Here is a 102,554-nt window from a genome sequence, read left to right on the forward strand (position 1 = left end):
GAGCATGAGCGGGGGAGGGGCAGAGAGAGAGGGAGACACAGAATCCGAAGCAGGCTCCAGGCTCCGAGCCCTCAGTACAGAGCCTGACGTGGGGCTTGAACTCACGGACTGTGAGATCATGACCTGAGCTGAAGTCGAATGCTCAACCGACTGAGCCCAGGTGCCCTGAGAATGAGAATCTCAGGCTCCATGCTCAGCAGGAAGTCCAACACTAGACTCTGTCTCACGGCCGTGAGATCATGACCTGAGCCAAAATCAAGAGTTGGACACTTAGCTGACTGAGCCACCCAGGTGCCCCCAAGGGGCAGCTTTTAACTCAACATGATTTTTTTTTTAAGTTTATTTATTTATTTTGAGAGAGAGCGAGCGAGCAAGCACAAGTGGGAGAGGAACAGAGAGCATGGGAGGGAGAGAGAGGGAGAGAATCCCAAGCAGGCACTGTCGGTGCAGAGCCCGACATGGGGCTCGAACCCAGGAACTGTGAGATCATGACGTGAGCCAAAATCGAGTTAGACACATAACCAACTGAGCCACCCAGACACCCCTCAGCGTTTTTTTTTTTTTTAAGTTTATTTATTTTGAGAGAGCTCTCACAAGCTGAGTAGGGGTGGGGCAGAGAGAGAATCCCAAGCAGGCTAAGCTGTCAACGATGAGCCCTACACGCAGAGCCCCACTGGGGGCTCTAACGTACCAACTGAAAGATTGTGACCTGAGCCGAAATCAGAGTTGGTCACCTAACCGACTGAGTCACCCAAGAACCCCAACTCAACCTGATTTTGAAAGCTATCGTGTATCTTTTTATACATACCCCACAAAAAAATTTTGTATCAGTTGTCTATAGATTTACCAGAATGGATCTGGCTGCTGCTTTTGGCGTGTGTGTGCAAGTGGTGTGTGTGTTTATAAATCTGGCCACCATGCCAGAAATAAAATAAATTGTAGGTAAAGGAGATAATGCTCATCGTGAAAATAAACTATTCTATTCTTACTTTCACTTATTCCTTCAACGCCTATTGAAGGAAGAGACCCACATGAAGAATAATCTGTGTCCTGTGTGTTTTGTTTTTAACAGAGGCTAGCATTACTAGCTTGAAGCAAGCTGCTCTGGTCAAAGCTCCTCTCATCCCGACTTTGAACACAATTGTGCAGTATCTAGACCTTACACCCAATCAGGAATACTTGTTCGAAAGGATTAAAGGTAACTAGTAATTTGAGGAGGAAAAAAATTTCACTACTTTGAGATTTTATAAATAAAAGTAACAAGGGGAAAAAAATTTTTAAGTATCACTTTTTTTTGTTTTATGAACATATATTAGGGCTTAGTTAAGGCTTATACTTGAATAACGTTTGGGTTTTATATTTCATATTGCCTAAGACTTGTCAAAATGATGTAGTTAGCCTTAAATGTGCTCATTAATTGCATTCTGTAGAGGGAAACTTAAATGTGAGCTCCATGAGCTGCAGTAAATATTTCACCTATTTTCTACCCTTAAACCACTAAGAACGGGCGCCACTGTGACATTCCTTATCATTTTAGCATGTTGGTCCTTCTTTCTTTCAATTCTTGTAATGTATATTTAATGTGTTGCTACTTTGAATTTCTGTTATATTCGGATTATTTGGAGGGAAATGTGATCTTCTGAGGAGACGGACGTGAGAATCAGGAAAGTTAGCCTCCCTGATACTCCCAAACTCTCTTTATGCTTCCCTGCTTTTATTTGGATAAACTGTAAAATGTTCTCATCAGTAAAAAAAGCTTTAGAAATAGTATTTCACTCTTCACATTTATCATAAATCTTAACTTGAAAACATTATGGTACCCTCTCTCCCCCAGGTTTGGACTGGGGTTCAGAAATGCGCATTTTTCATGACTTAAAAAAACTTTTTATTATCAGGAGAATTCAGATATTCCTAATACTAAACACAACAGTGTGCTCAAGCCTCCTGTACACAGCCCCTGGGCCTGGCAGCCTTTAGCCTCTCGGCACCCCTGGCCCTATCTATATCCCCATCTACCTGCTCCCCTCCTGTGTTATATATGGTTCTATGTGCTGTTGTCACTTCATCTGTAAACAGCTCTCTATGTGTCTCAAAGATAAGGCCTTTTAAAAACATAACCTCAGTACAATTATCACACCTATTATTTAAAAAAAAATTTTTTTTTTAACGTTTATTTATTTTTGAGACAGAGAGAGACACAGCATGAATGGGGGAGGGGCAGAGAGAGAGGGAGACACAGAATCAGAAGCAGGCTCCAGGCTCTGAGCCATCAGCCCAGAGCCTGACGCAGGGCACGAACCCACGGACCGCGAGATCGTGACCTGAGTTGAAGTCAGACGCTTAACCGACTGAGCCACCCAGGCGCCCCCACACCTATTATTTTTAAAACAATTTCTTTATATCATGAAATATATAGCCTATGTATGTACGGATGTCCATCCATCCATCTATCTCATAAAATGTGTAATTACTTTGTTTGGTATTGCTTGAATTGGGATTCAGATATTATCATATATTGTGACTAGTTGATACAGCATTTTAGTTCCTTTAGGTTTCCTGTCCATCCTTTTTTTCATTTGCAACTTATTTGTTGAAAAAACTGGATTGTTTGTCCTGTAGAGTTGTCCACGTTGTGGATTTTACTGAATGCATGCCCACGGGTATGGTTTTACATGATCCTCTGTCCTCTGTATTTCATGTAAATTCAGGTTGCAATATTTTGGCAAGATTGCCTGATAGATAGCAAGGTGTTTGTATATCCAGAAAGAAATGTGTGTGCACACATATATACAAAGTACATATAAAGTATTGTTATATTCTAGATAAAATATACAAAAAAGCTTAAAAAAATTGTACTTAAAAAAGTACAATGAACAGATAGAGGCCTTCTAGATTGAACAGTTAGCAACATTTTGCTACAGTTGATTCTCTTTGTCTACATATATACACACACACTTTTTTTTTACTCTACCATTTGAAATTCATTACAGACACCATTACTTGTTAGTATGATAATTCCTAAACATGAGAACATTCTCCTACATAAACCCAGTACATTTAACAGACCTTTAAAATTAGCAATATTTCTAAAATCATCTAATATATAATTCATATTCAAGTTTCCCAATTGTCCAAAGAATGTTACTCTTTTTTTTTCCTGACCAGAATAGAGTCTAGTTTCACACATTACCTTACGGTGTTTTATCTTTCTTTGGTCTCTTTCTCTAGAACAGTTCTGTCCCCCTTTTCTCCCCACATGACATGGACTTTTTTAAGAACCCCGAATGGTAGTTTTATTCTGTGTTTTGGAATTGTCTGGTTTTTTTTTTTTTCATGGTGATGTGTGAGTTACTATTTTATATCTTGTGTTTATGTTAGGGTGTTTTCATCAGGTTTTGAAGGTGTTATGCTTCCCCTATTGTAACCCCTTAGCCTTTTCTTGTTCTTCTTTTTTTTTTTTTTTCTTCATTTTTGGCTTCTTAAATTTCATCTTTGTTGCTTCAGAACTTTCTCAGGGAGGCTGTATGAGTTCATTTAGATGGAATAGAGGTGGAGACTTCAAAGGACGGAAGTGGGATACAGACCTGCCCACTGACTCAGCTGTAAGTCACTACTTCTGTTTTCTCAGTTTAACATTTTCCCATGTTAATTGGATTTATGTGCTTTTATTTTTCCATTATAAAAATAAATATTAAAAAGAACTTAGAAACTAAGAAGTAAAAGTTTAAAATTGTACCAGCATCTATCTTAACCACTGCTAATAGTTTGGTGGGGTTTTTTGGTTGTTGTTGTTGTTGTTTTAATTTTTTTTAACGTTTATTTGTGAGAGAAAGAGACACAGAGTGTAAGTGGGGGCGGGACAGAAAGAGGGAGACACAGAATCTGAAACAGGCTCCAGGCTGTGAGCTGTCAGCACAGAGCCCGACGCAGGGTTCAAACCCACAAGCAGTGAGATCGTGACCTGAGCCAAAGTTGGAGGCTTAACCGATGAGCCACCCAGGCACCCCCTGGAGAGAGAAAATCTTTTAAGCAGGCTCCACACTCAGTACGGAGCCTAACGCAGGGCTTGATCTCACAACCCTAAGATCATGATCTGAGCCAAAATCAAGAGTCATATGCTTAACTGACTGAGTCACCCAGGTGCCCCAAGATTGTGCTATTTTTTGTTTTTATCATAGTTGTTACTATCCCATACATAAAATTTTGTATCCTTTTTTTTTTTTTCCACTTTTGTTGTGTAAGTATTTTTTCATTATTACCCAGTGTCCATTAACTTTTCCTATGTTGGACCTAAAAGTTTGAGAAATGTGGTAGGGGAGGAACCTTTGTTTTTCTGTTTTAAATTTTTTTTTTTTTTCAACGTTTATTTATTTTTGGGACAGGGAGAGACAGAACATGAACGGGGGAGGGTCAGAGAGAGAGGGAGACAGAGAATCGGAAACAGGCTCCAGGCTCTGAGCCATCAGCCCAGAGCCTGACGCGGGGCTCGAACTCACGGACCGCGAGATCGTGACCTGGCTGAAGTCGGACGCTTAACCGACTGCGCCACCCAGGCGCCCCTGTTTTTCTGTTTTAAATAATATTGTAACTGGGGCATCATGGTGGCTCAGTCGGTTAAGCATCCGTCTTCAGTTCAGGTCATGATTTCGTGGTTTGTGAGTTCGAGCCTCACATCGGGCTCTGTGCTGACAGCTCAGAGGCTGGAGCCTGCTTCGAATTCTGTGTCTCCCTCTCTCGCTGACCCTCCCTCATTCACGCTCTGTCTCTCTCTCTCTTTCTCAAAAATAAGTAAACATTAAAAAAAAATTTAAATAATATTGTAAGGAATATCATGGTGCATGTTTATTCTTGGGGATTGTGGCTTTAAGAAAGATTCCTGGAATTAAGATTTATGAGGTCAAAGAGTGTAAAGTTTTTGAACATTTAAGAGTTTCAAGATCATGTTTTTTATTTTTTAGTAGTGACCGTCAGTGTGGAAAACATAAAGCTTCAAATGATGATATTCAAATTGAGAATGTATGTCTGTTTTTATCTTGTTTTTTTGTTATTAACTATATGAGTATGAATGATCCACTTAACAGAAGACTTGGAATGTCTTGCTTTGTCTTTTCATTTTATAGATTTCATCTTATAAATATAACTACTTGAAAGCATTTTGCTAGTTCTCTCTTTAGGGAAACATTTAAAGATTGGAGTCATCATAAACAGCACTGTTTTTAAAGGGCTTATATCTATGATAGATTTTCATGCTGATTTAAAAAAATTGTTTCCTCATCTTCAGATCATCATGCATGTATTTTGCACCTACCTTGATTCCAGATTACCTCCACATCCTAAGTACCCTGACGGGAAGACATTTACTTCTCAGCACTTTGTTCAGACCCCAAATAAACCAGGTATAAACCTCCTAACAGAATGAGTTGAGATTTTCACATGAGATATATCTAGAGGTTTAGCTTGTTTTTTAATGTAGCGTATTTCCTTTACAGATGTGACAAATGAGAATGTTTTTTGCATCTATCAGAGTGCTATCAACCCTCCTCATTATGAGCTAATCTACCAGCGTCATGTGTACAATCTTCCAAAGGTACTTCTTTTTAAAAAAAATTTTAGTGTTTATTTATTTTTGAGAAAGAGAGACAGAGTACGAGCTGGAGGGGGCAGAGAGAGAGGGAGACACAGAATCTGAAGCAGGCTCCAGGCTCTGACCTGTCAGGACAGAGCCGGACGCAGGGCTTGAACTCATGAACCGTGAGATCATGGCAGAGCCAAGGTCGGACACTTAACCGACGGAGCCCCCCAGGCGCCCCCAAAGTTACTTCTAAATGTAGAAATGGCTATTGAGGAAGGTCATGGTGACTTGCTTTGATAATATTTTTTAAATTAAAGTCTCTTGTCTAAGGAACAGGTAAACTGTTTAAATTAGGGAAAATGAGTTTCTTAAATGTCCCTTTTTTAAACTATAAAAGTAATATATGCTTAATTTGGGAAAGTATAAAGAAGAAAGAGCAGGGGCACCTGGGTGCCTCAGTCGGTTAAGGATGCGACTTCGGCTCAGTTCATGATCTCATAGCTCACGGGTTTGAGCCCCACATCGGGCTCGGCATTGGCAGTGCGGAGCCTGCTTGGGATCTGTGCTCTCTCCTCACTCTCTGTCCCTCCCCCACTCACACTTTGTCTCATGATAAATAAATTCTGAAAAGAAAGATCACTCATTCCATTACTTAAAGGCAGCTATTGTTAACATTTTTGTTGTATTGCCTTTGGTAAATTTCATTTTGGCCTTTTCTCTGTGCTATTTTATGGGTTGAAATCGTATTATTTATGTAGTTTTATTTCCTTTTAAAAATTAACTTCCTTGGGGCGCCTGGGTGGCGCAGTCGGTTAAGCGTCCGACTTCAGCCAGGTCACGATCTCGCGGTCCGTGAGTTCGAGCCCCGCGTCGGGCTCTGGGCTGATGGCTCAGAGCCTGGAGCCTGTTTCAGATTCTGTGTCTCCCTCTCACTCTGCCCCTCCCCCGTTCATGCTCTGTCTCTCTCTGTCCCAAAAATAAATAAACGTTGAAAAAAAAAAAAAATTAACTTCCTTAAAGAACTCTTTTGCACTGCTGGTGGGAATGCAAACTGGTGCAGCCACTCTGGAAGACAGTATGGAGGTTCCTCAAAAAATCAAAAATAGAACTATCCTGTGACCCAGTAATTGCACTACTAGGTATTTATCCAGAGGATACAGAAATGCTGTTTTGGCGGGGCACATGCACCCCAATATTTATAGTAGGGCAATCAACAATAGCCAAAGTATGGAAAGAGCCCAAATGTCCATCGACAGATGAACGTATAAAGAAGATGTGGTATATGAATACAATGGAATATTACCTAGCAATCAAAAAGAGTGAAATCTTGCCATTTGCAACAACATGGATGGAACTAGAGTGTATTATGCTAAGCGAAATAAGTCAGAGAAAGACAGATATCACATGATTTCACTCATATGTGGAATTTAAGAAACACAACAGATGAACATAGGGGAAGGGAAACAAAAATAAGATAAAAACAGAGAGGGAGACACATCGTAAGAGACTCTTACAGAGAACAAACTGAGGGTTGCTGGCTGGGCGTTGGGTAGGGGGATGGGCTAAATGGGCGATGGGCCCTAAGGAGGACACTGGTTGGGATGAACACTGGGTGTTATATGTAAGTGATGAATCACTAAATTCTATTCCTGAAATCATTATTACACTCTATGTAACTAACTTGGATTTAAATTTTTTTTTTAAAGTGAATGGTAGAAAAAAAAATCTTTCTTAATTTAATTAACTTAAATATAATTTTCCATCCTATAAAAATATTTCATAGAAATACTTTTTAATGGCTATAAAAAAGTTATCATTATATGGGGTGCCTGGGTTGCTCAGTCGGTTAAGCATCCGACTCCGGCTCAGGTCATGATCTTGCAGTTTGTGAGTTCAAGCCCTGCATCAGGCTCTGTGCACACAGCTTGGAGCCTGGAGCCTGCTTCAGAATCTGTGTCTCCCTCTCTCTCTGCCCCTCCCCTGCTCACACTCTGTCTCTCAAAAAATAAGTGTTAAAAAAATTTGGGGGGGGGGAGGGCGGCACCTGGGTGGCTCAGTCCGTTGAACGTTCAACTTTGGCTCAGGTCACGATCTCATAGTCTGTGAGTTTAAGCCCCGCATCAGGCTTAATATTCCAGCTTTATAAGTGTTAATATTTTGGGCCATTGAAGTTTCTGTACAAATCCATGCAAATGAAAGTCTGAATTACACGGAATTCTGAGTTAGTAGAATGTGAATTGATAGGATCTGCATTTATCTTTTTGTTTGGTTTGTATAATCTTTGGCTTGGCTTGGTTTAAATCTTGCTGTCTTTTTTTGTCTTTGTTCCAGGGCCGAAATAATATGTTTCATACATTGTTAATGTTTCTCTACATCATAAAAACCAAAGAGTCAGGAATGCTTGGGTAGGTATTGATGCTTTAAAAATGCAAGTACTTAACTTATTTACTGTTTTTCTTCCCATGTTAAGATTCTGCAGAAGCAGCATCATATATTGAAAAGATTGTGGACCGAACAAGAGATATGGCTTTTGGCACTAGCTCAGCCCTGTCACTAACCAGTTCTATTCTCTTGGGCAAATCCATTGATTCCTCACCAACCTCCATTTCCCTACTGGTTTCCCTCATTGGCTTTACGGTTGTGTCCCTCAAGAAGCAACTCTGAGGATGTATATCAAGCTCTTGCCAATTTAAAATTTATCAACAGAACAAAACAAAAGCCATCCCATTTCAGACACAGCCTTCTGCAAAATGTTTATACTTCTAGAGACTGAGTCAGCACCCATTCCATAATATTATTAACTGGGACGGAAAAATGGTCAGTTGAAATTGTTTACTTTGTTCTAAATATTTAGAATGAAGCTCACGTCCTGTTTAAATAAATTCAGAATTGTCATATGGTCATTTTGGTGATCCAAAATATTAGCATATCAAATAATATTTTGAAGCAGGAGGACTGGTTAAGGCTGGAGAAATCTCGTAATGCAAGGTCTAGAACTCTCAAAACCTGAGGTTAAGAAAATGTGAAGGGAAAGGCTTGGAGTGGAGAATGTCTGGGGTCCATTCCAGTTCCAATATGCATGCCTCTTTTCAGTTTAGCTTAGGCGTCCTGTTTTATATGTGTTTTAGAACTACATTGTCTGATAGAGCAGCCATCTATCACATGTGACAATGAGCATTTGAAACAGGACTAATCTGAATTGAGATATTCTGTAAGTGTAATGTTATATAGACCAGAATTTGAAGACCCAAGAAAAAGGGGGGTACAAAAGATCTCATTAATACTCTTGTGCATTGATTACCTGTTGAATTAATACATTGGATATATTGGATTAAATGAAATATATTACTGAAATTCATTAAACCTGTTTCTTTTTACTTTTTATAAAAATTTTAAGATGTCTATTAGAAAATTTAAAATTATGGGGGCATCTGGCTAGCTCAGTCAGTAGAGCTCACGACTCAATCTCTCAGGGTCGTGAGTTCAAGTCCCAGGTTGGGCATAGAACCCACTTAAAATAAAAAATTTTTTAATATAAATAAGATTAAATGTAAACAAATAAATTTAATAAATTAAATATAAATAAAATTAAATATAAATAAAATTTAATAAGTAACAAAAATAAATTAAAAATGTAATTAGAAAAAAATTTTAAATGATGTATGTGGTTTGCATTTCACTGACATCACATTATATTTCTACTGGACAATACTGCTCTAGAGAAAGCCAAGTTCCTGTCCTTAAACATATTAGATTCAAAGATTTTTAAAAGACATAAACAGTCCAAAAAAATTTTTTTTTCACCAAATCAGTCTATGGTTTTAATGTGATTCCTATCAAAATCCTAGCAAGTTTTTTTTAGTTCTCTTCTTAATTTTATTTTTTTTAATTTACATCCAAATTAGTTAGCATATGTAAAAAATTTTTTTTAATATTTATTTATTTTGGGGGTGGTGGGCAGAGAGAGAAGGAGACACAGAATCTGAAGCAGGCTCCAGCCTCTGAGCTGTCAGCACAGAGCCCATTGCAGGGCTCGAACTCCTGAGCCATGAGATCATGACCTGAGCTGAAGTCAGACGCTTAACCGACCCAGCTACGCAGGATCCCCTTTTATCATATATATATATATATATATATATATATATATATATACACACACACACACACATATATATGTATGTATATACATACATATATATATGTATGTGTATGTATATTTTTTTTTCTTTAATGTTTATTTTTGAGAGAGAGAGAGAAAGAGAGAGAACGAGCAGGGGAGGGGCAGAGAGAGGAAGACAATCTGAAACAGGGTCCAGGCTCCAAGCTGTTACAACAGCACAAAGCCCGACAGCGGGGCTCGAACCCACGGACTGTGAGATCATGACCCAAGCCGAAGTCTGACGCTTAACTGACTGAGCCATCCATGTGTCCCATTGTCATATATGTTTTAACGTAAGAAAGATTAAATAGGAAACTCACTTTTGTGAAGCATCTAAACTAAATATTTTTTTTCCTTATTTTTTAATTACAAAAGTAATACATGCCCAATATGCAAATACTTAAATGCTACAGCAGTGTATAGACTAGAAATTGAAAATTCCCGTCTGGTCAGCCTCTCAATCCCACTGCCTCTGAGTACCCAATGTTAGCAGTTAAAAGTGTATGTTTATAGACTACTTTCTGGGAATGAGTTGATCTGGGTTTTAGTTTTCATTTTGTTTAAACATGTATTGTGCCTAAACATATTATCCTATGCTTTTTTTTAATCTTTTTTTTTTTTGACATTTATTCATTTTTGAGAGACAGAGCATGAGCAGGGGAGGGGCAGAGAGAGAGAGGGAGACACAGAATCTAAAGCAGGCTCCAGGCTCTGAGCTGTCAGCACAGAGCCCGATGTGGGACTCAAACCCAGGAACCGTGATAGATCATGACCTGAGCCGAAGTCAGACGCTTAACCGACTAAGCCACCCAGGCGCCCCTGTGCTCTGCTTTTTAATCTCACAGTTTGTCTTAGACATTCTTCCATGTCAGTAAATACAGACCTTTTTCCTAAAATTTCTAGCAGTATTTAATTATAAATATGTGCATGCATATGTATTAGAAATATGGAATATGTTATAAATATAATGTTTTATAATTATTCCTCACTTAATGCTTTAGAAGGGCTATTTTGAAGCCAAGAATTAATTGAAAAATACTTTAGGGGTGCCCGGATGGCTCAGTCAATTAAGCATCTGACTTCGGCCCAGGTCATGATCTCAAAGCTTGAGGGTTCGAGCCCCAGGGCTGACAGCTCGGAGCCTGGAGCCTGCTTTGGATTCTGTGTCTCCCTCTCTCTCTCTGCCCCTCCCCTGCTCATGCTCTGTCTCTGTCTCTCAAAAATGAATAAATGTTAAAAAAAATTTTTTTTTTATAAAAAGATATTTTAAATCAACAGCGAGTATTTGTTTAATGTTTATTTATTTTTGAGAGAGAGAGAGAGAGTGTGAGCTGGGGAGGAACAGAGAGAGAGGGAGACACAGAATCCAAAGCAGGCTCCAGGCTCTGAACTGTCAGCATAGAGCCGGACACAGGGCTAGAACCCATGAACTGCAAGACCATGAGCCCAAGTCAGACGCTTAACTGACTGAGCCACCCAGGCATCCCTCGAATGTTTGGTTTTAATTGAAAGTTTATCTTTTCCTCTCTAGATCCAAATTGACATTTTGATGCATTAATGATTTGTCATGATAGCTTGAAGTTTGTGTTGAGTGCTAGGTACGCTTTGTCCACATAAAAATGGAAAATTTTCAGAAGTATTTAGGAGGCTGGCTCAATCTGTAGAGCATGCAACTCTTGATCTGGGGGTTATTAGTTCAAGCCACGTGTTAGGTATAGAGCTTACTTAAAAAATAAATAAAGTAAAATAAGATAGAAATATTTAGTGGGGTAATGACTTACTTAGAGGCCAGGAAGAATTCATACAATTTTTAAAGTGCGTATCTTATTGAGCAACTTAAATGTGGAAAAGAAACATTTCAAACTAAAACTAATACATCTTTTATTTATTTGAGATTTTTTTTCCTTAACCAAGGGAAAAACTTTGAAATTATTAACTTTTTAAATGATTGATTAATCTACTTGATACATTCTAAAACAATCAAATGCTTAAAAACTATCCTATAACTTAAAGGAAATAAGCAAGTGGCTCAAATAGAGTCCATTTGGAATCATTCCCATAAAGCAGCAGCAGATTGATCCAAATACATTATCCAGTCAATGCCAGATATTTGTGCAGTTACTGGAATGAGATGACTGGTTTACTTACAAAAGGGGGAAAAAATCTAGACAGAATTAACTGCACAACAATTTAAGTGTTCTGTTCAGCAAATAAACTGTAAATAAAGTTTAAAGCTAAAACTAAATGACAAACTGAGACAAAATTTTATAGTTGCAACAGATATAGCAAGTCCAAGCTAATATCCATCATATGTAAAGAGCATATATAAATTCATTGGAAAGAAAATATATAGAAAATGGTCATAGACATGAAAAACCTGCACAAAAAAAGCTTTGTGCATATGGCTAATAATCACAAAAAGATGCTGGTTAGCCTCATATAAAACAAGCCAAAATTAAAACTTTTTTTCTATCAGATTGAGATTTAGCATTTGCAGGGTTTTTTTGTGTTTTTTTTTTTTTAAGATTCTTTTTTTTTTTTAAATATACCCAACATGGGACTCTACACCCAACATCACAACCCTGATACCAAGATTTGCATGCACTACTGATTGAGCCAGCCAGGTGCCCCTCTCATTGGCAGTTTTGGTGAAGAGTTCCTTGAAGAAATGGGAAAAGCCAATTAATATATAAATGACCTTTTTTGAAGGGCATTTTTGTAATACGTGTATATATATTTTAAAATTTTTGTCGAAAGCAATAACTATTCATAATTTTACAAGTCCTGTGGTGCTATAAGTTCATGACAGAAATAACCAGTTCCCTGTTCCCCAAGCCCACTAAAGACAGCCACCTGAAACTCTCTTAGCCTTTTTCTTCTGATATTATTATAGTTCCAAATAATAGAGGCATGCGGCTGTCTCTTGATTCTTCAGTTTGGGACATCGGAGGTTGATTTCTTACTTTGTCAGATGAGTAATCTCTTTCTCTTATAGCCCTCTCCTTTGTACTTTGAATACTGTATAGTACTCTCTAGAGTAGAAGTAGGTTTTTCTTTTTGTTTATATATAAGTAGGGTTTAGTTTAAGCTATATTAAGAATTCCCATGTACAAATTCACTAAAGCATCCATAATAATTAGTAAATTCTTAATTCGGATTTAATAGGTAAAATTCTCTAAGAAACCTAGCAGCTCTATATCATATCCTCCATGTAAACATTTTAATTGCTACCTCTGCTTTAATCTTGCTAAAATTATTCTGTAATATTCCTTGAATTTTCCACACCCTGTAAACGCATTTGTCCTAAATTGGGGTTTTAAGCCCAGTGAAGAAAGCAATTACTATTACTAGGGTCCACCTGATAAGCCATATGTAACATAACTCATTACAGAATGGCATTAAATGTTATCAGTTAAATATGTATTCCTTGTAAAGACTAGTTTTTGTTATTTGAAGAGACCTTAAATGTTTGGAAATCGATTCAACTAAAAAGGTTTGTTTTTTTTTTTTTCTTTTTATAGGAGAGTTAATCTTGGTCTATCCGGTGTGAATATTTTGTGGATTTTTGGCGAGTAATGTGTGTCGTTTAATTCCAAACATTAGGACTTTTATTTGATTGAACCAGGAGTTGAATCTAAGCATCTCTGAGTCACTGTGTCTTTTGAAGTAAGATACATGTATGTGTTAACAGACTCTTTTAGATTTAACGAAAAATTAGCTATTATGAAACTTCTTGTTAAAGTATTTCCTGTGTTCTCTACACTGAGAGACATTACCTTCACTTTTTTTATTACCTTTCAGATTTTTCAGTTGTCTGTGAAACTGCAAACCTTCAGATATTTGTTGACCCAAAACAGTGCAGTTTCCCCTTAATTAAGAAATTTGAGTCCTTTTTCATGGTAACCTACAAATGAGAATCATCCACCTGATTTTTCCCCACAAAAAATTTATTTTTTCAATTGCATTATTTGGTGTAAATACTTAAAAAGAAACAAGGAAATTGCTAATTCACCTTTTTTATCTCTTTACTTCCCTGTTGTTCTATAGATCAGCCCAAGGCCCACATGTAAAGAGATGAGATCAACTTGTAGGCAATGTATTATTAGTCCATGTGCATTTTTAAATAATATTGAAAGAGGTTTGACAGTGTTGGCATGTTTAGAAGTCAGCTCTCAGATTAACTCACAGAGTTAAACTATCTGGGTCTTAGGTTAAAAGGATGAAGACATTAAGAAACTCTTGCTTTCTTTTTAATAATTCAATCTGACTGTGTTATTTTAAGAGTTCTCTTTTAAGATCATACAATATCTGTTTAAATTTTTTTAGATATGTTCAGAATATCTGCAGAGTAAGAAGTGACTGAGTTTTGCTTGACTCTATTTTCTTACGTATCTATGAATAGGACCTTGAAGGCTAGCTAGCAAGTGTGTTTGTTTTCCAGATTGACGTCCTATTAGAGACCACTTCTGTCACCTTACGTAAACCTGGAAACAAAACTAGAATCTTCTGAGTAACTGCATTTTGGTCCTGTATGTGCATCCCATTTTTAATAATTTGTAAATTCTGTTTTTCAACAAGTCATTCCTGTGTTTTGAAAGTCCTGTGTCCAGAGGAAAGGAGGTTTCTTTTCACTGCTTTTGATGTATGTTGAACATGTTTGCTGTGGTATTTTAGAAGAAAATGTCAATTAAACATGTTAAATACGAGAACATGTGAAAATCTAAGTACTGTTTCAAAACTTATTGAAGGTGTCACAGAATAACAATTGTTACATGGTTAACATTCTTTATTAAAGGGAATAAGGGAAAAATTTTAACACATTAAGACAAAGGTTTTTTTTCTTTATAGGACTTATGGCAGCTTTTAGTCCAAAAATTCAAAGCTATAATATTTTTATTTTGTGACTATCAAGAAAATATAATATGTGGGAAATATACATGTAAAAAGACTAGAGATACATGCTAAAAAAGAAAAGCTCTTTTGATTGCATACTGTGAGTCTAGCGTGGGTTACTATATTCTAGGTAGTTTTCCTATACTGACTAGTCTCCACAAGTGTTTGAGCCAACTTATACTTTAATGTAGCCTTTATTAAAAATACTTTGATAAATTAGTTGGCATTCACACGTCAGGAAGACAGTGCACTGCAAATACGGTAAAATTTTTTGGGTCTTTGTGTTAAAATGAGTACCTACTTTAATTAAATGTTATTTATAGGGTATTTTTCACGAGTTTTTCTTTTCATTGCTTGACTCATCCTTGTGGGATCAGATCCACCAATTATGTTGATTTTAGATTATGTTCTCTGTATCATTTATTCTCCCCCCCCCCCCCCCCGCTATGAATATCAGCCTTTACTTCAGCCAAATTTGTTTTAGGAGTGTATCTAGGTGTTCATAATTTAGTTCCCACGAAGACATAAAAATGCTGTGTTGCTTGGCTTTCTCAAACTGATATATGGTACACTTTAAACGGATATTTCCGTGGTGAAGACATGTAGCATACGGCTGGCACTTCTAAACCCGGCTTTGGAACAGAAGTCCTTTATTTTTTTTAGAATATCAATCTTTTAAATGTGGACTTTTCCTCAAAGGTCAGTCTTGGTCCTGTGTTTCCCTGTCTCTGCTTTTCCTTAGAGATCTCATTCACTCCACAACTTCGTTTATCACCTCTCTGCATCTGATTCCCAAATTTACCACCAACCATAACGTCTCTCCCGCCTGAGCTCTGGCGTCCGACATTTCCATTCGCGTGTCCTGTGGACTGTGCGACCGGAACTGAATTCACATCTGCCAAAACCCGCTCGCTCTTCTAACCTCCCTTTTTCTGTTCATTGTACTACCAGTTGCCCACGCTCAAAACTCCGGTGTCATCTTTGATTCCTTCGCTCCCTGGGTCCCCAATCCAATTAGGCAGCAAACCTCATCCATTCTTTCTTAACAGTGTCTCTTGCAGCTGTCCCTTTCCGTTTCTGCTGCCCCTGTGCTCATTTGCACCCTTATCAATTCACATAGGACCACTACGACAGCCTAATTCATCTCGCAGCTTACTAATTTTTGCCGAGCTTCCAGACTTTCCAATTCATCCCACACATTCTCTTCAAATTCATCTTCCTGAAACACCTGTTTGATCATTTCATTCCCCTGATCAGTTCCTTAGCCTGACATTTAAAGCCCTCCACAATCTGGCCCCAAGCTAGCCTTCTCCTCCCAGATCCTCGGCCCCAGCCAGGGCGGGCTGCCGCTCGCTGGGCTCTCTGTGTGCTTCCTCCCGCTTGTCCCCCTCACTCTCTGGGGAACCCCCAGAGCAGCCTGCCCCTGCCTTGAGACTTCACTCTGATTAAACCTGCTATTTTTTGGAGCTAGTCCTGACCACTCCAGCTGGCAGTCATTTCTCCCCCAGGGTGATTGGATCCGTGCCCCTTTTCTGGCACTCAGCAGCCATATGAATAGATTCAGAAGTGACTTTTGGTCTAACGGTGCGTCCTCGTATCTTTTCTCATCTGCCGAAAAGAACGGAGTTTTTTACTAGTCTGAGCTGTCCTGCTGTTCGGGACGACTTGACAATGGCTAAAGCCACCTTCTGGGAAAGGCTTGCATTCTCCTCTTTGAAGGATGCCTTTCGAGCAGCCAGGCTCCCTGGCTTTCCTTCTGTGTTAGGCCTGAGGAGAAGGAAGCAGCCCCGGGACCGGACAGCAACAGGGGGCTGCCCGAGTGAGGTGTGAGGAAAATGCCACAACCGGGTCCCTGCACCCCAAAGGTCTTCCTCAGTGAGCTGGGTGAGGCCCTGCGCCTTAGCGTGCTGTTCCAAATGCCACAGCGTCCACGGGAAGGGGCGCGGGGTGCACCCATCCCTCGGTGACTCCGGTCCCGGCCGCCTCCAGACCGTGGGTAGTGGCCGAAGGCAAAAACGCGTGACTATGAGCAACAGGGGGCTGGGCTCTCTGGCGGGAAAGCTTCTGAGAAGGATCTGGGGGGGCCTTGTCTGCACACTTAAAATGAGAGGGGTTTGCACAACGAGCACCTGTGCTTCCTGGTCCCTGGTGACCAGGTTGCCACATCTCGCTGGGTGTGCCAGTGGCTTTCTCCTGAGTCTAGAGGTTGTTAGGTGTTGCTTCTGAGCCACATCTTTAATTCGAGCCCTGGAAGGTCATCCAGGATTCCATTTCCACACTGACTGAGCTGTACTCACCTCGGGGACAGGTCGTGGGTTCCACAGTCAGGGTTAGGAAGAGGAGTCCGGTACAGCAGAATGGGGCTGCAGAGCAAGCAGGACCCCGTCCACCCAGGGATATTTCACCACAGTGTCCCCTGCAGGCAGTCCCCAGCTGTGGCCGTGGGTGCCGTAATGACAGTTCAGAGCCTGGAGCCTGCTTTGGATTCTGTGTCTCCCTCTCTGCCCCTCTCCCGCTCGCTCTCTCTTTCAAAGATAAATAATAAACATTAAAAAAATTTTTTTTAATAAAATAAAGCTATAGTTACATCCTTTCATGTCCCCAAAGCAAAATGAATACTCCAAAACCAGTCTGGCTAGCAGAGCCACTGGCCTGAATGGGCTGAGGCTTGGGAGGGCTGAGCTCTTTTCCCTGACTGGGGCAGGGTAATTACCTTTTACGCTGATTCTGATTCAGAGATCACTGAGAAGCTACAAGCTAAAATAACGGATGACAGTGCTTTTAGGTAGGGAAAAAACTGGCTTTGCAAAGTCCCCAAACAGCCTATTAGCATAAACGTAAGAAATGGCCCCTTTGGCATTGTGAAGCCACTATCTTGTTCACGGGCTAGGAGACCTTCGTGGCCTTGACACGCCCTTGCCCCACCCCAACTGCTCTCGCCCAGCTGGATCTGCCCCCTGCTCCCTCCTTCCTCCCCCCACCCCAGATCTGGCCCTCCCCCAGCATAGACAGTGCTACCTTTGTACCTTGAAGGCTGGGCTTTCTGGTCTACCAAGAAAACCCCGTCTCCTTCCTTTCCCATTTCTAAACTAGAAGGAAAAAATAACAACCCTGAATCAGACTCTGCTTTCATGAACTGCATCCCATAGGGGGAAAGTCAGAAGGTGGGGATCTGCTCCGCTGGGGGCAAGACTTGTTTTCTCAGGCAGCGGCCAGGCACGATTCTTCCTCAGACACATGGTGTGCAGACTGGAACCGGGCAGCTCTGTGATAGTTTTGGCCCAGGCTACAGGCATCAGCGTCCTGAGCTCCAGCTCCACAGAAAGGCCCCTTGTGCTCCTAATGGGGAGGGGCATCACCCACTGGACAGCCTGCGGGGCAGAGCAGTCCGGCTAACTCGTGAAAGTAAGACTTGGCAGAAGAAAGATCTAAAGCCATCAGCCCCCAAACCTGGTAGTTTGAAAAGGTGTTAACGTGGCATCCGTCTCAAGTTAGTTAACCACTCTTAAAAGTAAATTCAGTAAGGGGCGCCTGGGTGGCTCAGTCGGTTGAGCGTTCGGCTCAGGTCATGATGTCGCGGTTTGTGGGTTCGAGCCCCACGTCGGGCTCTGTGCTGACAGTTCAGAGCCTGGAGCCTGCTTCGGATTCTGTGTCTCCTTCTCTCTCTGCCCCTCCCCCACTTGTGCTCTGTCTCTCTCTGTCTCTCAAAAATAAATGTAAAAAAATTTTTTTTTGAAAAAAAAAAAAAAGTAAATTCGGTACGATGTTCTGCTTCCAGTTCAAAGTTCTGCATGAGTTCTTTAAGGTCTTTTTTAAGCCATCTTGAAAATTCCTGGAGCTAACTACCTTAAAGTTGTGGTTAGACTGTACTTAGAACTCGGAGCTAACGTCCACATCCCAGAATTATGGATTCTCTTAAATGAGACACAACGTATTTTCTATGCAGCCAGAGAAATGATCTTTCATTGAAACTGCTCTATCTCTGAGTCAGTTGCTACTTTTTCCCACCTCAAGACTCTGTTTCCCCACACATACGCCCTCCCCTCTCACCTACCCGCAGTAGTTTTCTGCTGGTGGCGGATCTGCAGCTCTCACTGGCTTGCCCTTCTGACCCTGTCCCGGCAGGTGCAACAATGGGGCAGTGCTAGAACAAATACCAAGGAAAACCAGAGGCCCTGCAGACAGTGGAACTCCTGTAAATGTTGGAGCTTCCGTTAGACTCTGGCTTCCTTCAGGTCCTTGAGGGCAGGTGCATGTGAGATACTCAGGAACTATTTGTTGGATTAACAAGCGGATTGAGTAGAAATTCACTTGAAAAGCAATCCTTTTCTTGTTCTGGACTGGAATTTTCAATGTGCTTTCCATGCTGAAGACTGGTAGAGAGCTCTCTGGCTGGTGAGTAGAAGGGCGGCAGAGAGGAAAAAAAGCTAGGGATTGGCAGTTGGCTCTAAACTTGTAGAGAAGAAGGTCAGAGGACCCACTCTACATTTCCATGCATCCTTCTTCATTGGGCTCTATGGAAATTAATTCAATAGTAAGGAGTACGTATACGCCTGGGAGTGGGTGGAGCCATCTAGATGCACATCTGCCAGCAGTTTCTCAGTTGGGTGCAAAATTGGCGGCATCCTGCAAGCTGACACAGCCGGAGCTGTGTTAGGATAGATGCGAGGTGTGAGAGCTGGGAACCCCGTGATCCGGTCCCGGGATACCATCATCCTGTTCCCTGGCACACTGCAGAGTTTTCTCCAAGTATGTGTCTCATTGGACCAGAAGATGTATTTCCTGAGCTGCTTCTCTGGAACATGCTTTCTCTGAGGATAGCCTCCGTCTGTTCCACAGTTAGAGTCTGTGCCCCCCCCCCGCCACACCAGGATCGGCCACACTCCTCCACTGCTGGTGGCCCTGGAAATTAGTACAGCCTTTTCGGAACATAACACGGGGCTACACGTATATCTCCGTCACTCCTGCTGCATAACAAACTATTCCCCCAAAGCATCATTCGGTATCGGGGAGCTGGAAGACTGAATCATCTTTAAGGCTCGTTCGTTCACATGGCTCGTGGTCAACACTGGCTATTGGCCGGGGGCCTAACTGGGAATGCCCACACAGGGCTCCCACATGTGGCCTGAGCCACCTCTTAATTCCAAGAGCAAGTATCTTGAGAAAGGAGGGGGGAGATGGGGACAGAAGCATATTACTTTTTATAACCTAGACTCGAAAGTTGCACGTTTCTTCCACTGCATCCTGTTGATCGAGGCGGCTACAAAGAACGGACCATTTTCAAAGGGAGGGAGCCTAGACCCCACCTCTCCGTGGAGAGAGTATGTGGGATGGGTCATATGTTGATGTGGCCGTTTTTGAAAAATACGATCTACCACAAAGTGCAGTGCCCACCTCCTGCGATATTAATACTCTTTGGCTCATCGATCCCAGGACAATGTATCCTAGGAAAATATTCAACAGGAAAAAAATAAGTTATGCCTAAAGATATTCATTGTGAGCACTTGCTCATTGATTTATCCATCCCCCCAGTAAATATTGTTTAAATTCTTTTGCTAGGTGCTAGGAATACAGAGGAGACTTAATATACCCGTTTTCCCCTCACATGGTTTCCAGTCTATAATAGCTAAAAACAAAATCCATCCAAATGTCTAGTGCTAGAACGGTTTAATCAATTATTGTACCTCAATTCTGTGAGATCTATCCTTGAATGAGATACTTACAGACTTAGTTTGACCTCTTTCTAAAATTCCTACAACTCTAACAAGACTATGTAAAAAGATGGGGGAAATGTCGGGTAGAAATGAAAGCAAATCAAAGCTGTACATCTACTGTGGTTACGATTATGTAAAAATATGCATGTGGATCGCCAACTACAACAGAATATCCAAATGTGAACTCACTTGTTGAAACGGGAACGTGGATGATTGTTTTTCCATTTTCAATTCCCTCTCAATGGTACGTCGCTTTTACAATAAAAAAAAAAAAAAAAAAAAGTCCAGAAAGGGGGGTGGGGCGGGGGAAAGTGGTGCAAAACAGAATTTTACAGGTCAAAGGAAGAGAAGGCTCTGCTGAGTGAGAAGGTGAGGTGGGACAGGTGGCAAATGAGCTTCAGCAGGAGGAGAAAGCAGCGGGATCCAGCCATGAAGACAGGAGCGGGGGAGCTGACTTTGGAGAACTGCAAAGCATCCCACCCGAGCCGCGTTTACCGGAGCCTGGGAAGTTGGGGCTTGAAGGAAAGGTTCACCTAAGGCTGCAGAGTTGACCGTAGAGACTCCGCCACTTTTTGAGCAGAGATTGAAGTCAAAGGTGTGCCCAAGGAGGATGCCCCTGCCCGCTGTCCCGAGGATGACAGAAGCAGGCAGGGCGGCCTGGGAGGAGGCTGCTGCCGAAGGCCAGGTGGGGCAGGAAAGCTTGGAGAGCGTTTGTGAAAGCAGAAACGGTCACAACGTGGTACCTTGGTAGACACAGCCCCCCGAGACTTCGGCCTGCGCGGTTATGACGATTGCAGCGCTAATCGCGGAAATTGGAGGAAGAAGAACCAGTTGGCAGAAGAGAGATTTTCAACACGCTGAGTTCGAGCTGTTAACTGGGACATCCACACGGAATGACAACAGATAGCTGGAAACATAAAGTCTGAATCTTAGGGAAGAGATCCCCTTTTTGGCAAAATAGTCTGAACCTCCCACTCGGCCTAGAAGGCTCTTCCCCCAGCTGTGTGTAACATCTGCTTCCTGTCTTCAGGAAGAGCTCTGCTCAAATGCCACCTCCTTGGACGCTTTCTTGCCACCCTAAAATGGCACTGCTGTCACCATCTCCCTTACCCCGCTCAGCTCTTCTTTATTGCAAATACGTGAGACTTTATTTACCCCCACCAGCTCCCCCCTTTAGAGATGGGACGCCTGCGTCATCTTCCTGTGTTAAGAACTGCACGTTGGGGCGCCTGGGTGTCTCAGTCGGTTAAGCGTCCGACTTCGGCTCAGGTCATGATCTCGCGGTTCGTGAGTTCGAGCCCCGCGTCGGGCTCTGTGCGGACAGCTCGGAGCCTGGAGCCTGTTTCAGATTCTGTGTCTCCGTCTCTCTCTGCCCCCTCCCCCACTCACCCTCTGTCTCTCTCTCTCCTTCAAAAATAAATAAACATTAAAAAATTAAAAAAAAAACTGCACGTTAATGGGCAACGGGGCGCCGATTCGCTCTTATGTGAATTTCCATTATGAAATGATAATAACAAATGGCATATATTCTTCTGACTCCCGAGCTCAGTCTAAAGATTGAAAACTTCTCTGCTCAAAAATACAACTTAGAAGAAAGGACACCCACCAACTGGTTTTTAAGAACGTCTCCTGCATAGCGGCAGGTACTTCCAGGCATATCCCATTGGCCAGCCCTTAATCACAGGGACACATCAAGCTGCAGGGGAATCTGAGGAAAGTAGGTTTTGTCTGCCATGATCATGGCCATGGCCAGCTGATAATCCTAGCACTACAGACGAAGGGGAGGGGTTGGATGTTGGACAGCAGCAGCAGTCTGTCACTGACGAGATGTCTATACAAACCCACAGAGCCTTGGCTGTGCCTGCCTCCAAGGGCCGTGAACATGGTACAGAGTCCATTGTCCCCTGGAACGGTGTAACTCACCAAGGGTTTCCTAACCCTCTCCCTGGTCCCCAGGCACTGACGATAAGGAAATGTTCAACATTTCTGTGTTCCAGATGCCAAGATCTGTAGAGCAAAACATTGCAGTGACATCTACAATGCTTCTGCTTAACATTCTAAGTATTTTTAGCCAGCACCAGCTATATAATTTGTGGGACCTAGTGCAAAATTAAAATTGGGGAGGGGGGGGACATGCCTGGGTGGATCAGTTGGCCTGACTCTTGATTTTGGTGTAGGTCATGATCTCAAGTTCACAGGTTCAAGCCCCGCGATGGGCTCTGCGCTGACATCATGGAGCCTGCTTGGGATTCTCTCTCTGCCCCTCCCCTGCCCAAGTGCTCTCTGTCTCTCTCTCAAAATAAAAAAAAAAAAATAAAAAATAAATGAAAATGTGGGGTCTCTTGTTAAAAATTACCAAGAATTTCAAGACAGCCACAACAGAGCATTAAACCAATCACAAGGCCCTTCTAAGTGTGGGGTCCTGGGTGGCTGTCCAGGTGGCGGTCCTTTGACACCAGTTCTGTGTTTAGCCTAATAAAAGAAAGGATGTGTGTGTGTGTATCTTTTTTAAGTTTGTTTATTTTGAAAGAGAGTGTGTGAGCGGGGAGGGAGAGAGAATCCCAAGCAGAGGCCGCACTGTCGGCAAAGAGCCTGATGTGGGGCTCAATCCCATGAACCGTGAGATCGTGACCTGAGGCGAAATCAAGAGTCAGATCAACTGACTGAGCCACCCGGAGCCCCAAGGAGCTCTTTAGATTGTGTGAAAGACCACATGCAAGCAGTGTTGGCTTTGGGGGCCGCATCAGTTTTGGGGTGAGATGTTTTTCCTTGCCAAAGCTTAGAAAGCCTGGAAGTGGCCTTGGGGATCAAGCAGCTGGACCGTCTCATTGTACAGAAGACCCAGAAGCCCAAAGAGGGCCTGCCTCTGCCCTGCTTGGGCCACTCTAGAAGTCCGGCCTTCAGACTCCACGGTGCCGCAGGAGGTAGTCGTTTGTCCCCATCAGGCCGGCTCTGTGGTGCCAGGCCACAAGGCATCGTTGACACTCCTGGGACCTCCCAGCGCCTACTTGGGCTAGATTCTTCCTCCAGCCTGTATGGTCAAAGCAGACAAAACCAGGAGGCTCTCCGTCCTTGGTTCCTTCTAGGGGATGTGCCACGAGTCCTCGGGAGCTGAATGGTGGCTTGAAGAGCTTGGCCACTGCGCTCTGATACTTACTTCCTCTCCACAGATGCCTCCAGGCTGGGCATCCGCGGCCTTGGTGCGAGGTGGGCAGAGAGGTAAGGGCGGGACGCGGCGCACCTGCCAGGTAGGTGCTGAGGGCTCGCCCCGAGGGTCACTGGCCGGGGTAGAGGCCAGGCACGCCCTCCTGGTGGAAGCGGGAGCGGGAGGCCGTGTGGGAGTCGCGCTGAGCCGGGGCAGGCGCAAGGGCAGATGAATGTGTCACGGGGAGCGGGGCGGGCGGGGTGTCAGATGGGCACGCTTGTCTCCGGGGGAAAGAAGGTTGTGCGAGACGCGAGGCGCAGGAGAGGGGAGCGATTAGCGAGCGGGCGTGAGTCACGCATCCAGTCCCCGGGCAGCGGCGCGCGCCGCGGGCTCCCCTGGGTGCGGACTCGGTGCCAGGCGGCGCAGCTGGCGCCGGGAAAGGTGCCAGCTTTCCTGCGGGGGCCTCGCGGGGTGGGGGCCGGAGCCGGGGATCTGATGGCCACCTGCTCCTGGCGTGAATCCAGAGGGCGCTGGTATCTGTGCCTGCGGGGCCCTGCCGGTCCCGGCGCCGCCACCACCCCCATCCCCCCGCCCCCCGCACGTCGCGCCCCCCACCCCCCGCGGCGGGAGGACAAAGCGGGGCCGCCCGACCGTCGCATGCGGCGGGCCCCGCACCGCAGGAGGGAAGGGCGCCCTGCCTGTGCCGGCGGAGGCCCTCCCGGCCAGGACAGATGCTGTCCCTGCCTCCCTGCCAGGCGGGGACGCCCAGGCCGGTGACCACCAGCTTCCCTGTGCCGTGCGGGGCCGAGGGCCAAAGAAATCAAGTGGTTTTCATCCCCGCCGTAGGCCGCAGGGCTGCCACTGGCTCAGGCCTTCATCCTGAAGGCACCTGGGTCCCCACTGTGGCCCGAGTTTCTAGAAGGCTCTTTTCACAGTCGACCGCTTCTCCCTCCCCGACGTGGGCCCTGAGAGGGGTGGCCGTGGGTACGAGGGAGCCTGCCTCAGAAAAGGCACTAGGAAGGGAGGCCTGGGTGGCTCAGTCAGTTAAGCTTCCGGCTTCCCCTCAGGTCATGATGTGGCGGTCGGTGAGTTCGAGCCCCACGTCGGGCTGTGCTGACAGCTCAGAGCCTGGAGCCTGCTTCAGATTCTGTGTCTCCCTCTCCCTCAAAAATAAATAAACATTAAGCAAGAAAGGGCACTAGGAAGCCCCCCTTCTCCAGGAAGCTGCAGCAGCCCCAGCTGCAGGCCTGGAAGGAGCTTCTGTTCCTAACCTCTGCCCTCTAACTAGGCTGCTGCCCGGGAGAGGGAGGTAGGGAAACAACGGCCTCTCCTCCTGAAGGTCCCTGTGGCTATTCAGGCACCAGCTCCACTGGCTTCTCTCTGTATCCACGGGGTTACTCGGGGGTGTCACAGGCCGGATGTCGGCCTTTCCAAAACTGTACCTGTGGCTGCTGAGGAGGAGGGGGTCTCTTACACCCGCGTGGTCACTTGCGTTGGCTCCTCTCCTGAGAAGCTCCTCTGCCCTGGTTGGGGAGAAGAGTGGGGGGCACTGGCGTGTGTCCGGAAAGCTGAAGGTCACTGCCCTGCTTGGCCAGACCTAAGAGAGGGAAGGGCCAGGCCGGTCTCGCCCTGGCCTCTGTCGCCACTGCCTGACCGCCACGCAAGGCCTCAGAAGAAGGGATCTGGCTACAAGACTTCGGTGTCATTTCCCCGCCTTCAACGTCAGTCGGCAAATTTATTGAACTCTTAATATGCTCAGGGCCTCGCCGCTCTCACCTGCGGCCGATCGCTGCCCTTCCCTGCATCCATTTTCTCTGTCTGCAAAAATGAGATCAATACATCTCAGGTGAGACGTAAGAGGTTCTTCCACGGCAGAGCTGGTAAAGGAACAATAGCCAGAGGCCTTCACCTTCCCGCGCAGCCCGACCAGCGTGAGGCAATGACTGAGGAGTGCACAGGAATCCCCCCCCCCCGGAGGGAGCGCGGTGTGGGCAGGCTTCCTTCACACCCGCTGAGGTGCGAGGACGTGTGAAGGTTGGCCCATCTTCACACTTGGTAGCAGATGCCTCCCTGGGTCACAGTCATCCCCTGCATGCGTGTGTTTTTGAACTTAAAAAATTTTTAATTTTACTTTTTAAAAGTTTATTTATGGATTTTGAGAGAGTGGGAGGGGCAGAGAGAGAGGGAGAGAGAGCATCCCAAACAGGCCCCGCGCTGTCAGCACAGAGCCCGATGCGGGGCTCGAACTCACAAACCGTGAGATCGGAACCTGAGCCAAAACCAGGAGCCAGACGCTTAACCAACTGAGCCACCCGGGTGCCCCGAGTGGTATTGAACTTTTCACGTCACCTCTGATTTGCCCCCTCTGCCTCAGCGTTTGAAACCTCATGGTTTATGTACCATAAATATGTATGCACAGCCGCTGGGGTGGTTTAGTCCTCGGGCCATTTTGTCGGTATATTTGTGTTTCCTGACCTTTTTAGAATATCCTTGAGAAACAGAACACAGTTCCTGTTTCTTTTGTTTCCTTTTTGCTCACCAGGGTCTACCGTGGGGTTCTGTACACAGCTGGTGCTGAACTGCTTGCTAAATAAAATGGTGACAGCTTAGAGAGGGTCCAGAGAGACTCTTAAGAGGCCCGTGGCGGTTACTGGAGATGTGGTGTGGCCCTCTCTGCAAGCCCCTGTCTCTTCAGCACCCACACCTGGCTGAGGTGACCTGCCTGGGCCGCCCGCCCTCCCTCACCCTCTTCACGACACGAATGTGAGGGTGGGCCAGCTCCTGGCAGACCCAGAGCTGAGCTGGGTGCAGCTGAGGCAGCCCAGCCGGTGGCCATCTTGCATCCGCGTGGTTGAGAGCTAGGTTGGATGGGCTCAGGCCCTTCCATCCCCACAGAACGGGGAGCACTGCTGTTGGGCTTCTCAAAGCTTATCCAGAGGACGCCAGACCTGAGTCTGCACCTTAGCTCCCAGGCAGCAGGATCGAGGGGAGGGAGCAGCACATCCTCAGAGCCCCCACCATACTCGTAGGCCAAGCGGCCCCCAACCCTCCATGGAGCAAGAGGATTTGGGGGCTTTAAGGGTCCAAAGTCTTGGCAGGCTTCTTAGTCTCCCCACCTCCCAAGCGGAGTCAAATTTTAATTGAAGCCTGTGAAGCACAAAGTCCTACAGAAACCATTAGGAGAGTCTTCTGGAAAATAGAGACTGACAAGAATCCCTGCAGGGAAGAGGATGAAAGAAATCACAGCTCACCAAGCCCTCTGGGCAACCAGTCCCAGGGCACCCAGCAGACGGCTTCTCCATCTCTGTCGTGCCCAAGTCCTCTCCCAACCCCGGTCTCATTAAAAGGAAACCAAAAGAGCTATATTATTTGGCTTCCATCTGGTCTCTTGAGATTCAAGGACTTTAATCAGTAAAATGTTAAAGAATGAAATAACTCTACGATAACAAGAAAGCCGCCAGCTGGCCCTTCCAGTGACCTTGCCGGAGTGCCTGGGAAATGGATCACACCATCTGGGCTTGACTTCCCTCCTGGGGAAGAGTGAGCAATTATGCCATTTTAGGATCCAAGTTTACAAAAAATGTATTTCCCCAAATAAGCAAACTTGTGCCCCCCAAACAGCTTGTATCTAATATATCATCTGCTTCCTGCATGGGGATGCAGGCCCACAGTTCCAACTATTCCAGGCCCACAGTTCCAACATGGCATCTTCGGGAAGGGTTGACAGTTCAAGGCACCACAGAGGGCTCCCTGTGAAGAAACGTGGAAAAGCCTAAGAGCAGGAAATAAATTACACTGGTTGAAAAGATAAGAAAATTGGTTGAATTCCTCCTCCAGGTCCAAGTGTAGGACTTACCAGTCCTCTTCCTGGGGCCATCTTGCTCTCATGGGGAGAACCTAAACTCAAATCTATGAAGGAAAGACAGAGTGGGCAAGGTGCCCAGCAGGTGACAGTTGAGAGAGAAGAGTGCTGGTGGTTCAGGCTGGGTCTCCCTTTTTCAAGGAGCCACTGAGAGGGAGCTTCAGGGTGTAGACCTGGGAGGCAGCCCTTAAATTCCCACATAGCGTCCTCTGGCAATGGCCGACTGGCCCTTACCCCATCTGGTGTGTCCCTGGGAAAAAGAGGCAAAGGGGAGCAGGAAGGACTCCACCACAGTAGGCAGGGTTGAACCTGGAGCCTGGGGCTCAGGCTCTGTGCTCTGAAGTGCCCTGAGGAAGGGGCTCAGGCTCTTCCTCCCCAAGAGGGACAAGGAAGAGGAAGCAGTCTGAGGTAAACCTCCCCATCGAAGGATATATTTTCAGCCTTGAGCCACTTGGCTGGCTCCCCCTCTCACCCCACTCCCCTCCTCAGACTCCTTTTCCACAGCCTGTGGAAGCCCATAGAAGCTTCTTTCATAGCCATGGAAGCCTTGCCCGGTTCAAAGGGTCAGGCACCACAAGCAGGCCCCAGGGGTCATTGTCATGTTGGTCTTCAGTGCCTTTTCTGAAAGAACTGGCCATCATCCTCCCAGGAGCAGCCCAGACCGCAAAGGTTGGTGTGGCCCGAGTGCAGTGGGAAGAAGCTACCTCCCTGAAGGGTGACCTCTGAAGTCGGACCCCAGAGAGACACCCTCGTAAGGTCAACAAGGGGCTTTCGGGGTGAACAGGGCCAGTGAGTGGCACCTGGGTGGGGGTGGGGGGATCCTGAGTCTGGGACGAGAGCTTCTTCCAAGCTGTTACGTGTGGTGTCAGTTGCTCAGGAAGTATCTAACCATGGAGCTGTGGATATTCTGGCACTTTCCAGGTTACCCTGAGTTTCTTCTTACGTCTCATCTTCACAACTTTTGAGGGCAGGTTTTCTCATTTAAAAAACTTTTTTTTAATGTTTATTTTTGAGAGAGAGAGAGAGAGAGAGAGAGAGAGACACAGAGTGTGAGCGGGGGAGGGGCAGAGAGAGAGGGAGGCACAGAATCCGAAGCAGGATCCAGGCTCCAAGCTGTCAGCACAGAGTCCCACGCGGGGCTCGAACCCACAAACTGTGAGATCATGACCTGAGCTGAAGTCCGGTGCTTAACCGACTGGGCCACCCAGGCGCCCTCGATTTCCTCATTTGAGAAAGGAGGAAGGCAAGGCCCAGAAGATCACATTCTAAGTAGAATCACTGAGACCCAAAGCCACGTACTGTTTAAAGCTCATGTAACTAAAGTGCCCTGGCCAGTGCCCCGGTCCAGGCGCACCCGCGGCATCAGGGCCCCCCTGGGCCTGCCGGCTTGTTCTCTTCAGGGCAGGCTCTCCTCCAACAGAGGCTGCTGGCCCCCACAGCTTCAGGCTCGCAGCCTATCTGGTCAGCAACCCCAAGAGAAAGGCCCCGAGTCTCTAATTCTTTAAGAGAAAGTATTGAGAATACTCTTATACGTACTACCTGGATTTGTCGTATCTTTATATTCTGTCCTGAGCTGGTGTTTTCAAAATGATCTTTTAAAAAAGAAAATACAGGGGTGCCTGGGTGGCTCAGTCGGTTGAGCGTCCGACTTCGGCTCAGGTCATGGTCTCGCGGTTTGTGAGTTCGAGCCCCACGTCGGGCTCTGTGCTGACAGCTCAGAGCCTGGAGCCTGTTTCCGATTCTGTGTCTCCCTCTCTCTGACCCTCCCCCTTTCATGCTCTGTCTCTCTCTGTCTCAAAAGTGAATAAACGTTAAAAAAAATTAAAAAAAAAAAAAACAAAGAAAAATAAAGAAGAAAATACAGGAAAGGGACCAATCGTGGTACCTTCAGACAATGGACTATTATTCAGCACTAAAAAGAAGTGAGCTCTCAAACCATCAAAAGAGATGGAAGAAACCTGAATGCATATCATTAAGTGAAAGAAGCCAAGCTGATTCCAACTATGTGACGTTCTGGAAAAGGCAAAACTACAGAGACAGTAAAAAAGATCAGGTGTTGCCAGGGGTTGGCGGGGGGGGGGGGGGGGGGTGGATAGGTGGAACATTTTTAGGGCGGTGAGAACACCGTGTATGAAACCGTACGATGGTGGATACGTGTCTTACTCATCATCAGTCCAAACCCACAGAATGGGCCCCACCGAGAGCGGACCCCGAGGTAAACCACGGACTCTGGGTGATAACCACGTGTCCATGTGGGTTCATCCGTCACCACCAAGGTACAGCTCTGATGCTGGATGTTGTTGGAGGGGAAGGCTGGGGTGGGGGAGGGGAGGCACATGGGAAAATCTCTGGACCTTCTCAGTTTTGCTATGAACCTAAAACTGCTAAAAAAAAAAAAAGATGAAGTCTCTTAAAAACACACAGAAATACAATTATTAAGAACGATGACACCCAAGTCTCCACAATGCTCCCCCCACCCCCCGAGTTAGTTTCCCAATTCAGCCTCAACAAAGTACCACAAACTGAGACGCTTCAACCACGGGGAACATATTCGCACACAGTGGTGGAGGCTCGAAGTCCGAGGTCAAGGTGTCTGCAGGACCGGTTCCTTCTGGGGCTGGTGGGGGGGGGGGGGGTGCATTCCCTGCTTCTCCCCCAGCTCCGGTGGTTGGCTGGCAATCTCTGGTCTTACAGAAGCATCACCCCATTCTCTGTGCTCACGTGCTGTCCTCCCTACACGTGTGTGTCTGTTCTCAGATACCCTCTTGTTATAGGGACACCAGTCATACTGGATGGGGACCCGTCCTAATGACCTCATTTTAACTCAATTACCTCTGAAAAGACCCCGTCTCTGAATATGATCACATTCTGAGATACCAGGGGGTTAGGACTCCAACCTATGTTTTAGGAGGTGGGGGGGGGGGACCCGTTAACACCCACTGAAGACACAGCCTTGCCCTGACCTGTGGCGGCCGACTGAGCGCCACATGGCTATGTCGCTGTTCGGACTGCGTGTGTCCCTGGCGGTATTCCGGCTCAGAATTCTCACGGGTGATTTCACAAGCAGGCTGCAACTCACACCTGGCTCTCCCCATCTAGAGCAGCCTGTCAACGCACAGCGGGGTTAGACACATTTTCCAGGTGTCATGGGACGATGCAACACGTGGCCGGGTGGCCTTCACTCAGCAGGTGCAGCCAAGCCTCAGCCCGGCACATCCAAAAGGTCTCCCGGAGACTTGGGCGCTCCCAGCGCTTTTCTTCTCTTATGACGTCTCTGAGCCGCAGAACCCATATGCCAGACATTCCGCGGAGGCAATTCCGAGGCGAAGTGTCTCAAGATCTATCGCCCAAAACACACTTACTGTCTGACACAGCCATTTCTATTCCTCTTAGAGTCCCTTTTTGCATTGCTGACTCCCGAGAAAGCTAATTAATTATTGGAGACACCACTATTAAATTGACACGGTGATTAATCTGATAATCCCTTTTATGAAATTACCTCTGAAATGCTAACTTTTCATCTTTTGAAACTCACTGTGTAAATTACTCTGAAGATTACATTGTACCGGCTTTTGGCTCTGTAAATCTTAACGGCAGTTTTTTGCCAAAAGCAATAAAAGCTGTCCCGAATTTTATCAGGTCAATCAGGAAAGAGGCAGGCAGGCAGGAAATTGAAGGTGACACACTGCAAGTGGGGGGTTTGCCTGACGGATTGTTAGAACCTGCTGTTGCCAGTTGGCTACAGGAGACTTTGCGCCGAGGAGAGGCACAGCGGTAGCCTCCTGAGGCAGAGGGACAGGAGCCCCTGGTCGCAGGTGTCGAGGCTCCTTGACACAAGAGCCAGTGTGGTTCTAAGCGGTGGTCCCTTCCCCCCTTCTCTGCACCACCGTCCCTACGTCCCCTCCCAATGCACCTCCTGCAGTGGTGGAGACCTCTTGGCGCATGACAGAGACAATGCCTGCCCTCCTGGCACTTCCATTCTAACAGAGGCAGTCAGACAATAAACAAGATAAATGACAAGTGACAGGGTGTGAAGGAGATAAGGGAGATCTAGTGGGGGTGGAAATACACAATTTTTAAAATATTTTTTTAATGTTTTATTTATTTTTGAGAGCAAGAGACAGAGGGCAAGCAGGGGAGAGGCAGAGAGAGAGGGAGACACAGAATCTGAAGCAGGCTCCAGGCTCTGAACTGTCAGCACAGAGCCCGACGCGGGGCTCGAACCCATGAACTGCGAGATCATGACCTGAGCTGAAGTTGGACGTTTAAGTGACTGAGCCACTCAGGAGCCCCTGGAAACATACAATTTAAACCAAGGGTCAGGGAAGACCGTGTTGCCTTGTTTACCTCACCCTGGCCCTGCCTCGTTGAGATGACATTTGAATAAAGAACTGAAGGCGAGAGATTGGCCACGTGGATGCTGGAGAAAGAGCTTTCCAGGGCACAGCCAGTGCCATGGACCTGGCATGGAAACCTGACTGGTCAAGGAACAGCAAAGGGGAGCTGGAATAGAACGAGCAAAGGGGCAGAGGCAGGAGTTAAGGTCACAGAAATTTGGAATCCATGAGCCATGGAAAGAGCTGAGTAAACCTGGCACTTCGGGGTGTTTTGCAAGGGAAAAGCCAAGTCTGTCGATCCTGTTCTCTGCAGGTGTTCCCTCCCAGCCCTGGGTCCTGTCCTGAAGGCGTCTTCCAGGCAGACCACAGCGTCTAAGGGCCCACTCAAGGAGAAGGGTGTGGACTGCACGACGTGTAGGTGAACACTTCCCAGGCCTATAGTCCCGCTGCCAGGGTTCTCGATGCATCTGCCCCGGGAAACTGAGGCACCTCCCTCCAGCTTCCCACAAAGCATCCACGTTCTTTCTGCTTGGCGGGGGGCAGGAAGCTTACTGCCTCCCACCTCCTTCTGTCCCAGGTTTTCTCCCATTTCTGCCTACACAGGTGAGAGCCGAACAGTGAACCCCCCCCCCCCCCACCCCCGCCCCCGCCCCAAGCCAGGAAAGCCCATGCCTGAGGTGGAGCCAGTTTCTGACGAATCTCTTATGAAGCCTGGAAACCAGAAGAGGTTTCTGATGCCCTCAGCGTGCAGGAGTTGTGGTCGGCAGCTGGAGTGACGTGGCGACAAATGGAAAGCACCTGTCCCCTGGAGGGCGGAGGGTGGGCACCTCCAGCTCACTCTGCAGCAGGAGAACGGTGGGTTTCTCTGTTTCAGACAAAACCTATCTATGGCCTTGAGGCTCTGGATCCAGCCTCTGTGGCTGCCCTCCGGCTGAGCTGCCCCACGGAAGGATTTTTCTGGAAAGGGACAACCAGGTGCACACTTGGGGAGGCTCTGAGATCTCCGCCATCCCTGTTTTCTGGCCCCTAGGTGTGGGGATGGAGCCACTGAGCGACAGCTGTCACAACAGCATGTGCGGTTGTTTTTTTGATGTGTCCCTGGCCCTCCCCGCTCATCTGCCACTGCACGGATGGTGCCTGACTCCTCTCCCCCGCTCCTCCCTCCATCCAGGCCCACACCGCGTTCCAGAACAATCCCCCACCGTGCGTCTGTGGAAGGGGCCGGTCTCCCTGTTGCTTTTCCAGTGAGCCTTTTCTTCCCCTGAAGCACATCCAAGAGCGCCGCACCGACTGCCCTCTGGGTTGCCATGGAAACGAAGCATTCTTCCCACTTCCCTCTTCTGTTTACCTTGGTCAGGGACTGCGGCAAAAACCAGCCAGTCGCTGAAGGGGAGGGCGGGCGGCTGGGGGAGAGGGAGGGAGGAGGGGAAGGCAGCCGCTCTAAACCAGATCATTCCGGTTCGGAGCGGTTCCCCGCTCTACCCCCGAGAGGCTCTCCAAGTAGGCTCTCCAACTAGGCGTGGGCCGCGGACGGCGGCTCCGCGCCCTGAGATTAGTGGAGAGGGGTCTGGAGGCTACTCCGCACCCCCCCGCCCCGGGCTCCACGTCCGCCTGCGCTCTGCCTGCCCGGGCTTCCTCCCCGCCGGTGCGGGGTGTTGGCGGAGTCTTTGTCGTGCGGCCCGGGCTCGCCGGCCTCTGCTCGGCGGTGGTCGGTCGGTCACGACACCAGGGCGCCCGGCGGAGGGTGAGGGAGCGATGGGAGCCGACGTCCAGCCCCGCTCTGTGACCTGGCCCAAAGCACCCTCACCCTGCTCGCACCGCTGCCGTGGCCTCCCAACCGAGGGCCCCGCTTCCTCTGGCACCCTCCCTCGGCAGCGGGGGGGGATCGGTTCGTCCTCTGCCTTCCAGCTTCCAGTTGATCTTAGAATGAAAACCAGACGCTTTGCCCGGCTCTTCCATCATCTGCCCAGCCTGCCTCTCCTTGCTTCCCTGGCCTCCCCTCCCGGGTTCCCGTCCTCCCGCTACGCGGCTTCTTCCCCTTCCAGAAGACGCCAGGGGCCGGGTTTTTGTCTTTGGAATGCTCTGGCCCCTTGATGTAGTGGCATTCTCCCTCATGTGCTTTCTAGCTCCTGGCGCGCAGTCATTGCATCCTCGGGGAGGCTCTCCCTAACTTGTCCGTGTCCGGCCGCTCGTGCTTCTTCACAGCAGCTGTCTCCCCGCTCCCCGCCTCCCATGGAAGCTCCCTGAAGGCAGGCGTGCTCCCCGCCGCCTGGCCCGGCCGGCTCCCGGCCCCGCGCCGGTGCGTACTAGGTGCTCACTTACTGAGCGGTCCGAGCGGGCGCGCGCCGGCGCCGACCCCGGCCTGCGCACCGCGCGCTCCCGCCTTCGGGCCGGGGGTCGGGCGCCCCCTCCCGGCTGAGCTCCGCCGGCTGCCGCTGCCCGCCAGGGGGAGGCAGAGAAGCCCCGGGACGCGAGGTCGCGGGCCCGAGGCCGGCGCGCCGCAGGGAGAGAAACCGGCTGCGGGCCTCGCTCGTGCGGGGGAGGCGGCGGCGGCCAGGCCGCCCTCGCCGCCAGCCCAGGGCTCCAGGGCCCCGGAGGGCGACCGTTCTGGGGCGGGGGATTGCAGGCAAGGCCACCCCTTCTCCGGGCTTTGCGGATCTGGGTAACTCTCTCTGCAGGCACGTCACTGCGCTTGGCTTGCCACCAAGTGGGGGTCAGCCCTCCAGGCTTAACATTCCAGTACCGCTTTGGTGGGGAGAAACGAAGCAGGGAAAGGCGCGGCTGGCGCTTCAAGGAGGCACAGGCTGGGTGGGCTCCGAGGTGGTGAGGTTGGCGGTGGGGGGAACAGGGCTGGAGTTCCAGTCCTGGACGCCGCCGGTGCACCCCTAGGTACATGTCACTCCCCGCAACGGCCGAGTTACCGTTCTTACGGATCACCTCTCTGTGGGTGGCAAGTGGGCCTCTTCCTTTGGGGGGGGGGGGAGGGGACAAGGGCAGTTGCCAGCATCCTGAGCCAGGATCTGATCTTGGCTGTTGCAGTGCACGCTCTCTACCTTTTCCCCCAGGGTGAGGCTCAGGGAGTAAATGAGACCCCAGATGCCTGGCGGAGGCCGGAGCAAGTAAGTTCGCTCACTTCAAGTGGAGGAGCTCTTGTAGACATCCTTGGCCGTCGCAGGGAGAGCCACCTGGGCTCCAGTAGCCGGGCAGCTTTCGGTGGAAGGTGCAAGAGGGACGAACTGACCGGTGTGGTCTAAGGTGACGCGGACTGAGTAACATTGGCTTTCTCTTTGCACAGCTGCCATGGGCACAGCCACCCTACAGCTCCAGGCCGGGTGTGGGCTCCTGAAATAGCAAGAGGCCGGAGCTCCCAGCTGTCTCTGTCCTTCTCTTCTTCGCAGCCCTGGGCTGGGCTGGGCTGGGCTGGTCACTGCCCGGTCTGCCTGAGCTGAGCTCCGCGCCTTCCTTCCTAGGAGAGCTGCGGAGGCCCTCCTGTTAGGCGGACCACTGGAAAGGTCACTCGTGTGTTTGAGGATTTGAGAAAAGTGTCTCCCTCTTCCACCGGAGACTTCGAGGCCAGACCCCAAGGCCTGTGCAGGATGGGTGGGTTTGCCGGGTCTGCTCTGTGTATCGCTCAGAAGCCTTCCACCTCCCCTCCCCTCACTGTGGAGTGGATGACAGAAAAAGCCTCTAAAATAATGTCTTATCTTGCTTGATTTTATGAAGGGACAGGATGGTGAGGAATGGTCTTCGGGCAACAATTAAATCTTGAGACTTTTTTTTTTTTTCTCTCCCTCTCCTGGATTTTTTTTTTTTCTCCTACCGGCTTCCAAGATTGGCTTTTAAATCGAAGATTTCCAAATACCAGTCAGGCTACCTCTTAATCAATGAAGAACTTAAAAATACTAATACTCCAGCCCTGCCCTTTGAATCACCCAATTTTTTACAGCCTGATTTGGTCAGAACGGACCCAGATTCACAGTATCCTGAAAAAGGGCTAAATCGAAAGAGTCATGAAGGGTTCTGGTTTATAAAGGAGAGAAAAGGGGGAAAAAAAACGAACAAAAACCGTGAACATACTTGAAAAAGCCAGCAGTCCCTGCTGTGGCCCCCTACATCTCCCGGGCCACCTTACCACTGTCAGCTCTTTTGGCTGTTTTTGTTTGTGTTTTCTGGTACCTTCCTTTATGCCTCTAGTCAATATGCTTTCCTGGTTAGTGCTTAATTTGAGACATTCTGTATATTACCTTCCTGCCATGGAACATGAGGATTTAGCTCTCACCTATGTCACCCCACTTCCCTTGTCTCGTCCTCTTACTTTCTTTATTGGTTAATTTTGTAACTTTTAGTAAATACTTCGTCTTCATTTTCCTGTACCATCAACTATAGAGAGCGAGAACGGTAAATACCCCAGGCATGCTTCAAAGCACCTCACACATTATTGCAGCCACACAGTAACAAGGACTGAGCCGAGAGCCAAGAGCTAACCAAGCCTTGGTTCTCCAGCTCTCCGGGCCATCTCCTTCCAGCACTGTACTGAGGTAGCCGCTAGCTACGCGTAACAGCTTATACTTACAGAAGTGAAAATTAAATGGAATGAAAATTGTAGTTCTTCGGTCACACTAACCACATCTGAAGTGCTGAATAGCCAGTGGCTACCACATACTGGACAGCGCAAATATGGAACATTTCCATCACCGCAGGAAACCATTGGTTTTGCGCTGGTCTGGAAGCTGGGCCTTTTATCTGAAGGTAAGTATGGAAACTGGATGGTTTTACCAGTGTCGTCTCCCATCAAGCAACTACTACCAAAGATTAACTGCAAGAGAATTGTGGTCCTACTGTTCAGTTATAAGAGCTTCGTAACAGCATTCTGACAAACTAGAATCTTACACGTGTAACTGGAAGAACAAAACCACCCAAACCAACTAAGCCACTGAAACCTCTTCCCACCCAAGCTAAGACGGGGCTTAACTAAGAACCGAATTAGATACCAACAAGAGTTCATTTCAAAGCTCTGGCTGGTCTAAAGTATAAAAGGCACAGGGTCCACTTCTTGCCCCTGATGGGCCTCACGGGAGTATACTTCAGAAGACGTAGGAGAAATAAAGCAAAGGAAACGAGAATGCTCTGCGTAATGAATGTGCTCTGCGTATTAACTGTAACGTGGGCTGGGGAGCCCTATAAATTAGGGGGTAGAAATTGTTATGTTTTCCTCTGGTCAATTTATGGCAGAATATCGAAGATTACTTGTCCCAGGAAGGTATATTTGATCCAACAGTTTGTCGATGAAAACTAAGAGGCATATGTGCGATTCTGGACGAGAGACCTTAAAAGTGACCAGACTTGGGAGTGTCCACACCTACACCGGACTTCAGAGCCTGAAGAAAAGCACTGCTGGGAGAGGGATCCTAGCAGAGGGTGAAGCGATACAAAGCAGAGGTTTTGGAGAAAGAAGCACCTGGAAGACCGAGGCAAGAACCAGGAACTGTGGTTTCATCCCCAAAGGACCCCCTGGGAAGGGCTCAGCTCCTCCTGGGGTTTTTTCCTTGACTCAGAGACAGTTGTGACTCTGTATGTAAAGATTCACATCTTCCCTTTGAATTCCCTGTAGCTCCTCCAACTCTTCAGAAAAGCCTTGAGACATCCGTACAGACTTGGCTAGTGGGAGTTTGGGGAATATACAGAACGGGACAGGAAAAGGGAGTGTGGTCTGCCCCACAGTCACTCGCTCCCTTGCTGGTGTCCTGAGGGGAAGAGCGTTCTGTTGAGGGGACGGTTGTAGGTCCAGGAGTCCCAGATGGTGAGCAGAGAGAGGGACCCACAGCAGGCGGCGGTGGAAGGCAGATGACTCACAGATATTAATTACAGAGAAAAGTGCACCCTGGTGGGTGGGAAAGGGGTGGCGGAGGCGGGCAGACTGATGCTTACGTCATAGAGGTGAGCTCGCATACACGCAAATCACCGTCCCACAATCAAGGTAGCCTTGAGCCAAACAGATTTGGATAAGATTTATTGATCAGATTGTTTTAGAAAACCAACAGCAAAACACTGACAAGGTACATAAATACAGATTGGACATTTTAGGGTAAATTCACTATTTTTCCTACGTGCTCGTAGGAGACCAAATAAGGTGGAAAAGCTGTCCTGATCATATGGCATGCACACCAGACTGCGAAAGGACTTCCACACTATTTAACAGGACTGTGGCAAATAGCTTTACAGTAAGGCAAGCATCGTGTGTGGCCTAAGCACACCCTGTACAAAGAGCCAAGCCCAGGCCTGCCCTCAGAGACTGCGTGAGAGGTTCCCCTTTCTTGCCTAGGTTCTTCCAGTCAAATCCTCATCGGCAGGTGCCTTTACAGGGAAATGCCTGGCGCTGTCCCTGCTCAGACTCTGTGTACAAGGAAGCGGCTTCAGAGAAAGTCAGTGTGTTTCTGATGCCTCCTTTGTATTCTAAATGTGCAACTAGTAAAACAGCAATCACTACAGTTCAGTGAGACTGCCTCGGACTCACCCTGCGCACTGACTAAGCAGGGCCTTTCAAAAACTTCTATGAAGTGAAAAAAAATAAAATCATGAAAATTACAACTAAAAAAATGGTACCACTTTTGAAGCACGACTCAGAACTCCTTTTTGTAACACAAGGTAAGATAAGAGGTCGCTTCCCACCAAACCCGGTGACCTCAGAAAGGAAGCAGCATCACTGGGCACGACCCGCGGCGGCACACACGGGAGGTACAGAGCTCTACGAAGCCGGCCTCAGGCCCTGCCAACGCCCCTAGAGTCCCGAGGAATTTGGGGAACCAAAGCACTTTAAGCTAACAGTGACCAGTTTTTGGAGCTCGCGATCACGGGACCGTAAGCCCTCATCCGGCCTGGAGCTCAACGCCAGAACAATGAAGAATAAGGAAAACGGCTTCTTGTGCTACATCAGAGTGCTGGCAGGTAGACGATTTATAGTAACGGTGCCACCTGCTAAACATCTGTAAGACCACATAAAAACAAACTGGTTTTACAGAATTAAGACCAACACAGACTTACAGGGTAATTCAACCTTTTCCTACATGCCAAGCTATATGGCTGGAAAAGGAATTCCCAAAGGAAAAAATAAGGCTCCTGCAAGAACAGAGGAAAAGCAAGTATTTGTCAAGAGCCAAAGAAATGTGTTCAAATGATGGGATTCCCTCTGCATCACACACAGCAGCTTTTTCTTCCTCTAGGTGCTAAGAGTTCTTTGGTGGTTATAGGAGAGACAGCCTAGAACTCAGGGCAGGAAAACCGTGCCGAAGCAGAGGAGTGAAGAGTTAACATCTCAACTCAGGATTACCACCCGTGGGTCCTAATTTCAGCATTCAACAGCTGTCATCAAATTGACAATTACAGCTAATAGGGCTGCCTATATGCTTGCTGGTTTCTAGCCCTCCGTGACTCTTCGTTTTCATTTCTAACTACTTATTAGCCCTACTCCACTGAAAAGGAGGTGCTTGTGGGAAAGGGGTAAGGAGGAGGAAGAATATAAATGGATCAATTGTTTGATAGAAAAGTTGAAACACTGATTATCTATGAGTTTCAATTATCTGTGCTTTACTCTTGCTACTCTGGGTAACCAAAGGTCACTGTTAATAAACCTTTTGCTTAGAAATGTTAATGTTTATCATCATATGTTTAAATCTAGCTATGTGATGGACATGAATAATTTAGAGCAAATTTTTACACCATGTCACGAGGGCCCTGAAAAAAAACTCTGCCAGTGGAAAGGATTTCAGTTTGGCCCCTGAAGAACAGTGAAAATTTCATTCTATTCTATATTGGTTAATAAGATTTTCCAGAATGTGGAAAATATTTTATTAAATGAAGAAAGCCTCATTTTCTTCGTTTAATAAAGTCTTATATTCACAGATAAATTAGTATGTACATGGGAAAGCTGACAGTATTAAATATTAGATTTTAATTCTCCATTCAGAAATTCCTTACAGGTAGACTTCCTTTTTTCGTGGGCAAGAAATGTAGTAAGATATGCAAACATGAGACAGTACAAAAGATGACTGGGGGAAAGTCTCAACTCTAACAAACCCAAGGAATAAGAAGTCTTTAAGAACTGGAGTAAGAAAACAAGGACCTGAAAATCCAGATTGACCAAGAGTTGGCTTACGCTAGCTGGTCACATCTCAAATTCTTGGTATAAGTTGACTCTAAAGGAATGAGCTGGCTTTCCCCAAGGCAGATTCAAAAAAAAAGAAAAAAAAAAAGTAGTCTACCTGCTTTATAGTTACACCCTATATATAATCTGTATATATCCATATGTGTTTCTATATATTGCACTTAAATTTACAGGACTGCAGTAAGATGGCAGGGAGTACCTCAAAGAGGCAGAGGAGCAGCAGGCATAAACTTTCCTAAACCAAGTAACAGTGTCAGGAATTCAGGGTGCTGGTTATAGGGATACTAAATGGTCGGGGACCCCCTATATAAAATTCTGCTCATCTATATTTAAGTCATCATACACACAGTCTCATTTGGCATCCAGAACATGTGCATATGTGTGGTTCTATAGCACTCAGAGCTGGTCATTCTACATTGCTTTCACTAGTGTTATATGAAAAGAAGACACTTTAGACCAAGGGTATGTACTTTTATAAAAATGTCACACACAAGGTCTTGGATGTCAGGCCTCCAAAGTCTACCTCAAAGAAGACTGCCCTCAGAAGGCTTAAATCTTTTTTGCTAGCAAGTGTGGACTGAACTAGACTCTCTTTCTAGCTCTCCAGTGTAGCAAAGCTAGAGACCTGCTTATTTCCCAAGGAGCACGGAAGGGTAAGCACAGAGGCTGAGCACTGAGGCTTTGGTCCCTACGTAAATCCATGACAAATACCCTTTCGCCACCCTAGACCGCACAGCTTATTTAACTGGATATAGTCCACCGAATATCCAGAGACCAGGCTGGAGTCGTGCGGTAAAGCTTTGTTTTGAACTCATGGGGCTGTTCAACCTGACTTGCTCCGGAGAGAGCTCCTCACTGGAGTAAGCTTAGCAGTGGGCGGTAAGAGGTTAAATGTCAAACAGACTTGGTCGTGGCAAGATGGGGGTGGGACCTCTAGAGGAGTTGCTCCTTGTCCTGCCTCTGCCCCACACCCATCATTCCCCCGAAAGGACCCAAACTCACAGGTGAGTGGTATCATAAGACCTTGCAGAATTTGGGCTCCATGAACTCAACCCAACATGGACGGGATGTTCTAATAAGGCATGGAAGTTAAGAGTCCAAGTCTAGAGACCACAGTTTTCTCTTCCCCAGAACTCAACACTGGAGGGTGACTTTTTAGCCATAACTCAAAGGTGATTTTAAATCCACACATGAGCTAAAGAGATCCCTTCTGGGATGAAGGAAAAAAGAAGAGTAACTTTAAAAGCTAAGTGAAAAAGAGGCACTTAAAGGAAAAATGTGTCCCAAATCTCCCGTCTGAGTCTCCTGTTGTGAGGTGACCAACGGGATGATCAGCACTGTGCCTTCTTGTATGCCTTCCGCACCTTTCGTACACCTGAGGACTTCCAAATGTTCACGTCTCAGTGACTTGCTCAACTACTCTAGCAGCCTGATGGCAAAGAAGTGAAAATTCAGGTCACCCCTTTTTTTAGAGTGAAAATACAAAACAAACCAGAACTAAAATGTCACACCAAAAAACTAATGATCTTCAGCTTCATTCCTTCCTCATGCTAGTTTTGAAAACAATAGTTCTTTGGGAAGGATGGCCTGTGGCTTTTCCCCCAAGACCTTTTATCCAATAACTAGACAATTACTCACAGCACCATGCACATTAAAGCAGACAAAAAAGAGGCAATAAGCTAAGGGAAAAATCAAGGGCCAGTTGGCTTTCTAGAGATAAAACCCACTGCCTGAGAAAATGGCAGGTGCATGGCCCAGTGTTCAAGTTCTGAAAAGGAAACGGCCAATATGATGGTCAAAGCTCACAGCCTGGAGCTGAAGCCCTCCCCGCCTTGCTCTTTTCTGGCCTCTCACAAGCTTACTTTTACGCCCCATGGCGTTTATGCCACATATTTAGGGTCTACAAGTCCCCCCACGAAGAAGTCAGAGATACTTGAAACCAGTTATAAGCACAAGGGAATTTCAAAACTGCCCAGAACAAAGAACTTTGACCACCATCAATTCCTTGATTTGAAACGTTCTTGGTGCCATAATTTCTAAGAGCAACAATAAACAGCACAACTACAACACACACACACAAGCCTTTTGACAGCCAAATCTAACCATTGCTGGCACCAGAAGAATGTGGAAAGAAATCACTGATCAAGAGTTGCTGAGCCGCCTGACTTTCCTCCAAAGTCAAAGGATGGGTTTGGGTATCGATGCAGCAAGATGTCAGCCGGTGCTGCCATCAGATCCAGCCACGCAATTAGAGGCGTCTTGGAAAACAGTAAGTTTGACGTCTAGGTTGGCATGTAACCTGCACAACTCTCAAGGTCAGCCTTCTTGTTGTTGTTGTTGCTGGATTTACATTTTTTAAAATTTTATTTGTTTTTGTCAATGATGCTGCTTTAATTTGTGGAGCACTGGCTGACATGGTCATAGTTTCAGAGATCCTTTAAAAAATTCTTTATCTGATCATGATTCATAACATTGTTAAGGTACTTTCAGACTTTCCCTCAAGTCCATACAGGAAGAGGGAGTATGTGAGTATGTGTGTGTGTTGAGGCAGGAGGGAGAGAAGCAAAGAAAGAAGCACGAGGGAAAGTGAGATTGCCATAAACTTAAAACCAATTTACAGAAAGGCATCTGATGTATTTTCTGAATAAGGCCTTGATCAGGGTAACCAATTCTACACTGCCCATAAATAAAGGAGTCTCTTTAAATTAACATTTCCAGTATCAATGAACAGTCCAGACATCCTCATTTCAAGCGCTCGATGAGTCCCTGTGTGAGTCCAAGGTGCAGAAGCTGTGTGCGGGAGAGGTTTGCTAGGTTGGGGAAGGCTGCAAGCAGCTTCTCCCATGCCAGTTCCAGCAGGCTCGGCACCACCAGCCAGATCTTAAACAGTGACCCAGTCCGTTTGTTTTCATGGATGTTCACCACTCCTCCATGAATGTACATGCAACCAGCCTATGAACAGACGGCAGTCAAGAGGACAAATTCAAATGGGAGAGAAGCAGGTAACTTAGGCTGAAGAGTCAGCGACAAAGTGCACAGTAGGCCAAATGGAGACGGGGCAAAACAAAAAGAATTTCTCACTGATCCCAACATAGTGCAGAGATCAAGAGGCGTTTAAATAATAAATGAGTTTACTAGGGGAAAACTGTAGCTTTTTTCTTTTTTTTTTTCTTTTACTTCAATGAACATTAAAGTGACATTATATTAAGTATTCATTGTGCCAAACACTAGGAACACAAAGATGAAAATAAAGGTCTTTGCCTTGAGAAACTGGTGGGATCTTTAAGAACAAGGCATCGGGGGGCTAGAGCTATCCTGCCCTCCCAGAAAACACCTTTTATGTCACTGCAGGGGCCTAAATGCCACGCACAGCATTTCTTTTATATTTCTGCTGCTCTTTTAAACTGTGTATGATGGTTTTTCTCCCCTCTTCTCAGAAGAAGGGCTGGCTTTGTCTAGAAGAAAGTTTTAGAAACACATTCTTTATCCAAGGTTGGTAATATCAGAATCTTTTTTTCTCGCTAATATCACTGTAAAGATTTATCATCTGCAACTATGTAAGGAAGATATGAAAACAAAAACTTACTGGTGTAACAGCTGCACAGTGAAAATAAACTGGCTCTGGCATGGTAGCTGGGAGCTTCACCCATTGAAAAGTCTGCAGATTCAGCTTCCAGATGTCTCCCAGGATCACTTCTCCATTATAGCCCCCACAAATAAACACATCTATCAAGAAGAGAGAGAGACCCATGATCACACCAAAGAAAAGAGCCACAGCCACAGCGTGTTTTGTAGATCACCTGGCAGGCTGACAGGGGACAAGTTCAGAGGATTCCCCCCTACTACAGACGGCTCTAGCCGGGTGGTCCTCCCCTGCTGCTGTCTTGTCCCTTGCTAAAGTATGGATACTATGCTGGGATCTTTGCTAAGACTAAGGATGCAGCAAGCCTCTAAGCAGGCCTCATGTCTGGGTCCTCAAATTCAAATACCTGTAGGCACAGGAAGTGAATGAATGAGAAGGTCCAGGGAAAATAAACAAACAGGAGATCCAGGGAAACAAATAAGAAGAGCGCACATGCCCTGCACCAGCTGACTGATACCATGTAGAGTTTAAGGTCAGCAACTGCCAGATCTGTTTTTATGAGAGAAGCTGGAAATCTGGATTTTTTTTTTTTAAGTGAAACACTTCGATTCTAATCCAAAAAAATTTCATACACATGTGAGCCAGACAAAACATAACTGCAGGTCACCAGTTTACAAATTCTTCTTTTAAATAATGCTCTAGAAAGGATGGACACCTATCTGCCCATAGAGACAAACGTCTTCTATGTAGACATTTAACCTGAGGAGAAACATTCACTGCAATGTTCAATTTGGGGGCAGAAAAAGTAGTTCTTACAAATTTTCTTTAGCCAAAAGAGGATAGTTTGAAGCCCCATTGGATCTAAACAGTTTTTTAAGTTCTTTAAACCTTCTCCAAAATCAAAGGTGTTTCTTTCTTTCTTTTTTTTTTTTTTACCGTTGTTATTGCTTTGTTTTTGTAAAATTAGACAGTTATAACTGGACGACTTGTAACAAAGTCTACGTAAACATTCATACTAAATGCCCCAAACTAAGGCTGAACTCCACTAGTATACTGCCTGGCCTCAACGAATCAAATGAATAGATGTCTTAATTCAGGTCTAGATCAGGGTTAAGCCAATACTTCATTAAACTACAAAATACACTGGAAACTTTTTGGCCTAAGATTCAAGAAAAGTTCAGCTCCAAAGCAAGGTACAGCTTTGCTTCTTCCAGAAGCAAAGCTGAACAACGCCACTATCTATAAATCCTACCGAGAAAGCAGGAGCCTAATAAAATGTACCTCTGTACTAGAGATGGCAGCATGATCCTAGTGAAATCCAAACAAAACTGCCGGAAGGATACAGGCTATCAAATTCATTTACACACACCTTCCTCCCAGGAAAAATGGAAGGGGGTATACCAAACGATCAAAGAAGTTGTAAATTAAAAGACAGGAGGGTTGTCCAAAGAGGAGTCATTTATCACACGCGGATGAAGTAGCCTCAGCTGCTTTCTGAAGCCACACAATGCCTCTGTTGTAATACGGCCAAAGAATGAGCCAAGAGTCCTATTTGGCATCTGACAGAACACAGAATAAACTTTAGAAAATACCACTCTGGGGCACCTGGGTGGCGCAGTCGGTTAAGCGTCCGACTTCAGCCAGGTCACGATCTCGCGGTCCGCGAGTTCGAGCCCCGCGTCGGGCTCTGGGCTGACGGCTCAGAGCCTGGAGCCTGTTTCCGATTCTGTGTCTCCCTCTCTCTCTGCCCCTCCCCCGTTCATGCTCTGTCTCTCTCTGTCCCAAAAATGAATAAACGTTGAAAAAAAAAATTAAAAGAAAATACCACTCTGGAGGACTTATTGTAATTTTAATACTTTGTCCACCAAGGTGTCCATTTTATTTTATTTATTATTATTTTTTTTAAACATTTATTTTTATTTTTGGGACAGAGAGAGACAGAGCATGAACGGGGCAGGGGCAGAGAGAGAGGGAGACACAGAATTTGAAACAGACTCCAGGCTCTGAGCCATCAGCCCAGAGCCCGACGCGGGGCTCGAACTCACGGACCGCGAGATCGTGACCTGGCTGAAGTCGGACGCTTAACCGACTGCGCCACCCAGGCGCCCCAAGGTGTCCATTTTATATGTCAAGATCATTAGTGTTACCCACCACAGCCACAGACATTGGTTGGGGTGAGGTGCTGAAAGGTCAGGTGGTGTAATAAAAGCTTATTTATCACCAATTTTTGAGTTCTCTGGTAACTGAGGGAACCCAAACACCCCACTAGGTTACTGGATGAAAACTGCTGAGAGAACCATAATTTTATGGGTTTCCCTTTAAGTTTAAACTATAAGAAATAGACTCTTCTCAAAGTTATGCCCCCTTGAAGGAGCTATTATTAAGAAATAAAGCCACCTGGGTGGCTCAGTCAGTTGAGCATATTGAATCTGGCTGGGGTCACGATCTCACGGTTCATGAGATTGAACCCCACATCGGGCTCTGTGCTGACAGCATGGAGCTTGCTTGGGATTCTTCTCTCTCTCTCATCATTTCTCTCTGCCCCTCCCCCACTCACGCACTCTCACTCACCCTCTCAAAATAAATAAATAAACATAAAAAAAAGAAGACGTTCTTGGCATATACGATTACAAAAATGAAACTAGAATGTTCTTTAGAATACTTACCATTTTTTATTTGAACGCAACTGTGACATCTTCGGGCTGCAGGAAAACCTGCCAAACACATGAACACAAATATCCCATTATCCAAAGAAAGAACAGAATAACGGTGATGTGCCACGGTGAAAGACACCCTATGAGTAACTTACTTAAAACAATCCCTTTGTTGCATTAAGCAACCATTGATTAGTCCCTCCAACCCTTCCTTTTTTCACATTAAATTAAAGCCACCGGAGTCCCATCATAACTACAATGCTCAGGTGCCAGGGGAACAAAACGGGGTTACTAATGGCCTTCCCAAGCCCTTATGCCCACAAAAAACAGGTGGACCTTGATTCAAAGTGCCTGCTTCCTAACCCACCCACATCTCCCTATTTCCACAGAACTCAACAATCCCCATTAAAAGTCTCTGCACAATTGCGGAGGAAGCATAATTGGGCTAAGGAATAAAATAAGTTATAATACTAGTACAACAGATATTATACTTGTCATATAACTCAAAAAGAGCACTTTTTCTCTTCTAAAATAAGTAAAAATATAAAGCATAGTTATTAAAGAAAAATGAATCAATAATTTAAATTTACCTATTTTTTCGTGGGGTTTTGTGGCAATTTCCTCCCATGCATTTGTTTCAAGGTTGTATGCATGGATCTTGGGGAGAAAAAGAGAAGATACACACACATCAATAACTTTAGCTTATTTTTTTAGAGAAAGAGTGTGTAAGTGGAGGAGAGGGGCAAAGGGAGAGAAGGAGAATCTTAAGAAGGCTCTGTGCTAAGTGCAGAGCCTGATGTGGGGCTCGATCCCACAACCCTGGGATCATGACCTGAGCTGAAATGAAGAGTCAGACACTTAACTGACTGAGCCACCCAGGCACCCCTGAAAACTGAATTTTTAACAACAACCTGTATAAACATGTATTCTTGGTTGAAAAGTCTTCGTTTCTTTTGCTTTTCTCTGATTTTCCCTAATACTAATATTAAGGCAAAAAACATTAAATGAAGCAGTTGAAAACTAGCAGATATAGGACTCCAATTTTTTAAAATCACAGAAAAAAAACGAAGTGAAAAAGTTGGAATTCTACAACTACCACATTTTTCGCAATGAACGTGTGTATCATTTTTTTTTATACCAGAAAAAAGCAACTGTTCATAAGAAGATATGAGAATGCAGTTTTGACAAAACTTGAAAAAGATCAATAAGGTTCCAGAGCAGACCAGGAGCTCTGTAGCCTAATCTAGATTTTCCCTGGGAGATATGCATTTAGAAATGCCATAGGAATGGATGAATAAAAACCTTCAGAGTACAGCTTTCTAAAGTGAGTGACGCAGAGCCCTAAAAATACTGTTCTTTTTAGACATCTCACTGATGATGAGAGACATTCTGCGGGACATTCTGAGCAACGTGGCTCCAGTTCTCATCGGTTTCTCCATTTAAGCTACTGTGTCCTCCTTTTGGTCTCTTTCCTCATCCAGTTTGTGCCAGGATTCATTTTCATGTGTTTTTAGTGTGTGATCACTACAACTGTCAACTGGAAAGTGTAACAGAGGCATAGTTCGGCCTTCTGTTACGAAGAGCAGGTAACACACAACAGGTGTTAATGAAGAACCTGTCCAGAAATCTAAATATCTACAGTAACAGAATTATCTTGCTTGGTATGAAACATGCCTCTTCCTATCCTTCTCTCTCTCTCTCATTATTATTATTTTAAAATATACCTTGTTTAAGGAATAAGCTGTCCAGGAAGTACCACCTCCCAAGATGTAAATCCTCTGCCCATCATGTGCAATTTCATGTCTGTATCTGAAAATACACAATAAAATCCATTCATAATAAAGTGAAAAATTATCTACCTAAGATTTAGCTACAGGATATTTTTATTGGATAATTATTCACAGGAATAAGTTATTAGAAATAACCTAAGTGGTCAACAAGAGTGAATTGATTCAACAAATTATAGAATATATATAAAAGGGATTAGTATGCATCCAATAAGAAAGTAGGTGTAAAGGATGGTTAATATATTGGAAACTTCTTTTCGTGTCATTAACTAAAAAAAAAAATGCTCTCATGTGAGAGCAGATAGGCTGTAATCTCATTAAAAATTTATAGTTACACAAATACGCACAGAAAATGACTACAGAGATACATCCAAAATGTTAACCCTGGTTATCCCTAGATTTAGGTTTTGTTTTTTTATTTTCTTCATTTTGCTTATCTGTATTTTCCAGATTTTCTAAAAAGTGATCTGTCTACATTTCATTAGAAACCCTAGACTATGCGCTTTTAAATGAAGATACTTATTTAATAGATACAAAGATATCAGAAAAATTATGCTACTCAAAACTGTGAATATAATGTGAAACACCTACCAGAACTTTCATCCAAGCAGTCTAGCTAGAAGCTGAAACAATTTATAATATGTCCATAAAATGATTCAAGAAGGCAACCATGTGAAAATGCTTTGAAAACTTAATCTATTTCCTCCTTTCCCTGAAGGCCCTGGTGCTGATAAAATAAATTACATCAAAATTATTCCAGTAGCGGTCCACCTCCCAAGTCCTCACATGGTAGTTCTACAATCATCAGCCCACTGACATACTGCAAAAAAGATAAAGTCTTCCTTAGCACCTCTATGCTATTTTGTTTAAAGGAAACAAAGAGTTAACTGCATTCATCTGAACAGAGTGAATAAAAAAATGTTTACTGTCTTTGCATTTAATGTGTATTTTTTTAAGTTTATTCATGTAAGTAATCACTACACCCAACATGGGGCTTGTACGCACAGCCCTAAGACCAAGACTTGTGTGCTCTCCTGAGCCAGCCATGTGCCCCCACTGTCTTTACTTTTAAACAGGAGGGGAAGAAATTAAGTTTTTCATAGAGCTTACTGCTAAAAGGCAACTCCTATCAGGAAACAAAAGTGAAAGGCCTACACCTGTTCCTAGAAGGCAACTAGGAGCACCATGTGATGTTTGCGTGCTTAACAGGGCACTTAAAATCAGCGGCCTCCCTCCCTCCTTTCCATCCATCCATCCGATCAATATTCATTGAGTACTACTATGGGAACTGATGCCACGGGCACTGCGCCTTCTTCTGGGTATACAGCTGGGAGCAAATGAGCCAAAGAATCCTAATATGCTAGTTAAGAAGGGAAATCAAAAAAGTAACTAGAAAGTAATTGTTTTGTCTATAACATGATATTTAATTACAATTGCTACCATTGGTTTCTTCTTCAAAGTGTTACTATCTTCTTAATGCAGAAAAACTGAGGTATGAAAGAAAATAACATGAGGAAAAAATCTATAGTTAATGGAGAAATAGCACTCCTTAACCAGAAGACCTTTCTTTAATGCTGAACTGGCATCTACCAGCCAGTTAGCTATTTTAACCAGGCTTTAAGAATTTTCTTTAAACCATATTACCAATATTCTGAATAAAGTCAAATCTTAGCAAGAATGAATAAATATGCTTTAATCCTAGAACCTTACCTCTCTTCTGGCAGATCACAGGATAGGTTGTTTGGTTTCAGTTGTGTCCACTCTCTGGTATTGAGATCTAATTTGTGCAGATCTGTGCTATAAATATAGCCAGTTGTCCCTCCAAAAACATAAAGGGAGCCATTGATGATCGCCATGGCCTGGAAAACAAGGAAATGTGAACACCACTGACTCATGAACACTTTGTTAAAGAATGTAAACTTACTAAATACCCCAAAATCAGACTTTATGAAATTCTTTTGTACTTTTTAACCTTCTAGAATATCAGACGTTTAAAGGATTAAAGATTTTAGAGAACCCAGACATTACTTTTAGAAAGGTAGAGCTTTGCTCAACTGGAAAGCAGTCCTACCTAGATAGGCAAGAGGACTCGATGTTCCTTACGGGTCTTAGCCAACCCAAGAATGTATATACATCGGGGGCATTAGCATTTCCATGCAAAGCTGCTTCTCTTTCTAAGCAGTATGAAGAAAACTGCTCTAAGAAGAAGAAGCAGATATGAAAATAAGCCACCAGAACTCCTTAAGTAAAATGTCTAGAGTTAGCAGTCATAAAACTTCACATTTTCCACCAGATTCTTCTTTAGCATAAGCTCAGCTTTTGTTATGATCATGTTATCAGAGTTTAAATGCCTCCTGTGGTGGGACAGAGTTATCTAGTGTGTGCCTCTACACATAGCTCAGAAGGAAGGTATTTACCAGTACGAAAGCTGGCCAGCTGAACAAGAAGCCAAAGCTTAGCTGTTTTAAGCTTAGTCCATTACTTTCAAAGGGTCTCTGATGCTGGTAGGTCGCACCCTATCTTTTTGGATATAACTTTTCAAACCTATGATTTGAAGCACGGCAATGTAACTAGAAACTCATCTCCACATAATCTGTGTTTTAGCTCAGATCAGTCTTATAAACGTCTTGTACCAAAGTGCGGAGATCACCTCCTCTACTACTTAGGTTAGAAAGCTCTCCACAGAATCGCATTGTTCTAAAGGTGGCAGCGTGCAGACCATACGTAGAGCCCAATCTCTCACTGGAGGTGGGGGTGGGGATGTGGTGGGTCCTGACACTGAAAAACACTTCTGTATAGATCTAGATCACGATGCCCAATTGGACTAGAAACAAAGAGTGAGGGAAAAAAAGGAAGGGAGAAGGCGAGCAACCAGATTTATAAATTACAACTTCGTATCAGAACTGAAAAATCAAATATTAACTCCAGTGAATTTATTCTCTGTTAAAAACATGGAAATAATTATTCTGACATTGTCCCCCAAACTAGAAAAATCTGCAGAAATACATCCACCGTGACTGGCCACAGATTGGTACCTGTCCATATATACGACTGGGTTTCTTCCCACGACAGCTAAGTAAAGCCCATCTCTTATACTTCACGTTACACACGTGGACATCATTGCCGTTGCTCTCGCCAAATGGGATGCCTGTACCTCCGAATACCAACAGGTTGTTTCCATGCAGCACAACTGGGGAAGGAGAAGCACAAATTCCATTTACGTACTGGCTACCTGTAATATGTTCCCACATAAACCCAGAATCACTGAGAAACTGGGGGAAAAAAAAAAAGCCTGCTTTAATGCTCTCAGAAGATAGCCCAAACCACTGACATCTAACTACTACAAAGTACTGCAGAAAAAGGTTTAATTCACACTCTATGGACTGTGTCATGTAGCCAGCTCATTGTTAGGTGTGTGACATGTATTCAATGTGTATTTGTGGAGTTCATGAAATACTGTGGATAATAATACTAAATGACATGAACCACTGCCGCTCAAGGCGGTTCAAGTACGCAGTAAGGCAGAGGAACATGAAGTATTATCTTTGTCTTAGCAAAGGCCCAGCAGGGCTCTGGATGAAGGGATAAAATGATCATTCTGTTTTTGCCAGGGGAATGAATGATCTCTACATTTTAAATTATGGTTTCTGTCACCTTAATCCTCCACCAGATAAAAAGAAACACCAATATCCTGCTGGTACCTTTGGTGTTCTTCTCTAGATCTCTTCTGTTCCTGCCACACACGCACACGCGCGCGCGCGCGCACACACACACACACACACACACATTCTTTCTCTCTGATGACAAATGCTCCCAAAATAGTGCTACTGTATTATTTCAATGGCATTTCTTTTCTAAAATCAATTATTCAGTTAATACAGAATAAGAATCAGCATGGGCTCTGAAGCCAGCTAGAGCTAGGTTTCAATTCTCATGTGACCTCAGGAAAGTTATTTAATCTCCAAATTAATCCTCACAACAGCCCTATGATGTGGGAACTAATCTTATCTTCCCCATTTTTATAGCTGATGAAACAAGTGGAGAGTGGTTTAACCTTGTTGAACGTTTCCCAAAAAGAATCTTGCCAAGCTAGGATTCAATTCCAGGCAATCTAACTCCAGAGCCTGCACTCTTAGCCATTTCCTTAGGGCATCTCTGTAGCCTCAGTTTCTCTTTTTTTTTTCCCTTCCAAATTTTGATTTAAATTCTAGTTAGTTAACATATAGTGTAATACTGGTTTTGGAATAGGATTTAGTGATTCATCACTCATATATAACACCCAGTGCTCATCTCAACAAGTGCCCTTAGTACCCATCACCCATCTAGTCCACCCCCCCCGCACTCACCTCCCTCCATCAACCCTGTTTGTTTTCTATCATTAGGAGTCTCTTGTGATTTGCTTCCCTCTTTTCCCCCGCTTCCCATATGTTCATCTGTTTTGCTTCCTAAATTCTACATGAGTGAAATCATATGGTATCTGTCTTTCTCTGACTTATTTCATTTAGTATAATATACTCTAGCTCCATCCATGTCATTGCAAATGACAAGATTTCATTCTTTTTGATGGCTGAGTGATATTCCATTGTGTGTGTGTGTGTGTCTGTGTGTGTGTGTGTGTGTGTGTGTGTGTGTGTACCACATCTTGTTTACCCATTTATCAGTCGATGGACATACTTGCGCTCTTTCCACTCAGTTTCTCATTTGTACAATGGCAGTAATTCTAGTTTGTGCATTATACAGATGTCATTAGGTAAACAGATACTACACGTGAAGTACTTTGTTCAGAAGCTATCATTGCCATTATAAGCCCCATCTGTTGATCTTCTACTACATTGTGCTTAGCATACATACATATATATGAAACTTTATACTGAACCCACTGAGATATCACTAATCCCAGTTTACAGGTAAGGAACTTGACGCTAAAACTCATCAAGCAAGCAAATGGTACACAGCTAGATTTAAACTCAGGACTATCCAACTGCCAAGTGATTCTGAATCACCATGCTATATTATTACCATAGTGAAAAGTCTACCCATTAACAGGGTTTAATCATATTACAGCATTATTATAAATTACGAACAAAAAACACACGGCACTAAACCTGTTCTCACAGACATTGCTTAATTATGAAAGAGTCAAAAGTTGAGGATGGCTTGCACTCACGTGACATAGATGCCAATTCCCGGGGCATGTAGCCATCTGTGCCCATCTGGTGCCATACTCCTGTAGCAAAATGATACCTCCAAAGCTCCCTGAAGAGAGGATAGTCTTCATTATCTGGCCCTCCAGATTCATCGTAATCTGGGTTATAACCTCCAAACACATAGAGGTTGGTATTATCTGCCACACAACGATGTCCACTTCGTGCTGGTGGAGGTCTGTGGCCTAGGAAAGAAGAGGACAGTCTTCCACAGATGGCCAAGCAGATTAAAAACACAAACAAAATTTGGTCATAATCATTTTAGCTTTAAAAGGGAATGGGGGAGATTTATAACGTGGATTTACTTTTTATTTGCTTAGGTTATTTTATACATTCGCACATACTACTTAAGATAATTTTAAGGAGCTAGTCTCCATTTCTATTTCATACAACTACTTTCAGATTTTGGAAACTGTAAAAAAATTTTTTTCCAAGGGAGGAAAAATAGCATTATAAACTCAAGAAAATGGCTGACAACTTGAAATTTGCAAGAGAAGGAGGAGGGGTTTAATAATCCAAAAGCTAACAGGACAAATTTTCTTATTTCCTTAGAGGAGAACAAAAACACAGGCCAACTAAATTAAACTGAAAATATTAGAGAACTACATAAATATAATCACAAATGTGAATGAGTCATGTATAAATAAAAATACACACACATAAAACCTATGATTTGTCCACAGTATATAATTACACACTTAAAGAGAAAACTGGCTTTCAAAGAGTTATAGCAAAATTTAGAATTTAAATCCCACTCCAGACATTATGGCAGTCAACAAAAAATATCCTTATACTTATCTCAAAGAGCATCTTTCACCCTATTAAGAGCTTCACTAAGGAAAGCTATTTCTACAATTGATATTTGAAAGCTTTCTGAAGCTTTCTGTAATTTCTGAAATTATATCACCTAGTTCACTAAAAACGACTTCAAGATTATTTTAGAGTAAAAAAAAAAACTAAAATTTTATATTGTTTCTATTATCCTTACAATTGTTTATACCAGTCTACACAAACCCTTACATAGCTATAGAACCAAAGATGCTTAAACAACATATTGGATAGAATAAGAAGCTACTATAGTTGTCTGTTACCTTAAAGACTTATCTAATTTCTTATATTAGGAATAGGCACTAGTATAATGTTAATTAATATTTAGGACGATGCTGGGCACCTAACAAACTTCTGTAATATAAATAAACATTTATTATCAACCTAACATAAGCCTTATATATATATATTCTTAATCAAAATCCCACTTCCTAAGGTATAGTTTTAAATAAGAACTGAAAAGAAATTGCACAGATCTAAGAGAAACTAAAAAACTAATGAACCATGAATCACCGAATCACTCAACTCCGACCTGTTAGTCCTGCTTGAGAATCTTTGACGGTTCCTTCCTGTTCAAGTACGGAGTGTTCAACTAGTGATTTAGGGCCTCTGATGACCTAACTTTGTCCTGATCTCTCACACTCCTGCCTGTTTAAGTTTGTCTCGCTGCTTGGAAAGGCGAGTACTTCCCTTAGACCTTGGCCTGGCCTCCTACCCTTCAATGCCTACTTGTGGAAATGCCTCCAAGTCCAGCCCTTACAGCTTTCTCACCAATAAAACCCTAGGGCCCTTACAGTTCAGCACCCCACAATTCAAATGATAGGATATGCACTTTATATAAGATTATGTAAACACATGAATATATTAGGCAATCTAGAATCAGTTAGAAAATTGACTCATGAGCTGTGATTTACCTCAAGTGAAGAACTCAATTTCTCTTTCTAGGAATCTTGAAATACAGAAAGTGTGGTGTGGAAGAAGGAGCAAAGGCTCCTACAAATATCCAGATTTGAATCCAGGTTTTTTTCTAACTGCTACCTTGAGCAAGTCACTGACCCTCACTGAGTCTCAGCTTCCTCATCTGCATAAGGGGATATTATTCTTGTACCTCACAGATTTTTCATACTGCTATTAAAATGTTTATTAATAAAGTTTTATTTTAACGTTTATTTATTTTTGAGAGAGAGAGACAGAACACGCCCGAGCAGGGGAGGGGCAGAGAGAGAGGGAGACACAGAAAATGAAGCAGGCTCCAGGCTCCGAGCTGTCAGCACAGAGCTTGACATGGGGCTCGAACTCATGAACTGTGAAATCATGACCTGAAGTCAGGAACAACTGACTGAGCCATCCCAGCGCCCCTAAAATGTTTATTGGTTTATATATGAATCTTCAACGTATCTGCAAGCTATTTGAAGAGAGAGAAATGTACTTGTATTCATCTTTCTAGCACCAAGCCTAAGGCACACAGAAAACACTAAACAAAAACTTACAAATTTAATTCTTCTCTACTCATTTTGTTAATGTTTTTCTCCTCCAAATAGGTTATAAGCTCCTCAAGGGGAAAGGTCATGTATAACAATTATTCTGTACTACCTCTAACACCTAAAACAGCTGGAGATATTTAAGGCACTAGAAGTTTCACTGATTTTAAGTCAGAGTAAACAATGACAGGGACGCTCAAAACAGTACAGCTCTCAGTGGACTTTGATATAATTATACTTAAGAGATACATGATTTGGGGGGCAGGAGTTGGGTTATACAATGGTCTTCTCAAAATATAAATGTTTCTAAAAATTAGTGACACAAATTTAGGGGCACCTGGGTGGCTCAGTCGCCCGAAGTCCGACTTCGGCTCAGATCGTGATCTCACAGTTCATGAGTTCAAGCCCCACACTGGGCTCACAGCTGTCGGCACAGAGCCAGCCTCAGGTCCTCTGTTCCCTTCTGTCTCTGCCCCTCCCCTGCTTGTTCTCTCTCTCTGTCTCAAAAATAAATAGTATTTATTAAAAATAAATATTTATTGAAAATATGTATATTTTTAAAATATATAAATAAATAAAAATTAGTGAGGCAAATTTAAAGAAAAAACAGAATTGCTGTGGTCAGCAGATGGGAACTCTAAGAATCTCTATAACGTCACTCACTTTATTACCTACAGTCAACAGACAATTTTTTAAAACTGCTTTTGGACAGAAAGGACATACAGTCTATTCTAGGATTTTCTCCAAATGGCTGTACAGCAGATACTCCATTATAAGTTTATTGACAACTATTTTTGTGACAACTATAACTCAAATGTATTAAAGGTTGAGGAGTTAGTGAAAAGACAGTTTTAGATTTATCCACTCGTTCATTAAGCCAAAAATCTTATCAGATACTTGCTATGTACCAGGTACTGTGTAAGATGCTGGGGATACAGCGAAAGAGAATGGAGATACCATAACCATTTCTGTCCTTTAGAGCTTGTAAAGGCTAGTCCTACACTGTCCAATGCAGTAGCCACTAGTCATATATTAATGTTGAGCATTAATTAAATCAATCAATTAATTAACCAACATTAATGTTGAAATGAGGATGGTCCAAACTGAGACATGTTCTAAATGTAAAATGCCCACTGGATTTCAAAGACTTAATATCCAAAAATGAATGTAAAATTACAAATTTTCATATTGAATACATGTTGAAAAATTTTTTATATCCTGAGTTAAATAAAAGTATTATTAAAATTAATGTTGCCTGCCTTTTACATTTTTATTTTTATTTATTGCTTTGAAATTTAGAAACACATTTTATTTAAGATCTGAAATACAATTCCTAAAATATCAACTTCTCCAGAAAACCGTGGCTACACAATGCATTGCCTCTATCATGTTAGAACGTGCATTAGACTCAAATACAAAAACCATGAAACAAACCACCATCCTTCAACAATTTGAGCAGAGAGAGAATGCCTAAGGAACAACATAGATGGACTTGCAGAGGATGGGCTGTTTTACTTCAAGCACCGTAAAAAAAAAAAAAAAAAAAGAGCACAAATGGCCTTTTACATTTTTAATGTGGCTACTAGAAATTTTTAAATGTTGTGGTTCACGTAACATTTCTATTGAACAGGGTTGGTCTAACTCAATTGCTGGCTTTTGTAAGTAATTTCATTATCTATGCAAATTAAACTGCTGGGTAAAGAGCATCTGATCAATTTTTGAGAAATATTAAACATCCTGTCAAGAGGTCTGATAGCTGGGAGTGAAGAGGCTACTGTTCTTTCTCTTTGGTCAGTAACTAGAGATTTCTTTGTACATGTTTATAGCCCAAGAGTGACTAACATATGAGAAAGTCAAATTTTATTTTGAATAAATCATGGGAGTTTGTCAGGGATAATGTCATGGAGATTAAGCATTGATTTTCATTATGTGGGATACAGCATAGGCTCATCAACTTGACCGAAATAAAATCGGGTTTTAGATTGTTAAATAGTTCTCTGAATCCTCCCCCAAATTCTCCACGTGTAAATCCCACCTTCCTAAAAATGACTTGCTACTATTAAAATCACCCAGGGAACTAGGTTACCTGATTCAGGAACTTCCACTAGAAAATGTAAAAACTCCAATGTGAACTTGTATGCAGAGGTGAACTTCTAATATCCAGAAGGCAACCTCCAGCTAAGGCAGTGTGCACCTACTATGTCCGAGCCATCTTCTCTTCTGTGTGCTCACCCTGTCACAACAACTTGCTGTTTACCCCAGGGAGTAAGCAGGAGCTTATGGTAACCAGGGAAATGGGCTTTAGTTTCCAGCCTAAAGGAAGGAAGAAGCTAGCTGTCCCCCATCAGGGGATAGATGATTAGGTTGCTGCTGTTTTCACCATTACAATATTGTAACAAAGCTTCCGTTATGTATATTGAGATGCAAATGTCCGAGTATTTCTGGGTCAAAGGAATATACGCTTTGACCTGTTACAGATGCAATGTTGTCACAGAGCCATACTGCTCTCCAAAAAGACTGGAACAATTTACACTCCAGCAATGATTTCTGGAAGTGCCTATTCATGCTGTCTTCAAGCTCTTTCATTTGTGCCCATCAGAATGGTGCAAATTGGTGTCAGGTAATTTGTATTTCCCTGATTTTTACTAGTTCACATGTTTATCAGCCCATTTTATTTCTTCTTTGGGGAACTGCCTGATCACATCCCTTGCCTACTTTTCCATCTACTGAGTTTTCTTCTCACAGGTTTATAGAGATTATTATATTTCTTTCTTCCAGCCTGCTACTTGTCTCAATTTTGTTTATGGTATCTTTTAACAGATGGAAGTTTTCGTCTGAATCTTTCAGTCTTTTCTTCTAAGGTTTCTTTGCAAAAAGAAAAAGAAACGAGGCTGCTCTGTATCTCATTTATTTCTAAATCATTATAAAATTATAAAGAATTCCCACTTACTTCTAGTAATTTTACAGTTTTGACTTTTTATATTCAGAACCTGAATATATCCAGAACTTATTTTTGTGTATTATAGGAGGTAGGGCTCTAACTGTTCCTCTCAAATGGATAGGCTGTTGCCCCCAAACCATTTATGGAAAGCCACCTCTTCTATACTGAATCGAAATATCACCTTTATCAGACACGAAATTGACATGTTCTAGAGTAGAATCAGGAAAATCCCAATTATCCAGGTCTAATCACAAATTTAGACACAAAATCTATTACTCTTTAAGAATGCACACAATCAATGCAAAGCAAAACCACAAAATCTTAATGGCAAAAGCTTGCAAATAAAATAGCATGTTAACATTTATTGCTTAATAAGTCTATTACTTACAAGATGTAGCCACCTCTAAATGTTCTATCAAATATGTGTGGGGAGGCCATTAAAAAAATAAGAACTTTCACCGCTAAAAGTATTAGCTGGTTATAAATATCAAATAGCTAAAGGATAAATTGTTTAACTGGTCACTTTTTTCCAAATATGAAGCTTTCCATTACCTCTGCCGGAGAAGACAGGTCTTCTGTTGTACACCTGGAAACCTGACAGGAAATCCAAGGAAGACTGAGCCAGCTAGCTCCCGCCCCTGACCAGCAACCAGACCTTTTTACTACTCCCAGAGTCCAAGCTGCTCAGGCAAAAGCAACCCATTCATATCAGCATGCAATATTACTTAGTTGTGTAAGCATTTCCTACCAAAGAGACTCTATGCCCTATACGAGATGTGTATGTAAATATTTGGCTTCTCAGGGCAGAGTAATCTTTAGCGTCTAAGATGGCAGCAATAAAATAAATTCGCTTTGACAGGTTCTGGTGTTATCGTGACTTAGTTTCAAGTGCTGAGCACAGCATACTTGAGACAGCAGTCACACTGTTCTAGGGATCAGTGGCCATGGGCTTCTGGGATCTGTTCAGTTCCACTGTCTATTCCTATACCATTATCACACTGTCTTAATTATGTTAGCTTTGAAGTATCAATCGACATCTAGTAGGACAAATTCCCCTTTGTGTTATTTTTTCATAAACCTCTTGGCTGTTTTTCTCCATTACTCATGTAATGAATTTTGAAATCAGTTTGTTAAAAACCTATAAGAAGTTCTTTGGTATAAGACACCATCTTATACAGATGATCAAAGTTAACGGGGTCATAATGGGACAAATCAACACCATGTGCAATGAGATGAGCACAGCATTACTTCCGAGTATTCCTACCAAAAATGCATTAAGCTGAATGTAAGGGACACTGCACAATATAACTAGTGTTTACTGTTCAAAAATATCAACACCAAGGCTGAAGATGAGAACTGAACGCAACGCGTGATCTGGGACTTTTACTAAAAAGGATATCATTGGAATAATTGGCAAAATCTGAAAATAAGGTCTGTAAATTAGATACTAGTGTTAATTTTATCCATTACTTATAGTTTCCTATTTTGTGTACGAGTCTGCAGTCAAAGAGACTACTTGTTTTTTAGGAAAAGACACTTAAGTATTTAGGGGCAAAGGGGCATGATGTCTGTAGCTTACCCTCAAAAACGGTTCAAACAAACAATATGCATGTATATGTATACATGTGTTATACATATAGAAGGGGGGGATGGGCAAGGAGAGGAGAGAGAGAAGAGAAGGAATAGGATAAAGCAAATGTGATCAAATATTAACATTTGGAGAATCTGGGCAAAAGGGATAGAATTTTTTACCATTCTTGTAGCTTCTCTGTTGAATCTGAAATTATGTCATGAAGGAACATAATCTCTAGCCTTTTATCCTCATCTTATTTGATAGTCATCAGTAGTTTCATTGTTTTTATTTCTAAGTACTTTACAAATTTCCATATAATTGTGACTAGGTATCTCTTTTATTTTCTAATTCGTTGCTGTTATTATACAGGAAAGTAATTTATCTCTGCAAGTTTAAATTTTATCCAGCCGTGTGAACTCTAGTATTAGTTATCATTAATTATCTTGAATTTTACAGTAGACAATGACATACATGTTATTAATGACAACTTTCTGCTTTCTTTCCAATACATGTACCTTTTATTTTTCCTTGTCTTCTATTGTATTGGCTGAAACCTCCAGAATAAGGTTGAAGAGTGGAGATGATAGTAAGCATTTTTGTCTTATTTTTACTTTTTTTTTTCCAGTATATGAAGTTTATCATCAAATTGGTTTCCATGATTTTTACTTTAATGAAGATATTGGTAATGTTTCACCATTATATATATTTGCGGTTGGTTTCTTTTTTAACAATTTTTTTTGAGAGAGCATGAGTGGGGGAGGAGCAGAGAGAGAGGGAGACAGAGGATCCAAAGTGGGCTCTGCACTGGCAGCAGAGAGCCTGATGTGGGGCTCGAACTTGCGAACTGCAAGATGATGACCTGAGCTGAACGAAGTCTGATGCTTAACTGACTGAGTGGGCCACCCAAGGTGCCCCTACAATTAACTGGGTTCTTATAGATAGCCTATCAATAAAATAAATTTTCCTTTTTTCTTGGATGCCTGCAAATGTTCCCTGCCAGGAATGGGTATGATTTTTTTAAATAAAATTTTTACTGAAATGTAACATAGAGAAAATTGCATAGGAGAGTACAGCTTGATGCATTTAACATTTAACAAAATGAACACACTGAGAATCAAAGTTTATAAAATGCTTTTTTTGATATCAAGAAAAGCTTGTTTTCCCACTTTTCTGATTTTATTGAAATAGTTAAGCTTTCTTATTTTCCTTTCCTTTTTTTCCTAGGGAGATCTTCATCCTATAACCTCTAATAATTTTTAAAACCCATAAACTTTTGTTTTTCTAACAATATTAAGAATAAACCACATATGGAAAGGAAGTTGGCTATTAACAGCGTTTACTTCTGTAGAGGGGAATAAAGTGGAGAATAAAGATATAAAGTAGGACCTTTACTTTTTTAATTTAATCTCTTTCACTGTGAAATATAACACATGTACAGAACACATAAAACTATAAATGTGTAGCTTAACAAATTATCAAAAAGGCAATATGTAATCATCACCCAGGTCAAACTACTGAATACTGGCAGCACTGAGACACCCCTTACCTGCTTCTTTTGGTCACAACTCCATCCATCCCACCTCCTTCACTTCTAGAGGAAATATATTTCCTGATTTTTATGGCAACTATTAAACTTGCTTTCTTTTAAAGGCTTTATCATACCTAAGTTTGCATTCCTAAACAGTATTGTTTATTTTGGCCTAAATTTGAATTGTATTTAAAAAAAAAAATTTTTTTTTAATGTTATTTTTGAGACAGAGAGTGAGGAGGGGAGGGGCAGAGAGAGAGGGAGACACAGAATGCGAAGCAGGCTCCAGGCTCCGAGCTGTCAGCACAGAGCCTGATGTGGGGCTCAAACCCACAGACCGTGAGATCATGACCTGAGCCGAGGTCGGACGCCTAACTGACTGAGCCACCCAGGTGCCCCTGAATTGTATTTTAATAGAATGATATATAGTATGTATTCTTTCTGGGCTCTTTCTTTCATAACTAACTTTCTGAGATTCATGCATGTTGTTGGGGTGAATTAGTCTGTTCATCTCCATTGCCAAATAGTATTACTTTGTATGAATATATACCATGATTTATCCACTCTATGTTGTGTGAATGGAGATTTGGGTTGTTTCAAATTAGTGGTTCTTAATGCTGCTATAAACATTTTTGTACAAGTTTTCAGGTGCACAGGGGTCAATGTTTGTAGGCCATAAATCTAGAAATGTAATTTCTGAGTCATAGTGTAAATCTTTACCTTTACTAGATAAGGCCTAACTGTTTACAAACTAGTTGGTATTGTCAGTCTTTTTAATTTAGCAATTCCTAAAGGTTTGTAGACCTCTTTTCATCATGGTTTTAATATGCATTTGTCTCTGCGGTGCCTAGGTGGCTCAGTGGATCAAGCATCTGACCTCGGCTCAGGTGATGATCTCGCAGTCTATAAGTTCAAGCCTCGCGTCAGGCTCTGTGCTGACAGCTCTGAGCCTGGAGCCTGCTTTGGATTCTGTGTCTCCCTCTCTCTATGCCCCTCCCTGCTTACACTCTCTTTCTCAAAACTAAACATTGAAAAAATATGCATTTGTCTCATTACCTTTTTTTATTTATTGACCAACTGGATTTTTCTTTGGGAAATGCCTGCTGAAGCTTTTAATACATTCTTCTATTGAGATGTCTATTTTCTTCTTCCTAATCTGTTAAGTTTGTTATATATGCTTGAGGTAAGGACGTTCACTTTTCACCCTCCTATGTACTTCCGTATTATTTGAGTTTTAATAAACCCATATTACACCTGTAAATTCTAAAACAAAAAATCAGATGATCTTAAGCAGTTTCACTTTCTCCTTACCCCCAATTTGTTTAAATCACCTGAAATGTCACAGAATGTTATTTATAGGTATATCTATCTATCCGCACACACACACACACACACACACACACACACACACAAATATGCACACATACACATATTTATATTATCCTGTGTTTTTACAGAATGTTGTATATATAACATATATACACACATATGCATACACATACACGCATTTCTATTATACTTCTACATTTTTATAAATCTTTTCTTAAAAATCAAACTAGGCTTCATAGCCCCTTTATCTGGACACAACTTTAAGTTTTACTGGTTTCTTTGCACACTGTTGCTTTCTATATCCAAATCTCCCTCTTTCTTGGATTTGTTTTCATTTTACTGGGAGTATCTCTTCAAAGTAATTTTCCAAAAAGGGTATGTATGGTAAACTTTCAGAATTCTCATTTATTTTGACCCCCACATAAACATTAGTGAGGCTGGGTACAGAGTTCTGTTCAAAATAATTTTCTCTTAGAACACTGAAGCTACTTCTCTTCAAGAAAATCATGTTGCAGGTGAGAAATCCAACACCAGTCTTTCTATGTAAGCTATTTTTGTCTCTGGAATCATAAGGAGTTCACCCATGTACAGATAGAAGCTTTTGTTTGTGTTCTTCCTGCTTGTTCCTTGGTGGCCCCTTCATAGCCTCTTCATTTTAGGGAAATATTCTCCATTTCTTTATTTTCTCCCTTCCATTGTCTGATCTTTCCTTCTGTAACTCTACAAAATGAATATTGACCACTTAGATTTGTCCCGACAGTATGAGTTTCTCTCATGTATTTTCTCTTTTGGTCTTCTTGCCTTATGGTCTCTACATTTCCTCTTTTATTTTTGTAAAAATTGGTCTTAAGACTATTATTGACCACTCCAACTGCATTTTTATTTCAGCAATCGAGACTTCAACACAGAGGTGCCTGAGTGGCTCAGTCAGGTAAGTGGCCAACTCTTGATTTCAGCTCAGGTCATGATCTCATGGTTCGTGAGATCGAGCCTCGTGTCAGGCTCTGTGCTGACAGAGAGTAGAGCCTGCTTGGGATTTTCTTTCTCCCTCTTTCTGCCCCATGCTTGCATGTGCTTGCTCTCTCGCTCTCTCTCTCTCTCTCTCAAAATAAATAAATATAAACATTTTTTAAAAAGACTTCAACACAGAACTAATTATTTAATCATTCCTTTTTCTCATGGCAGTTGGTTTTTAATTTATGGGCCCAATTCACTCTTGATTCTGAGGAAACCTCCTACGATCAGAACTTCCTAAAGTTCCATTCCGCTTCCTCATTATCTCTGTTTTTCCCACGTCAGCTATTTGTTCATCTTAGTCATCCTCTTTCAAGTTTAGTCTCCTGCAAATGTCTGATGGGCCTGGATCACCTATTTGTATTAGAAAGTGAAGGACTACATGGGTTAGTAACTGTAAGAGGCATGGGTTTCCTCAACAGTTGTATTACTCTGTCTCCAAGACTCCAAATGAGAGGTCTCTTTCACTGTGGGTCTCTGCAGGTAAGTGGTACAGCGGAGGTACACTGACAGACAGGTTTCCCTTTTGAAAGAAGCTGAGAAAAGGTAAGCAGTTTTGCCTTAGGATTGCCAGAATAAGGCCGTATTTTGACGGTAGGGTCCTTTAATGTACGTCAATCCCGGATTGAGTTCCCTTTCTTTTCCTGCTCCTGTTCCACCCTCCTCACCCATCTATTGTGGAGGTGCACGCTACCTAAAGCTCTGCTTTGCGCTCCCACTCTCTCTCCAGTCCAAGCCCGTGGGAACAGGGCCTGCTCAACCATCCCCAAAGCAAATCCCCTAACCCCACCTGAAGAGCTGTTCTCGTAGCTTTATCCTAGGAACTAAAGCTGTTGTCAGAGCTCTGTCTATAGAGAGACGGAAGAAGGGGAGTAACTGTCTTGGAGGAAGTCCCTTAATTATTTGCCTTGATGTTCCATTTTTCCTAAACCTGCTCCCTACTGCCACACTTGCAGACTCTAGGCTTGGAGTTTCAGTAAAGAGGCCCTATGGAGAATTCTCTGACTTCAGCATGCAGCCGGAGCACCTATTTTGAGTTCCATGTTACTGTTTTGGTTTCTCAATCAATAAAATTCCAACTGCTTTCTATTACCTTGAAATTCCTTAGACTTTCTGGTATCAGCAAATAATAATGAAAGCAGCTAACATTAATTCAACATTGGCTAAATATAAAAACTCCAAGTACTTTGCACACATGACCTCTCTCGGTCCTCACAATAACTCTAGAAGGTAGGCACTGCTATCATCATCCTTATTTTACAGATGAGGAAATTGAGGACAAAAAAAAAAAAAAAAAAGAGTAAGGAACTTGCCCAAAGGCACACAGTTGGTAAATGGTAGAGCCTGGATTCAGACATAGATAATTTGGATTCAAAGCCTTTCTTTTCTACAATCACGATTTATTAGTTTTCTTATGTCTGTTTGTCTTTTGCAATGATATCTAAGAAGTATGGAAAGATAAATGGGTATGTTTAGGCCATCATTTTGTAATGGAAACCCATTGTTTTTATTACACCAATATTGTTTTCACACCACACTTTTAATTGGTAGAAATATCTTTCAGAGAAAATGCAGGTTCTAGAGAAGGAATCCAGTGACAGAAAACGAGCCCCTTGAAACTGTTAAATCAGAATCAACAGAGGTAATGCATAGGATTCCCAAAATGAAAGACTTAAAAGTGGCAACTTCAAGAGCATAGATTTTTTTTTAATCTAAGAAAACGATAAACGACAGCATTTTTGTGTTCTCAACAACTCTAGTTTACTGCCACATCACCAGAGAGAAGTTGAGAACATACGAAAATTTTAGTCCCATCCTATTTATTCCCTGACAGTGGCCTTAATAATTCAATTCAACTGAAATACATATGATACGCCTACCACTTGCACTGTGCTACAAACTGGAGACAGAGAAATGTCAGGCACTGTCCCACCATCCCTGCCCTTGCAGAGCTTACAGTCTAACGGCAGGCACGGACAAGGAAACTGATGACTGTAATTCAGTGTGATAAGTGCTATGACACAGGCAGGTACACCGAGGGTGCCATCGGGGCAGAGACAGGCCTTCCCAGGAACTTCCCTGGAAATAACTCTTAACCTGAGGGCTCAAGGATACATTATTATTGGTTTGGGGAGATTAAACTGAATGTATCATCCTCTCTTCAAATCTGCCCCACTCTCCGCCCATTTAACATGGGTAAAGAGCACACAGGTCCACACAGAAAGCTCCTCCTCTTCAATATTAGTCGAATCAAGTGTCATCAAATTCTACTTCCTTATATTTCAAACCAACTCCCTACTCTCTACTCCTAGTACAACTACCTTCACTGCAGTCTCCATCGTTTCTCACCCCAATAGCTGTAATAACCTTGTAATTAATCTTTCAATTAAATATCTTCACTGGTTAAAAACACAAAATGATTCTGAAAACTTCCCTTGGGTTGTACCCCACTTGATCTGGACCTTCTCCAGCTTCTTCTCTCCTTCCCCCTTCCCCCTATGCTGAACCCCCTACGGTTCTCTGGAGACTATGCTCTGTTTTGCCTAACTGCCTTTCCTTAAGCTATGTGGTCCCCATGATTTGAGATGTTCTCCCTTGCTAACCCTCCCTTGCTAACTAACACCTACTCAGCGTTTAAGTACATCTCTTCTGAAAAGTCATCCTGATGGCCACTCCTCTGTCTGTGCTCCCCACAAGCTGAGTCAGGAGCCTCTTCTGTGCAATCCCATACCATGCTACCTCACCAGGACACTTATCACAAAGAATTACACTCAAATTATTTTCTGTAATTGTTTATCTGATTCTCTGTTATTTAGATACTGAGCTGATACACTGCCTGCTACACAGGAGGCAATCAAGAAATACTAAAAGAATGAAAGAATGAACGAACGAACGGAGAGAGTTAAGTCTGTGAAAGCTGATGAGAGAACCAAAGGAGATAATGGAGAGAAGGACAGAACGCTGGAGAAATGCCCACCTGTAGTGGGTAGGAAGAAAGAAGCTAGTGAAGGAAACAGAATGAACAATCAAAGAGAAGAAGAAAACATCTAGGATTGTACAGGAAAGTAACCCAAAAGAAGAGAAATATTTAAGAAGGTGCAGGTGGTCAACAGCATCAAACACTACAAACAGGTCAAAGAAAGCGAGAACTAAGACAAGACCACTGATTTCGAGGCAGTCACTGGTGACTGATGATGGTGATTGATGCTGGTTTTACTCCCACCTCCCTCTCAGCACAGGCAGAGGCCATCTTCCTAGGCCATTCATTGTTGGAGGCAATTTAGGGCTTACAAAAGAACCAAAGATATGCGACTTACCTGTACTAATCTCTTTTTTCCATGACTGAAGAATTGAAAAACAGAATATTCAAAAGGAAATAAAATCTCACCATCCAGATATAATGTTGGTTCAGTTTCCTTTGTTTTTTTTTATGTTTATATTTGTACAAAATTGTATTATATTAAATTCTATATCCTAATTAAACAATTTCTTAATTGTACTTAAATTTAGTCAGCCCAAGTTAGCCTTCTCATTGTAAATCAATAAATTGGCATTTTAACTTATAAATAGAAAAAAGAAAAAAATGTTATAGAATTCGATGTGCCACTTGTTTGGCCACATATGCAAAAATGGTTTTGTCATATAATATTAGAATTATCTCTTAGTCTGTATCAATAAAATCATTATTCATTCTAAAAGGGAGCATAACACCCTAAGTATCTTATTTTGACCATTAAGTCTAGATTTCATTCTTTCCATGCTGTGGAACGTGGCTGCTAAAAATAGATTAGGTACTAGATATAGAAACATCTATAGCAGCTGCAGGATTTTTTTTTTTTTTTTTTTGGTAATAATCTTCAGTCAAAATTAGATATACTGGCTTATAAATAATTTAATAAAGTCTAAATCATCACATTAAGTATGCTTGTCTGACAATTTGCTATATCTAGAAAAACAGTGTGAACCAGTTTTCAACCCTCTTCTGAGATTCTTTTTCAGTATGGAGTATGTTCTGGTAGAAAAAATAAGAAATAGAAGGAATGCAACACTTCTAAAAGTAAGAATTACAAGGTCAAAGGATGTCAACATTTTTAAGGTTTTTTATATCATATAGCCAAACTGAATCCAGATAGGCTGTGTTAACTTTACACTTCCCTCAATATATGAGCTTCACGTCCCCACACTTTTGCCAACACTGGGCATTCTTATTTTTAGCCTTTAGCCAACCTCAGACGTGAAAATGAGATCTTATTATTTTAATTACCATGTTTATGTAACAATAGTGAAAATAAGTATTTGTTTATATTTACTGATGCTTCCTTTTTCTGAATTGATTATTCATGTTCTTTTATCTATTTTTCTAGTGGGCATTTGCTTTTAAACTATTGATTTATAAGAGCTCTTTATATATTCATGGTAGTAACCATTTGTTATAAATATTTCCCCCTTTTAATTTATCTTGTTATTTATGGTTTTTGACATAGAGGTTTTTAATTTTTATACTGTCACATCGGTTAATCTTTATTTATTCCTCAGATGATATTTAGAAAGTTCTTTCCCATGCCCATATTTTATAGATTATTCACTCAAAGTTCTCTCTCATACGGCTACAGTGGAATAATACTGATATCAGTTAGATGATTTATTTCTACCATCTAGTACACATTAAGTGTTTCTAACTCCCTAAAACTTACAATTCCAACTCCAACAGTGGTCAATATGAGACACAGGTTTAAAATTAAGTTCTAGACTTTTCTTACTCCAATTTCAGCTGTTTAGACAATTTTTAAAAACCAGAGTTTTGACTTTAGAAAATTCAAAGTTCCCTTTAACCCATATGAAGCACAGATCTCTTGCTAGTTATCACCCACCTCTCAAAAACCTGTTAGGGATCCTTATGATGGGACAGGACTGAATGAAGCGCCTCCTAACTGGGTCCCATCGTATTTTCTTCTTACCTGTTACCACAATCATCAGCAATAAGTCAGACACATACAACACATGGCAAATAATACATAGTTACTGTAGTTATAAAGACAGAAAAACAGGAAACAAAACAATACTTGAATACAGAAAGAAGTGATGTAAAGTAGCATTTAACCCTGTTTTGGAAGTCAAAACAAAATTAAATTAATATACAAGCAGTGATGAAGGTATTCAACTCACCCCCAAAAAATGCAAACAATATGTGCACCATTTTTCAGAATTCTGGTTCAACAGAACATGCATTCAATAATCACCAATGCCATCTTGTGGCAAAAATTCACCAGTAGCTTTACAAACAAACTAGAAATTATGACATTTTAAAAAATCAGGGAATGTCAAAAAAGGAGCACTGACTAAAATTAACTCGGCATAATGCAGGCTCCTGTTCTCTTCCGGGTTTGGTATTCTTTTATCGGTTATATGGTTAAGAGGATAAAGCAATGGGCACCATTCTTTGAATATGAAATAAGCAGATCTTGCTATAATTAAAATGTCATGGTGACAACCAAATAAAGCAAACATTTAATATCTTGGCACTTCCACTGGGAGAGAGAAAAAAGGAAATTCATCTGCCTTCCAAGGAAGCAAACCAGGTCCATATTAACCCCAATTAAAGCTTGTTTTCTTGTAATATAGTAGAGAAATACAAAGCATTATTGAACTGTTAAAGGAATAATTTTGTCCCTTTCCAAAGTTTTGATAGCTCCCAAAGATGGCTTTTATTGGCAATACAAAAAGTTAACATTTGTACAGAGTTTAAAGTTTATAAAGAGCTTCCACGCATGTTACCTCATTTGATCCTCACAACAATCCTGTACGGCTTCAACAGTTATTTCATGAAGCATCTGCTATGCCTTGAGCCCTTGGCCAGGCTCTAGCATAGCGCAAGGATATGTCCCCTACCCTCAACAGCTCTTGGTCTTATGAGGAAGGCAGCTGTCTAAACAAACAATTACATTACAGTGAAGTAACTGCCATAACAGTGGCCGTAAAGACATTTTGAGAAAGATGTTTCATCTTAATTTTACAAGCCAGGTAGCAAAGCGACTTAATGCCTCACCCAGGATCCAAGCTCAGCCTGACTTTAAAACCTGCCTTCTTTCCACTACACTACACACACTTCCCTGTCTCATATTCATTAGAAAGCGTATAGGTTTTGGGTTTGGCAGTTGCAAATACACTTAGATGTTCGTCAGCAAGGTACTGGTACACAAATCCTGTGCGATGAAAAGGCATTACTGGTGCGTGCGTTATGCACTTCATACTGTGGAGGAGACAGACTCCTTGGCAAGGGGAAGAATTCTTTGTTTTGTAAAAGGGGTTATCTTTTAACTGTCTAAGTCTTTTAAATCAGCAATGCCCAAATCTTGGTCTACAGACCACTGCTAGGCTAAGGTGAAGATTCACCAGTCCAAAACAAAATGAGAAAAAAGCGGACAAGGTAGTGATTTGTTTTTTTTAAAAGGAAAATGTTCCATTTAAGTAAATGGCCTGTCCTTTTTTCAGAGATTAGAAATTTTTTTTGATCAAATATGCTTCATTTTATGAGATGAAGGTTAGAGGAAATGGTTAGTTGGTTTTGGTTGAATTATTCTTTCTTAGAAAACCAGAAAATGTTCAAGGTCTATGTGTATCCCCAAAATATACATATACATATATATACATATATATGTATGTATGTGTATATACATATATATGTGTATATATATATATTTTTAACTACAAATTTATGACATCCAAAAGTCTGGAGAATCACAGGTTAAATCAATACAATTTTTGTTGATGACTCATAAGACCAACATTATAAACCACACTGTCAAAGGATACATAAGATGTATAAGAAACTTCCCTTGCCCTCAAGAAGCTTATATTCTAATTAGGGAGACAAGACAGACACATAAAACAATTAGATAGCAATACAAGACAGAATATAACAAGTGATTAGCTTAAAATTTGACATTTTTATGTATCAAAAGTGTTAAAATGTACATACCCTTTGACCCAGCTATTCCACTTCTAGGAATTTATTCCTAAAGAAACAATCACAGATGCATGGAAAGATGTATGGACAAAGATACTCACTATGATACTATTCATAATGGCAAAAAATTAGAAACACTTTCAATGTCCAATGATAGGGGGATGGTTAAGTAAGTATGCTAAATAAACATACTTAAATATGTTCATATTTCACACACCACTAAAAAGTATATACAAGAATATTTACTAACATGGGAAACCATTCACAATATATTGCAAACAAAAAAATGCAAGTACAAAATAGTACTAGAGTCTGATACCATATTAGTAAAGAAAAAAGTGCTTGTATAGATTCACGAAAAATACAGGAAGGATGTACAGCAAATTTTAATTGTGGTTAACTTTGGGTGGTTATTATGAATGATTTTTGGATTTTTCTCCTTAATGCTGGTCTTTATTTTCCAAGCTTTCCCATTGAGTAGGCATTACTTTTGGACTGGAAGAAAAATAATACCATATTACTTTAATTTATTAATGCTATGTTAAAAAAATACTGTAAAGAAACATACCAAAGCATTAACAGTGGTTATGATTAGGGTTGAGGGTTATCATCTCTTTTATATTATCCAAATTTCTAGGACATATTTTATAATGGAAAAACACAAGCAAATATAGAATGACACTGAGGGAATAACAGTGAAAATGACTGAATCAAAGTTATAATAAAAATGCTTTTGATGTTTTTTCAGAGCTCTGCCACACATCTTTGGCCTCACTCAGCCGCCAACATGAAGTCTGTCATAGGCATAAGCTAATGTTGAGGTTATTCACACAAGGTAGGCACTGACTTCAGAACCCACGTTTTCTTCCTTCACCCAAAGATCAGAAAAAGAGAGAAACCAGCAATAGAGCAAATATATGCCGTTCCAAATTCATATAGATATGTTCCTGGTCTGAAGTTTTGCTCGTTAAAGATTTCATTTGTATAAATTCAAACTGCCAATCTTCATTCGTGATTGCTTCTACTCTTCAAAACAAAAACAAAAAGGATAATTTCTTCAATGATTTCATCAATATTTTACTTTTGCTGATTTTTGTTATTTTTTTAAAGTAATCTCTTCACCCAACATGGAGCTCAAACTCACCACCCCAAGACCAAGAGTCACATGCTCTACCGACTGAGCTAGCCAGGCACCCTTATTTTTTGTTTTTAAGTGTTTTCTTTTTATTAAATTTATTTAATTATAAAAATGACATAGTCATTGACTGAAACAGGCTATTAGGCCAAGCACATTCTCCTTTCTCCAAAGCCCAGCAAATAACACAAAAGCCATTTTAAATTTTTTTTAATTTTTAAATTTTTTACAAATCCATAATCAAAAGAAAGCAAGGAATGTCTTTGGTGGACTAACACCATCAGGAATCACTGCAACGTGAGAAACATAGTCCGATACACCCAGAGGAGAGGGCTACTGCAAGTGGTCAGGGCAGACCTCACAGTAAATGAAGCCCAGAGGTGGAAAACAGCAGGAAGAACTGACACAATTTACAGAATTTACAGGTTGGGGGCCAGCACAGAAGTTACAAAGCAGATCAGCCTCTCCCGCTCATTTACCTCTTTGGGTCAACCATTACAGAACAGAGGTATTTGCTCCAGAGGGAAACGGTGGCATCAAAGGAGAGGTGTCCCTCCCCTCCCCAGGTAGGAACAATGACGATAAACACCGGATCAGAGAGACAGGACAGAGCCTTGGGTGGATACTAACTCCCAGGTCGAAGAGGGGACGCTCACACTAAAGAAGACCCTGGCAATGGTGGCTCCATCCTACTTCACATTTCATCTCTCCCTACAACCATTAAAGATCTGCTGCAGTAACAGATGTGATATTCACAGGAAGGCTAACTAGGACTCTCAAATAAAGATGAATAAGCAAAAACCCAAGACTCAGACATGAAAAAGACTCAGGCATGAATGTGACAAACAGAGGAACTCAGACTAAAGAAAGAGAGTTAACAAGTTAAATAGAGTAAGACCTTACATCAAGTATAATTAATATCCTCAGAGATATGCAAAGTAATAATACATTTATTAAAAACAAATCAATTGGAACTCTCAGAAATTAAATTTTGATCACCAAACTAAAAAACCTAGGAACTGAAAAGACACAGTTAAACGCAAACTAAATTAGTACAATGAAAGATGGGGCCAAGAAATTCACCAGAATATAGTATAGAAGGAAAAAGAAGTAGAAAGTATTTTCAAAAGTTAAGATATAAAAGAGAACTGAGCAATTGCTACCAAAATTCCAACTGCCCTTTTTCCAGAAATGGACAAGCTAACTGTAAACTTCATATTGAAATGTAAGAAACCCAGAAAACCAAAGCAATCTTGAGAAAGAACTAAATTAGAAGACTCACACTTCCTGACTTAAAACTTACTACAAAAATACTGTATTCAAAACAACTTAGTACTAGCATAGGATGGACATAGAGATCAATGGAATAGAATTGAAAGTCCACAAGTAAACCTGTACATCTATGGTCAACTGACTTTTGACGAAGGTGACAAGACCACTCAATGGGGAAAAACAGTCTTTTCAACAGATGGTCCTGAATTCTATATCTACTCAAACTCTCAATCGTGAGAGTGAAATTAAGACATTTTTTAATGTACTAGGAAACAAAAATTTTGCTTCTTTCAGACTTCTGGCAAAAGAATTACTCAAAGATATATACTTGGGGCACCTGGGCAGCTCAGTTGGTTAAGTGTCCGACTCTTGATTTCGGTTCAAGGTCATGATCTCACGCTCCATGAGACTGAGCCCTGTGTTGGGCTTAGCATGTAGTACAAAGCCTACTTGGGATCCTCCCTCTCTCAAATAAATAAACTTAAAAACTTTACTTGGAGCTAAAAAAAATTAATCCAAAAACAACAAACAAGGTACAAGAAAAGAGTAAGGGGAGAAACCAGTAATATCTTGAAGTTAAGTGCTGACTGGGAAAAGAACAAAACACAAAAGTTTACTAACATTCAAAACTCCAATCGTAGATGATATTGACAGGAATCACTGTGAGGGTAAGAAGGGGGTTGAGAGAAGGGAAAGCAGAAGAATAAAGTCTTTGCCTTGTTTAGAAGAAAGATGCAGAAAGTGATTAATACAGATATTGATAGAAAAACACAAATTTAGGTATTGTGCAAAAAAATTAGTAGGAGTACTAGATGGCTTCACTCCGAACATTTAAGGAAGATATATGACACCCATCTTACACAAATGCTGTCAGAGAATAGAGAAACTCCCTTAGGAGACTAATAGAACCTTGATATCAAAATCTGATAAAAACATTAAAAGTAATTACAGGTCAAAATCCCTTATAAACAGGCTCAAAAATTCCAAACAAAATATTACCAAATAAAATCAAAGCTATGTAAAAGGATAATACATCATGATCAAGTAAAATTTCTTCCAAGAATGTAAGACTGATTTAACATTAAAAAATCAGTATAATTCGCTATATTAACAAAATAAGGAGAAAAACCACAACATCATTTCAATCAGTGCAAAAAAACCTTTGGATAAAATACCAAACTGCAAAAAAAAAAGAAACTTAAGCTCACACAAAAACCTGTACACAAATGTTCATAGTAGCTTCATCAATAATAGCCCAAACCTGGAAACAACCTTCCAATGAATGAGTAATTTAACTGTGGTACATCCATACCATGGCATAAGGCTCAGTATTAATGAACTACTGATATGTGTAACAACTTAGATGGCTCCCAAGGGAATTGTGCTGAATGAAAAAAGCCAATGCCAAAAGTCAATGCCAAAAAGTCAATGCCAAAACTGTAGGACTCCATTTATGTAACGTTCTTAAAGTGACAAAATTATAGAGATGGAGAACAGATTAGTGGTTGTCAGGGGCTTACCAGGGGAGATGGCTGTGACTATATGAGGGTAACATGAGGAGTCACTGTGATGGATCTGTTCTATATCTTGACTAGGTGGTCACACAAATCTACACATGTGATAAAACTGCCTAGAACTCAATACAAACACACACACAAATGAACGCATGCAAAACTAATGAAATCAAAGTAAGGTCAAACAAGCAGTATCAACGTTGACTTCCTGGTTGTGTTATTACACAATAGTAACAAAATGTTATCATTTGGGGAAACTAAATGAAGGGTGTATGGAGCATTCCATATTCTTTCTTACAGTTGCATGTAAATCTACAATATCTCAAAGGAAAAAGTATTAAAAACATGACAAAAACTGATTACGTTGCTATGGGGCAGACTGCATTCAAAATGCTATGTCTGAAACAATTATAAATATTTTATCAACGTTTTTTATTTTATTTTTTGGGACAGAGAAAGACAGAGCATGAACGGGGGAGGGGCAGAGAGAGAGGGAGACACAGAATCGGAAACCGGCTCCAGGCTCTGAGCCATCAGCCCAGAGCCTGACGCGGGGCTCGAACTCACGGACCGCGAGATCGTGACCTGGCTGAAGTCGGACGCTCAACTGACTGCGCCACCCAGGCGCCCCTAATTATAAATATTTTAATAAACCAAACTATTTAACATGATCTAAGAATTCTGATTTAGGTGGCTATGCCATGTGGCATGATCCTATTGCTTTATACAATTCAGTGTCTATAAAGAATTTCAGAAGAGAAGCAAATTAATACTGTATTCAGAATCACTGCACAGTTGTGTAGGTTGCACACTGCACAAGAGCTCCAGGCCAAGTGGCTAAGTGAGGCTAAAATCCAGCCAACACTCTACTCCCCAGTGTACTAACAGGACTATGCTTACCTGGAAAAGGCTTGCTTTATTTTATTTATTTATTTATTTATTTATTTATTTTAAGATACTTATTTTGAGACAGAGAGAGAAAGTGCATGAGTAGAGGAGAGGGGGAGGCAGAGGGAGAGACAGAGAGAGGGGAAGGGGGGAGAGACAGAGAGAGAGAGAGAGAGAGAGAGAGAGAGAGAATTCAAGCAAGCTCCATGCTCAGCCTAGAGGTCGATGCGGGGCTCAATCCCATGATCCTGGGATCATGACCCGAGCCAAAATCAAGACTCGCAACTAAATAAGCCACCCAGGTACCCCTATTTTTTTTAAGTATACACTCAACGTGGGACTTGAACTCACAACCCCAAGATCAAGACTCACATGCTCAACCGACTAAGCCAGCCAGGCACCCCTGGAAGAGGCATTTTTAAGTAATTTGCATAACAGCACACTTTGGGCTGGCAGTGACCACTTTTTAAGTAAATGACTTTCTTTTACACTTAGAATTAACATTTATCCAGTGTCTACTCCTAGCAGTTAAATACACTCATTTTTAAGTTTCTGTCTTTTGCCTCTCAAAGCAAGAAGATCTGAACACATAATCTTAATTCTGTCGTGTTAGTTGAATACAGGGTATTCTTTTGGAGGCTTTGGATCGGTCTCAAATCCTTTTGGAAACAAAGAGGTATGTAAATCAACACAAACTAAAATATAAATTGGAGTGCTATATTGTACTGTGTTATGGCTTAGTCATGGCAGCATTTTACATATACATGTTTGTGTGTGTGTGTATCAAAACAACTGAATTCCCTTTAATAACAATACTGTTCCAGGACTCATTTAATCCTCACCACATCTGTATGAGACAGATACTATTATGATTCCCAACTTACAGAGGAGGAAACCAAGACATAGAGAAATTAAGTAATTTTCCCAAGGTCACTTAGCTAGGCAAATGAAAAATCTGGGATTCAAACCCATGCAGTTTAGATACAAATCACTCTTAACGACTCTATAATAATGCTCTTAGTCACAATTCAATTCAGCACCTAAGAAATGTGTCTAATAGAGGCATTTGCTAAATACTTGTTGAACAAACGAATGAACAAATGAAAGAACATTAAGGCAAGGACTCTCAACTAAAGGTACATTCTCCCAACCCCTCCAAGAGTCTGGTGTTACCCGCACCCCCCCACCCCCATATACCATCATATTGCCACCCTTATTAAAATAAAAGCCATAGTAAGTCATTGTAATGAATGAAATAACTGTAGTGTTTCTCATCCCTTAGGCTTTTAGGAAACAAGAAGCATGCACTCTGGTTCAAGGGCCTTCAAGCTAGGGGTAAGCAGCTATTGACTACTTACTCGCTTCTACTGTCCTTCCCTAATACATACACAGGAAATGTATCTTTAGGGAGTTACAATATTGAGGCAAAAGCAGCTGTATACCCCCCAGCTACCAGATATGTTATATCATCTGTCTTCAACTACACCATTTACTTATTTACCTACTTATAAAAAACATTCTATTTTCAGATATATCTCTGTTTATAAGGTAACTCAGGTACTTTTGACACTAATAGAGGGATAAATGGTAAATGAATGAAAATTGCTGGTTCCTGCCATCTCTATTGCTTGTCATTGCTGTTTCTTAAAACATGTTCATTTCCCCTGCTGTACTGCATTTTTCTGTTTTCTTTCACATTAGTCTCTTGTCTCTTCTGACTTTACTCCTCTGACATTTGTTGCAGAAAGTAGGCCTATCCTGCACAGACTTCTAGAAAAGTGAAGTAATCATAGCACACTGAAAGACATCTTCCAATCTTAAGATGCTTTTTGTCATTCGGTTTACATTATTAGTTATTCAAGTATTACTTTACTGGAGAAAAGAAAAAAGCCTCGTTGGTTCAGTTTTGTCTTTGGGAAAGGGAGGTAGGCACAGGAGGAGTTGTACTAGGCTCAAACTGTTCTAAAAGGTAGATGGAATATTTGAAACTAGTGCTCCTAAGTGAATCCTCAGCTATACTGTCCTTCCTTCGGAATAGTAAGAATAAAATAGGCTAAAATCTTTACAGATTAAAAATTAATAAAAAAGTATAACTCATAAACCTGTGTTAGATTAAAATATTAAGTCCAACAAAAAAAATCTTGGGAACACTCCTGATTTAAAATAGCACTACCACATTCTTAATGTTTATGAATGGCTGCCAAGGTTTTCAAATAAATTTTTAAATAAAAACCTTACTCCTTTGGATCAGCTTAATCTTTTGATAGAAAGAATTAACTATAAATATACCATAAACTATATATAAACTAAAATGGTCTCTAAAGCTCTAAAAATTCTACAATTCTCAATGGAGTCGGAAATGCTCTAAGCATCTCAGAAATTACCTAGTGCGATAGTTCCTGAGATGCTAGACTAGCCGGCTCATTGCAAACTTACTAAAAATAATAAAAATAAAAACAAAACCAAAAAGCAGATTACCAGGTCTACCCCGGTAGGTCTGGCATATTAATTTTGGTGGGGAATCAGGTTCTATTGAGGCTAATAAAAATTACTGGCTCCCTTCCCAGAAAAATGCACATATACAATTGTACATATGATATAATCCCCTGAAGACCCATCCCCTGAAGACAGACTCATGAACTGATGGCCCCCAGGTTAAAAAGTAAAACAGAATTCAGACCCAGAATGTTATCAATGTTTTCCAAAGGGTGGTTAAATGGAAGAAAGAACAGATTCATTCTATAATCTATAAGAAGATACAACTGGGAGAAAGTCATAGAATTTGTAGCTGCACTTAAGGCAAGTCTTTGTAATAATTAGAGCCAACACATAATTTGACAGCTTTCTCCACAATATAATAGGCAGTCCATTAGTCTAAGAGTAGGAACACCTGGCTGGCTCAGTTAGTAGAGCATGTGACTCTTGATCTTGGGGTCATGAGTTCAAGCCCCACATTGTGCACAGAGCTTACATAAAAAACAACAACAACAATATTAAAATAGAGATTTTATAAAAAGATTAGAACTATTGTGGAATGGATTCTCATATTGTGTAGAAGCTAGGGCAAGATAATTAATTTCTAAGGTCTTTTTCAATTTTAACATTTTATGGCTCTAAAGAGTTTTAGAAGAGAGGACAAAGGAAAAAGATAAAAAGTTAATTTTAAAACTTTTTTTTTACTACTTATAAAATATTTTTTGTGTTTAAGATTTAAAAAAATAAACAAGAGCCTAAATGTCCATCAACTGACGAATGGATAAAGAAACTGTGGTTTATATACACAACGGAATACTACGTGGCAATGAGAAAGAATGAAATATGGCCTTTTGTAGCAATGTGGATGGAAGTGGAGAGTGTGATGCTAAGTGAAATGTCATACAGAGAAGGACAGATTCCATATATTTTCACCCCTATGTGGATCCTGAGAAACTTAACAGAAGACCATGGGGGAGGGGAAGGAAAAAAAAATGGTTAGAGAGGGAGGGAGCCAAAACATAAGAGACTCCTAAAAACTGAGAACAAACTGAGGGTTGATGGGGGGTGGGAGGGACAGGTAGGTGGGTGATGGGTATTGAGGAGGGCACCTGTTGGGATGTTGTATGGAAACCAATTTGATAACAAATTTCATATTAAAAATAAATAAATTAATAAATAAATAGATTAATTAATTAATATAAATAAAACTGCCTGCATTTGTATTCTATGAGTATCTGTGTTAATGTGGCCATCCTGAAATATAAACCATAGCCAGAGAGTCTGCTTTCCTTCTTTTCTTTTATTTTTCTTTTTAGAGATGGAGGGGGCGAGAGAGAGAGAGAGAGAGAGAGAGAGAAAGAGAATCCCAAGCAGGTTCCACGCTCAGCTCAGAGCCCAATGCGGGGCTCAATCCCACAACCCTGGGATCATGAGCCAATACCAAGAGTTGGACGCTCAACCAACTGAGTCACCCAGGAACCCCAAGAGTCTGTTTTTCTTAATTTAATATTATCTCCTTTTTTATCTCCAGCAAAACTTTGTTTCAAAAAAAAAAAAAAGAGGGCCACCTGGGTGGCTCAGTCAGCTAAGCATCCGATTCTTGGTTTCAGCCCAGGTCATGACCTCTGGACTCTGTGAGTTTGGGGACTGCATCGGGCTCTGCACTGGCAGCATGGAGGCTGGCTGGGATTCTCTCTCTCTCTCTCTCTCTCTCTCCCTCTCTCTCTACCTCTCCCTCTACTCACACTGTCTCTGTCTCTCTCAAAATAAATATACACTTAAAAAAATAGTTTAAAAAAATGAGTATGGTATACATCCTACTACCGTAGAAAATAACTTAGCCAGTTTCTTTACTAACAACTATGTATGTGAATCCTAATATACTGAAATAAAAATGTATAGTAATAACCTACTCAGGAGTCAAACTACATGATTTGGTCTTTTCATATTCCTGGATTTCCTGCACTCTGATGAGTATCCAGAGAATAAACTTTCTCCCCAAAAACATCCTTGAGGGAGAGATAGAAACACTATGTACTCAGTGAGTGTAGATATGAGAGACTGAATAGGAAAAACAGATCTTTCAATCAATACATTTTGACAGTGCCTGATGAACTAAAATTTTGCAAACTCCCTCCTTTAAGAGGCACCAAAGGCAGTTAGCTCTTCAGAGACACAGAACACTCCCTATTTCTGCAAGTAAAACTGAGGAATCAAGCAGAAGAAAATTCGCAAATTCTATTAAATGATTGTATCCAGAAATGTCATTTAATACTTTGCTACTCATTCTGTTCCTTGATTAAAATTAGAAAAGTAATTAATTTTGAAGTGAAGACACAATTATTTTTTGTTGTTTATTTTTGAGAGAGCGAGAGACAGAGTAGGGGAGAGCAGAGAGAGAGGGGGACAAGAGGATCTGAAGCAGGCTCTGTGCTGACAGCACACAGCCTGATGCGGGCTTGAACTCACAAACCGTAAGATCATGACCGGAGCCGAAGTTGAACGCTTAACCGACTGAACCACCCAGGCACCCTAGGACACGACTGTTCTTTATGAATTCACTTTCCCTTCTCTCAAGTCACCATTTTCTGTTGGCAAATGCAATGTCTTCAAAGAAAATATTTAGACTTGACCAAAAGCAATAAAAGTTGTGTTGGACCAAACCTGGGAAAAAAGCAACAAAACAGTCACCAAATAACAAGTTTTTAATGTTTGCTATCTTATACAAAACTGTTTTTAAAAGTTCAATATTTAAAATGAAGCTATTTTGAAAAATTGGTGACAATCCTGTCATGTAACAAGCAGAAAGCCAATAAGAACTTAAATGCAAAACTAAAAAATATCAGATTGAATACTGCTAAAGCAGACATGACTTCTAGTAAGATACTTGCTTGAAGCATCATATTAAAAAAGAAGAGCTATTCTAAAAAATAAAATAATAGCTATTCCTTCCTTAAAAATAAAAATTTCAAAAGATACATTTCACAAGAACATTTGCATTGTAGTACTTTTTCCATAAATGCATAGTGAAGTTTTGTACTTAAAATTATAACTGAGCAGAAAAAAATTTGATGTAGCTTTAAAAAGTTATTTTTCTTCTGAAATGGTTTTCTCAATGTTTAGTTTAGTATATACATGTGCATTTAATGCTAAATATGTTACCTCTTTCTAAAGTACCCAGTTTGGAACACACATTAGAAATTCCGTATTCTGGGGTGCCTGGCTGGTAGAGTTGGTAGAGCATGCAACTCTTGATCTTGAGATTGTAAGTTCGAGTCCCATGATGGCTGTAGAGATTACTTAAAAATAAAATCTTTAAAAAAAAAAAAAAAAAGGTGCACCTGGGTCGCTCAGTTGGTGAAGCGTCCAACTTCAGCTCAGGTCATTCGTGGTTTTGAGCCCTGTGTGGGGGCTCTGTGCTGACAGCTCAGAGCCTGGAGCCTGCTTTGAGATTCTGTGTCTCCCCCTCTCTCTCTGCACCTCCCCCTCTTGGACTCACTCACTCTGTCTCTCTCAAAACTAAATAAACATTAAAAAAATTTTTTTTATCTTAAAAAAAAAAAGAAAAAGAAATTCCATGTTCTTGCATGAGGTTTGCATGTTTGTATTTTGAGGAATTTGTTTTATGCGACACCAAGATGTTTGTGGTTAGCAGTTTTTGATCAATTACACATCTGATTCAAATTAACTGAGTTGAGAGTTTGTTGATAAAACCATATGGTAGGAGCTACTGTGGGTAAAAAGGGAAATAACTCAAAGAAAAAGCACTATTCAACTCCAAAGACTATTTATTCCCTTTTTTTTTTTTTTTTTTTTTTGGTAAGTGAGGGAGAACGTGCACACGTGAGCCAGATAACGGGGAAGGGGTAGAGGGAGAGGGAAAGAAAGAACCTTAAGCAGGTTCCCCCATGCCTAGTGCAGAGCCTGACCCAGTACAGAGCCCGATCTCATGACCTGAGCCGAATCAAGAGTCAGATGCGTAACCGACTAAGCCAACCAGACACCCCTAATTTCACTGTCTAATCTTATAGACAAACCAATGATATCTTAGAGAAAGCTTGAAGTAAATTCACTGACCGTATAGCAAATATAATAAGAACATGATATCAGGTTGGATTCTAAATGTAGCAGGAAGCAACTGAAGGATTTTGATCTGGGAAGCACATCCTAAAAACCATAGTTTTGCTTTAGGAAGATTAATCCTGTTTCAGTATATAGAATAGAATACGAGAAGAAGACAGGAAATGACAGAAACATTAATTAGTATAATCCAGTTATAAGGCAGTGAAGGCCTGAATTACATTAGTAAGAGAAAGAAGTGGGAAGGATGGGCAGCAGAGAATACAGCACAGAGTTAAGAGCATGGACTGTAGAACCACATTGATTGTTCCAAATTCTGGCTCTGTCTCTAGTTAGCTAATGGCCTTAGACAAGAAATGCTGGGTCTCAGCTTCCTTCTCTGTGAAAAGGGAACAATAACAGTACCTACTCCTCACTGGGTTATGTTTATAAAAGTTCCTAGTGTTATTATTATGAGGATTAAACCTAAACACTCCCAGACAAAATGGATGGGAAAGTTGAGTAAAATAAAGGGATAAATAGCAGCATGAGTTTTTAGTTTCATAACTTGAAGAAAACTTTAAAAACAGACATTATATGGGTAAGTTGGTAATATTTATCACTATGCATTGCAGGAATGTTTTCTCTCTCTTTAAATTTTTTTTAATATTTATTTTTGAGAGACAGAGCATGAGTGGGGGAGGGGCAGAGAGAGAGACACACACACAGAATCCAAAGCAGGCTCCAGGCTCCCAGCTGTCAGCACAGAGCCCGATGCAGGGCTTGAACTCATGAACCGTGAAATCACAATCTGAGCCAAAGTCACTCAACCAACCAAGCCGTCCAGGCGCCCCAGCAATATTTTCACATTGTAGATGAGGAACAGTTTAAATAAGTATCTATTGCATGAATGGTAAATTACTGTACATCCATATAACACAATACTTTCAGCCATGAAGAAGAATCAGATCAATCAGATCAATCAAAATCTGAATAGTAATATAGAACTAGCCCCAAAATATATTTTTAGTTAAAAAAAAGGATAGGTTCATAAAGAATACTTTATATTGTACTCTAATTGCTTAAAAATGAAGATACAGGGGCGCCTGGGTGGCGCAGTCAGTTAAGCGTCCGACTTCAGCCAGGTCACGATCTCGCGCTCCGTGAGTTCGAGCCCCGCGTCAGGCTCTGGGCTGATGGCTCGGAGCCTGGAGCCTGTTTCCGATTCTGTGTCTCCCTCTCTCTCTGCCCCTCCCCCATTCATGCTCTGTCTCTCTCTGTCCCAAAAATAATAAACGTTAAAAAAAAAAATTAAAAAAAAAAATGAAGATACAATGTATCTATATGCATACATATGCAAATTCTATTTCTGGGAAGGTACACCAGAAACTCTTAACAGATGATTCCTCTGGAGACAGTCTAGAGAACTAGGGATCTAGGGCAGAAGGGAAATTTTGTCTCCTTTGTATACTATTTGATTTTACCATATTTATGTAGTGCTTTTTAGTTAAAAAATTTATGAAAAGATATTAGGGGATAGGCTAGGATGAGTCCAATAACAGGAAATCATATTTACATATTTTAGCCTGAGCATAACTTTTATTCATTCTACAAGTTTGCTCAGTATAGATAACTGGTAATCTGGTCTAATGATCTTAGGGTTCAAAACCACTAAAAAACTGCTTTTAAAAAGGTCTTAAAAATAGTTCAGGAAGGAAAAACAAAGTGAACCTTAAAAAGTATAGAGGCTATTAAAAATTAGGCTGTGCTTCAAAATTCTAAATTTATATCTCGGTTTGTGATATGAACTGTGTTATAAACAGTTCATAGGTCCGTAGGCCAGCCCAGCACCGTAGTATTAGAGTCCACCATTTTAGAGCCTTGAACAAGATGACCTCTCCCTCCTTCTTGAAAGGCTTTCTTCCCTTGGCTTCTGTGAAATCAAGTAGTCCTAGTTTTCCTATTATTTTACTGACCTTCTTTGCTTGCTTCTCCTTTCCTTCCCACCTTCCAGTTAGTCTTCTGTCCTTATTTCTATTTAATCTTCCTTGGTGATCTCATCCAGCCCAGCAGCTTTAAAATACCATCTATATGCTAATAATTCCAAAATTTATATATTGACCCTCTACCTCTCCCTTAAGTTTGATTTATATATGAAAATTGCCTACCCCATATTCTCCACGTGGAGGTCATATAGGCATCACATGCTTAACATAGCCAAAACAAAATTCTTGACTTACCCCCACAATCCTGCTCCTTCCCGTCTGTTCCATCTCATTTAATGACACCATCATCCATCCAGTTGCTCAAGACAGAAACATATGATTCTTCTCTTCATAACTCACAGTAAATCCTGTTAATGCTATTTTCAAGGGGCACCTGGTGACTCGGTAGGTTAAGCATCTGACTCTTGATTTTGGCTCAGGTCATGATTTCATGGTTCGTGAGATCAAGCCCTGAGTCGGGCTCTGCACTGAAAGCACAGAGCCTGCTTAGGATTCTTTCTCTCCCTCCTCTACCCTTCCCCTGCTTACACTTACACACACACACACACACACACACACACACACACACACACACGTGTGGTCTCTCTCACAAAATTAATAAACTTTAAAAAAATGCTACTTTCAAAATACATCTCATATTCAATCACTTCTTACCACCTATACCACTATACCCTAGTCCAAGCCACCATAATCCTTTGAGGAGACAACTACAAGTCTTCTAAATGGCTTTTATGCTTCACTTTAGCCAATTCCCACACTCCATTCTCCATCCAGCAGTTAGAGGGAGTTTTAAAAAATATAAATTGCTGGGGCACCCGGGTGGCTCAGTCAGTTGAGCCTCCAACTTTGGCTCAAAGTCACGATCTCACAGTTCGTGAGTTTGAGCCCCGTGTCGGGCTCTGTGCTGACAGCGCAGAGTCTGGAGCCTGCTTCGCATTCTGTGTCTCCCTCTCTCTCTGTCCCTCCCCTGCTCATGTTCTATCTCCATCTCTGAAAAATAAACTTAAAAAAATTTTTTTAGATGTAAATTGCTGACTTATTTTGCTTAGCATACTATTCTCTAGCTCCACGTTGTTTCCAATGGCAAAATTTCATTCTTTTTTATGACTAATATTCCAGTGTGTGTGTGTGTGTGTGTGTGTGTGTGTGTGTGTGTGTTTGTGTGTGTGTACACATATACATTCCACAGCTTTATCCATTCATCAGTCAACAGACACTTGGACAGTTAAGTCAGTCAGAGAAGACAAATACCATATGATTTCACTCATATGTGGAATTTAAGAAACAAAACAAATGAGCAAAGGGGAAAAAAGAGAGGGAGAGACAAACCAGGAACAGATTCTTAACTATAGAGAACAGCCTGATGGTTACCAGAATGGAGGTAGGTGGGGGGATGGGTTAAATAGGTGATGAGGTTTAAGGAGCACACTTGTAATGAGCATCAGGTATTATATGGAAGCGTTGAATTACTATATTGTATACCTGAAACTAATATTATACTGTATGTTAACTGGAATTTAAATAAAAAACATTAAAAAAATGTAAATCACATCTTATCAATCCCTTGCTTAAAACTGTCCAATAGCTTCCCTTTACCTTTAGAATAAGGAAGGGTCACAAATTCAGTTTTAGACATGCAGAACTTGAAGGATACAAGGCATGTAAGTGAAGACATGAAGACAGTAAGTATATGGCCCTCAAGAGAGATTTGGGCAGAGGTTAGAAAGTGGCCTTACTTATTGGCATATGGATAGAAACTGAAAACCATGGATTTGGAAGAGAATACTTAAAATTAAGTTTGGAAAAAAAAAAAAAGGGTGGAGGCATAGGATCATGACTTGAGAACTCACATTAAGGCCTGGTGGAAAAGGAAGAGTTGACAAAATTAAGACTGGGTATGAGAGGCCAGACTCATAATAAGAAGAGCAGATCCGACACCTAGAAAGCTGATGGAAAACGATGTTTTAAAATGAAGAGAGATCAAATAAAATGGAGATTGAAAAACATTCGTTTGATTTGATAACACATTAGTCATTCTGTGACTTTAACAAGACCTACTTCAAAGACGTGATGGGGAGAGGCATGGCGATTAAGACAGCAACTCTAGTCAATGCTTTCACAAACTTGGCTATCAAAGGAGAAGGAGAGGGACACCTGAGTGGCTCCGTGGGTTAAGTGTCTGACTCTTGATTTTGGCTCAAGTCATCATCTCACAGCTCATGGGTTCGAGACCCACATTGGGCTCTGGGCTCATAGCACAGAGCCTGCTTGAGATTCTCTCCCCCCCCCCCCCCCGCCCCTCTCCTGCTCACACTCTCTGTTTCTCTCTAAATAAATAAATAAACTTAAAAACAAAAAAGGAAAAGGAGAGATTAGAAGACATAAAACTTAAAGCTATAACACTATAGGAATGATTTGATGGAGAGAAAAAGGTTGAAGACACAGGACATAATATACATTTTCTGGAAAGGCAGGAGGGGACAGAATCAAAGCACAGATGGAAGAGTGGTACAACTGTTTATGATAATGTTCAACATAAAAGTGTGCTTGGAAAAAAAGAATATTTAGAAAAGCCACACAAAACTTGTATGTGCTAAATGCCTCAGTAAAGAAAATCTATTTTAGACTATGTAATGTAAAAGAACTCTCTTGCATCAATACCTGCAGACATTGACAATTACCAACTCATTCAATAAACATTTACTAAAAGCATAGTAAGGAGCTGGACAGTGTTCTAATCTCTGCAGAATACGGTAAAGAGTAAGACATTACTTTTGCCTTTAAGAAACCCATAGTTAGCAAGCAGGTAAGTTGAGAATTGCAATTCAGTATACATCAGTGCTGTGATACACACTTTGTATATATATACAAAGGAAGGTGGTGACACAAAGAAGGGGCACAATAGCATGGGCTTTGAAGTCCAACAGACTGGTCTGAATCTGAACTCTGACATTTATTAGCTATATACCTTTGGGCAAGTTATGTAGCTTCTCTCTAAGCCTCAGCTCCTCATCAGAGAAGAAGATGCAAAAGTTATTTTCCTCACAAGGTTAGGAGGATTAAATAAGTTAATGGTTATAAAACACCTTGAACAGGGCCAGACACATAGTACCTACTCATTACAAACAACCTATTTGTATTAAAAAAGAGATTTAAAAAAAAAAGAGAGAATTTTAAAAAGTTGTATAAAGTACACTTGAATGGGTCTTAGAAGACAATTAGGAGAACGGCACTCTAGAAAGAAGAAATAAAATGTACTGTAGTATTACAGTAAATTACACATTTTTTTAAATCTCTCTCTCCAACCTACCTTTTGCCAAGAATTTAAGGCAACTAACTACAAATACTTCTATACAGCTGAAATATAAAATCAAAGACATCAATGGTGAGGTTAGAGAGATAGAAAGGGACAAACTGAAGAGTTAGGGTAAGGAGGAGAAATTGAGAAGACTGTGACCAATTGGGTAAGAGGTGAGCAAAAGGAAGGAATCTACTGTGATTCCCAGGTTTCTGGCTTGGGTCACTAAATGGATGAATTAGCCATGAAACTAGTTAGGATAAGGAGCAAAGAAGAAAGAACAGGTTTGGCAGGAAAGATGATGAAATTATTTTTAGACGCTGAATTTAAGGTACTCTTCAGTAACTTGGGTGGTAATGTCTAGTAGCCACAGGCAAATAGTCCAACAGGAAAGTAGGTCTGGGTTGGAGACAGATTTAGGCATTGTCAGGAAATTAATAACATCACCCAGGGAGAATACAAGAGTAGGAAGGGAAAACAAATAAACAGACAGATATATTCTTGGATACTAATATTAAGGGGCAGATAAAGGAAAACTAATGAGAAGTTCAAGAGCTAAAAGGATAACTATGAGCTCTTCAGGAATAGAGACTTTGTCTAATTATGGATTCCTAGGCTCTAGTACAGGAGGTAGTCAAAATAAAAATCTAGAGAAGTTGGGTAGGATGAAGACTAAGAGGTATCCAAAGGGTTGAACAATTAGGAAGTTATTACCTTAACAAGAGCACTTGAGTGGAATGAAGGAGGCAGAAGCAAGACTGCAATAGATTGAAGAGAAAAAAAAGAAATTAAAATAAATAACAGAGTCTACTCTTTTTGAAAGCTTGGCTGTAACTGAGAGAAATAAAACAGGACATGGGGTGCCTGGTGGCTCAGTCAGTTAAGCATCTGACTTTGGCTCAAGTCACGATCTCGCAGTTTGTGAGTTCGAGCCCTGCATCGGGCTCTGTGCTGACAACTTGGAGCCTGGAGCCTGCTTCAGATTCTGTGTCTCCCTCTCTCTCCACCCCTCCCCTGTGCATCTGTTTTCTCTGTCTCTGTCTCTCTCTCTCAAAAAATAAGCACTAAAAATTTTTTTAAAAAAATAAAAGAAATAAAATAGGACATCAGCTAGAAGAAAACCTAAAAGTTATTCATATAATAAATTGAGAAACAGATTCTTCCTAATAATAGAAAATATAAATGAGTGTTTATGAGTAAAATATTTAAACATACGACAGCTTTTGGGTTATTTTTTTGTTGTTTTTCTTTTTAAGTTTATTTATTTATTTTGAGAGAGAGTGCATACATGCAGGGGAGGGGCACAGAGAGAGGGAGAGAGAGAATTCTACGCAGGCTCCAGCTGTCAGCACAGAGCCCAGCACAGGGCTTGACCCTGTGAATTGCGAGATCATGACCTGAGTCGAAACCAAGAGATGGACACTCAACCAACAGGACCACCGAGGCGCCCCTAAATACACAACAGTTTTAACAGAATCCAAGTTGCTGCTAGTGATATGTAATTACTTACATAGTATTAAAGAAAAAACAATTTACTGATAACTAAAAGGAAAGCAAAATATCAAAATGTTGATATAATGGTTCTTAAGCGGAATTACTATGGATGATTTTCAAGTTCTCACTCAATACTTACCAAATTTTAATAATGAGCTTCTATTCCTTTTATAATTGTGGTGGTAAGAAGTGGAAGACAATAAACCATACTGAACCAAAATTAATGATGTTTCAAAGGCAGAAAAAATTTAAGAGATTCTAACTCAAAGAAGATAGACCATAGAAGAGATGAAATATAAGCAGGTTGAAAGCAGGAAAGAAATGGAAGGAAAAAATAAAACCGACACAGAAATGAAATCTTCATTGAATATAACACAAAGGAGTACAAACACTGCTGAAAACATAGTAAAGGACACGGACAAGAGGACTGAGAAAGGCAAGCAAGATATAAGTGAACTCTGAAAACCATAAAACATTGTTGAAAGAATTAAAGAAGATCTAAATAAATTTAAAACATGCCATGTTCGAGATTGGAAGACTTAATGTTATTAATATGGTAATACTCCTCAAACTGATATGCAGATTCAACACAAATCTCTATAAGAATCTCAGTTGAGTTCATATAAACTGACAAGCTGATTCTCCAATTTACATGGAATTGCAAGGTACCTAGAATAGTCAAAACAATCTTGGAAAAGAATAAAGTAAGAGGACTCATACTTTGATTTCAAAACTTGCTACAGAGCAAAAGCATGGGAGGCAGAGAGGTAAGAGCACATGGACAGACATAGAGATCAATAGAATAGAATCAAGTGTCCAGAAATAAACCTGAATGTTTATGGTCAACTGATTTTTGACAGAAATGCCAAGGCTATTCCATGGGCAAAGAGCAGTCTTTCCAACAAATGGTGCTGGGACAACAGGGCAGCCAACTGAGACAATCTCTACCCTACACCAAACATGAAAACTTACGCAAAAAGAATCAAACATAAATGTAAAAGGGAAGCTATATAAAACTCTTAGAAAAAACATAGGGATAAGTTTTCATGACCTTGGATTTGGCAAGAGTTTTAGATATTGATAAACTGGACTTCATTAAAATTTATTTATTTAGTTTTGGATTTCACCAAAATTTAAAACTTTTGCACTTCAAATAACACAATTAAAAAAGTGAAAAGGCAGGGGCAACCTGGGTAGCTCTGTGAGTTGAGCATCAACTCTTGATTTAGGCTCAGGTCGTGATCTCAGAGTCATGGGATCAAGCCCCTGTGGGGCTCCATGATGAGTGTGAAGCTTGCTTTGGATTCTCCCTCTCTCCCTTTGCCCCACTCCCCTGTTCACATGTGTGCACTCTTTCTCTCTAAAAATAAATTTTTAAAAATTTGGTGGGGGGCGCCTGGGCGGGTTAGTCGGTTAAGCGTCCAGCTCTTGATTTTGGCTTAGGTCATGATCTCGCAGTTGGGTTCAAGCCCCATATCAGGCTCTGTGCTGATAGTGCACAGCCTACTTGGGATTCTGTCTCCCTCCCTCTCCACCTCTCCTCACTCTTTCTCTCTCAAAATAAATAAATGCACTTAAAAAAATAAAAATAAATAAGTACAAATAAAAAGTCAGATAACAACAAGTGTTGATGAGAGCATGTGGACGCAATTGGAACCCTCATACACTACTAGTAGGAATGTAAAATTTCAGCCACTTTGGAAAAGTTTGGCAGTTAATCAAAATATTAAACATAGAGCACAGAGCTACTATATGACCTAACAATTTCACTCCTAGGTATATACCCAGGAGAAATGAAAACATATGTTCACTCAGAAATCTCTACACAATTTATAGCAGTCTTATTCTTAACAGCCAAAAAGTAGAAATAGCCTAAATGCTCATGAGTGGATAAATGGATAGACAAAATGTGGTTTATCCATACAATGGAATATTATTTCTCCATAAAAAGGAATGGAGTACTGATATCCACCACTTTAACATGGATGAACTTTGAAAAAATTATGCAAAGTAAAAAAAGGCAGTCACAAAAGACCACATATTATATGATTCCATTCAGATGAGACAGTCTACAATAGGGAAATCTATAGAGACAAAAGGTAGAGTAGCGGTTGCTTAGGGTGGGGGTGGGGTGGGGAATGGAAGCAAGAGGATAAGGGAGGTGCAGCTAAAAAATATGAGGTTTCTTCTTGAGGTGATGAAAACGTTCTAAAATCAACTGTGATAATAACTGCACATATCTGGCTATATTAAAAAACCCTGGTATTTAAATGGTGAATTGTTTGTTTGACATGTGAAGTATATCTCAAGCCATTGAAAACAGAAATGGAAATGTTAAGAAAGAGTTTAAAAGGATTAACTAGGGAGTTGGGGGCTAAAAAAAAAATAATAATAAAGGGATTAACTACTCTTGTACTAAAGAAAATAAATAAAAAATGGAATTGATGGAATTGCAAGATATTTAGAAAATAACTACAACAGGTAGCCTATAACCTACAGAACACAACTAAAGCAGTATTTAGAAGCATTCTTATGATTTAAACACTTAGAATGAAAAGAGCATTAAGCATCCAACATAAAAAGACAGAAATACAACCACAAAATAAAACCTAAGAAAAGCTAAAAGAAGGATTTAAAACAATGAAAGAAAAAAGTAATAAATAAGAAAATAGTAGAACTAACTTAAATAAATCCAAGAGCTGGTTCTAAAATCCAAGAACCAAGAAAAAAACACAGGAAATTTTTTTTTTTAATCATAAAAGAGTATCTGTTCAACTTCACACAAAATAATTTTAAAAACCTAGATGAAATGGGTTATTTTCTAGGATAATAAAATTATCAAAGCTTCCCCTAAAAGATGTATATTGTAAGCAGCTAAATTATCATAAAAGTAGACATTATTTGTCAAATAGTTTTTCTTCCCCTCAAATACTCAAGGTCCAAAGATTTCACAGGCAATTGAATCAAACCTTTAACTTCAATGCCATTTAGCCAGAGACAGAAAGAAAACAAATTTAAAAGCACAAAAAAACAAAACTTTGAAATAACTTTTATGAAAGTGGCATAATCCAACAAAGATAAACCAAAAACTACGGAGCAATTTAGCTTATGAGGAGTGATACAAAATTTCTAAATAAAGTTTAGCAAATAGAACCCAACAGCACATTTAAAATAGTAATACATTGTGGGGCGCCTGGGTGGCGCAGTCGGTTAAGCGTCCGACTTCAGCCAGGTCACGATCTCGCGGTCCGTGAGTTCGAGCCCCGCGTCGGGCTCTGGGCTGATGGCTCAGAGCCTGGAGCCTGCTTCCGATTCTGTGTCTCCCTCTCTCTCTGCCCCTCCCCCGTTCATGCTCTGTCTCTCTCTGTCCCCAAAATAAATAAACGTTGAAAAAAAAAAATAAATAAAATAGTAATACATTGTGACAAAGTGAATTGATTCAGGAATGCAAGGATGGTCCAGTAGTACAATTCACCACAAAAGTAGATCAAAGGATAAGAATTATGTAATTTTCAAAGAAGCTATAGATGAACGCTTTAGATGAAATTTACTTCTGTATTAAAAAATCTTAATAAAATGGTGATAGTGGACTACTTTAACATGATTAAATATGTACACTTCAATCTGAAGTCAGATCACATTCCAACAGGAAAGCACCAAAAACACCCAATGAACTTAGGAATAAGACAAAGATCCACTATCTTACTGTTTCATATATTTTGGAAAGTACTTGCCAAAATAATGTGACAAAAGGAAGAAATAAGTATAAAAACTGGAAAGCAGATAAAATTATCTTTATTTGGTAATGATATGATTATTTAACCCCACAACTCTAAAAAGACAACTGGGAAACTAGCTAGTATTAGAATTCTAAAAGTGGCTAGATACAAAACTAACACTCAGAAATTAACAGCATTCCCACATTCAAACAAGATAAAAGATATAATAAAACTATAAACTCCATTTACAATAGCAACAAAAAAGATAAAATACCAAGGGCTAAACATAAGAAATGTGAAAGGTCTTAATGAAAAAATTTTTAAATGTTATTGAGAGATGCAAAAGAAGACTTGAACAAGAAATGAATATATTCCCTGCTCTTGGAACAGAAGAATGAACCGCAAAAAGACATCAAGTATCTCTAAATCAATCTATAATGTTCTATCAATAAAAATATCAACAGCATGGGGGAGAGGAGCTATACAAGCAAGACTATCCAGGAAAACCCTGGCAAGTAGAGTAAGAGCAGACTATAATCAAAGAATGGGGTCATTAAGGTATAAATAGGTGAACTGATCAATGAAACAGGATAAAAGCCCAGTAAGAACCTCAAATTATATGTAGGAATCAAGTACACCTATAGACAGTATTTTAATACTGCAATAACTTGTAGCCACCTAGAAAAAAGTCAGATTCTTACCTTAACACTTTACATAATTTATATTTTATATAGATAAGTACATTTAACTTAAAGTAAAATTATAAAAGTACCTAGAAAAAACAAGAATTTTCATTTTAATCAGAAATAATAGTTAAATAGGAAAGGCCTTTCTTATGACGCAAAATCTAAAATCCAAAAAAGAATGATAATTACAACTACAAAAGAATTTTAATTTCTGCTGAAAAACTGTACCATAAACAAGGTCAAAAGCCAAATGATGAGCTATGAAAAATACCTTCAACACATAGCAAAGACAACTAATTTCCTTAAAACACAGAGTTCCTATAAACAATATTAAACATCTTGATAGAAAATGAACAAAAAATATAACCAGATGAATAAAAACTATAAGATGTTATAAATAAAGTTAACAAATATGGTTCTTATACCTATTGAAAAGATGAAGAAAAATACACCTATTAAATTGGCAATTTTAGAAAGTTTGATAACCCACTCTATTATCAAGGGTCTGGGATGCAAGCACTCCAACACCAACAGTGAAACATAAACTGGTACAATCTTTATGGAAGGCAATTTCACAATATCTATGAAAATCTAAATAGTACATATCCTTTGACCCAGCAATCGCACTTCTAGGAATTTATTCTAAAGACAGACTCACTCATGTGCAAAAATATATAGACAGATATTCATCATATCATCATTTATATTAGCAAGACTGTAAACATTTTAAATGCCCATCCAAACAAAGAAATGCTACCATTTCTTTCCACGTGCACGTGCACACACACACACACACACACACGCACGTGCACTCAAAATTTATCATTGCTTGCTTCTAGGGAAAGAAGCCAATTAGCTGGGGTCAAAGGTAGAAGGAAAACTTGCCTTTTATCATATGCTCTTTTGTACCATTTGGATTTTATATCAGCAACATATATCACATTTCACATTTTTAAGTTATCAGTACTGTTTTTGCCCAGCTTTACCAGTTGTTACATATTTCCTTCTCCTTGTCAGTTTTTCAGTTCTTTCATTAGCAGCAATGTCTAACTATCATCGCAGGTAATACATTTAATCAAACTGACACCGTGAAATCACAACAGTAACTTGCACTCTATCATCTCCATGATCTGGGTGCCCCTGAGCTCTACCTCTGCATACCTATTCTACAAAAATGTTCCCTGTTCTTTCTTTACTATGTGTATAGAAGTTATGAATTAGAAATCCAGGACCAACAAGCTATGAATGTCTTGGCCTATGGGACAAACACAAAATCACGACTGCATTTTAGGAGACAGCAAAAAGGCAAGAAGCTGCTCAAACAAGGTTTCACAAAATTATCATTTGTGCTGTCACCATGAATGCAGAGTGTGGTCTACTTTTAAGTGTAAGAACTTGATTTTATCCATTTGTCCAGAGTCAGTGGGGCTGTAGAGGATTGAACCACACTAATCAATCAAATTCACAAGAAACTAATTGCTTACATAGAATGCCAATGCATCAATCTAGAATTTAAGTACATGTACATATGTACAGACGTATATACACAATTAGTGTGTGTGCATATACGAAGAGTGTCAAATCATGCAAATCAAGGAATCACCCATAAATGATAAGTATGCCCAAGGAGAACCACATGGCACTATAAGTGTGTATAGAGAGAAGAGAATAAATCAGAAGGTCAAAGAAGGCATCCCTGAAAACACAGTGTGATCGAGTTAAGTTCTAATGGAAGAGAAGCTAAAAAACAAAAACAAAAAACCCTAAAAGCCAAAAAACAGAAGTGGAGTTAGAGAGTTCTTGCATGATGGGGTAGCATGTGAAATGGCCTCGTGGCAGAAAGAGCATGATATGTCTAAGGTAGCAGAAAACAATCTAAGAGCAAGACCGTATGACGTAAAATTAACTCAAGAGTTACACAATGCAGTGCCTTTTAGGTCATGTTAAGGATTTTTGCCTTACACTAAAAGCAATGAAAAGCTAGTGAAGGGTTGTAAGCAGGGATGAGAATAGATTTGCGCTTGCAAAAGATGAGTGTGCTATAGGTATTGCAGGGCGAGAGGAGAAGCAGGAAGACTGCTTAGAAAACTGCAGGAGACCTAAGTGAGGGATGATGGCAGCATGAGCTGGAGTTATAGAGCAGAAATAAAATAAATGGAACTTGGTGATTAATTATACCTGAAATACAAGGGAGAAGAAAATTTAAGGAGGATGCCCAAGTTTCAGGTTGCGTAACTGCGTGGATAAAGATGCTACCACTGAAGGAGAGAGCAAGAACACTCCAGGAAGACCAGAGTGTTTTGTTTTGTTTCATCAGGGACTAGATGGAGGGTCTGCGTGCAAAAAGTAAGAAAGGGTTCTGGGTGCTTAGTATCTGGCAGTCTTGGTAGAGCCGGACAAAAAATGGAAAATGGGATTAGATGTCAATGGAGAGAGAAAGTTAGCTACAAAAACTTAAAAAAAAAAAGAATCCTTTTTTAACCTCCAGGGTCAGCCATAAAACAGGCCTAGATACTTCTATGCCTCACCAGCACCTAAAATCTTAAACACCTCAATATACAACCTTTCAATGAGTGTGGGGGGAGGGGACAGCCAAAATGCAATGTTGGGGAAAATAATTGGTGTAAAAGAATTTGAAATATATTGAGATGGCAGATGTTCCCAATTCTGATAGTAAAGAAATGACAGAAGCTGCCTACTTGGGGAAGGAAGAATGAAGCACCAATCAAAAGGAAAAGAAAGAGAGAAGAGGCTGATCATCCCATTGCATGAATTCTCACAGTTTAAATTTTTCACATTTTATCTTTCCCTCTGGACAAATGGCTGTTCTTGGCCTTGTGTGCTAAGGAAACGCAGAAATAGCTCCACACCTAAGCCCCACATCAGAAAGCATGGCTTCCACTGCCATCTGGTGGTGGCAGTGAGGAAGTGCACCAACTAGGTTCTTGGAGCCTGGGAATGCCTATATGAAGTCCACGGTATAATTAATCTGAGATCAAAGACCTAAAGATCGCAGTGGTAGAGGGAAAACCGGTAATAGTCTTTGGTAAGAGATTTATCTTCTAATCTGTCAATACACAAAAATAGAAGTTTTTGCTGTTAATTTGAGGTAGGTAAAAGGATTTCTCCTTTTTTCTTTCTCATGTTAAAGATCACATATATAGCAGTTCTAGAATACCCAGTCTGATACTATCACCTCAAACTCAACTCCTAGTATATTATATATTTGACTATTTACAACTGCTTCAATGTTAATTTTAATGGCACATATAAATGGTTAATGTGCATTTCTAACACACATCAATAACCTCATCACCAGCAAGCAACTGTCTCATTGAACGTGCAAAATTCCCTTTGTTGTCTACAAATTAATCAAATAATTTTTGACTACTTAGAACCACAGGCATGGTACTAAAATGAATTAAAAAACCATCATGTTCTCAAAACTCACCGGCTAAGCAAATATATCACTGATAAAATCAACATTATTCACAAACAATATGGTGAATGATTAACACATCATTCCTGATCGTTCTCTTCAAGGTAAAAAAATACGCTTGCCCAATATAATATTTGACATTCTGTGCAATATTTACTTCCCTACCTTCCCTCTACTACACTTCACTTACAAATGTACCTCTTTAAAATTGTCTGCACACACACATCGATCTGATTTGTTTTTTAAAGCATATGAACTCCAGGATAGGAAATTGTAGGCCAAAACGTAAAATAATCACATTGGATACATTTTTCCAATTCTCAATCAGCTGCTTTTATCATAATTTTGTCACCAAGTATATTCTTGATCTTCATTTTTCTCCCCTTAAAATCTAGACCACGTTATCGATTCTGTCTCTGGACATTGCAAAATATTAATAATTTAACTAGTTTTTCCTAATTCTCTTGGTTCTGTTCCCCATCCACATCCCAACACCCTCTACCCCCCTCCCCGCGCCTTTCCTCCTCCTTTCTAGTCTCAGAATGCCTAACTCTTAAACACTCGAGGTGGTTTTTACAAAAACACTCTTTGGAATGTTCTTCCCTCTTCTCTCAACTTAGCACCCTTTAAAAAATAATGTCCCACAGCTAGGCGCCAATATCCTCCTTCTACAGGATCAAACTGCGGAAGAGGATGAGACTGGGAACAGAGTAACCGAAACATTTGGGAATGTCAATGAAACATCGGCCTCTCCTTTGAAAAGAAAACACAACTCTCAGCACAGAGCTTTCAACAAAGCAAAAATGCTTCTTTTCGTTGTGTTCCTGCTCCGTCCCTGACCTCAAAGACACCTTTCCTTTTCTCTAAGCCCCAGTTCCTCTGCTATGCGTGGGGCCTGCCTTTGCTCCTCCCAAGGAAAAGAAAGCCAGGGAGAAAAGAAAAGGTAGCAGTCGCCTTCCCTTCGCGCCCGCAAGCTGGCAGGACCCTGTCCCACGACTCACCTGGCAGGTGCGGCCGCCCGGAGAGTTGCACGAATCTGTTGAGCTGGCCAGTCCCCCGACCCCCGCTGCCCCCACTGCCCCCGCCGGCCCCGCTACCTCCGCCGCCGCCGCCACTGCCTGCGGCGCCTCCTCCCCGCCGGCGGTTCCTGTCCCAGCCCTGGGCGGCCGACATGACCCGCTAACGATTGCGGCAGCCGGGTCCCGGCAGCCCCTGGCCCGGCGGCACTAGCGGAGCCTCCTTGCTGGGCTCCTCAAGAGACCCGGGAGACTGGGGTAGGGGGAGCGCCCTGTCCTCACCAGCGACCAATGACTGGCTTACTTGGTGACAGGCAGCCAATAGCCAGTCGCCTTCTTGGCAGGTGGAGGGAGGCGGGGAGAGACGTGGTAACCATAGCTATGGCTAAAAAAAAAAAAAAAAAAAAGTGGAGAGAGAGAAAGGCAGAAGCAGCCACTCAACACACGCATCAACCGCGCTAAGCAAGCCCGCGTCGCGAGTCCTGCGGGATCAGGAGGGCCAATCGAAGGCCGAGCAAGAGAGGCCACGCCTGCAGAAAGAGTCCCGGCGATAGTCGGTCCTCCAGCCGCGGTTAGGGCTCAGGAACTCTTCCTATAAGTACTCAAATCGGAACTAGGCTGTGAACATAATACACATGTTTGGGGGCAATACAGTGTTTCGCCGGCTGTGCAGACTGAGACCCCTTTCCCTGTTAACACACACAAAGGGCTCTGTTGGAGGAGGAAAAAAACAGAGGCGGAGTCCTTGCTTAAATATAAAAGTGAGGTAGTCTGGGTTTCATTTGTCTTGTCTTTGAATTGAGTAGCTAAACTCCTCAATTAAACACCAGCCACCTACCAAGCAAGCAATTTTAAACTTGGTTAATAAACATAAAGAAGTGTTGAAGCTAACCAGTAATCCTGGAAATACAAATTAAGACTCCAATGAGAAACCATTTCTGGCTTATTAGGTTAGTAAAGATTTTAAAAATAACACCTATCAGTAAGAAGAGTACCAGGAAAAAGGTAATTTCATGGATGACTGATGGCTATGAAAATGTTTTTGTCCAATCAAACCCTTTTTTGCTAGTAGAAAATCTGAATCACCTGAAAGAAACACAGAAACAGGTACGGAAGATGAAGATTGAGGAAAACTGCAGATGTACAGTTCAGAAATTCTTATTAAATAATTGTCAAATTATTACTGTCAAACTATTGTTCCAAAATTAAACAGAAAACTTGGCTATGAACTTACGGGGGGGGGGGGCAGTGCAAAGTGGGAAAATACAGATTATTAAAGATGTTTATGAATGATAAGGGAAAAGCATATATACTCTTCAGAGAAAACAACTTTTCAAGGTTCTTAGGTATGGTGGCTTTTCTTTTTTTTCTGTAAACCTTTACATAGGAGAACCTTATGTGATGCAAGGAAAAAAGAGAAAATCTGCTGTAGCTGAGGCTGCATACATATGCTTTTGGTCAAATCTCATGTCACCAGTGGTCCTGCCTCCTTATTTTCCTACTTTTAGTCCCTCAAGGCAGGTGTTTTACCTTGTAAGCACTATAAGGCACTGCTTATGAAAATGTTTGAGACTTGAAAAAAAAGTTTATGGCTCTAAAATATGAAAGTCAAAATTAATAAATGTTAATTTTTCTAAAGAAATTGTAACATTGAGTAAACCAAATAGTAGATGAAGGAAATTTTCTTTTTATAGGAGTATTCCCTAGATAAAGAACAATACAATATCACCATTTTTCAACCCTTAATACACTCAGAGATCAACCTATTGAATATTACCTACTGCTAGCATCACAAAATTAAAGATGAGATATATACGCCTCTAGAACATAAACATAAGTATGAAATAGTCTTGTAGAAAAATTGAACTTGAATCTCATCAGATATCTATATCTATCAATTTATAGGAAATACCGAGGATAGAGGAATATAAAAAAAAAAAAATACTACAGAGACACAAACAGCAAAATCCAGACTATGGATTATGGAAATTCTACGGAATAATCAAATTTCTCAACAAATAAATTACAAAGGAAAATGAGAGATTTGGAAGGAAAAATCTATATGATAAGAGACCAGTGATAGTGGTATAATTGTGAATATACTAAGAATCACTGAATAGTAATGGTTGCACAACTTTGTTATTATATTAAAAACCACTGCATTGTGCACTTGAAAGGGTAAATTTTATGGTGGATTTTATGTGGATTATATCTGAATTAAAAATTTTAAATAATATGGGAAGGGAGGAATGGATGTGGAGCTAGATGAAACATATTAACCATAAGCTGAAGCTGGGTGGTGAAGAAGGACATAAGAACTGTTCATTATACTGTTGTGCCTACCTTTGTATATGTTAGAAATTCTTCATAATAAAAAGGAAAAAAAAGGTCTACAAAAATAAGATTATATTAACGAATCAACTGAAAACTATCTCATGTAGTTATTATATATTATGTAGTATATATAATACACATATAATTTGTATGTAATATATATGATAATCAGTTTTAATTCCAGAAACAAAATGAAACTTTTGTTCTTAACTAAATTTAAAATATTAAATTATTTTTTTTTAATGCTTATTTATTTTTGAGAGAGAGAGCACATGGGGGAGGGCCAGAGAGGAAGACAGAGGATCCGAAGTGGGCCCTGTGCCAACAACAGAGGGCCCAATATGGGGCTCAAACTCTCACACCCTGAGATGGTGACCTGAGCCAAAGTTGGACATTCAACCAACTGAGCCACCCAGGTGCCCCAAAATTATTAAATTATTTTGAAAACCTTCTAAAAATTAGGTTGCCATCAAAACTTTTTAATGTGGAATATAGGTACACTTTGATGGGCATTGACATGATTTGGACAGGGGCCTTCAAAGTAAGTGCACGCAGAGGCACATGGCTGGCTCAGTCAGTACTCATGCGACTCTCGATCTTTGGGCCATGAGTTTGAACCTCATGTTAAATGTAGAGATTACTTAAAAAGTTAATAAAGTAAGTGCATGCAGACAATATGTACCTGCTAACATAACATAATATGAAGTACATGATACCACCTACAAAGTCATCATATCAAAAATATTCACTTGAATCTATTCAAGATTTAACCTCTAACATCCAGTTTACAGAAACTTTCAGGGTACAAAGGAACAAGTGAAATAACATGTGAAACAACTAAATCCAAGGAGACAATCTTCACTATATCTAGCCTGGTTTCGTCAATAAGTCAATGTAATGAAAAACAAAATGAAAGAACACAAAAACAAAATGGGAAGGTGGTGACCCCTAACGGAATAATAGAGGTAGGCAATGACAATCAATGGCTGCTAGCATAACAAAAAGGAACAAGCAGACATTACGTGTGTGCTAATGAAAGTATAATCATTGATGGTGTACTATTCTTTTTTTAAAAAAATTTTTTAACGTTTATTTATTATTGAGAGAGAGCATGAGCATGAGCACTGGAGGGGCAGAGAGAGGGGGAGACACAGAATCCGAAGCAGGCTCCAGGCTCTGAGCTGTCAGCACAGAGCCTGACGTGAGGCATGAACCCATGAGCCATGAGGTCATGGCCTGAGCTCAAGTCGGATGCTCAACCGACTGAGCCACCCAGTGGCCCCTATGATGAACTATTCTTGCCAAAAAACTGAATCTGAATAAAGTCAAACGTGTAACTCTATCCGTTTACAGGATATAAAAAACAGTACATGTGAAAGTACATGGAAAAGTATGTTTTATATAAATGTAAGGTCATATTCTCATGTTAGCAATCAATCAATGTATAGCAATCCTTTAAAAATGTTTACTGGGGCGCCTGGGTGGCTTAGTCGGTTAAGCGTCTGACCGGCTCAGGTCATGATTTCGCGGTCCGTGAGTTCGAGCCCCATGTCGGGCTCTGTGCTGACAGCTCAGAGCCTGGAGCCTGTTTCAGATTCTGTGTCTCCCTCTCTCTCTGACTGTCCCCTGTTCATGCTCTGTCTCTCCCTGTCTCAAAAATAAACGTTAAAAAACAACAACAACAACAACAAAACGTTTACTTCTTGGATTGTTGGTTAGTTTGTCATAGATTAAACATGACCCAGAATCCTATAAATTCCTTGGTGAATAGTCAAAGGTGACTAACTGCTTGTCATCAGCCCAGATCAAATCAGCATTGATACTGAGAAGCCCAAACTAATGAGTCTGTAGTTTACTTAATTACAAAAATTATAACCATCTACTCATAAACATTACACACATAAGCATCACACATACAGATGTCATCAAAACGCAAAGTATAAATTGTAGCTAAGGTTAGGTCTGGCTGCCCAGAGAAAAGAAGGAAGAAGGCTCACATTTATTGATCACCTGTTGTGAACTAGGCACTTTTATGTATATTATGTTTTTTAATAGGCAGATTACCTACCACAGCATTTTTGAAACATTAAGTCATGAAATCAATTCAATGGAACATGACCAGTATTTCCTAAAAAGAAGAATGAAACTGTAAGAGTGCAAGAAAAAAAAGGGGTGGGGGGACAAAGTGGTTCAGGAAGGTCTTGAAACACCTTGCCTCTAGGTATTCAAGTTGGAAGGGCCTCCTCTGAAGGGTTATAGAAACCTTAAGCTCCCCTCTCACAATGTTTAGGCAGGCATTTGATCAACAAAAGGGTAAGCAACCAATGTGTTTACCAAAGTTTTAGGTTCCCAGAAGCCCAGTAACTTCAGCCCTGTCTAAAAAACTTATATGGAAATTTTGAATGCAACTATTTGCCCTTATCCCACCCCCACTTAAAACACACACACACACACACACACACACACACACACACACACACACACACA

At 41.3% G+C, this 102,554-nt stretch overlaps 3 protein-coding genes across 10 annotated transcripts in view; 1 reads left to right on the top strand and 2 right to left on the bottom strand.

Annotated features, from left to right (window-relative positions):
* TMEM209 (transmembrane protein 209) overlaps positions 1 to 14,951 on the top strand; it is a 37,709-nt gene extending 22,758 nt beyond the window's left edge. For 2 of the 4 annotated variants that reach the window (XM_040471967.1, XM_040471968.1), the window contains exons 10-15: positions 1,073 to 1,198; positions 3,505 to 3,602; positions 5,282 to 5,396; positions 5,490 to 5,587; positions 7,904 to 7,977; positions 13,253 to 14,951. In XM_040471967.1, coding sequence (XP_040327901.1) covers positions 1,073 to 1,198; positions 3,505 to 3,602; positions 5,282 to 5,396; positions 5,490 to 5,587; positions 7,904 to 7,977; positions 13,253 to 13,307 — 566 coding nt within the window. In that variant the 3' untranslated portion in view covers positions 13,308 to 14,951. Of the gene's footprint in view, positions 1 to 1,072; positions 1,199 to 3,504; positions 3,603 to 5,281; positions 5,397 to 5,489; positions 5,588 to 7,903; positions 7,978 to 12,624 lie in introns of those variants that run through there. The other 2 variants (XM_040471969.1, XR_005789188.1) reach the window with 2 other exon arrangements.
* A 12,153-nt stretch (positions 14,952 to 27,104) lies between these two features.
* KLHDC10 (kelch domain containing 10) lies at positions 27,105 to 98,035 on the bottom strand. Of its 3 annotated transcripts, none has more exons than XM_040471976.1 (10): positions 97,719 to 98,035; positions 68,637 to 68,723; positions 53,035 to 53,256; positions 50,903 to 51,057; positions 49,578 to 49,726; positions 47,805 to 47,889; positions 46,671 to 46,737; positions 46,093 to 46,140; positions 43,430 to 43,569; positions 27,105 to 27,233 (listed from the first exon to the last, which is right to left on the bottom strand). In XM_040471976.1, exons 1-10 carry the CDS (start codon positions 97,888 to 97,890, stop codon positions 27,120 to 27,122), a joined length of 1,239 nt encoding a protein of 412 aa, XP_040327910.1. In that variant the 5' UTR covers positions 97,891 to 98,035; the 3' UTR covers positions 27,105 to 27,119. The 3 variants fall into 3 exon arrangements, with proteins under 3 accessions (XP_040327910.1, XP_040327908.1, XP_040327909.1); XM_040471974.1 differs by lacking the exon at positions 27,105 to 27,233 and adding an exon at positions 37,677 to 42,795 and having other exon boundaries at positions 97,719 to 98,018; XM_040471975.1 differs by lacking the exons at positions 27,105 to 27,233; positions 68,637 to 68,723 and adding an exon at positions 37,677 to 42,795 and having other exon boundaries at positions 97,719 to 98,016.
* LOC121028345 (translation initiation factor IF-2-like) lies at positions 32,322 to 34,988 on the bottom strand. Of its 3 annotated transcripts, none has more exons than XM_040471979.1 (2): positions 32,885 to 34,988; positions 32,322 to 32,487 (listed from the first exon to the last, which is right to left on the bottom strand). In XM_040471979.1, the coding sequence occupies exon 1, from the start codon at positions 34,575 to 34,577 to the stop codon at positions 33,882 to 33,884; it is 696 nt and encodes a 231-aa protein (XP_040327913.1). In that variant the 5' UTR covers positions 34,578 to 34,988; the 3' UTR covers positions 32,322 to 32,487; positions 32,885 to 33,881. The 3 variants fall into 3 exon arrangements, with proteins under 3 accessions (XP_040327913.1, XP_040327911.1, XP_040327912.1); XM_040471977.1 differs by having other exon boundaries at positions 32,322 to 32,521; XM_040471978.1 differs by having other exon boundaries at positions 32,439 to 32,545.
* Positions 98,036 to 102,554: the final 4,519 nt, after the last annotated feature.

The sequence above is a fragment of the Herpailurus yagouaroundi genome, unplaced genomic scaffold (genome assembly GCF_014898765.1).
Source record: "Herpailurus yagouaroundi ecotype Mexico unplaced genomic scaffold, PumYag 100, whole genome shotgun sequence".
Taxonomy (NCBI): domain Eukaryota; kingdom Metazoa; phylum Chordata; class Mammalia; order Carnivora; family Felidae; genus Herpailurus; species Herpailurus yagouaroundi.

Excerpts from the sequence above, each read along its gene's own strand:
- LOC121028345 (XM_040471979.1), bottom strand. The coding sequence starts at position 34,577 with ATGTACCTAGGGGTGCACCGGCGGCGTCCAGGACTGGAACTCCAGCCC.
- KLHDC10 (XM_040471974.1), bottom strand. The coding sequence starts at position 97,890 with ATGTCGGCCGCCCAGGGCTGGGACAGGAACCGCCGGCGGGGAGGAGGC. Across the intron at positions 68,724-97,718 it reads CGGGCGGCCGCACCTGCCAG|GTAAGAAGAAAATACGATGG; the intron begins GTGAGTCGTGGG and ends TTGTGGTAACAG. Across the intron at positions 46,141-46,670 it reads AAAACCCCACGAAAAAATAG|GTTTTCCTGCAGCCCGAAGA; the intron begins GTAAATTTAAAT and ends TGTGTTTGGCAG.